This window comes from Antedon mediterranea, chromosome 5 (assembly GCF_964355755.1).
Source record: "Antedon mediterranea chromosome 5, ecAntMedi1.1, whole genome shotgun sequence".
NCBI classification, from domain to species: Eukaryota; Metazoa; Echinodermata; class Crinoidea; order Comatulida; family Antedonidae; genus Antedon; species Antedon mediterranea.
In genome coordinates this window covers 24103086-24211299 of record NC_092674.1, presented here as the reverse complement: position 1 = coordinate 24211299, position 108214 = coordinate 24103086, and the positions used below count along the sequence as shown (strand labels likewise).

Sequence of the window (108214 nt, the reverse complement as noted above, 5' to 3'; positions counted from 1 at the left end):
GCATACTTAAAAAAACATTAAACAAAATATTTTTTTATGGGGACAACGTATCTTTAAGTATAGTTATCCTTACGGTTTGGGGGAAAATACATCTTTTATAAATAAAAAAATACGATACATCAGCGGCGATCTACATCGTCGTCATACATACATTTCAAGAAATAATGTAACCTTGTTTTTTTATGGGAATGTTTATCCATATCTACGATAGCAATCTAAATGTGTTATCTGTGTTTACTTTATGGTGGAAAATAATACATACTTAGTTAATAACAACTGTAAATAAAGTAATAATTAATTCTTTAGTTGCATTGTCTATAACCATCTGTGTTCAAACTTTATATATTAACCTTTAATATTACTATATTTCACATATAATATGAACAACAGGTAACTATGTGATATTAATTATTGTTATTATTTGTTCGTGTTATCATATTTAAATACACGTGGCAAAACAATCGTAAACAATTTATGTTGACAAGATCAACAATGATATTAATATGTATACATTCAATTAACATTTATAATTAAAAGACACCACCTGTTTTTTTATCAATTAGTATATATAAACTAGAAAATGAATAGATAACATTCACATTACTTTGAATGTGCGAAACCAAACTTCGAATGACAATGAAGATATTCAGTTGCGCAGTGGTTTTTGTCTGTTGTATGATTGCCCTAAGTGAAGCTGATGTTAGAAAGGTATGTATATACTGTAACATAATTTCTGCTTACAAATATCAACAAATGACAATTTATTCAAAAATATATTTATTTTTCAAAAGTTTTTTTTTTCAAATTAATTAAATTTCAGTACATCACCGGGCGGTTTAGAATTAATGTTCTTTACCTGATGTTTTTATATATATAAAATTATATTATTATATATCTGGTACGCAGGGACAAAACTGTCAGCAGCAGTGATAATCCGGCACTAGTGGGTACGGTTTGTACTACTTTTCCGGATAAATAATACTTATAATAACATAAAATAAGTGTATTAGTTCAATGAAGTTAACGTTATGTTATGTTTCTATTCCATTAAGAGCAAGGACATCGACACTGTTGGGCAATACATATGGAACATCATTACAGGCGGCTATAGGGGTAAGATTACTAAACCTTGTATATAATTTATTAGATATTAACGCCAACTCAGACTGCGTCGCACGACGAGGCCCGACAAAGGGTCTTGACTCGTCGGTGCTGTCCGAGTTGGATCCCGACGATACGAATCGTCTCGAGATAGCGTCAGGCGTTGCTTTTGGCTTTTGGCAAAACATTAAACATGTTTCATACGACACAGTCTGAGTTGGCCTTTAGAGTAGTAATATAATTATAGGAAGATAATCACTTTGAAATGTCCATTGTTCATTTTTGAACAAAATGCATTTTGCTTTTGGATGGGGTGTTATGTTGCCGCTAAAGGCCAATCAGACAGCTCTGATAACATTTTTTACCCCACCGTTTATTTTTCATAGCTTTTTAAAATGCCTCTCTATTTACAAAATTTGTGTACAAAAGAATAGAGATTTTACTGTGTAATTTGAGCTATCCCCCACTGATAAAAAAGTGCTTATTTTCAACAAGTTCGTGTAACACAAATAAAATCCCAAAAATTCTGAAACATATAAGTGCAAACTATAGATCGATATTTATTGGAATGTATGATCAATAGAAATTGTTTGCCCGCACCTGGCCTTTAAGACGCGCGTTCTGGTTTGAACAAGGGGAACACATTTCCGCAAGTGTTCAGTTTTTCCAGTTTGGTTGCCACCGCCCATTCCCAAGCATACGGGCCTTAGTGTACGGTATATTATAAATTATATGTTTTTTCTTATATTCGTCATTACAGATCCATTAATTAAACTGTCGCTTTTTTCACAGGAAATGGGCCATGTAGAGGTTTAAAAGAGGAGTTTCTGAAGCTAATGAACAATATCAGCACTGTTTATACACGGTGGGGTAGAAATACCTGTCCAGAGTCTGCAGACCTAGTATATTCTGGTGTGTGAATTTATTCATTTTCTTTTCAATTTCTTTACCAATATTCTCATAACATACAGTGCAATCCCTCCTTTCGGGACTCTATTTTGTAAAATGGATGAACGGAAATATATATCTTAACACTATAAAATCCAGTGGACTGGGAGTTCTTCATTCTTCATGTCCGGGTCTGTATAAATAGCGGTATTCGAGTGGTTAGAACACTTATCTATTAGGCCTATAGTCAAGTTTTCTTACCACTTGAATATTATTAATGATACTCTTATTTAAAGATGGTTATACATTTGTTCTTGTAAAACAGTCTACATTCACTGATTCATTCGGCCTTCAATCCACCAATTCAATCTGTTGGGCTCTGTCTATACTTTATGTGACAAAAAAAGGTGATGTTCCCATATATGGACACAATGACATCATAATCACTACCATATTTGAAGATATCACTACCATATATGGAGATATCACTACCATATTTGGGTACATTTGTCAAACTAGTTTAATAGTCTAGACATTGTATACAAGCTTTTAGATGTTCTTGGTTATGTTGTTGTTTTTTTATTATTCATCATGATGAATAACTCGTCATAATTGTACTAATCATGTCATTTCTAAATTATAATATTTTAAACTTCAGGTCCATATTACCACACGAGCATTAGATACATAATTCACTTCACTATCGTTTTCACGAAGATGCCGTTCATTTATATATACATTTATGATTTTAATATAGTTTATCTCGTCAATTTGATTATTAGGATATATCGGCGGAGGGCTCTACAGCCACAAAGGGGCTGGAACAAATCCACAATGCATGCCAAGGGTACCTGAATACAATGCCGCACTTCAATCAACCGGGGGTTCCCGGGGTTATATATACGGTGCTGAATATGAAACTGCCAGTTATGTCTCTGCGTTTTCCACAAGAAACAACGGAGATGCAGTATGTGCGGTGTGTCGTGCACGAGGCAAATCAGCAACTCTGACCATCCCAGCTAAACAAAATTGCCCTGAAGATTGGACAAAAGAGTATGAAGGTTTAATGATGGGTAGTAATAGTGGCCATTATGGAATAAACTACTTATGTGTCGATGAGAATCCCGAAATGATACCGGGTTCCACCGCAAACAAAGATGGGCTCCTGCTCTATCCAGTTGTTTCAACTTGCGGCTCACTCCCGTGTGCACCGTACACCGCCAACAACGAGCTATCGTGCGTTGTATGTACGGCATAAATTCGAGTGGTCAACATATTTTAAACCTAGTAGAATATGCATTAGGCATTCAAAACAATTAATTTTACTTTAACAACAAGTTTCAATGCACCGTTTTATACGGAAATTTGGGCAATACATACAATTTGATTGAGAGAGAAGATAGGCCTTCATGTAATCATGAATATTTATCTTACAAAATTGATTTTTCTTGTTTTTGCTTTTCTTAATCAATGATCCTGAAACGATTACCGTACCATAATGATGAACACCAACAAATCATTTAGAAGAAGTAATTAATATCAAATGTCATTTAATCTTGTTTTTGATTGAATTAAATTATATTGCATCATAATTTTTGTGTTGGTTTAATATTTAGTATATACAGCTCTGTCTACACTATCAAACATGATAGTGATATGCTCAAACATGGTAGTGATATAAAGTCATTTCGTCCATATGGACAAATCACTTTTTTTGTTGTCAAATACAGTTTGATGGTGTAGACAGGGCTTTATAATTTGTTTATTAACGATGATGACCATGACCAAACATTCAGCTCAACTCAAAAAACGTCGGCTCAACGGTTCATTTTCAAACCTGTATGTAGCCATGTGGGTTAAGAATCTCCACAATTTAAAATTAATATTTTCAATTAAAAAAGATATTTTTAGGAAAAACGATAAGATAATGTTTACATAAAGCCGAAGTAGACCGACAGCAAGAGGACCTCTATAAAAAGAATCGAGTATCTCTATTTTATTCAATACAATATTGAGGATTTTGTCGAACTAAAACATCTCTATTTTGAAACTACTAGCCGTTGGTAACGTATGCCTATGCCCCCGGTGTGCTGATCTGGGTAGGTGCTGCAATGCTATAGAGGGCCTAATCCGAGTTTCTTCAGTTAGTTAAGCTCTGGGAAGAAATTAAATACCTTTACCTTATCGATACCTGTACTAAAATAAACGATATCTCTATTGAAAACGAAGATATCTTTTAAAGTAAGATATCTGCTTTTAGAATTAAGGAATTGTGAACCATAGGCCTATATGTACTGCCATTACGGCCATTCAATTTGATTTGGTAAAGATAAACATGTTGGTACACAAACGCCGACTGGAATTGCCTCACAAAAAATGGCAATAACCAAGACGTGGGTCAAGCCTATAATAAGCGCTTTTGTGGTATACTTTACAGATGTTGTTGTACAGATATTCCATTTTAATGGTCGAAAAAAAATGTATTTACCTGAAAAAAAATGTAGTTTAAAGCAAAAAAATTGTCAAATTGGCTGCCAGCCAATGGATTTTTGGTTGAATTTAATCATTTATTTTGTCATTTTACAAGTGAAAACATTGTTTGTTTTCGTTTTTTTTTTTCTATGGAAGTGATTAACTTTATTAAAACTACAAAATAACATATTCAAAGTCTGATTTTATTAATCTTCATTTTTCATGTTTTTGGGGGACATTACATCTTTAAGAGTAGCGAAATCCCAGAATACACAACATTTAGAAAGGCTTCACAAGAAACAGACATTAATTAAATCTGAGACAATTATATTTCCAGAGATTGGCAACGGCTGAGTGTCATTTGTTTGTGAAGGAATTGTATTATATATATATATATATATATATATATCATTTCGTAAGTAATTCTTTGTATTATACCTCGTATTATTAACATTTTCAGATGGTATTTATTTAATACTGTATTTTGGCACGTCACAATCACAACATGAGGCGTAAACAATTAATAACAAACAAATAAATTGAAACTGCATGCGTATGCTATGTTATAAGAGTAAACAGTGACGTAGTTTTAATTAAAGTATTTCACCAGAGAATAAACACAATGCACTGGTACATTATATTTTAATAAATTACTTTGGCAAATTAATAAACAAATAATTGATATTAGTGGTTAAAGAAGATGCGTAATTTTGAAATAAAAAGTATGCAAATATAAAAACAACACTAACAATGACAGTGATTCAAATATGAATAAACAAAATGTATAAATAAAATGTAATACCATCTGGGTGTTTTCAATAATATAATTAAAAATATGATTTTATTTATTTGCGAATATCAATGGACAGGTATTTAGATGGATTATATTGTATTGAATCACCTGAGTTACAGAAACTGTTAATTTGATGCTTTAAACAAATAATTGTGACATATGTGGGACCTGAATGTTTACATGGGAAACCCAAAGCTGTTGTATTAAGAATGGGCGGGATTAAAAAAGTTATCGAACTACGTCATGCAATGGTGATGACGTTGTTCTGTTCTGGCATTACAATTAGCTCACGTGGTATTTGGTCAACAGCAATACGAACACTGCCAAACAAAGCCTGTAGAGGTCTATGCAAGTTAGCCGTTTCATTGAAAGCAAATACTACGTACAATATCACACCAGATCTGAAAAATGTACTTGTTTGATGCTATGACGGTGCCTATTGGTACCTAACAATGGAGCCGGCTCCCGTTTAAAAGTTACTGTTTAATAGAGGCATACAGAGTTATGAAATACCTAGTAAGATTTCCCATGTAAAAGAAAACTTTATTTCGATACGGGTTCGGCTTCGTATGGCAACACCAAAGTATTTAGAACAAAACAAATAACTTTTTTCGAAAATAGACACAACTAGAGAAAATATGTTCAGATAACATGAATCCAGTCAGAGTGACATTCGAACCGTTCAACACTATATGAATGCATGTAGCTATTGACCCAAGTTTGATTGAAGTCAGAGCCTCAGGGTAAAATTGCCTCTTTTTTTAAATAATCGAATCGTGTATGCTTAAACATGGTTTAAACTAAACAGCAAATCTTATTGTAAGCCTATTTTGGTCCCTTACGTAACCCGAAGTGAGCTAATGGGCCAAATTCTAAATAAATGTAGGCCCTATGGTAGGAAACATTGAACAAGTTACAATAATACTGGTCTTTGATCGATACTTATAGCAATATGTGTGCGTTAAAGTACATAAAGTTAGTTTTTGAATAAACAAAATACAAAACCAGATTTTGCAATTTAATTAACAATTTATAGTTATTTATTGTGCGAAAATAATAAATTATCAAAACAGTATGGCCTGTACACCTGTTTTCAACAATAAAAGAAACTAACTTTGGCTAATTTGTTTTTCAAAAGTACAACATTGATTGTGTTTATTTTGGAAAAATCAATAATGATAATTAATAATAATAATAACATTAATTATAAGACATCACCACCTGTTTTCTAAACAGTGTATATAAACTAGAAAATATACTAGACTACATTCACACTGCTTTGAATGTGTAAAACCAACTTCAATGAACATGACTTTCTTCAGTACGGTCATCCTTATTTGCTGCCTGATTTCATTAAGTGACGCTGGTGGAAAAGTAAGTATGTACAATCACATATAGGCCCAGTTACTTGGAAAAATGTTTGCAATACATTTGCCAAATAATAGTATAGGCCTTTTGTTTGCAATACATTTGCCAAATATAGTATAGGCCTTTTGTTTGCAATACATTTGCCAAATATAGTACAGTATAGGCCTTTTGTTTGCAATACATTTGCCAAATATAGTAGGACTTTTGGTTCGAAGTATGTGTAAGTAATACTGTATTTGTCATGAATGTATTTATTAATAGATACAGTATTTCATAAAATCGCTATACTTGTGACGTTGCAAAACTTATTCAAATCTCGGGTTATCTGTATCTTCAATGTGAGCCAAAATATTAAATAGCACGCCTTCTGATGGTCTGTGTATTTTTCTGAGCGCTCAATTTACAGTGGGACAGCCAGTCGACAAATCGTGTCAAATTTCGACTCGGAGAGGGCGCCCTACTTTTCTAATTTAGTTCAAAATTGCTAAATTTTAGGGTGTTGGAAAAACATAATATTTGTAAATTTAGCTGATTATCGGAAAAATATTGTTAGTGAAATAAATTCATAAATGGTTTTAATATATTGTCATGTAAAATTAAATGTATTTGAACAAAACGATAATCTGTAATTTAACGGCAAAATCAACCAATGTCTTTTTTTCGAAATTGTACCCTAGAAAATCATTAAAATAAAATATTTAGAAAAATTGAACAGTCCTGAATTTAAAATCCCTGTTAGAAAAATTAATAATCTACAGAATACGATATTAAGATACAAAATTCGGTGGTTGGGATGCAGCTCCGACTATTCAAACTAAAGGTACCACTATTTGTTCCATCGAAAACTAACCGAAACCGCCATTTTGTAAACACATCGTCATCGTGTTTATGAATTTATTTATATCGAACGATATACGCGATGTTTATAATTGTCCGCGTATAAGAATTCATATAAATAAATACATTCCAATACAACGTATATTATTACTTGTTTATTTATCACAGTATACATTTTAGTTGAAGAATATTTATCATAACTATTATAATAGCTTTTATACGAGTCTGAGGCCTAGCCCTATTAGCGACCGATTGTTCCAGGGGCGGAAAGTCACTTAGTGACGTTGTGATCGGGCGCGTCGGGCCTAGCTAATATTAATAATATGACCTGAAATAAGCGGCTACCAAGAACTGTTATATACTTGCTTACAATTGTTTTGTTATTGATGAACAAACAAGCAATTAGATTGAATAACAAATTATTTATTAATTTTTTTTGGGTAAAAACATGTACAAACTAGTACTGTATAATATAAATTATAATATTAGTAATTAATACAGTATTAATAAAATATAAAATAGGCCTAACATACAATAAATATTCAATTTTTAAGGTCTACCACATGACAATAACATAATTTACAGAGTATAGTGTAGTAGGTTTGCATTCAACATAAATATTTGTAATTCAACATTTTGTTTTAAATAATTAAATTATAGTTTGGGTATGACAATGTCAGTAGGTACCGGTGTCATCTTTTTATCCACTTCACTCTCAGTTTGAAGTCACAAAGACAAAGAACTCTGCATCATCAACGATTCCTGAAAGTGTCAGAAAAAATAATAAATATTATTTAAAAAAAATGTTAATGTCTGGTTGTATATATAATTATAATATTATATGATGACATAAAAGTAAGGCAAATGGAAGCTGTATTTTATTAATTAAATTACAGTATTTATTTACTATTATTATTTATATAATCTAGGCCTACTAGTACTAGAAGCCTGCTAGGCATCTATTGAGCCTAATAAATCAAATAATAAATGAAAAATAAAATAATAATATTAATACTGATTGAAAAAAAGTATTTTTTTTTGCGGGGATCAGATCACCAGGCTAGGCCGGCCAGGACCAATGATACTCGTAATCAGTACAACTTAACGACTATCGGATCAGCATCAACACAGTACAACACACGTCTCGCTATCGCCTATACTGACACACGTGTCTCGCGTTGCCGAAACCACGCCCACAGCTAGAAAATGTACGTACCTTTCGAGGCCTGAGAATACACCAACAAATTTTGAACAGGATAGAAATATATCATACTCGATTAAACTAATATTATTCTTGATAAAACAATTGATTATAATCTTTTTAATTTGTTGGGATGCACCTCCGACTATTCAGAAAATGGACAACAAAACAGTAGTCAAATCGTACCACATTTATAAATTTCACGAGTCCCGACTTCAGTCGCCGAATGTATTGTACAGTATTAGCTTCGGTTTCTTTGAAGGAAACCAATTGGTTATTCAATAATACTTATTAGGAAATGCTTTTACCATAATAGGTAATGTTGGGCGGTTCTTAAATATTCATGACAGCTTAAAATAAAACAGCACTTATTTGCTAGGCGACGAAAAATCGTGGTTTCAGTTTTCAACGATAGGTGGCGCTTCAAAATCGTCAATGCGGAAGTAAGTCGATTTTACACGATTTAACGGTCAAAACGCGAAGTGGCTTTCCCACTGTTTATTTTCTTTTTTTCTTGCAATTCTCGACAATGTTAAAGATATGTTGTCTTGAAACCATATTTTGTACATTTTTTTTAATATGCCATTTTGATGTTTCATAATAGTTATTCCCCCTTTGACTAAAAATTGGATCGATAATAACTTATTTACCTGAAAAACTGTAATATAAAGCAAAAAGGTGTTTTGCTAAGTTTCTGAGCGCTAAATTTATTTTATTTTTGGCAATTTTAAAATACTGGTTGTAATAACTACATTAAATCAATCAAATTAACCTAGTTAGTGATGTAGGGTATATGCGAAAATGTGATGCTATAGGCGAATTATTTTTGTTGTTTGCTTTAAGCTTAGTTTAATTAATTTTTGGTAAACGGTTTCGTAAATAAATTTTACACGTGACGTGACTTTACGTAATACTTAAGCAAATGTTAACAATATTCGTGGTACGGTTTGATTTTCATTTGGTTAAATCGATTCGGCACACAACAATAATTAGAGAAAAAAACCTAATCAAAATTCCCAGGATTGTCAAAACGAACGTAATTTAAACCAATACATTTGATCAAAGGATGATACCTTGTTTAAAAGTTAGTTTCTTCAGTTATTGATTTTTTTTAAATCTGCTTTGGAAATTTGAAAAAAAAGTACAATTAGGATACAACTAGGCTACATTTTGCCAAATTATGAGTTAATGTTAAGCGCTAAATCGGTTAAAATAAGCAACACAAAAAACACAACTAGACATGTAACTCGTCACTTTGACGAGTTTGGTTATCCGCCGCGCAAGTGGTGCAACATTAACATTAAGGGGATAGGTTGAGGACAAAAGGAAGTGTTCACGTTGGCATTATGACCTGAACTGAAGAATATGATATGTTGTTATTGCTGAATTTTATTATTTAAATTCATATATAGTATATACACAGTATAATCTGTATCCATATCACATACAGTGTAGAATAGGTGAAATTAAGGGACCCGCTATTTATTGCAATTTTTAACATGTTGACGGTTTTAAAATGAAACGCGAAGGTAGCAATTCCGAAAGGAAATTATCTCAGCAACAACGTATTAGCGTGTAGAAGAAATTTGAATACGTGAAATATTGATGCGCGCTCTTTTAAATGTAATGAATTATGACGCAAAAGATGAAAATACGACCTTTTTTATTTAACTGGCCATATGATGACGTCACAACATCCGATTGGCAACATTTTTACATAATTTCGTATCTACAATCCAATAGCTTCCAGAAAAATTTTTAATCGTGATTATCACATTTTATTCTTACGAGCTATAACAGATTAAAATTTACTGTAAAGATGAAATTAATGCCACACGTGATTTAAATTTTTAGGCATGATGACGTCAAAAAAATTTAAATATTTTTAACTCATGCGAAAGATACTTGATTGACCTAGACAAAATCAAAATCGGGGTGAAAATGGAAAACGGATAAGTGGAGATGCGCTCTATTCAATGTGATGAGCTATGACGAAAGATACAAAAATCCTAAATTTTATATTCGCATGGCCATACGATGACGTCATAATGTCCGGTTAGCCATATTAATACCTGATCCGATATCTACAACTCATCTACTTCCAGAATATGCCATCCATAAAAAGTTGACCGTCTAGTTTAGAAATTACGACTGTTGAAAAAAAGGCATATTTTAAACGAATTTTTTAACCTTTTCATAAAAAACGCGCGCAAATTGTCCAATTCGACGTGCTCGTATGACGTATCTTTAAGTCGAAATTGTTTAAAATTTGGTAAAATTACTAGAAAAGGCTGGAAAAATATAAATCACGCGAAAAAAGTACGTTTTCAATACTACGTGCGCACCGCACACGTAAAAATGTGCGCACGCGTGGGAATTTTTGACATGCTTAAAACGACATGAAACGCGTAGAAAGTTGATTATAAATTAATTTTGCACATTTTGAAATTTTAAATGCGCGTGCGCGCGTAACTTTGTGTAAAACACGCAATTGTTAGCGCATGATATAAATTAAACTTTTGCAAAGTTTCAAGTTGAAATGTTATTTGGTTGTTGAGCTACCGGTATGTTAAATACGACAAAATCGTTAAATCGCGCGTAAGTCACGTTGCGCAATTGTAAACGTCATGAAAAGCTTCGCTTGACGACGTTACGTAAATGTCAATATGTTAAGATAGTTACCGAAATGTTATGTTTGCGAGTTTTAGAGAAAAGCGTTACACAAAAATCATACAGAATGATTTCGTACAATCACAAGAGGTTATCCTGCAACTTCGTTGCGGATAACCAATTATCTACTAAATTTGGTGAACATTTTAACAGCACATTTAACGTGGAATACCGTCGAAACAACGACGAGCCACACCTTGCCATCCTCGTGGTAACATGTTGGACCAAAGATCCATAAAATTCTTCTAATATAATAAGTAACAGCTAACAAAATAACAACTATCAGATTCTAAGGTAAAAACATAACTACTATATATAGGTTCCGAAACTCACCAGAAAACATTAAAACGGTGATAAACACAGGCAACTTTGCATCTTAATGATACATCTTTCAAAGATACTTGTTAAAAAGAAAGTAACCTTGCGGTAGAGCTAACCTTAGTTGACCCCAGAGGGCGCTACGATCAATAAAACTCCTCAAACGGACAGCACACACAGCATTAAGGCCAATTTACACAAACGAGCGCTAACGGTATTAAAAATATACAATCTATGTTATTATGACCATTTAGATTGTACGTGGGACAAACTACGCGGTTTTCCGCTTTATTAAGCGTGGTTCCCACTAGCGACGCAACGCAGCGACGTTTTGACGCAAAGTGCTGTATTACGTAATCACAAGACGAAACAGTGCTGCAAACATCGCATGTTTGATTTCACGCAGGCGGAGGAAAACACAATTATTAAAAGGGCATTTTCTTACGTTGCATAGGTTGCGCTACGTTGCGTCGCTAGTGGGAACCAAGCTTTACTGTTACCGCTCGTCTGTGTAAATTGGCCTTTAGCATGTTTTCCATAACACTCCCTGATCACGATGACCGTCAATGTTTTAATCTTTTTAAGTGTAGTTTAACATCGAAGATAACGGAGAGTACGGCGGCAATGTTGAGCAATACGTATGGAATATAATTTCACCTGGTGCTGGATTTGGTGAGCTCATGATAATATCATTTTAAAAGTATATGGCTATCAAAATAGGAAAAATGAAATATTCTTGGAAAATACTAACTGTATATCATCACCATTAATGCATAAACACGATGATACATTGTAAATGCTATATATTATTTTGTTTAATGATATGTCACTTAAAATTTGCAAGAACGCATTTAAAAATAATCACAAATATGCACGTGTCACATGCATGTTACAAGCCAAGGGTCTTGTCTTGCCTTTTCTGAATATATTATATAAAAGACAAAAAGGAGGTGATACATTTTGTGTACGTGTATGCTTTATATTTTTTATGATGCAATTTAACTGTCTATATTTCATTTAAAGGAAATGTGCCATCTAATAAATGCATCCGAGATAAGCTTCTGGAGCTACTAAACAACTCCTCCACTGTGTATACACGTTGGGGTAGAAATGACTGTCCAGATACGTCAGATCTAGTGTTCACAGGTGTGTATCATTGACTTGCCACAAATGGGAGTTTTCATTATTTTTCTTCCACAGTTCAAATTCAGTTATGACCCGCCATGTGTGCCAAAATGATTTTCTTTTTACGAATAGGATCTCCGTCTGAGATACCTAGATAATCCATTACAAATGCTTATTGATTATGTAAATGTTTATGGATTAATAGAGTTCACTAGTAGAAATGTTGTGGTATTTATGGATATTTATATATTTTTCTTTGTTTCTTTGTGTTTTTTTTAATTCGTTGTTATCTTTTAATTATACTTTAAACACAATGAATTGAATAGATACTCTTATTGTTTTTTTTTTAGGGTATATTGCCGGAGGAAATGGTTGCTACAAAGGAGCAGGTAAAAATGCACAGTGCATGCCTACAACGCCTGATAAAAGTGACAGACTTCAGTCAGGTTCAGGCTCCCGGGCTTATCTATACGGTGCCGAATATGAAACTGCCGGTTATGTCTCTGCGTTTGCCCAAGTAAACAACGGAGATGCAGTATGTGCGGTGTGTCGTGCACGTGGGAAGTCGACAAACTTGATGATCCCGGCTAAACGCAATTGCCCAAGTGATTGGACAAAAGAGTACGAAGGTTTGTTGATGGGTAGTAAATCCACGTATTATGGAAGCGAATACATTTGTGTCGATGCGAATCCAGAAATGAGACAGAGTTCCACAGGAAACAACATTGGCTTCCTGCTGTATCCAATCGAAGGGAAAACAAGCCCACTGCCATCTCCGTACATTAACGGCTACGAGTTGTCGTGTGTTGTATGTACGGTGTAGATCGAAAGTGGCCGCCAATCACGATTAAATATAGTAGGCCTAGGCTTATTAGGCATGCAGTAGGCATTTATCACTTTTTAGAATCTTTTGACTCTAATTTTTAGATTTAAAAAATAGGTATTTTTTGGTACACTGTTTTAACATTCGGAAAATGGATGATTACCGTAGCCTTTATCAAATATAAATATTCAAAACAGAATTTCTATCATTATTAAACGTGGGTACTTAATATTCACAGTTAAAAAAACAATATAGACATCATTATTATCTTTCTTGATAATTTTAAAACTATCACTTATCTCCTTTTGATTCAATTAAATTATAATATTGCATCGTACTTGTTGTGTTTTACTTTTTAATTGTAATCAGGAACAGTATTGTAGCAAACACAACCAATTGGACTAACTGTTAGAATCTTTTTTTAACAACGAAACTTGCACTAGTTGTCCGATTTACCAATAATCCAATAATCCATGATGAGACACTTTACCAACTTGGAAAAGTGAAATGCCGAGAGAGGGCGCTATATAATTGAACGATACAGAGCCATTATAGAGAGAGTTTCGACATTGAATGGATTAGAAGCCATGTTTATATAAATCATACTGTAGCGTACTACGCGAGTTCGCTTGGTGGCGTGTGTGGTCAATCGACGCAGATAACAAAAGACACTGATCCAGCAAATACAATATCTACAATTTATTTACAATAGACCGATCTTCCGTTCTGTTCTGGTGACTAAAAGAAGATAAAGGAAACTACATTACTTTCTATAATGTGTTACAGAATACAACGTTATTCAAGAAGTTACAGCGATATTATAATGAGTTAAATGAAAAGGTGTATAAGTGTACCAATTAAAATTAATATAAACATATCAATAGAATAGCGATCACAACAATGTTACCATTAAAGCAACAAGTAACAAACGTATTCCTTATCAATTACCACTACAAGTTAAAACGAGCCATGGGGTTCAAAATATAAACCTACTTGACTTTGACGCCTCAAATATACCAATCACAGTAAACAGATGCACTTGAACTACTCCCAGTTCAAAACAGCTGCAATATAAATAAATCGATCCTTGTTTATAATTTATAACCCATCCCCTCTCAACTATCCAGTTGCTATTGGCAACCAAAAACTTAAATTGCCCTCCAATGAATCGAAATGAGGCACCACTCAGGCATTACACTTTATAATCGTTATACCTTAATACAAATGATGTATAGATTTCCAAACTACAGTAGGTTATTCTAAATAGCATACAACTGCTATAATGTATCAATAATATCATAAAAAACATCCTAATTAGACATATTAAATCCTTATCGCAACTGGAGAATTTAAAACAATCACTAATATCAACAAAGGCAAGAAATATATATACGGTATATAATGCATAGTTATAGTTTATAGCCTACCTACGGTATGAACGATAATATATATGTGATTAAAACAACTACTGTATATCGATAATGATACAGACTCTCACGAGCCCAATAACGTCATAATCGATTATTCAACATTATAAACATAAAGTATTCTATAAAGAAAAAATCGGAATCAACTTACATATAAAAAGTAACAAGGTTGTCGAAATCACAAATGTTGCCAAATTACACATAAATGTTTCATACAATTAACCAAGCTTTCAAAGTTATAAACAAGTTGTAAAAGTTACAAACAAGTTCCAAATAAACAATTTGTCACAACAAAAAATTAGAAAAGTGTCGAGTTGGAGATGTGTCGCTGTTCAAACCCAAAATTCATCTCTCCTGGAATTTGGTCACACCCCTATATATTAGACCTAGGAGCAACATCCACAAAATTATAGAGGGCGTTCTATTATATTTCAATACTTTACACTCCCCCCTTTAAACCAAACGGGTTTAACAATCACTTAATAAAAAGGTAAATGAAATATTATAAAAACTAAATACATATGTACATAGTAAACACGACTATAGGGTCTTAATTAGCTCTTTCGAGCATACATAACTTGGTTATAGGTCTCTCATAGACACCACCCTTAGTTCTAATATGTACAGATCTTACATGTCCGTCACTACCTACATTCACATCCACCACCAACCCCAGTGGCCATTGATAGCGCGGAGTAGAGTTATCGGTAATAAGGACGAGATCACCAATTTTAAGATCTCTTTTCTCCATACCCCATTTTTGCCGATGTTGTAGCAATGGAAGGTATTCCTTCACCCACCTTCTCCAAAATATATCAGCGAGATACTGGACTTGTCGCCACCGTCTCCTGTAGATGTCTTGCTCTGCAAAGTGTCCAGGAGGCAAGGATGGTCCACTCCTCAGCAGGAGTAAATGGTTAGGAGTCAATGGTTGATCATCACTTGGATCGTCGGACAGTTTCGTAATAGGCCTGCTGTTAACGATGTTCTCGATGACACACATCAGAGTAGTGAGACTCTCATCATCAAGTGTCTGTTGGCGCACAAGACTATACATAATGGTTCTTATAGTGCGAATTTGTCTTTCCCAGACTCCGCCCATGTGAGACGCCTTCGGTGGGTTGAATGACCAGCTGATTTCCTTCTGCAACATAAAGTTGTCGATATGTTGACGATTCCATTCGGTCATGGCCCGTCTGAGCTCTTGCTTGGCCCCAACGAAGTTCGTGCCATTATCGGAGACCATCTCTTGAGGTACTCCTCGTCGAGCGATAAACCTCTGCAATACATTTATAAATGAATCCGTCGTCATAGAATGGGCGACTTCTATATGGACAGCTCGTGTCGTCATGCAAGTAAACACGCAACCGTAGCGTTTATGTTCTGTGCGTCCACGCTTAATGACGAGTGGTCCAAAATAGTCCACACCCACCCTGGAGAATGGCGGTTCGCCAATCTGCATCCTTGACTTCGGTAGTAGACCCATAATTTGATCAGTTGGCCGAGCTTTCATCCTCTTACACACGATACACTGTGACAGTTCCCGTCTCACGCTCCTCCGACCCTTCACCAACCAAAACTTCTGTCTTATATCAGCCAGCGTGCGTTCAATACCCCCATGTCCTGTTTGAAGATGGTAATGCCGTATAACGAGGTTGGTTACGTGGTTATCGCATGGCAACAAAATTTGATGTCGTTGGTCAGTGGTGAGGGTTGTCTGCAGTTCTATTCGACCACCAATCCGAATAATACCATCGTCAGCCAGGAAGGCTCCCAATCCCTTAATGTTTGTGATGTCTTTATAGCGTGTGGATTGGGTATACTGAATAATCACCCTCTCTGCTTGTTTGGTTTCATCCACCGTGAGTTTGTCACAGATAAGGCTCTGAATGTCATTCCTTTTCTTAAGGACGACATAACTTTTGAATCGCAATATCCAAGCTACACTTCGCTTTAATCCAACCCAAGACGAATATCGATCGAAATAGTGTTGAATAACAACGTTATCTTGCACGTTGGTACACACATTCACAGATTTCTTCACCTCTAGATCATCAGCGCTTACATCACCATACCCATCTGGTTGCATAGGCCAGGTTTTGTCAGTATCTTGTCTTAAAAATGTGGGACCCTCCAACCAAAACTTGTTGTTTACCAGCAGCCTCGCTTCGAGGCCTCTCGATACAATATCTGCCGGGTTATGTATCCCCTCGATATGTCTCCATTGTTCCGGATTAGAGCCGTCGTGTATAGTCGCTAACCTGTTGCTAACGAACGTCTTAAACCGCCTTTCTTCATTCTTGATGTACTGCAGAACTATCATACTGTCAGTCCAAAAACAAGATTTCCCCATTTTCAGCCCAATTTCACGAGTCAGTGTCTTGTCAATCTTTACTGCCAGTGTCGCCGCCATTAGTTCTAATCGCGGTATAGTCACAGTTTTCATGGGGCATAGACGTGACTTGGCTAGTATAAGTGCACTCCTAGTGCAGTTGTCCTCATTTGTCGTACGTAGGTACGTAGTCACCCCATACGCTATTTCTGAAGCGTCAGCGAAGTGGTGTAACTCTCGTGCCACCACAGTACCGAACACGTTGTCTTCTAGACATCTAGGTATCTTTAGGTTTTGTAAGTTCTGGAGATCGTTCTGCCATGATTGCCAACGTGACAACAAGTCATCCGGAACCGACTCATCCCAATCAACGCCCCGACGCACGAGTTGTTGCACGATGAGTTTGCCCCTCAACGTGAATGGTGCTGCGAATCCATGGGGATCGAACACCGAGCTTAATGCACTTAACACCCCTCTACGAGTTTTTGGTGTGTCCTTGTGGTTTACATTAAATCCAAACGTGTCGTCTTCGACATTCCACTTCATCCCTAGTGCCTTTTCGGATGGTAGGATGGCACCTTCTAGGTCAAGCTCCTTAACCGTCGTGGCCCTGTCCTCCACTGGAACATGACGTAGGATTTCTGAGCTATTGGCTATCCATTTCGTCAACTTGAACCCTCCCATGGATAACAAGGCCGTCAGATTCTTTAAAACTCTAACTCCTTCTTCTTCAGTTGAAACAGAGATTAGAGCGTCGTCCACGTAGAAATTTTCATTCACAATCTCAGTGATATTAACATCAACTTTAGCACGGTTATCTTGTGCCGCCTTTCTTAGAGCATAAGTGCTCGCGCTTGGGCACCAGGTTCCACCAAACAGGTGCACACACATACGGTAGGTACTCACTTCCGTCATTTCGTCGTCTGTCCACCAAAGAAATCGAAGAACCTCCCTTTCATTTGGTGGCACCCTAACCTGATGAAACATAGCCTTGATGTCACCCATGATGGCGTATTGTCGCCGGCGGAATCTCAGAAGGACCCCCATCAGGCTGTTGACAAGATCTGGTCCCTGCATGACTACGTCATTTAGCGATAGACCCCTATGTTTTGCCGCGCAATCGAATACTACTCGTACGTCACCATTCTTCTTGGGGACAGCGTGGTGTGGCAGATACCAATTTGGGAACGTCGAATTGCGGTTACCTACAGGTTCTGCATGATTTTCTTCAACTAGGGTTTTAATAACCTCAGCATATTTGGCTTTAAGGCTTACATCCTTCACCAATTTCCGTCGGAGATGGCCAAGTCTGACTTCAGCAGTATGTCTATTGTCCGGTAAAATAGGCGGGCGTTGCTTGAAGGGAATAGGTAAATGGTAATGTCCATCCTTAAACTGTACATTTTGATCCCATAGTTTAACTACTCTTTTGTCATTAACAGACATCATTCTGTCATCGTCATCCAATGCAGGTACGTCACAATCAGTTGTCCAAAATCTCTCCAGTATCTGATCAAGCCTCACGTTGTTCTGAATCTCGCAAGCAAACGTGGAAGATCTCTTCTCATTTCTTCCCATAACAGGACCGTTTAGGGACCACCCAAGGGATGTTCGTGTGGCATACGGTTCCCCTTTTCCACCGGCTCTTATTTCAAGCGGTTGTAACGCATCTGGAACATCTAGCCCAATTAGGAGGTCCACCTCTGAGTTGTCTAGTCGTGGGAGATTAACTCCATTTAGATGAGGCCATTTGTTCACTTCATCCAACTTCAAGGCTCGACTTGTCGAAGAGCGAATTGTCATTTTTCGTGTGGAATATACTAGTGGGAGTGCTACAGGTTCTCCTCCACCCATGCCTCTCACTTCCAGACTGATTATTCTGCTGGGTACACTGCTTTCATTATCACCGATGGTGTTAATGATCAGGTTCTCCGGTCTACCTCTCACCTTCAACGTCTTTGCCAATCTCTCTGTACAAAATGAGCTTGTACTCCCACTGTCCAATAGTGCGTATGCGTCTACCTCTATCCCACTTTCCGGTGATCGTATTGTGACCGGCAAGATTGGTAATGAGATGAAGGTGTTCATCTTGTCGGCGTGCCCAACTGGCTGCGTCTGTGGTTGCTGCGGTACACTAGCAGCTGGTGTCTGCTCTGCTTGATGTGGCTGAGCTTTAGATGCGGGGGCTTGTTGTTGTTGTTGTTGTTGTTGTGTCGCCTTTGGCTTAATTATATGAAGGAACTTGGTGTGTTTCTGTCCACATCCAGCTACCGAGCATGTCCTATTCAATAGACATCTTGATGCGTTATGTCCAGGTTTTAGGCAATTAAAGCATAGCCGGTTCCTCTTTACGAATGATAGCCTTTCTTCAACATTCTTTTCTTTAAACTGTAGACAACCAAATAAAGAATGAGAACCTTCACACATTTGACAGGACGGGGATCCGATGGCAAAATTCTTATTTCGGCGTTTTTCGGGTTCTCTGTTGCTGGTCGTCTGTCTCTCTGGCTTGTTACCTGCACTACCCGAGACAAGGCTACCAAATACAGGATCATTTGCCTCCTTAGAGGCCGATTTAACAAAGTCAACAACATGTGCAATGGTAGGTGGACTGCCTCTAAGCTTTATCCTTTGATATTCTTTAACCCACCTTATCTGTAAGTATCGTGGTAACTTGTCAATTATTGACCTAAGGCTACGTTGGTTATTTAATTCCCCAAGAAAACCCATCGCATCTAGCGTTTCCCTGCAGGATGATAAATCGTCGGTAAATTGCCTTAACTCGGCAACGTCAATCTTAGGGCGATTTACAATCTTATCTACCCAGGTCTGGACGATCGTCCCTTTATCTCCGAACCTCTCTGAGAGGATTTCCCTTGCCAGTTTGTACCCTTCAGTTGGGGGCCGCATAAGGCAACATTGTAGGGCGTCACTTGCTCTACCCCTACAATATTTTAATAAGGTAGTCAGTTTAAAATTGTCGTCAGATACCTCCGACATTAATACATCAAAGGCTCTTATAAATGGCCAATACCTTAAAGGATTGCCATCATACATTTGTAATTCGGGCCTAGGTAAAGACATCGCCTTCACTAGGCTATCCATACTTAAATTACTACTACTAGTCTTTAGCTCACCGACCGCCTTAGTTCCTTGTTGGTTGTTGGCAGCGTCGACCTTTCCATTACCATGGTCTACTTTCCTCAATTCGCAAGAATGAGCCAATGCGCTCCTCCTCTGATCTGTATATTCTTTTTCTACTTTCGCCATCCACTCCTCTTCTTGCTCAAATATGTCATCGTCATCAATGACATCCAACAACGCGAGATGGGCCTTTTCTACTACTTTGAATGCCTCGTCCACCCGCTCTAATTGGTCGTCTATGTCAACAATAGTAACTCCTTCCGTTTTTAACAATGCGCTCAAAGTGTTCAAACTTCTTGTTACCAATCCCTTTCTGTTTCGGCGCTGCAAAGTCAGCGTAGTCTTCCTATCTTCTGCCATACTCGTATAGGCTAGTCAATCACTGTAGCGTACTACGCGAGTTCGCTTGGTGGCGTGTGTGGTCAATCGACGCAGATAACAAAAGACACTGATCCAGCAAATACAATATCTACAATTTATTTACAATAGACCGATCTTCCGTTCTGTTCTGGTGACTAAAAGAAGATAAAGGAAACTACATTACTTTCTATAATGTGTTACAGAATACAACGTTATTCAAGAAGTTACAGCGATATTATAATGAGTTAAATGAAAAGGTGTATAAGTGTACCAATTAAAATTAATATAAACATATCAATAGAATAGCGATCACAACAATGTTACCATTAAAGCAACAAGTAACAAACGTATTCCTTATCAATTACCACTACAAGTTAAAACGAGCCATGGGGTTCAAAATATAAACCTACTTGACTTTGACGCCTCAAATATACCAATCACAGTAAACAGATGCACTTGAACTACTCCCAGTTCAAAACAGCTGCAATATAAATAAAGCGATCCTTGTTTATAATTTATAACCCATCCCCTCTCAACTATCCAGTTGCTATTGGCAACCAAAAACTTAAATTGCCCTCCAATGAATCGAAATGAGGCACCACTCAGGCATTACACTTTATAATCGTTATACCTTAATACAAATGATGTATAGATTTCCAAACTACAGTAGGTTATTCTAAATAGCATACAACTGCTATAATGTATCAATAATATCATAAAAAACATCCTAATTAGACATATTAAATCCTTATCGCAACTGGAGAATTTAAAACAATCACTAATATCAACAAAGGCAAGAAATATATATACGGTATATAATGCATAGTTATAGTTTATAGCCTACCTACGGTATGAACGATAATATATATGTGATTAAAACAACTACTGTATATCGATAATGATACAGACTCTCACGAGCCCAATAACGTCATAATCGATTATTCAACATTATAAACATAAAGTATTCTATAAAGAAAAAATCGGAATCAACTTACATATAAAAAGTAACAAGGTTGTCGAAATCACAAATGTTGCCAAATTACACATAAATGTTTCATACAATTAACCAAGCTTTCAAAGTTATAAACAAGTTGTAAAAGTTACAAACAAGTTCCAAATAAACAATTTGTCACAACAAAAAATTAGAAAAGTGTCGAGTTGGAGATGTGTCGCTGTTCAAACCCAAAATTCATCTCTCCTGGAATTTGGTCACACCCCTATATATTAGACCTAGGAGCAACATCCACAAAATTATAGAGGGCGTTCTATTATATTTCAATACTTTACACATACTGTAAATTATAGAAACAGTGCTCATATTCGGAACATGATCTCATATATATATAAAAGTATCTCTTCTGAGATCCCGCCTCGTGAATAAAAATACTGTAAGATGAGGGCGTATCAATTTGATCGCTGGTGCGCGTGCGTACAACTGAGGACTAGTGCTGTTCCGCCGTACCACGCCGAGAATGTTTTAACATATTCCCCATTGCCACCACCAAACCTAAATGTTAGTGCTGACTTTTAGACAGCAAAACTATAACATATGAATTAAGCAGTAACTTTTATACATGATATTTATACTATAGACAATCACTATAACTAAATAATGTAGATATAAATCAACATTTGATTTCGTCATGCAAACCTTCAAACAATATATAAATAATGTAGGCCAACCTAAAAAAAATGTTTTAAACATTCATTGTTACGCATGAGTTTTAGCACTCGTTTTTTCTGTTCTGGTGATTTTCACTCAGAGGTAACGGTTGAAGGTTACAATTCTCCGTTAATGGAAACATTTCAATTGTGTAATTTGAGGGACAGCTACAGCACTCGGGGTATGGTTCACACCCTGGATCACAACAAAGCTGTGCACTTTCATCATAACCTAACAACACACTTGGTCTAACCTCAACTTTTTCCAATTCAGTTTTCCATAGGTTTTCCATTTCCAGTATGATATGCTTGTATTCAGTTAAATTTCCTAAGTTGTTAATCTCTCCGGAATCGAGAAGGACATCAAACAAAAATGGAGGACTGACATGTACTGTATCACCAGGTACACAAAGGTCTACATCTGTAACTTCACGATTATTTAAAATATGAGCTTTGTATTTTTTATTTCGGACAGCATATGGTAGATGAATGGAGTTATAATAAAGCATTGAATGACGATGAGTCTGAAAGTAAAAACAGACATAAAAGGCTATTTTAGATCCACGAAATATAATGATTTGCTTATTTTATAGATACCGTAAATCTTCTAATAGTAGGCCTAACCCACATTCTAATAGTAACCCACCTTATAAGTCAATCTATAATAACCCCCACTACATTAATAGTAACACATGGGGTTGCTAACAGAGTCACAAAAACATATGATGCAGCCGTATTTTGAAAATAAGGAGATAATGCATGTTGATATCGGGAGTGGGGGAGGATTGAGAGTTTTTGAGTTCATAAAATAAAGTTAGAGTTGGGTGTGTTTATTCGTACTGTTTTATTATTTTGTTATGAGTTGCTGACCAGAAAAGTTGGGGGTATAGGTTACTATTTTCAGGTGCCTTATTTAAAATTAGTAATAATAACAGCCCACTACTCTAATAGTAATTCCCCTTCTAATAGTGACCCACCCTATAAGACAATCAAAAAATAACAACCCAGGGTTACAATTAGAAGATTTGTGTATGACATCATCAATAATAATAATAATAATAAAACCACATTTATATAGCGCCCTTTTCATGATTAATCATGCTCAAAGGCGCTTTACAAGCATTATTACCCCAGTATTTTTTGGGATCAAACACGTATGGAAACATACTTCCATAATGCAGCCGGTAACCAGCGCAAAGTTGTGTCTAGATCTAACTGGGTACCCATTTAAACACCTGGGTGGAGAGAGGCAACGTAAGTAAAGTATCTTGCCTACGGATACAAGCAATGCGGCGAGAGTTGGATTCGAACCTAGGTCTGACGATCGGTAGTCCAGCGTCCAACACACTGCGCCACACGCCCTCAATAATACAAGGAACCAACGGACGAAAGGATATATATCTTACTTTTCCATTATTTAGGATTGCATCAGAAAAGTCAAACCCATCCAATGTGACGTCAAAGTCATCTGGTGAAGAACCACTGAGAGTACAAAGTGTTGGCCAGATGTCGAGATGACTGAAGAATTGTGTTGAAATTCCACTAGAAATTTTGTCTTTCCAATAAGCTATAGTAGGAACGCGTGTCCCACCTTCAAATGTAGAACCTTTACCACAAGCCATGATGCCAGAGGAACCACCCTCTTCTATTTCGGTTAAAAGCGGTCTGTAATTACAAAATATACACATAGGTCTACAAAAACAAACTATCTGTATATGGGAGAAATTTACAATAGGCCTACAAATTAAGTAATTAAGTATCCGTTGATTTAAATAAATATTTATTAAAATGTATTACAACCAATACAACGAAGATATTAGAGTAGACCTAAGTAACGGGTAAAACGGTACGGTACCCATTATCTGATGTGAAAATGACAAGCGTATTTTCGATCACTCCGCTTTTCTTTAGTTCATCCATCACCTCCCCTACTTGCCAATCTAGTTCCGCTAAAGAATCCATATAAACCCCGCCCGTTGTAGAATTTCTGTATGTTTTACCAGCAAAATGTGGAACATGTGGATGGAAAAACGAGTATATAAGAAAAAATTGAGTGTCTGTGCAAGAGTATTTTTGAATCACACTACGAGCTGTTCTTGTCATTCTTCTGCTTAAAACTGTTAAATCCACTGGTTGTTCGATGATTTCGTCTCCATACATTAACTGGCATGGTGCCAACCAGTCGTGACATGATTGGCAGTTGCAGTCGTCACTGGGATAAAAACACGTGATACATGGACAATCCATATGTGAATTAGGTATCCCGAAATACTCATCAAACCCATGATGTAAAGGAAGATATTCTTTGTGGCGTCCAACACCAAGATGCCATTTACCAATCAGAGCAGACTTGTAACCTTGTTTAGCCAACATCTCTGGTATTGTCACTTCGTCATGAGGTAATCCTCCCGTCAATGCTTGATTAAACACAGAATAATTACCCTGTTCCCAGATACCTGAGCGAATCGCATACCTTCCAGTTAGAAGACTGGCTCTGTTAAAAACAAAATGTATAGTTAAATATCAAATTGAATGCGAGTTAATTATACCTCGAAAAGAGAAATATAGTACACGACATGACACTTCATCCGAAAATGTAATGTTAAAGGAAAGGTTACCAATCCCATGTTCTGTGTATTATTATTCTCTTCGGCATAATAATACTTATTGTAATAATTATGCATAATTGCTGCGTAGTAGCTATCCCAGTGGGCACAGAACATAATTTCAACGTTGAATCAACGTTGAAATATAGTTGATTTGTTGAAATCATGTTGTCAGCGTATTTCAAACGTTGAATCAACGTTGAAATAACATTTTTTCCCTAACTATTTTTTTTACGTTTAGTAATAAACATTGAATCAACGTTGAAATAACATTTTCTTTTAAACTAGTAATTTATGTTAATTAATAAATGTTGATTTAACGTTGAAATAACATTGTCTTTCTAACAAATGTTTTACGTTAATTTATCAATGTTGATCCAACGTTGAAATAACATTGTTTTTCAAACAAATGTTTTACGTTAATTTATTCATGTTGATTCAACATTGAGATAACATTGTATTTTTAACTAGAAATTTACGTTAATTTATCAATGTTGATCCAACGTTAAAATAACATTGTCCTTCTAACTAGTAATTTACGTTAATTTATCAATGTTGATTTAACATTGAAATAACATTGTCTTTCTAACTAGTAATTTACGTTAATTTGTCAATGTTGATCCAACGTTGAAATAACATTGTATTTTTAACTAGAAATTTACGTTAATTTGTCAATGTTGATCCAACGTTGAAATAACATTTGTATTTCTAACTAGAAATTTACGTTTTATTATCAATGTTGATCCAACGTTGAAATAACATTGTCTTTCTAACTAGTAATTTACGTTAATTTATCAATGTTGATTTAACGTTGAAATAACATTGTCTTTCTAACTAGAAATTTACGTTAATTTATCAATGTTGATCCAACGTTGAAATAACATTGTATTTCTAACTAGAAATTTTCGTTTTATTATCAATGTTGATCCAACGTTGAAATAACATTGTCTTTCTAACTAGTAATTTACGTTAATTTATCAATGTTGATCCAACGTTAAAATCACATAGTATTTTTAACTAGAAACTTACGTTAATTTATCAATGTTGATCCAACGTTAAAATCACATAGTATTTTTAACTAGAAATTTACGTTAATTTATTAATGTTGATCCAACGTTGAAATAACATTGTATTTTTAACTAGTAATTTACGTTAATTTATCAATGTTGATCGAACGTTGAAATAACATTGTATTTTTAACTAGTAATTTACGTTAATTTATCAATGTTGATCTAACGTTGAAATAACATTGTATTTTTAACTAGAAATTACGTGAATTTATTAATGTTGTTCCAACGTTGAAATAACATTGTATTTTTAACTAGAAATTTACGTTAATTTATTAATGTTGATCCAACGTTGAAATAACATTGTCTTTCTAACTAGTAATTTACGTTAATTTATCAATGTTGATACAACGTTGAAATAACATTGTATTTATATCTAGAAATTTACGTTAATTTATCAATGTTGATCCAACGTTGAAATAACATTGTATTTTTAACTAGAAATTTATGTTAATTTATCAATGTTGATCCAACGTTGAAATAACATTGTCTTTCTAACTAGTAATTTACGTTAATTTATCAATGTTGATCCAACGTTGAAATAACATTGTATTTCTAACTAGTATTTTTTTTCAAACAGTTATTATTTTTGTTTTTCAATGTTATTCCAACGTTATTTTAACGTTGAAATCCAGTTGTCATTTTCAAATGACATGTTTTCAACGTTGAAAAACTCTTGAAATTATGTTGTTTTTTCAAACAATTATTATTTTTGTTTTTCAAACGTTAATTTAAAGATAAATTCTATTTAATACTTTGGTTAAAATGACATGTTTTTAACGTTTAATATTAAATAATGTGTGTTTAAGTGCGGTGCCATTGATGTTTCAACGTTAAATTAACATTAGATTTCAGTTGGCGGTTTATTTTATCATCATTTATTGTAAAACAAATGATTATTGGTTATTTAGGAATTTTAGATTGGCAAATATTATTGTCTCTGTATAATACAAAAATGTTCTAGAAGTTGTGTTGAAAATTGAATGATCCTTTGCAAGATCAAATTTCATAAGATACGAGCTTGTCATTGGTTAGTTTCGTTTTGATAAAATTTTGAAACTGGTGTCAGTAATTTCAGTTACTTCGACATCAGTGGTGTGTAGAAAAAAAAGGCTCATCATTGAAATTGTCAAATAAGTATGTTTTGAGGTAGGAAAACAATCTTTTTTATTTGTAATCTACTAATTTATAAGCTTTGAGCTTGACTATTTTACCCTTATCAATAGCTAGCCTCTAGTCTAGTAGGCCACACATGCATAGCTAGGCCTAGGCTATTAGCCTGGTAGGCTAGGCTAATAGGCTAGGCAGGCTGCCAAACTGATGAACTGAATTCACTCACTAGGCCTAGTGGAAGCATTTAGTATTATCATAGAGATATTACTATAATATCTCTATGGTATTATGCATGTCAAGGGCAAACATTTGCCTTGCCAAGGATAACTACAGTACTGTACTTATTATGGTTATAAAATGGTATGTATTAGTTACAATGGATTAGGCCAAGTTGAGCCGCCGACAAGTTGAGCCGCCGCCAGAAAAACGTTATTTTCTATGAAACGCCAAATGCTTACTTTCGCCGGTGCTCGTTTCTATTTAATAGAAGTTCTATTTATATTAATTATTAGATATAACGATGTATATTCCAAAGTTTATATATCACGGTTTTTAGTATATATTATTAAATATTATAATTAAAGAGAAATAATTATGAATATCTGACTTGTAGATTCCAAAATATAAGGCCTAAAACATGACCGAAAATGATCGTTTTTAGCCAAAAATGACGTAAACATGTTGCCCCCTTAGGCGGCAGTTGTATGAACTAGGCCTACTCCATTTTTCGGTAAAATAATTGCATAAAATCACCGTTTTTTAGTAAAATATTTTGTGTATTAACATTGTAAAATTCAATAAAATATGATATTAAAAGATAGTAGATAAAAAATAATTATTATTTAACCTCATTCGAAGAGTATCAATACTCTATTAGTCCTGAGAGACAACATGATTTTACGCGAGAAAAATATTATGGAGTGCACTGCACTTGAAAGAATTTGAAAGATTTGAAAGATTAAAAACAATTAAATTATTAAATATGACTACTTTCCTTTGCTGTGTTGTTATGGCTGTTCAAACCAACAAAATTGTAGTATGTAATTATTATTTATTTTCATGACACAATAAACCTAAAGACCATGAACTTATGTACTAGGACACCCCTCTATCACTACGCGAAATGTCGTAAAAGACGCACTGGGCGTTTCATAGAAATTACCGACGGCTCAACTTGTCGGCGGCCCAACCGGTCATATCCCGTTACAATGGTGACCGAAACGGCCGCCGACTGAAACGGCCGCCAACATTTTCTATGGGACGATCATTTTCGGTCATGTTTTAGACACAAATATAGGATCACCCCAAGGATGTGTGTTAAGCCCCCTCCTATTTATTTTATATACCAATGACTGTAAGTCAACTTCTAGTAGCATACATTATTTAAAATACGCGGATGAAACCGCCATTGTTGGCCTATTAAAAAACAGAGCTAGTGAAACTGAATATCATGATGAAATCGTTGCTTTTTCGAATTGGTGTAAGGCAAATTGCCTCTTGCTAAATGAAAAGAAAACCAAAGAAGTAATAATTGATTTTCGAAAAAAATGTACTGCTCTGGCTCCCCTAAAAATTAATAATCAGGAAATTGAATCTGTTGAAAGCTACAAATACCTAGGTGTGACTGTTGATAACAAATTTAGCTGGGAGAAACACTGTAAAAATACTATAAAAAAAGGAAATACACGACTGTTCTTTCTCAGAAAACTGAGAAATTATGGGGTAGATAGAACTGTATTAAATTTATTTTACTCTTCGATTGTTGAGAGTGTGCTCACTTTCTGTTGTGTTGCCTGGTTCTGTGGATGTAGAACAGAAGAAAAAACCAGATTACAACGAATATTAAATAAAGTAGGTAGGATCACAGGATCTAGACATAATTTGGATGACCTTTGCAACAAAATCATAAGAAATAAGGCTATGAAAATATGCGACGACTCAAACCACCCTTTAAATAAACATTATGTTAAAATGAGATCAAAAAGACTAAATGTGCTGAGATCGTGCAATAGTAGGGTTATGCGATATTTTAATTCTTTTGTTCCGTATTCTATTAGACTGTTAAATGATTTTGCATAATTTTTGAAATTTTTGATGTATTGCAGCTTTTTATTTTTTATTTAGTTAATTGTAGTCTTATGTTCATACTTGTACATTGTTAAATAATATATAGTGTTTTTAAATATTGTAATTAATTTTTTTTTATATGAAACGTTTTTATATATTTTTGTACAATTTTGTGAAAAGCACTCAAAATATTTTCCTATGTGGACGAAATAAAGTTATCAACTATCAACTATCAATACCGCTGAAGCTTCAACAAGCCAATGCAGTATTATAAACGTACAGTAAAGCCTATGAAACCACGATGGAGGGACAAATAAATGAAACCAACCAATATATGTTTAAGAATAAAATCAAAGAATAAACTGTTAAACATATTTTTTAGTTAAGTTTTTATTAAAATAATGTTTATTATAATAATTCACCATTCTAAATTTATTTAACGTATTCAAACAAATAGGCCTACTCTTATATCAATTATTGAAGTTGAAATAGGCAAAACAGTCGGCGGCCGTTTTTAATAATAATTAATATATTTAATGTAATGTAAAATAAAAATAATAATTAAAAACATCTAGGCCTATCTGTTAATATTTATTAAGTCACATACGTCTAAAGTCATTTCAATCGGAAAAAAAAGTAAAACAATTGTATTAAACCCCACGTCGTTTTGATTACACGTTGTATGACAAACGGCACACGCAGAGTTTCATACATTCAATTGTTTTTTAATTGGCGGCCGTTTCAGTCGGCGGCCGTTTCGGCTGTAAACCATTACAATTAGGCCTTTTAGTTCAATACTTTCTTTATTTATCCAAAAGTATACATAAATATAACATAATATATAATTAGTTGGCCTAGCTAGCTTTCTGCTAGGCTGTCTACAGTAGCTGCTAAAACACATGCTGCTAGCCTAGGACGGCTATTTGTTAAACTTACTCGCTTTCTTTATTTCAGATTGTAGGCCTAGCTAATAAGGCCCTTAGGCCTATGCCTAGCTAGAGTACAAAATAATGAAGTACATGTAGGCCTATAATCTTTTCTATGTGAATCAAACGAGAAAAATCTAATGGATGATCAATATTTTTATATACAAAAGGTTGGTATTTATAGTTCTTAACTTTAATATTGAATTGAATAAATATTACGCCGTGATTAGGATTCCGGCACCGCAACTCAACTTCCCATCGTTAGGGAATCCGACACGCTATTGCGCATGCCCAGAGCGAAGTAATTATAGCTTGCACTAGTGCCACAGACCGCGCACCACATTACCCGAGAGTCGGAGTGTTAACTAGGGATGTACTGTGTAGCCAAAGATATCTTTGCTGTGGCCTAGTTAGTCGTCGCGCGGGGGAGAGAGCGATGGATGAAACTTGGCCTAGGCCATACATGAATTAATAATTACGCCAAGCGTTAAAATAATTATTATGATATCGATAAGAATCAGCTTGCGTATTTCAAGAAATGTACGAAAATGAATAGCGTAGCGTTGCGACACCGACTTCTCCCGAACAGTTCTGTTTTTTTTTTTTTCACATCCGCACGGCGGCTGCTGTCAACAAATCAACTTCAAATCAAATGATGTTATGTACAGTATAAATGCATTATATGAAATCTTTTATTTTGTACTTGAAAAATCATAAAAATTAAAACTAGTCATGCAATTATAATTCATAAATATATAAAGTTTATATATGAATGAAGCAGCAAATTTAATTACGAAATAAATAGGTCCAATGGTCACATCTAGCTTGTAGGCCTACTAGTATTAGTAGGCATGTAGGCCGGCTAGTTCGCCGTGGCGCAGCTATTAAAATGATCCATCGCTGTAAAGCTTGGTTCCCACTAGAACGTAACGCAAGGACGTAAACGCAACGCAAGCGTTTTAACCAATGACAAGCGAAGTTATAGACAGTTAACAATCACAAGCGAATAAGCCATCGCTTGTGATTGGTCAATTTACTTGCGTTGCGTTACGTCCTTGTGTTGCGTCGCTAGTGGGAACCACGCTTTGGTCTGTTGTAGACAAAAATAGAGTCGCCGATTACCTTGCTCTGGGCATGCGCAATAGTGTGTCGGATTCCCTAACGCTGGGCAGTTGAGTTTCGGTGCCAGAATCCTAACCATGGCGTAAATATTAATACAGTGTTGCAATATTATTTACATGAATTGAATTGATTGCATATTTTACGTGTAAGTGTGAAATGATGTTCTGAATTGAATTTTTTTTTATGTACAGTATGATTTTTGAACAATGTGTTAAAGATATAATTGAACTGAACAATTTTTTTTAAAATGTTTTGTTGAATATGCCGTCACTATAGAGTTGTTCAGTTTGACCAAAAATTAGATTTTAAAAAATGCATTTGTACCTTAAAAGGGGGACAATTTAAACAAACAATTGGTTTTTGGTTAAATGTACTGTTTATTTTGTATTTTTGTTAAGTGAAATCTTTATTGTTTTTGTTTATTTTCTACGGCAAGTGAATATCTAAATTGTTAAAATTGCAAAATGGCAAGGTATTCAAAGTATGATTGTATTAATCTTCATTGTTCATGTTTTTTGGGGACAATAAATCTTTCAACAATTAATTTTTTACTGTATTATTTTTGTTTAAAACTACAGTAACTTGATTGAATTTGTTTCAGGTTTGGAAAAATAATATTGCCACACTTTTGGAAAGCATAGGACAATGTCAACACAGGAATCGAGGCAACTGTTTATTGACTAATCGGAACAATGCAATTACAGTATTGTGTTATTGCCATCATTTGGACTTCTGCAGCATTAGCACAAGGCACCTGTGACGTGTGTTTTATTTATTGTGTTTTACTGTAATCAGCCAATATTTATAGTTATTCAATCATGTTAGTTGGCAAACATATTACAAACTGGTTATTAGTATATTTTTTATACCTAACATTGGTACCTGAGAACTGTCAGTGAGGATGTACATTATTTGATTGTTGCTTGGATTTTGCCTGATGATTTGATAACACCTGATTAAATGTTATTTATGTTTTTATAGAAATTAAAGATTAGTAAGATATACAGTATTTATAAAATGTCTCTATTGATGGATTCTGCGACGTAACAGTAACTTTACTACTAACTACTTTAAAACCGTTGATTCAAATTGGATATAGTAATTCAACAAATCAAATTTCAACGTTAAATCTATGTTTAAATTTACATTGATGCAAATTTTCATTTCAACTTAATATTTACGTTGTTTCAACGTTAATAATTTCAACATTGAATCAACATTGATAATTTCAACGTAGACATGTTTACGTTGTTTCAACGTTGATAATCTATGTTGAATCAACGTTGACATTTTTGTTGAGGCAAACTTTCATTTTCAACCATTTTTTCAACGTTATTTCAACGTTACTTATTTTAACGTTGTTTCAACGTTGATAATTTCTATGTTGATTCAACGTTGACATTTACGTTGAGGCAAACTTTCATTTTCAACGTTATTTCAACGTTACCTATTTTAACGTTGTTTCAACGTTGATAATTTCTATGTTGATTCAACGTTGACATTTACGTTGAGGCAAACTTTCATTTTCAACCATTTTTTCAACGTTATTTCAACGTTACCTATTTTAACGTTGTTTCAACGTTGATAATTTCTATGTTGATTCAACGTTGACATTTACGTTGAGGCAAACTTTCATTTTCAACCATTTTTTCAACGTTATTTCAACGTTACCTATTTTAACGTTGTTTCAACGTTGATAATTTCTATGTTGATTCAACGTTGACATTTACGTTGAGGCAAACTTTCATTTTCAACCATTTTTTCAACGTTATTTCAACGTTACTTAGTTTAATGTTGTTTCAACGTTGATAATTTCTATGTTGATTCAACGTTGACATTTACGTTGAGGCAAACTTTCATTTTCAACCACTTTTTCAACGTTATTTCAACGTTTGCAGATAACGTTGAATTAACGTTAATTCAACCAATTTTTGCCCACTGGGATATATATATTGCACAGAAATTTGACCTCCTGCCTTTTTAAATATATATATAATTAATGTTCTTTGCCTGATTTGTTTATATATTTATATATATATATATCTTTATCGTTTCAAATTAATTAATTAAATTTCAGTATATCACCGGGCGGTTTAGAATTAATGTTCTTTGCCTCTTCTGTTTATATATACATATATATATATATATATCAAATGTATTTGTTTTTTTTCGTTTATGGGTCATGCGTGACAAGAAATCTCTTCTTGCAAGATCCTCTATTAATGGTATTTTTGTATTCTTATTATAAATAACCACTCTTTTTATTGTAGTCCTATTGCTTTACCATTAATAGCAACTAATAAATGTTGAATTATTATTATTATCATTGCTTTTCAGATTCAAAAGGTCTAAGTTTGAATACAAAACATGGCCTAAGGAAGACAACAAGGACTAAGGCTTTTGAATTCAAATACAGGCGACGAGTGTACACTGCAAAGTCCGTGGGAAGATGGATGTCTTTCAGATCACGTGTGTGAAGTCATGAATAGTAAAGTTGAAAAATGTTCCACAAATTAGTACATAATTTCTCTCTTTTTTTAATATTAATTTTGTGTTTCCAGATACAAAACAACACACAGGAATGAAAAGTATGAATCAATATAAGTTAATAGCCATTTTTATCAAAGTTGAAAATGATTAGACTATTTCAAAACAAAGTTATACGGTACCTTGCAGGACTACACATCGGTGCCCCGCTATAGAATTGTGTAAACTTCAGTCCATGTTTTTCTAAGGCGTCAATGTTTGGTGTTGTTGATATTGCGTTACCATACGATTGAAGATCACCGAAGCCCATGTCGTCAGCGAGGAAAATAACAAAATTCGGTCTGTTGATGGACCTTTGGTGACAGAGTCCAATTGAGCATAATAAAAGCAAATAAAACGCGACAAATTCACTTTCTCTTACTACAAACATGGCTGCACCTACAGAAAAATGTGTACATTGTTTAATGTTTTGTCGACTTAGAGCGGAGAACATTTGTTTCTTATATTTTGAATTCCAGATTTTTGTCATCATAAACTTTATATACATTTAGAAACCTAAAATAATTTAATACTAAAAATATACTTAATTTCAATTTATCGACTTACCTGGTACTTCTAAAAAACCGCTAATATAGTTGTTCTAAATATCAACCATGGTTATACAACAGCGTTTCTGAAAGTAACGTCACAAACTTTTTTTTTTCTGTCCGAACAGGTAAACAAAAATTAACCACTTAAGAGAGTGGTCTAACAACAATATTTTAGCACCTCTTACCGGCTGTAAGTTCTCTTTATAATAATAATAAATGACATGCACTCAATATAATATCGTAATATTGATAGTACCATATACCTTCACTCTCTCGATAATACTATAACAATAATTGCATACGACCTCCATTGTATTTCCAATTCTGATTAAATAATTATAATAAAATAAACTGGTAACCGGTAGACGTTATACAAAGTGAATATATAAATGCGGGTAGATATACGGTTCCTATATAATAATACATAATACAACAATGCCATATACGTGGCTGCAGTCGCGTGCTAACATATGAGTTAGTGTTTACCGATCGATCGACTGACCAACCGACCGACCGACCGACCAACCGACCGATCAACCGACCGACCGACCAACCAACCGACCGACCGACATAGTGAGCTGTAGAGTCGAGTTTGCACGCGACTAATAAACATTTTGACAGTATTATATCGAAGCAGGAGCTAAGTTCCAATTAATTCTTACAATATTTAATTTCCATGTTGGGACCTTTATTGACCTTTGATGTTGATAAAATGATTTAATTTTACAGTAGCCATGTAATTTCCTTTTTTGTAAAACTAATAAAAGATTCTCGTTTCTATTTACACAATGTTTTGTTGGTGTTTTATTGGGGAAATTTTACAATTGTAAACTAACTTTTTCATCAGAAAATAAATAATAATTAACAACGTGTTTCTTCTGTCCTGCACAATTTTGCTTAGCGCTAAGGGTTAAAGGTTACAATTCTCCTTTAATGGAAACATTTCAATTGTGTAATTTGATGGACAGCTACAGCATTCGGGGTATGTTTCACATCCAGGATCACAACAAAATTGAATACTATAACATCAGAACCTGGTACGCTTTTTCTTATCTCAAATTTTTCAGTTTCAATTATCCATAGTTTTTCCATTTCCAGTATGATGGACCTGTATTCGGATAAATTCCACCAAGTTATTACGCTCCCCTGGATCATAGAGAAGGTCAAACAAAAGTGGAGTTGCCAGAGAGTCAGACCCACATAGATCTACACTCGAATGACACTATCGCTTACAAAATCACATTTCGGATAGCAACAGGTAATTGGTTTGATCGATAATAAAGCATAGAATGCCGATGAGACTGAAAACAAATAAATGAATAAAAAACAATAAATAAGGGGTCTTCAGGTTTAAACTTTTATGTTTTATTCTAGAAAGTCACCTGGTGAAGAACCACTGAAAGTACGCAGTGTTGGCCAGATGTGTTAATTTGAATAAAAAGTATAGTTGAAATTCCACTAGAAATTTTAAGTTTCAATTAGGCTATTAGTCAGGTCTGTTGTCTAGTCTTAGAGCTCAGGTACAGGCATTTCTAAATATAATACCTGGTTAATTGTACATAAATCAAATATTTGTAATATAAATCACGACGAAAAAATGAATTTCCCTTAAAATTGTCAAATACTGTACAAGATTTGGCAAAATTCGATTGATGTTTTTTTACAGTAGGGTGATTGAAATAAATAGGCTTAATAAAGCGAAATAAACTTAATCATTTTTCCACCATTCGAACAGGAATATTAGACAGAACTTTTAAGCTTCCCTTCACAAATTTCGTTTTCTTACTGAATGATAATTCATAACTAACTTATCAAGCTCTTTTGAGTTTTTATGTGTTTCCTTTTCATCTGTCATTATGTTTTCTTATATTGTTGTATTTCACAATGTTTTATGTTTGATGAATAAAGAATGACTTTGACTAACTATTTTTGATAGTCTCCATAATGTGTCTATAATCTACAATTTAGTATGCAAATACATGTATATTCATACTGGTACGACCAACTTTCTAACAACAGCACACTGAGCTTGCCTTGACCAGACCAGATATAAATTTCGTAAGAGTCTTGTCGAAACGGCTGCCAAACAAAACGACCGAAAACTCATTAATTACATTAGAAATTAACAAAAATGTGATAAATAATATGATTTTTATGTGATGACATGAAAGATAATATGAATGTGAATAAGTGGTGTTTACCCTACAAAAAACCATACTAATGTGTATGGAACGCCATGTGTGTAACGACTTGTATCATTTGATACATTGTTAAAGCTACTAACTTGCATCGCTTTCTTAACTATTATGACAATACGTTAAAATATTATAATCTTTTAAGTTATAAGAAAAATAATGTGAATCATGATTTATTTTACTGCTTTGATGTCAAGAAAATCTTTTGTAACATTTGGTAATTATTTTCGACAGTGTTGTTAAAGACTTAATTTTATTTATTTATTAATAATTATATACTCGTGATAATACTAATAATGAATATTTTGGTATTGATGGACATACGTACAAATACGATACAGTCAATCCAATAAAACTAATAAAGATACCGTACCGTAGTACAAGAAACAGTATACAGTACCCATTGTCTGATGTAAAAATGACTAACATATTTTCGATCACTCCGCTTTTCTTTAGTTCATCCATCACCTCTCCTACTTGCCAGTCTTTTTCCGCCAAAGAATCCATGTAAATGCCTGTTGTAGAATTTGTAAATTCTTTACCAGCAAAATGTGGTACATGTGGATGGTAAAACGAATACATAAGAAAAAATGGAGTGTCTGTGCAAGAGTATTTTTTAATCACACTACGAGCTGTTCTTGTCATTCTTCTGCTTAAAACTGTTAAAAATCCACTAGTTGTTCGATGATTTCGTCTCCATTTAGTAACTGCCATGGTGCCCGCCAGTCGTGACATGATTGGCAGTTGCAGTCGTCACTGGGATAAAAACACGTGATACATGGACAATCCATATATGTGAATTAGGTATCCCGAAATACTCATCAAACCCATGGAAAAAGGAAGATATTCTTTGTGGCGTCCAACACCAGGATGCCATTTACCAATCAGAGCAGACTTGTAACCTTGTTTAGCCAACATATCTGGTATTGTGACTTCGTCATGAGGTAATCCGGGAATTGATGCTTGCGTAAATACAGAATAATTACCACCTGGCGACCATACACCTGAACGAACTGCATATCTTCCAGTTAAAAGACTAGCTCTGTTTATAAAAACATAAATAAACTTCATTAAAATTTACTTTGCATTGGAAATGGGTGAGATCAATCATATTATCATTCTATCTCTCTTGTCGACAAGCGCGTGTTGATACGCCACAATGTAGGTCTGTTGAACCGTGAAATGTGCAAAAAGTCACGTTTGTGCAATTAAAACAAACATGGCACCCTCAAATGTGCAAATCTGGTTTTGACGTTAATGTGCAAATCTTTTTTTCAACCGAAATCCTTTATTAAAAATAAATAGTCACGGGTTTTACCAACAATGTTTTCAAGGTATAGCCATGTATTTAATAAATAATCTGTTTAAAAAAACACACTCATGTCTGGGGATGTAGGACTGACGATGCTTGCTGGAGAGGGTAATCCATACTGTTGAAGTGAATTCCTTTATAGTTGTTGTTGAAAAACCGGTGACTATAGAAATTACGTTATCATTTTTAATAAAAGATTTTGGTTGAAAAAACGATTTGCACATTTGTAAAATTTCATTTGCACATTTAACGTCAAAACTGATCGTTTTTACATTTAACTGCGTGATATTTGCACATTAGTGGACTATACATTTTTACAAATGTGCACATTTGTGGGTGCCATGTTTGCACAAATGTGGTTGTTTGCACAAATGTGACTTTTTGCACATTTCACGGCTCAACAAGGTCTCTTTTGCTGCTGAGCATGTGCCGTTAAACCGCAATGTATAGGCTATTCGTCAAGATAATACATATTCGGCTGATGGTAACGGTGCTAATCAGATCAGGGATCACGGTTTTGATTCGATTAGACCCGGTGATTGGCTATGACATAGATGACATACCACAAGCCAATTCACATCGATACAATCATGGGGGAGTTTATACCTCCATGGATACATTATGGAGATTCATGAAAAACCCGCTACCTACGGTAATGACATACATGCACACGGCAATGACATACATGGGTCAATGCATTATTTCTTTGTCTATAGATTAATGTAATTTTTAATTTCCGGAGGTTTCCGGAACAATATAATAAGTTAAATATAACAATGGCATATTTTATTAATATTATCAATTACTTAAAACTACGGTCGTAAGAAAGTAAACTTCCCGTACAGTAGCCCGATTATGATGAAATTTAAAATAGTTGTTCAGCAATATATTTTTGTTGTCAATTAATGCTTGATGCAGACATGTCAATAGAGCAATCAAACTGCGCATACGATTTCTGCATGGGTACTGTACGTTTTGAATTTTTTTTTATAGAGGGCCGCATTAAAAGAGTGTTTGTTTGATTGGCAGCAGTGTTTTAGTAGACCAGCACGTGCTATAATGTTTGAAGTAAGTTCATTGCATACCACCGGTAATGCATTGAAGAAGAGATGAAGTTGTGTGCTGTGCGAGTTATTTAGTGTAAAACGGTGCCTCACCGATTTAAAAAAGTGGTACGGTAAAAATGAATTTCAAGAGAATGTATTACCTTGCTGGACTACACATCGGTGCCCCGCTATAGAATTGTGTAAACTTTTAATTTCATGTTTCTCTAAGTCATCGATGTTTGGTGTTTGCGTTACCATAAGATTGAAGATCACCGAAGCCCATGTCGTCAGCGAGGAAAATAACAAAATTCGGTTTCTCTGTGGACCTACTTTCTAGGAAATCCTCGCAATTTCCTCGCATTGTTCAAATCGCGCATAGGCCCTAACGCAAATACATGTTAAAGAAAATGTAGAAAATCAAATGATATATTATATATAAGTAATATTTTGGGAATTTTCTTTACAATTACTATACGGAACTAAATTGCAACGGTAAGGAAGTTACCATTTCCAGCAAGCAGCGACAACCTGTCAGTCAATGTAACAACACAGATTATTTCAGCCTGGAATTTGTATTACTAAAATGAAATACTGTAGGCCTATGGCTATATTGAAAACATTGTGGATATTTAGAATTAGAATGTCATTGTTAATAAACTGATTTTGGTTGAATAAAATGTCATTTGTAGGATTTCTTTTGGACATTTAACATCAAAACATTTAACGGCGTGATGTTTGCATTGGTGATTATGAATATTTACAGATTTGCACATTTGAAATTGCCATGTTACGCAAATGTGGTTGTTTGCATAATTGAGGGCAAAATGTTTTCTCAAACGTGGTTGTTTGCACAAATGTGACTTTTTGCACATTTCACGGCTCAACAAACAGTTTGTTTTACCAGTCTATTTCATTTTAGTAATACAAATTCCAGGCTAAAATACCGTTGAAGTTCCGTATAGTAATCTTCAAGTCCATTGTTATACAATAATATGAATATGCTGGTATGGTTCCGTTTGAATTCAACTATATAGCGAGAAAAATCAATTTGCGCATGCGTAAAATGGCATAAAAAAATACACCCGTTCGCGCCCGACCTTTTTCGATTATATTTCATAATTCTTTATTCACCAAAGGCAAAACGGTATAAACAAATAGCTTTCGCTAGTCAATGGTTTACACCTGATTAACAAATATAATACTGATCAGTGCATTTGGACCTGGCTTTCGAAAGTAAAAAAACCGAAACACGACTTTTAGTCCTCTCCATTTTTAATAACAAACTTGATTTACGATACAACAATTGTCAAAATTATTGTACTGCAGTTACTGCAGAATTTTACATACTCTTTATCCGGTTATTTTTAGCAATCCTTGTTTTGGTAATAATACACAGTGTTTACTGCAGTGACTGCAGTATTTGACATACTCTTTATCCGGTTATTTTTAGCAATCCTTGTTTTGGTAATAAAACAGTGTTTTGTTTACTGCAGTGACTGCCGTACGGAAATCTACCTTTCAACAAACTATAATCATATGTTATTGAAATAACAATATATTTACTGCAGTAACTGCAGTAGAATTAATTTTAACATGATCCCTAAACAAATCCTAGCATTATTTACATTTTTTTAACGCAGTATAAGAAAAGTTTGATAAATATATTTTAATATTACAGTAGGCTTACATGGAATGCTGATATTACAGAGGGTATATTGAGAAGATTTGCAAACAAAAAGTTAAATTTTCAGATTCTGTTTCTATTTACATAATTTAATTGTTGATGTTTTAACCTTGATTTTAATTTATTCTAAAGAGTGAATAACAAGGTAACGACGATTCGATTTAATACTAATTTATAAACCATTTTGCACACATAGCGTGTCATAACTTATACTGACTTGAAACTGGTGAAACCTGGTTTAAAAAAATGAAAAAGCATGTTGGTTTTCCTACGTAAAAAGAGACAATAACTAAAGAATTGTGAAATTTGATATTCTATATAAAAATACATTGTGGTATACAAGTAAGTATAACACAAATATTCAACTAAGTATAAAATAAGGAAAGTGTGTAGTATAGGCGTGGTCTGTCGAAGGGTGTGGTCTGGTTACGTATTTTGTTACTGTAGTTTCATTAACTAAAGATATTTTTAATCAAGAGATATGTATATTTTTGACTAATTAATGCAGACTCAAAAAAAATGTTGAAAAGTATTAATTTATTAATTACTTGAAATATTAAAGCCACATACTACAGTATAATACTTTTATAAAAATTACTAAAAAGCCTGTAATATTGAAAAACAAATACGATTAACATGAACAGTAAATACATATTTTTTTTAGGGGGGAAAACATAAATACTGTACCAAATTTTAGACACATACATACCTAGGGAAGGAAATGGGCAGAAAAAAAATGAAATATATACATTTTCTGCTCCGCCCTAAACATAACGACGTTTGTAATTGTAAACTCACATATTTTAATTATTAAAGCATAGCTAACTCCCTAAATCGAAATGTAGACTAGAGACAGATACCGAATCAACGTAATGTAAACCAACGTTTAGGACACAATTGGCCGTATTCACAATCGACAGTTAGGAAAACGGCCTTAAAATTAAAAAAAACAACTGTATCTATGTGAATGGGGAATTCCTAAGCATATTGACTTGAAATGAAATACTTAGTATTTTATAACCACAAGACTATGAATATGGAATTTCCTTTACCAAATAATATGTACTTATTTTTAAAACAGCACATTTTTGTCCAGACATTCTTAAATGCATTTATTTCTTCTTTTTTGGTCGCCCTCTATTGTCTGGTGTTCCATCTGCTTTGCGCTTGTCTCCCTTGGTCTATGAAGAAAAATATTTGTTAAAAATTACATTACTGAAATCTTAATATCGTAGTAATTGATGGCATGTATCTTTAAAAAGGAAAGGTAAATTTACTATGTTGGCAATGATGAATTAAACCGAATTGATGTGTTCTACCGGTCGGAGATGCGATTAGGCCTATCAACAAACGGTCACAGTAACACTAATCAGTCATCCATAGCCTGTCACCGTTACCTTAAATATTCGACCTATATTGCCGTCGCAGGAACAATTTGATCCAATATTGATATTTTTTTTTAAACAGTAACAAGACAAGTTTTATTCGTTTTGACAACAGAAACATGTTATGATAGTGGTTGTGAATATGAACTATTTTTTTCAGTAATTGTGAATTAGTAATTATCTAGCTTGAAATATTTTGGCAAGTATATAAAAAAAGTTCTGTAATATTAATTTTCAATTAAATTTTTCTGTAACTTATCAAAGTCAAAATGATTGGGTAACACAGCTATTCAAAATATATTTATTTTGGTGTTTAATTCAATTTCAACTCATTTTTAAACTCCCTTTGTGAATTCTTCCTTAGTAATAGAAAAAATGAAAATTCACCAACTGAAAAACTTACCTTAGGGGTGCCTAGGCTGCCCTTTGGCCTTCCTTTTTTCTTTTCTTGTTTTTCTCGTTCTTCTAATTCTTGGTTTTCACGCTCAATCAACGTGATTAAAGTGTTGCATCTACGTTGAAGTTCCTATTAAACAAAAATAAAATGTTTACTACTCACCAATTTGTGTATAACAAAAACTACAATCAATCTATCCAGTGGTATAATTGTAGAATGTTAAACAGAAGAGTTCTGGTTTGAATGCCTTTTCTCATTCTTGCAGATTTCCTAATTTGAACGGTTTATTTTTCAGTATATCACTGGGTAGTTTTTCCATGCCTGTGACTTTATATTTGCAAGAAACATATCATTCAAAAGTAAAGATATCATACTCTCTTTCTTTTTTTTTTTTTTTATTTATTTTTTCCTCAAACTTAAATGGAAACCGAGGAAATTCGGATTAGGCCCTCCACAGACCGACGGTAGTCAGCAGTGCAGCGCCTACCAGATCAGCACACCGGGAGCCAATCCCCTACTCTTTGCAAATAGTGTACCCAGTTCTTCAACGTGCACGGGGGACCAAGATTGCATCTTGCCTAAGGGCACAGTTAGTATAGTACAGATATCAATATCAATATTATCTTTAGACCATCGCTCGCCGGTATATACCGCTACCCGCCGCAATTCCAGACGGTCTCCCATCCACAATGCAACCGGCCCAAGCATTACTCAACTTCGGTGATCTGACGAGAACCGGTCTTTCAACGCTGTATGGCCGTATATAAATGAATTGAAAATGAGTCAGGACATTTTTTCAAATAAAATCCATTTAAGCTTGGTTCCTACTATGCCATATATTGGACGTAAACAATCAAGTTGACAAATTACAAGTGACAGTTCAGATAATCCATTGCTTGTGATTTGTCAAATTACCAACCACGATGTTCAATATGACGATGTGTCCATGTTGATTGTGTATATCATAATATAATATATAGTTTTCTTTCATTCTTACCATAGCTGTTCTTGATTTAATAAACCAATCAAATCGAAACTGTGGCGCCTGACGCACTGCCGTGCGGAGTTCATCGTACACGTTTTCTTTGTCGAAGCCCAGCTTATGAAGCATACACACCAAAAATCTGTCTTCCTCTTCCGTCCAATTCTTTCCTTTGTTCGTACCATATGCAATACGAAGCTGGTAAAATGGAGCCCGGTACCTTGCCATCTAAGATTAAATAAGTATTGGTGAATCCAGGAATGTTTTATCAACTACGCTACACCACCTAGACCTCTCTTGGATGAATGTCTTAGGAGTTAAATTGCATGCAAGTTTATTTTAGTGCCCTCTATTTCTATTTTGGATGAATTATAATTTGTTAGCAATTAATGTTTATTTCAGTTACAAACACCAACTAAAATAAAAAAATATTTGAGCAAAATGATCGAAACCAATCAATTGATTGAAATTTTTGATTGAAATTTATATTTATTTTTTTTTATACTGGGTAACCTCTTCAGTCACAGACTGGTCTCCCAGAGGGCCCAGTTGGTGATCAGTGGCTGTGATGTACTAATACACCGGGGTAACCCCCTACTCGTCTCGAAAGATGTACTAGGTTCTTTAAAGTGCACACGAGCTAGATGTGTACACTGGACATACGGTTTATAGTTCTTATCCGAGAAGACTCGTTCTACCATCAGAACCATGGAGTGAGTGAGCCTCGAACCCCTGCCGATGTTATGGCTACGTAATTACGGTTCCACTGTCTTAACCGCTCGGCCACTCACTCTATCAACTAAGGCCCTGCTTGAGTAAGATAAATATTTTGCGCAACATTTTATTGTCTAATATAAATGGAAATTACTGTGCTCAAAAATAATCTTGGCTTGCCTAAAAAAAAAATTTTTTTTTTAAATAGGTCCATGATTTACCTTGGCATCTAACGCCTTTTTAATGCTAATCTTTCGTTGAATCTTCGATTCTCCTCGTTCAATTTGCGCCAGAATTCGATCAATGTCTGTGAGTTCCCGACATCTCTCCCAGAACACTGCCATGTATTCTTGAACCTGATTGATTATTAAAATAAGGAACATTAGAAAAGTATCGTTGATGTTGCATCTGATGTGTGTCCCTCATATTATTTAGCTATTTAAAATTTAAAATTTATTTAAAATTTTTTAAATAAACAAAAATCTACCTCTTCTGGTGTCTTGCCTTCAATTTCTCTTGATATACTATCCAGATCATCTCTGCCATACTTTTCATTTGCTTTGATGAACTGATTGAAGTCACGTTTTGACCAATTGGTAAAACCCTATGCACACAAAAAAAATGACCAATTGTTATACGACACTGATTGTTACGAATATTAATTCATAACCTTTGAGTAACATCACTGTATTATATGTCTATATTGGAAACTACAATGGTGCAAATAATTTGTAGTTGCAACTATATGCAAGGGCGCTTGTATTATGAAATATGTTGGTTAATTTGGTTAAATTTGTGAAGTATACGAAATGTTTTGAATATTGATGTATTCGTGTTTTCATACAAACATTATTTATATCCTTTCTGTAATGCTACACAACCAACTTCACAATATAATTTCCATTTACCTGCTCAAGTAGTTTTTCCTTTTCTTCTAACTCTTCTTCTGTTAGTGCTTCCGCTTCATCAATCTTTCTCTGTTCTTCCTTACGAACCTTCGGTGCATCTGGCATTTCTGGATTCAGAGGGACCTATAAAACAATGAGAAAACAAAAAATAAACTAGACATGAAACTCGTCACTTTGACGAGTTAGTTATCCGCTCGACAAACGCCACGTGCACGTCATACGTTAGAATATTGCACACAGAAAAATATTAAGGTATTATGACCTGAACTGAAGAATATGATTATGTTGTTATTTCTGAATTCTGTTATTTTGTGTCATATAGTATACACAGTACAATCTGTATACATATCACAAACAGTGTAAAATAGGTGAAATTACGGGACCGGTATTTTATTGTAATTTTTAACATCTTGACGGTTTCAAAATGAAATGCAAAAGTAGAAATTTCAGAATGAAATTATCTCAGCAACAACATATTAACGTGTAGAAGAAATTTGAATACGTGAAATATTGATGCGCGCTCTTTTAAATGTAATGAAATATAACGCAAAAGATGAAAATACGACTTTTTTTATTTAACTGGCCATATGATGATGTCACAACATTCAATTGGCACAATTTTCACATGATTTTGTATCTACAATACAATAGCTTCCTGAAAACGTTTTAATCGTGATTATCACATTTTATTCTTACGAGCTATAACAGATTAAAATTTACTGTAAAGATGAAATTAATGACCAACGTAATTTAAATTTTTAGGCATGATGACGTTAAAAAAATTAAAAAAATTTTAATTCATGCAAAAGATAGTTGATTGACCTAGAATATATTAAAATCGGGGTGAAAATAGACAACGAATAAGTGGAGATGCGCTCTATTAAATGTGATGAGCTATGACGAAAGAGAAAAAATCCTATATTTTATATTCGCGTGGCCATACGATGACGTCAAAATGTCCGGTTAGCCATATTGATTAATGATCCGATATCTACAGCTCATCACCTTCCAGAATATGTAAGTAAAAAAAAGTTCTCCACGTAGTTTAGAATCTATGATTGTTTAAAAAAAGGCATAATTTTGACGAATTTTTGAATATTTTCTTTAAAAACACGCACAAATTGTATAATTCGACGTGCTCGTATGACGTAATTTTTAGTCTAAATTGTTTTTAAAATTTAACAAAATTACTATAAAAGGCTGGAAAGACATAATTCACGCAAAAAAAGATGTTTTTAGCGCTACGTGCGGACCACGCGCGTAAAATTGTTCGCGCGCGTGGGAATTTTTGACATGCTCAAAATGTCATGATCAGCGTAGAAAGTTGATTAGAAATTAATTTTGCGCATTTTAAATTTTAAATGCGCGTGCGTGCGTAACTTCGTTTAAAAAATGCCATTTTTAGTGCACAAAAAGTTAGCGCAAGATATAAATTAAACTTTTGCTAAGTTTCAACTTACATAGTTATATGGTTTTCAATCTATGTTGAATACGGGAAATTCATAAAATCACGCGTAAGTCACGTTACGCATTTCTGACGTCATTCACAATAGTAGGTGCACAACTTCACATGAATGCCCATATGTTGACAAAGTTATGAAATGTTATGTTTACACATTTTTTATATAAGTGAGACACAAAAATAGAGGAGAAATGCGCGTGCGCGCGTAATGTCTTGTAAAACATGGCATTTTTAATCCACAAAAAGTTTGCCCTTGATATGACTTAAATTTTCAGAAAGTGTCAAAATAAAATTATGCTTGGTTTTTAGCCTATGATCAATCATAAAAAATCATAAAATCGCACGTAAGTCACGTTGCGCAACTCTGACGTCATTCAAAATAGGAGGTGCACAACTTCACGTAAATGCCCATATGTTGACAAAGTTATGAAATGTTATGTTTACAAGTTTTTGAGATACGCGAGACACAAAAATGGAGGAGAAAGAAAGAAGAATAATATAAAGAACTAGATTTGAACTCGTCACTTCGGACGAGTTAGGTTATCCGCAGCGCAAAGGCCACGTGCACGTCATACGTTAGAATATTGCGCGCAGAAAAACGATTATGCCATTGAAAAAATGTTAGTGTGCTCTCTATTTTGTGTCACGTCAAAGTATATACGGTATACACTATATTCTGTATACGTACAACATACAGTGCAGAATAGGTGAAAATAAGGGACCCAAGTTATTGACGCTTTTGGACATGATGACGTCATCACAATTTAAAAAATGGTAGATTATGCGAAAGATAATTGATTGGCCTAGACAATATAACAAAATGGAGGAAATGGAATACGGATAAGTGGAGATGCGCTCTATTAAATGTGATGAGCTATGAGAAAGAGACAAAAATCCTATATTTTATATTCGAGTGGCCATACGTTGACGTCACAATGTCCGGTTAGCCATATCGATGCATGATATGATATCTACAACTCATCTACTTCCAGAATCTGAAATTTTCAAAATTTTCACCACGGACTTTAGAATCTATTACTTTTTAAAAAAAGGCATAATTTTCACGAATTTTTTAACTTTTTCATCAAAAACGCGCGCAAATTGTTCAATTCTACGTGCTCGTATGACGTGATTTTAAGTCGAAATTGATTGAAAACTGGTAAATTTACTAGAAAAGGCTGGAAAAACAAAAATCAAGGAAAAAATAGATGTTTTTGCGCTACGTGCGCACGCGCGCGTAAGAAAAGTGCGCACGCGTGGGAATTTTTGAAATGCTCAAAATGACATGAAACGCGTAGAAAGTTGATTAGAAATTGATTTTTCGCATTTTGAAATTTTAAACGCGCGTGCGCGCGTAACTTTCTGTAAAACATGCTATTTTCTCTCCATAGAAAGTTAGCGCATGATATAAATTAAACTTTTGCCAAGTTCCAATTTAAATGGTTTAATAGTTTTCGATCTAAATTAAATACGCAAAATTCATAAAATCGCGCGTAACTTACGCTGCGCAACTCGGACGGTACCGAAAACCTTATTACGACATATTCAGATAGAGATCAATCTTCTGATAAAGTTACAAAATGTTATGTTGAGAAGATTTAGAGATACACGCGCAACAAAATTCTGGGAAAGAAAAAAGAATAAGAAAGAAAAAAAAAAAAAAAAAAAAAAAGATCCTGACAATAACAAGAGGTTATCCGCCAAGTGCGGATAACCAAAAAAAAAAAGATCCAGGACGATTACAAGGAGTTATCCGCTACTAAGCGGATAACTAATTAATGAATTATACAAAATGGGTTTATTTACGGTAGGCCTACTATAATATCTAGTACGGCACTTTAGTTATTGTACAAAGGGTGTGTGTTACTTCATTGTTTTTTTTAACATTGATCGCTAGACTTTGGGCCTAGGCTAAATAAATATATTGGACGTAACTGCTCTATTTTTCAGTCATTGTTCAGACTTGTCTTTTGAAAATAATAGATGTGCTACAAATTGCACTCCTCAATACATTCAGGGATGCTGTAGGTGTGCTGTTTGTATTTTGGTGTGTAGAAGTTTACCAAATTTGAGCGTGTTGTAAATCGCACTCCTCAAGGGCAGTTAAGGAGTGTGTTAGGTGAGTGATTGCACTCGCTCGCTTTAAAAGACAAGGCCTGATTGTTCCCCTTAATTCATGGATAACAATGTCAATGGTGTTTATAAGACGATAGATGTGTGGCAAAACAATGCTTCTCGTAGAATCACAATAAAAAACAAAGCGGTTCGTAGGATTGCCATAAAAACAATACATTTGGAAAATGGGTTACATTGCAGTAATTTTTAGCCGTACTGTACATTGTGAAGAAAATACAGACTAAAAAGTTTAGTACATGTGTGAATATGTAAATACTCTTTTAGATGCAATAGTATGATTTACCTTGTAACCTATAGATTTTCTGAAGTAATGAATCTCGGAATCTAGAAGTTCAAAAAGCCTCGGCGGGAAGAACTGAAAGTCTTGCACATTTGGCTGCCTTGGAGGTCTTGGAGCCTGGATAGAAAATAAAGCAAACCAATTATAGTAAATATAAATTAAGCTCGCATTTGATTGGAGGATTGTGGGTCACATGATATCAAATAGATGTTCTTTGCACGCTTAATGACATCATCGAGAGTGCAATGTCATTATATACCGCAATTTTGTTTTGCGCATTCATTTATATTTCATATATATTACATACGCATTTGATGTGTTATAGAACATTACAGTACTCATTCGGTGAAAGATGAAAATTGGTTATATTTTTCATCAATTTTTTGTATCATCACACTCATAACTATTCATTTTTTGTATTACATATTAGTATAATGTGATTATGAAGCCCAGTTCCCCTACTTCATTTAGATAAAACTGTGGAACAATCTTCCTGATCCTATTAAAAATGCATCCTCTATCATAGTTTTCAAAACACTCTTAAAACCCCATCTTTTTTCTCTCAGCGCTTTGGGACAATCATTTGATTGTAAAAGCGCCTTATAAATTGAACAACATTAACATAAGGCTATATTGGATTGTGTAAACCATACCTTTGGCGCTTTTGGCTCACTGACACGTAATGCCTCTCTGAAGTATGCGTCTACCGCGTAGTTCGCTTTGCGTTCACGCTTCGGTGGCTCGATCCAGTGAATGCCCGTTGTTGGTTTCTGCTTTCCTTTGTAGTCCTCTCCCTCAAACGAGTAGATACTGCTAGTCTGCGGTTGTTCTTCAAGACTGAAGTTTTTGAGGGCGCTCTCACCAAGATCATTCAGTTTCTGTGTCAATTCTTTAGTCTGGAAAAAAAATGAATAATTCAATAATTGAACATTTAATATTTAGAGACCAAATATTTTTTTAAATGTATTGTGTATTGATAGTAATAATAATAAAACTTAAATAGGACTTTCTTTAAATTGTATTAAAGTTATTCACTTTTGCCAAAAAAAAAGACAAAATAAATCGTTAATTTTAACCAAAAAACCCATTGACTTCAAGTAAATTTGGGTTCCATTTAACTATTCATATTTTTAAATTATGATGAAAATCTTTTTTTTCTCAATCCATTTTTTTTAAAGTAAATAATTATTATGTAACATTTAAATGGCATATACAAACAAAATGTTTCTGAATTTGTTTTCAGGTGGACAATATGTTTAAAGTTGTTCCATTTAATTGCACCATTATATAGGAAAGACTATGTTTTTGATATTGACTGTTGGAAAACACTTACTTTCTCCTCTCCTTTCTCGAGAATAGCATCAATATCCATATCGGTGATTGTGCTTTCTTTTCCGGAGAAAATGAAGTTAGCGCCATGTCTAATCATATTCAGCGCTTCATCCTTGCTCAACTTGACGTGCGAGTCAACCAAGCGTCCCTGCTGTATCACGATACCGTCAAGACGAAGTTTCATTTCTGCTCGTTCTATGATACGTTCTTCTACCGTGTTTTCGGTAATAAACCTGAACACATGGACCTGTTTCTTTTGCCCGATACGATGCGCACGGTCCTTTAAAACCAATAAAACATTAGTATTATTAGAATTAACAATAAAAAATATTAATATACAATAAATAAAATATAATAATAATTATTGTTCATGGTAGACAAAGTGTTGCCCAAAAAGGAATAAGTAAATGCAAGGACAATAAATTCAGTTGAACATCTTTCTGGAATAATGATTTACCATTGTTCAGAAAACTGTCCAAAAATGTGTTGATTTAAACCACTTCAAAACATTGTAATTTAATTGTTGTTTATAGTCGCAGGTTTTTAATTTGAAAATTAAAACCACTCAGTACCTGTTCTAAATTATAAGTAGGCAAACATGACAGCCTTTTTAGCTATACGATCTATGTATTTGGGGGTCAATTTGTGGTTAACCTGGATTTTCCGAATTCCATGATTCAATGAAGGTTCTACTACTCTATATGAACATATTCATTCAAATATTCAATTTACCATGGCTTGTAGATCAACTTGTGGATTCCAATCACTGTCGTACAGGATGCATATATCCGCAGTGGCCAAGTTAATTCCAAGACCGCCGGCTCTTGTACTTAGCAGGAACAAGAATTTTGTGCTTTCTGGATGATTAAAGTCATTTATGCTTGCCTGGAGGGAAAATCATGTTAAATTGTGAATCTGCCTAACTAGTAAGGTTAAGAATCAAACAAATACTAAGACCAACAAGTTTTTATTCATGGTTGGTATGGTCAACAGACAAAAGCATTTCAAACTTTTTACTCTGCATTATTTCTAAGGTACTGTATTTTCACATGGGCCTATCTATCAACTTATTATTCTACTTTAGTATTAACATTATTAGACAATGTATTACAGTATTGTGTCAAAGATGCTCTTCAGATGCTTACTATTTTATTCTAAAGCACTGTCTAGTTTGACAAAAAAGGGAGTGGTGTTCCCATATATGGTAGTGATATGCCCAAATATGATAGTGATATGACATCATCATGTCCATATATAGGCACATTTTTTGGTCCTATAAAATTTGATAGTGTAGACAGAGCTTTAAATTTTATATACTATATTATTTATATTTTATTTTAGTGACTTTTATTATTATGTTTATTTTCTATGGACCAGACAATTCAAAATAAAATTGATTGAATTAAACGTCTGGCTGTTTTGTTTTTATTATTTTACTATTTTTATTTTGCTATTAATATTGAAATACATACTGTTCTGTCTTCATGTGGTGTTTGTCCATCTAAGCGGCAATAATTAAATCCTTTCCAGGAGCAGTAATCCTCAAGGATGTCTAGCACACGCGTCATCTGACTAAAAATTAGCACACGGGAACCTAGAGAAGCATAAAAATCATTTCACTTTACTTTACAATAAATTTTGTAAGATCTACTGTAAAATAGCATTAGCATTCTTTTTGCATTTAATATAACTCTCTTAATATCAGCAAATTACGGCCAATTTACACAGACGATACACAAATTAGTGCGCAACGTTTTAAAACATGTAATAAGTTGGAAGATCAAACCTGGTTACAACTTGCTACACTACAGTATGCAGATTTGAAATAGGTATAAATCTAGTCTACACCAGCAAACTCTGAGTTTGAGAAGAAATGTTTCCAAAGTTTGTAAGTGACAGTTGAAGATAACCGTCTACACTATTGTTTGACAAAAAAAGTGTGATGTGCCCAAATATGGTAGTGATATGACCATGTATGGGCACATCGCATATGTTTTGTCACATAATGTTTGATAGTGTAGACAGAGCTTTAGGCCATGCATCTTTTTGACAAACTATGTATCAAGGTTTGTAACCTCAACGAATCAAACAAGTCTTCATACCTTGTGCTTTCAGTCTGGTCAGTAATTTATCCAACACGACCATTTTACCACTGTTGTCGACAAGATGCTGATCGGTAGTGTAAGGCGGGCCTGGTTCCGCACCATCGAACAAATACGGGTGATTACTACACTTGCGCAGATGCATCAAAATATTCATCAGACGAATCTTTTCAGTCTTTCCTGCTCCATTTACAACATCAATATCTTTCATCAAGATCTTTGTGTACCTGAAATTATAAATGACATTGTCACTGTCTTATCGAACACCAATGTTTCATTTTTACGACACTCCACGCGGCCAAGCAACAATCGATATGCGCGTAGCCGTGTGAAAACGAAACATTGACGTTCGATTGGATTTGCCGTCGCCGGACCGGAACCGTGCCGAAGCAGGTGTGAAATGCCCTTTAGACGAGTTCAACAGGAGGTTCGCATGGAAAAAAAGGAATTTTTCGGTAAACCGATCTGCTTAAGTAGAGTTGTTGACATTATTATTATTACTTCATTCTATATTATAGATAATATATTTATTGTATCTTCTTTATTCTATTTTACAGTAGAATACTGTAGAAATTGACAATTATGATGAATGATGAAAATTCAGCTTTATTTTTGTACTGAAACATAAACCAATAGCAAGTTGTATTAAATGTGCTATGGCACCGAGCTGCTTAAGTCAAGTCACTGAACGGTTTAAACCAATAGCAAGTTGTATTAAATGTGATATGGTACCAAGCTGCTTAAGTCAAGTCACTGAACGGTTTAAACCAATAGCAAGTTGTATTAAATGTGCTATGGTACCGAGCTGCTTAAGTCAAGTCACTGAACGGTTTAAACCAATAGCAAGTTGTATTAAATGTGCTATGGTACCAAGCTGCTTAAGTCAAGTCACTGAACGGTTTAAACCAATAGCAAGTTGTATTAAATGTGCTATGGCACCGAGCTGCTTAAGTCAAGTCACTGAACGGTTTAAACCAATAGCAAGTTGTATTAAATGTGCTATGGTACCGAGCTGCTTAAGTCAAGTCACTGAACGGTTTAAACCAATAGCAAGTTGTATTAAATGTGCTATGGTACCAAGCTGCTTAAGTCAAGTCACTGAACGGTTTAAACCAATAGCAAGTTGTATTAAATGTGCTATGGTACCAAGCTGCTTAAGTCAAGTCACTGAACGGTTTAAACCAATAGCAAGTTGTATTAAATGTGCTATGGTACCGAGCTGCTTAAGTCAAGTCACTGAACGGTTTAAACCAATAGCAAGTTGTATTAAATGTGCTATGGTACCAAGCTGCTTAAGTCAAGTCACTGAACGGTTTAAACCAATAGCAAGTTGTATTAAATGTGCTATGGCACCGAGCTGCTTAAGTCAAGTCACTGAACGGTTTAAACCAATAGCAAGTTGTATTAAATGTGCTATGGTACCAAGCTGCTTAAGTCAAGTCACTGAACGGTTTAAACCAATAGCAAGTTGTATTAAATGTGCTATGGCACCGAGCTGCTTAAGTCAAGTCACTGAACGGTTTAAACCAATAGCAAGTTGTATTAAATGTGCTATGGTACCGAGCTGCTTAAGTCAAGTCACTGAACGGTTTAACATTTATTATTATTGTCATCATTTTATTCATCTTTATTATTTTGGAGACAACAAATCTTTCAAAATTAGAGATACCAAATTTAAATGGGTAAGAACAATGAAATTCTGCATTATTCGTTAAAACATCCAGCATGTGGTATTGTGTAAACATAAACACCTTACCATTCTCGCTGCATTTTACTCAGACCAATGTAGATCTTCACTTCTTTTTTAGGAAGCAGAGCTTTCTCAACATCACTCTTCAAACGTCGTAGCAAGAAAGGACGTAGTACCTAAATGACAATCAAATTATTAATCAACTTGCTTCGTTTATAAACACGTAGTTCTCATAAGACAGTGTAGAAATGATGGTTGAAGTTAAAGTAGGCTATTTGCATTATTATTTATTTATACTGGGCGACCTCTTCAGTCAAAGACTGGTCTCCCAGAGGGCCAATTTATGATCAGTGGCTGTGACGTACTAGTGCACCGGGGTAACCCCCTACTCATCTCGAAAGATGTACTAGGTTCTTTGAAGTGCACATGAGCTAGATGTGTACACTGGACCTACGGTTTATATTTCTTATTTAAGAAGACTTGTTCTACCACCGGAACCATGGAGCGATGTTATGGCCACGCTTTCACTGTCTTACCGCTCGGCCACTCACTCGCCAGGGAGTAGGATTATACACAAAGATATGCGGTAAATAAATAACTTACAAATCAAATGAATTACTTACATTGTGAAGTCTTTCAACAAGCTGTTTGTCATCAAGACATTGACTAGTGCTAAACCAGGAGTCAAAGTCCTCCGATGAATTGAAGACATCTGGAAGCAAAAAATTAAGCAGTGCCCACAACTCATGAAGATTATTCTGTAGTGGTGTACCGGTCAACAGTAAACGATTCGTAGACTTGAATTCACGGACAATTTCGGATAACTAGAAGATGGAAAAAAATTAAACAAAATAATTACTAGATCTGTATTTATCATTGAAAAATGCTATTCAAATACGCAACAAGATAATTAGCTCAAAGATATATTTATTAGATAAAAATAACATCACAACTGGACTTAGGAGGAATGTCAAATTAGAATACTAGGGGTTTCTCATTAATTGGAATACTGTATTCCATTACAATACTAGGGGTTTTCCATTAGTAGGAATGTTACATTAGAATACTAGGGGTGTCACAATAGGAGGAATATCCCATTAGAATACTAGGGGTTTCCCCATTAGTAGTAGGAATGTCCCATTAGAATACCAGGGGATACCAGGGGTTTCCCTTTAGTAGGAATATCTCATTAGAATACTAGGGGTTTCCCCATTAGTAGGAATATCTCATTAGAATACTAGGGGTTTCCCTTTAGTAGGAATATCTCATTAGAATACTAGGGGTTTCCCATTAGTAGTAGGAATGTCCCATTAGAATACCAGGGGATACCAGGGGTTTCCCTTTAGTAGGAATATCTCATTAGAATACTAGGGGTTTCCCATTAGTAGTAGGAATGTCCCATTAGAATACCAGGGGATACCAGGGGTTTCCCTTTAGTAGGAATATCCCATTAGAATACTAGGGGTTTCCCCATTAGTAGTAGGAATGTCCCATTAGAATACCAGGGGATACCAGGGGTTTCCCTTTAGTAGGAATATCTCATTAGAATACTAGGGGTTTCCCTTTAGTAGGAATATCTCATTAGAATACCAGGGGTTTCCCTTTAGTAGGAATATCTCATTAGAATACCAGGGGTTTCCCTTTAGTAGGAATATCTCATTAGAATACCAAGGGTTTCTTATTAGAATGGAATTCTCTTTAGAATACATGGGGTTTCCCATTAGTAGGAATGTTCCATTAGAATACCAGGGGTTTCCCATTAGTAGGAATGTTCCATTGGAATTTTCATTAGTTGCCATTTGGTAAAGTAAATAAATTATAGTGGATAGTAGCAAGATTTGAACCAAAAATCTGGAACTGCATTAATTCTGAATTCCACAACCGTAAGATGCTTCTAACTTACCTTAGACTTTTCATTTTTAATCCTGTGCGCTTCATCTATAACTACATAGCGCCAGTTGAATTTCTTAAAGACCGATTTTTCTCGGATTGTCATCTCGTATGATGTAACGCAAGCATCCCATTCTCCAGGCATCATCACGTCCCGTATGAAGGTTTGCTGCAAAAAAACGCAATTACTACTGTACTACTACTATTGTATAGTGCATACAATAGAATCCCTCTTTTAGCACACATCCCTATTCAAGGGACACCTCAATTAAGGGGGCATTTTCCTGTGAAACAAACGATTGACAATATATTTTAAACAATATGATCAACTGTTTAAGGACACCCTATTAACCAGGTATTGATAAATCAGATGTTGAATAGAACATTTATTTGTTATTTATTAGTTATTCAATTTCATAGAAAAAACATAAATAATTATTTTAATTAAAGAGAAAATAAACTCAAACCAGACAATTTTTTTTTACAGTTTTTCAGGTGAAACTATTTGTTTTAATCCAATTTTGAATAACTATTATGCGACATTAAAATTACTTATTTCAAGGGTCAATAAGGGGATACCTGAACCAGTATCATTTTTTGGGGTCCCAAGGGTGTCCTTTAATAATTGTATAAGATAGTTTTGTAAACAATAAACAATTTTGTTGAAGAATTTAGTTAACTCTTGTATCTACTGGTTATGCTGTACAGTGCATTGAACATACCCTTGTCTCTTGGTCTCCAATGAGGCATACGGCACGTATAGAAGGACACCATCGGTTAAACTCAGCCATCCAATTGGCTAATGTTGACTTGGGTACTATGACAAGATGAGGGCTTGGAATGTTACGGTAATGTTTCATATATCCAAGCAGCGATATCGTCTGTAAGGTCTTTCCGAGACCCATCTCATCGGCGAGAATTCCGTTGATTCCGTTTTCGTACAGCGAGATCATCCAGTTAAGGCCTCTGACCTGGTAGTCCCTCATTTCACCAAATTTGATATAGCTGGGTGATTTTTCAAACTGCGTGATAGCGTTTGTGGCTTTACGAGCTTCCGTTAACAGCTCCTCATCCTCCTCTTGTTCCGTCATTCGATGACGGTGACTAAAGACAAGATTGTTAAGGTCAAAGGTTAATTTTCACCACTACTACTAATAGTGTAACAATTATACATCCTTTTATGTACAGAAATCATATACACACATTTTAAGGTAATAAATTTATAGCATTCAATAAATGTAAAAATCACCATGTCTAGGTTACTTACTCTCCAACAGCAGATAACTTAGCCCTGTCGTCTTTCTTTGAGCGCGGGCGCCCTGGTTTCATTTTTAACGGACTGGTGGGTGATTTCATCGAGTTTGTATTACTCATGAAATGTGTGAAAATTTCAGTCTGTTGAAGCAGAAAATCAAATCGAGATGCTCGATCTCTTTCCTGAAATAAAAAATTTTTTAAAAAGTTATAATCTTTAATAACAATAAGGAAATCTTATATTGCGCCGGCTTCAATCACTTTGGTGATGCAAGTTTTATACAGTAGAACTGTATACCTCTATTAAGCGGACAATTTTCTGCGAAACACACAGGGCAATATATGTTTTAAAACTACACCAGGCCTTGTATTTTGAGGCGAGCGAGAGCGATCACTCACCTAACACACTCCTAAACTGCCCTTGAGGAGTGTGATTTACAACATGCCTAAATTTGGTAAACTTCTGCACACCAAAATACAAACAGCACACCTACAGCACCCCTGAATGTATTGAGGAGTGCAATTTGTAGCACACCTACAATTTTCAAAAGAAAAGGCCTGTACAGCCAACACCTACTCAGAAGACACCCTTATTAAGGGGACAGGGACATGTTTTAGTGTGCCAAATGCTTTATTTGCCAAAACTCTCACTATTATTTTTGCACGTATAAGGATTTCAGGGGGAAAAGGCAAATAATAGTATTAAGGGAACAATTTTGGTTGTTTGGTAGTCACAGTGTCCTCTTAATAGTGGTTCTATCTATCTTATGTTTATACTCACCACTTTGGCTTCATATTCATGTCCATCTTGCTTGGCTCCTGGAGGGGTCTTCAGCTGTATTGTCTTAATAAATAAAATGAATACATTATTTAAAATGCACAATGCTGAACAGCTGATTGTTATACTTTTAGGGCATATATTTCTTCTGGAAAAACTTTTTATTTCTCTGGCACTACAAATTGCCCTTCTGACAAAAAAAAATTAATTGTTCGGATTGAAAAAAAAAAGGTTTTAAAAATGGATTGAAGTCTCAATTGTAAAAAAAAACTGTGGAGCAATATTTAGCTGCAACAAAATTGTGGTCTCATTTTGACCTAATTTCAGACAGAAGGTTATTGATTGGCGGGAACATTTGTAATTTACTCTATGGATAATAATGATGTCATTAATATACGCAAAAACAAATTGGTTTATTTTGAGCAAACAATAAGCTGCAACAACATGGTCTTTCTTTAAAACTTTTTTTTTTTTTTACATTTTTCTTAGTTACATGAGTTTTTAATCATCATAAATATACGATCGATAAATAGGCTTACATAGACATTTGACTCTCAAAACAATTAGGAAATTCTCCAACTTCAAATATATATATATGTTGATATAAAGTTTGTACTGTAGTACACCACATGTATTAACTATTAGTTCTGAAAAGAATTTGTGAGTTTCTCGACATTTCGATCAATATGCTTTGATCGTCCTCAGGAGGAGTTCTTTTTAGAACTAATCACCTCACACGTGATGTACAGTACCGCAAACTTTATATCAACATTTGATTTTGCCATGCAAACCTTCAAACAATTAAATAATAATATTAAAAATATAGTCAAAACAATTTGTTATATTTGTCACCAAATTATTAGGCTATATTACATAATACTGAACAACAGCTGAGTTACATAGTTAGGCCTAGGCCTGGTGGTAGGCAGGATATGGATAGCGCACCTCTAGCTAGGATATCAAATCAGATAGCTAAAATAAATTTAAAAAGGTTGCAAAATACTAAAAAATAGTTAGAAATTTGTGAAAAAAAAACTTTCTTCATTCAGAAAACAGATTGTTTGTGGCTTTTACATGCGATTTCTCCTATACATTTAAATAATACACCAGTTAGGCCAGCTGCAGAAGCATGCAGCCAGCATAGTGAGTGATGGACACACACACAGGTACAGCACAACAACATCAAACTCCAGGCTGGCCAGGTGAGCCACTGACTACTGCAAGCAGAGCTGGCCTAGTAGAGGCCTGGCTCAACTGCATCCCTCACGCCACTGGTTGGAATTGAAATTATTCATAGAAAAGGGTCTAAATATTGAGTAATAAACCTACAGGCTCTTGGACGATTGTCGCCGGCTTTGGTGAACTTCCCTCTTCTGACATTTTACCAATAGCTTATGATATTTCTAAACAAAGGCAAGCTCACCGCTACACTCTCTGTAAATTTGCCCATTAACAAAAGACGGCTTCCAACACTTGACCTAATCCAGACGTTATTGTGATATTTTAATTTAATTGCATCCTATTATAAATGTCTGAGATTTAAAAGCAAAACATTATACCATTTGTATTATCAAATAATATATTTAAAACTATATCTGTATCTTTTAAGTGTATTTGTACTATAGAAATTAAACATTTTGTGTACAGTTCAAAGAAAACCATCTGTGTAAAAGCCTAAGTAATCCGCGCGCAAACTAATTTTGTAATTGAGGGCGGCATAAAACTACAATGTTATGTATGGGCGGCCGACAAAATATTAAACTATAGCAGTTTGAAAAAAAGGTTTTTGAATAATGAATTCTCTCATAAAAATCAAATCTCAAAAAAACAATAAAAATGAAAATATCGATAAAAAAAAAGACCAATTATAGTTGTTTTAACCACAATTTGTCAGTTTAATAAAGACGAATGTTTGGCTTTTTTAATTTTAAAAATGGGTTTCTTTTACAAACCATGGGTTATAGGACAGAATAGGTAGTGTGTCGGACGGCCCAGTCTTTTAGGCCTATACAAAATGTTTTTTATTTTACAAACCACGGTTTTTAAGAAGACAGAATGGTAGTTTGTAAAGTAGGCCATGCTAAATTATTTCCAAGAAGAAATATTATACTATGAGTTCAAATTAGTTAAGTTTCACTTGCATACATGATCAGAATGTTGAAAGGGTGACAGGGGGTCGCCTTATAGGTGCAAATTAATGTTTACCACGGTCATTATAAAATGATGATGTAGTACGTGTGTGGCGCGGCCGAGGTTTTCCAACTGTCAATTAACAATTTAGATAATGGACATTTGCCGCTGTTAATATAAAACAAGATCTGTTATGAGAAGGCAGTAATGGTTTATCTGTGGCTGCCACAAGATAAGTTCCACTCCCCCAGACACCGCGCGCCAGCACTGTTGGTATTTTTCACAGCCATAAGATCAAAGTGTTCTGTTGTTAGATGGCCTTCTTATGATGACAACGTCGTTTTATCTTCTTCTTCACTATCTCTAGTAGTGGGCTTACAGCATTTTATCACTAATTATATGTACAACGGGTTTCTATAAAATAAGACATCCGAGTATTCTTGCCAATTATCTTTTTGTTCAACCTCTTCACTTCCCTAACCAGCGTTCCAAACAAGCGAATTGACCAATCAAAGGCCTACTCCAACTGTTGCTTGTGATTGGTCAATTGGTTTGCGTTGCGGCTTACGTTCTTGCGTTGCATCCTAGTGAGAACTAAGCTTGTTGCTACCGATGATTAAGAATTAAAATAGAACTATTTATAATCAGCAATGAAAGTTTATTTTTCTTTTAGACAACAAAACAGAACATTTTTTCAATAATTTTTTGTTCAAATTTGCGTAATCTAAGATATTAATAAACTCAAAACTAAATTGGAAGAGATACAACAGGTATTTCAAATAGAAACCACGATAATACAACAACTGGTAAACATTGGATAACCGTACTGATGTTTTGTTTATTTTACGCATTACGCTGTAAACATATTTGATTTACATAAAATAAAATGGTTCTTTTTGTTTTAATTACCTGAAATTCAATTTATCTTACCTGAATACATTATAATATTTTAGATGTTCCGTGACGTATGTTTAACCTTTAACCTTGGGTAAACAAATAACAGTAAACGGAAATTCTTGTCATAATAATAATAAACTAATAATTTCACTTCTTTAAAAAGGTCGAATGAAAACCGATGTATTGACAAAAACGAATGTATCAGTTCAAAGTTTGTTGAACCTAAGACATTTTTCGCAAGCGAGTCGATTTGCGACGACAAAGGGTAAATTCATTATGAGCATGCGCAGAAGTTGCGACGTATGCATCATCTTCGCTGTCACCTCGACACAAATTATATTGTTTCTGTATCCAGACGACAACCAAAAAACACCGATTGACCTGACCTATTTTGTTTCAGTCGTCGCAAATCGAAAACTCCATTTTGTTTGATAGAGAAACGGCGGAAAAACAAATTTTCTTTAAAGTTTTCTTTAACAGCTGCATTTGAAAATATGGGTTTTACGAAATTAGAGCCTCTTAACTACCTTCATCAGCTGCTTTGAAAAAGTATTAATAAATTTGAAAATGTTTTTGTGCTGTCAGCAGCAAGATGGAAGATAAATAAAAGCTACAGAGCGCTTTCAATATCTGGATAAAGGCGTTCTTTTGGCTTGTAACGAGCGTGAATATCGTCCGTAAGGAACGATGCACCGACATCTCCCTGATCTTCTTTACCATCTATTTGTGTTCTTTCGTAGTGACTTTTGAGATTGAGCGCCAGTTCGGGATCATCGTTTGAATTCATCGACGACGAGTAGCTGTCATCTGCGCATGCGTTCAGACGATTTTCCGCTTCTTCTTGTTCGAGGATGTGATAGCCTGCTTCTTTGCGATGTTGCGCAAGAGCTGGTCCCCACAATGACTTATGCTTCATTGAATTTTTCAAGCGCTAAAATTAAACATGGATATTGCAATGTGTTAGTAATATTGTTGGTCGGAGAGATACTCGTTTTGCATTTACAGTATTAATTAACGCCTAACCATAACCTACACTCGACAGAAATTACAGTAGGACTAATATACTGTATAAGATTGTTCACCCTTTTTCTAGCCGATCATCGATACTGTATCTATAATTATCCAGAGTATCATGGGGAAATTATATACACAGTATCACATATGTACATATGTATTTAAGACAAAATGTATAAATAATCATGTTAGAAAAACAGTATCGCTTTTTGATGATGAACAACTCTAAAATGTATATAGGAAATGTTTTTTTTTTATTTTGTATCTATTATGTTGTGTTTATTGTTTATGTTTTATGTGTAAAAGGGTCCTGCGAAAACAGAAGTGTAATCTTCTCTATGCAGGATCCTTGCCATCATTTATGCTATGAAACTGTATTTATAAACGATGAGTAAATAAATGTGAATTGAATTGAATTGTATCACATGATATCTGTTTTATTGTCCATTACGAACACGGAATAACAAGGTATTTTACTAAATGCTTTGATTTTTTATTTCATATCTCAAACTCATATTCAGCCTTACCTCCATGACAGGTCCTTTTTCCTGAAACAGGTAGATAGCAGCATATATGATTACTGGTAAAATGGAACTGGCGGTCATCAGCCAGCCCAGTGCTTCTGCCCAAGCAGGGAAAACATAGTCCTCACCATATTTGGCTGGGTTGTAGGAGACGAATGTAAATATTATCACAAACTACGTAGAAAAAAGCGAGAAAACTAAATTGTTAAAACTAAATAAATGAAAAAGTACGTGTACAGTGGAGTAGCGTAGAGACCTGATGCCCTCTGGAGGCCTTGTGCGTTTTTAGGCTTTTTCGATCGTTTTTTCTTCTGGGCACTCAGGGGTCTCATACGCTCCATGCCCTGGGTTTCGCCAGTGAGCGCTCATAGACGTTACGCCATTGTACGTGTAGAATTCCTAATCCTTACAATTCCTAACAAATATAACATGTAGGCCTACTACTCGTCAAATATTACAGTACTTTCATGCAAAATGTAATGCATTTTACCATGAGAAGCGAAGGCGCTACAACCATCCAGCATATTTTCCAATAAAAACTGGGTCGAAATCCTAACATAGCGGTGATATCATGTAAATAACGTTCAACACCTGCAAGAAATGTTCAAAAAGTAGTATATTATGCGGAATGAATGAATTAACCTATATCCCGAACGGCGCCCCGTATTTCAAATCTTCGAACATTCTTTTGTCAAATATAATGATAATAATAATTAATTCTGAATAAGTAACAGTAAGTTCATAGTTTTGGACGAGTTACTGCTAGAGTATGTCACGTTTTATATACTACAGTATCTTGAAGTATAAAGTTCCCACTAGAGACGCAAGAACGTAAGGGCAACGTAAGTGATTTGACCAATCACAAACGATGGATCATGCACTTGCCTTGAGCGTACGCTTTTGCGTTGCTTAGAAATAGATACAGTACGTAAGATTTGTTTAGAAACGTCGCACAAGTACGTATTTATTACTGGTTTAACGTAAGGAATTGTATACAGATAGTTAATATAAAACCAGATGAAAATCTTTTTCGAAGTACACTTGTTCAACAATGGCGAGGTAAGGTAAATCGGTTTTGGTTTAAGCAGGGTTTTAAGAAAGATAATTTTACCAAATTTTGCATAACAGCGTGGATTAGTGTTTAGTATACTGCATACATTTATACTCTACTCACCATAGATATATGCGATAATAATACATTCCATAAATCCAAAGAGGAGTAATGTCAGGCCAGCAGAAAACGCGTTCATGAGAGTTAGAAGATAAATACCACCCTAGGGTAACAAAAACAACAATTATAAATAATGGGTAACAAAAAAGGATAAAAGAATGACATAAACTGGACAAGTTCTGTCTACACTATCAAACTAGTTTGACAAAAAGTGTGATGTTTCCAAATATAGTAGTAATATGCCCATATATGGTAGTGATATGACATCATCATTTCCATGGGCACATCGTATTTTTTTGTCACATAAAGGTTGATAGTGTTGACAGAGCTTTAGTAGAATTGACATTTTTGCGTTCAGTATTTGCTATCTGTAAAGTACAGTCATTCTGAAGTTAATTAAATCAACGTCGTCGTTATCGTTCTTGTGACGTTGTTTGTGGTGTTGTTTTGTTGTCAACTGCTTAAATAATGAAAACAAAGGTTTTTAATAGAAGTCACAGTAGGATGGTTAAGACTCAACTGATAGAACAGAAATACGGTAGGCCTAGACCATCTTCACAAGCAGCACACATAAATGAGGCATTTAGGCCAATTTATACAGACGAGCGGTAACGGTGGTAATAACAATAATAGAATCTGTGTTATTTCTTATGACAATTCACACACAAGGCGGAACGCAGACGGGCGGTTTTCGTTCAGGATAGATACAGATTACCGTGTACTGTGTACATTTGCCTTAATGCTTGGTTCCCACTAGGGGTTCCGACTAGGACGCAACGCAAGGACGTAACGCAACGCAAGCATGTGACAGTTCGAATAATCCATCGCTTGTGATTGGTCAAATCCCTGTTACGTCGTTGTGTTTGCGCGTCTTTGGTGGAAACCAAATATTAGTGAGGGAGAAGGAACTTTCCGCAATACAAGTTCGAATTTACGATTTTGGATCGGATTGTGCATGAAAACATCAGATGCATTAATACTTCAAAGTGTTCGTCGAAGAATTGAGACTGTATAGTGTCAGGAGAGGGTATACTGTATAACATGGTATAAAGTTTGCAGAAGATACGATACCGCATGCTGTTTATTGTCGCTAGACATGATACCGCTCTAAAAGCACTGTCTACAAATACTATGTGACAAAAATTTGACGTGCCCATATACTGCATGGACATGGTGATGTCATATCACTACCATATTTCGGCATATCACTACCATATATGAGCACATCACACTTTTTTTTTTGTCACTAGTTTGATAGAGCTTAAGGTAAATGTTCTAATAAGCATAACATTCATTATTGGAACTATTCCAATATAGGCTACGGTAAGTTATAGGATTGTTTACACATAGCCATAATCGTTAAATTAGTTAACCGACACGCTGCGGCGTATTAGTATGATAATGTAAACACAATTAGCTTTACCGATAAATACTCGTGGGATAACATTGCATACACAACAAGAACTGAATATCTAGATTTCTGCAGATTGAAAATGCTGTTCTCCTATAACATCCGATCGGTATATCATCATTACGTTATAGCCGATGTTAGCTGTAGATTTTTACAACTGTAACGATAGTACGGGGCGCAATTTGCGACGTTGACAAATAATTTTAATCCCAAATGGCGCCCCGTAGATAGCATATTGGTGTATTCATAGACATCGTAGCACTAAATTTAAAGAGATGGGGTTAACTTGATAGTGTAGACAGAGCTTTACATAGTCGTAAAGTACCGTACAGAAAACTGGGGACTGCAAAGTATCTTATAAAATGTTGAGAAGGTCATACCGTACCTGAGTTATGAGAGGCAATCCCAAAATGCATAGGAGGATGGAAGTCGCTAAGGTTATATAAGATTTGTACTTCCGAATGTTTTTAAACCGAGCTTCGAGGTCGTCAACAATACCGGTTATCACTGTTTCCAGCATGCACAACTGAAAATTAAAAACAGATTTAATCGTAAAAATCGAATCAATGGAAACAGTCACATTCTGCGACTTAGAAACTCTTTATGTGATTATTACGCAATACACTGTCCAAATGTAATGTTGTATTCAATGATTAATCACAGATTTTGGAGAGTAAAGCAGTTTAATAGACAGTGTATCGCGCAAATGCCGGCCTACAGCGTTTCACAAAATGGTTTACAAAGCTGAGCGTATGGTAGTATTTATTTTAGATTTATGCACGACACGTGATATATGAAATAGATTAATTAAATGTGTAATTGACAACTTTTATATATTATTATTATTATCCGAGTTGATGTTTGTCAATGAAATAAAAATATTTCAAACCATGCTTCCAAGTCCGAGTAGCAAGACCATGAAGAAAAACAAGATGGACCACATTGGCGAAATGGGCATTCTGGCGATGGCTTCGGGATAGGCTACGAATGCCAGTCCTGGACCTAAACAAACAAAATAGACAAAGATAATAGTATGCTAAAATTATGGAATTCTTTATTGACATAGTCAACAGTTCAATGTTGGCTTAGTGTGTTTGCTATCATTTGACTCTTCTTTGTCTTCCAAAGTGGCAACACATTTACGTCCTCCATAATGAAAAGCGTCATCTGCGCATGCCTAGCTAATGGGAATCGAGATGAATTGCCATCGATGCAGTATCTACCCTAAGCTCAGTCGCGACAGTGTTTTCATCCAAGTAGGTAGCTAGCTTTTTATGTACCTGAAACAACAACAGTCTCCACATCAACCCCTGCATCGTATGCCATAAACCCAATCACAGCAAATATTACAAATCCAGCAAAGATGCTCGTTCCGCAATTGACGATAGCAACAATGATTGCATCTCTGTAAAAAAAATTCAGAATAATCTTTACTCTAATGAGCTGAAGAAGTTTTATTTGGAAGACGATTATTTCAAGATATTGAGTATCTTTCGAGTCTGTATTTGCTATATGTCGTATGCACTACTATTACTATTGTTTAGAGGTTTGCAAGGCAAATAAAACAGTATTAGCAATAGCAAAAAAAGAAAGTATGATTTTGAATGTTGCGGTACAACCCGGACCCTTTTCTGAAGTAGACGAATTCTTCAAAACCTAACCTTAACATTTTATACTTATCATCTACATATAACGCAATGTACATATTATTGTTTTTCACGATGTATTGATTGATCAAACTTAATCCTTCAGGATCCGCACCGGAATTCGTACAATCAAGGCCATATTCGGGATGTCCAGGCGCGGCCTACACTGGAAATCCTAGTACCGTACTACATTTAAAATCAATTAATATTTAATATATCATTAATGTTTCAGTATACGTATAGGATATCCCCCCTAGGATAGGATAGGTCAACCCTTCCTTTTTTATATTTTTTTTTTCTGGAAGCCTAGGCGTAAAGTTTTTAAACTTATATATGTTTTCTTCCACCACACATACTATGTTTTTTATTGGTTATTATCACAAGTATTTATATAATTATTATTTTATGTATTTTTTTTAGAACATTTATTGAATATTTATTTATTGAATATTGAATAAACAAATCAAAGATATACGGTTCCAGGGTTGTGATCGTGCGAACAGTTTAACCCAAAATTAACTTAGGTAGGATGGTTTTGTTTGTAGCGAGTATATTCCACCAGGGCAGGCCGTGCACTCTACCTAAGTGCCATTCCAGTATTTTAACGCTACCTGTGGCAGTTGTTATGCCATTTGTTATAACTTGACAGAGTATGTAGACAACCAAATCCAGCGCCAAGCGAGTAAAATATTTGAACTGCAGCATCTTGCCAAACCTGTGTAAGAAGAATAAATCACATTGAAAAGTAATTACATGATTAGTATATATAAGAAGCTTAAGCGGCCCTTGACTTGCTTAACGGTAGATGTAATTGCACAGTGCACATCTCGTCAACAGATGTTCATTCCAGTGTATTAGTTAGGGACGAAAATCAGCACCAAACCTCAACAAAATTATTTACAAAGCGATTTTTGCAGGAAACCCTTCATATGAACCTAAAACACGACAAAAAAAGGTTCTAAGGTTTTGGCCAATGGGAAACTTGTTTATGGCACTTTTTTTCAGAATGGCCGCTTACAACTATAATAACTATCTACGAAAGCCGTTCGGAACAAACTACTTTAATTCGTGGTAATGTAGTGTGTATGCCTATATTGATGAACTAATATGAGTTTTATTGAATGAATACACAACGGTTTGTTTTATATAACAAACACAAGTAAAATTTTGTTTGAATTAAACAAATACCAGTATTTCGGTTCAGTCGAAACCCACAGCTTCATTGGAAAAAACTATTTAGGCAATGAATAAAACCATTATTGAATATCAATGTTTTTTTTGTTTTTTGAGCGGATTTTACCATGTTGCGTGGTACATAATCAGATGACAAGGGTATGTATTACCTTAAAGGACAACTTGACCGAGAACCATATTTTAACAACGTATTAGGGATGACATATACAGTAATTTCAAAATATTCAGCCGTACAGCCGTCGCCGTAAATTGATGTGACGTCACAAGTGCAGGCAAAATCTACCTCATGAGTTTTCACTGTTGTTAACATACAAGAGATAGTTAGGCCTACCGTCACTTCAATTGTTATTTTGACCTGTCCTAGGCTTTCACATTACATATTTACATTTACAACATTAGTCCTACACACCAATTCGACACGACTTCTATTCAACTACAAATGGTATTAATGAAAATAAGCCTTTTGTGATTGACAAGTTTTAGTTGGGAAACTTTAAATTAGTACAGGTCGGCAAATGTATTTTATTATACTTTGTGGATGATGTGCATCATTTTCGGTCCGTTTTGACGGATGCAGTGTTTATATACGGTGACACGTGATCTACTTTTCCTGTATGTTTGTAAAGATAACTCAAGAAAAGTGACAAAAATGATTGAAGAGCAAAAATGATAAAAAATACCAATTGATTCAGGGATCATCTTCCGGTTGTTTTGGAACGTAGACTTCGAGTAATAATTGACATTTGACACAGTGAAAACAACAATACGGTGTACTATTTGGTAAACCTTGATTCCCGCTTATAGTACACGTAACGTCTGCGCAAACTAATGTGATTTGCAACAAAAGCTCCACACTAAACTAGGTTCCAGACGGAGTCATTTTGACTTAATATTAGTAAAAAGATTTTGGCACATGTGGCGTTTCATAAGTATACTACTTGAGTTTGTAAACGAAACAAATCAAAGTGTCGACTGGTACTAACATAAAAAATACAATAAATACAAACTTGGAGCAAGTCTAGTTTAACATTAACTTACTGCAGTTTAAAAGGTGTGCGCTGATATATGGGGATGTTCAACAGTTGTCTAGTGGAGCAAACGTTTGCGCAGTAGTCCAGGTTGCGCAATTAATGTAAATCAAGATCCAAAAATGAATACTCCTCGTTCGTTTTATACCACGAGCTCATTTGTAGCCAAAGCCTCTTCATGGGAAAATAAAAACCATTTTTGGTTTATTCCTTCAGGTATACGTTACATAAAATATGAACACATTTGACAGCGTTAGTTATTGCTTTTGGGATGTTGTTTTGTGTGTAGCATATTGTTTTCAAACATATACTGTAAAAACATGGAAATGCAGTCCCATGATACGTAACATTAAATCACACAATAAATACAGAAACACAGCACGGATTGAAATTCGGTCAATATCATTATGTAGGCCAGAGGTTATTGGTTCTTGAAAAAATGTAGTTGTTGCAACCTAGGGAGGCGAGTGGAGGTTATTATGTGACTGCTTACATTTTTAGTGCACTGTTGGGGAAAAGATTGCCTTACAGTACGCCAAATATAACTAGGTATGATTCACAATACTACAATAAATGACGATTTTATTTCTATTGCATTGCGACGCGTAGTATGGTTACCGTACTGAAAAACACCCTCATTCACCCCCAATATTTCAACGTATTGTGGCCCGTGGCGTGTTGAGTCTTAGATAGGTAGGGCTAGCTTGGAATCTGGCTATGTAAAAATAGAGCTGTTGTATCAGAAGCATTCGAGATATTACTACAGAATATTAATTCTCGGTGCTGATTGGCTGATCAGTAACGTAATTAATCTGTTGTGGCATTTAAACTAACCTTTGAAGTTTTAAGTTTAGACCATTCTGGTTTGATATAAAACTTCACTCCATCTATGGCTCCAGGTAAAGTCATCCCTCGAATGAAAAGCGATAACAACACGAGGTACGGGAACGTTGCCGTCAGATACACAACCTGCACAACAAAAATAGATTATGTACAAACAAAACTGTCGTGTAAACGGTAGGGATGAGGAATCTCCGATAGTGAAAAAAGTCTCTTTCAGTAATCTACGTCTAAACTGATCCCGAATTCGTTATATGTGTTAGTATGAACAGAAACTCATTTCGATTTCCGTAGAAAACGTACGACTACGCGGGTGCACATAGCGTCCGAAAAAACTTAATGTAGCCCTGAGTTTTCTTTTCCGGACACCAATGGGAACGTAGCTTTATACTCTCCATTAGGGCCTATTCCTGTCTGATTTCATTCCAACTTTCAACCTCAAAAAAATGTTCAGATCATAAAATCAATTTGAGCCAAGTACGTAATTTTAAGAACAACTTTCGCACGTTTTCGCTTTGAGGTAATCTAGTGGAGGTACAGTACCTACTCTCAGACACGCTTTGAGGTCATCTAGTAGAGGTACGTACCTACTCTCAGACCCGTACGCTTTGAGGTCGTTACACTTCAAAACATGAACGCATTACCAAATTTGCTCAAACACTCGTAAACGTTTTTGGGAACAGCCATTTGATTTTTGCATAATGCGGGTCGCTTGAGGCTCTATTCTCTAAGTTTGCATAAAACTTTTGAATTATCTTATAATGTAGAAGTGCACGTCGTTAAGTGTCTACTTAAAGCTTGGTTCCCACTAGAACGTAACGCAAGGACGTAAACGCAACGCAAGTGAATTGACCAATCACAAGCGATGGCTTAATCGCTTGTGATTGCTAACTGTCTATTATAACTTCGCTTGTCGTTGGTTAAAACGCTTGCGTTGCGTTTACGTCCTTGCGTTACGTTCTAGTGGGAACCAAGCTTTAGTAACGATGATGACCCCAAATACATCGATCAAATGCGTTGCGTCATCTTATGACGTAACCTTCTCTACATCTTGACCCTACCATGTAATGGGTATCAAATGACCCAAGTAACTATGGCTACATCACTGCTTATTGGTCAATACCCTAGTGTCCATAATTTCATTACAGTATGTAAATATTTATATTGTGTACACTTAAGGGCTGCGACTCGGATGTTACGACCGACCGACAAAATGTTGCCTTGATTGCATTTTACTTGAGTCTGTGTTTTTAGTCAGCTGCATAAATTAGCTCTCGCGCGCATTTATTACAGATTGACCTGGATAAATAAACAAATATTGACCTGGATAAATAAACAAATATTGGGGTTAGCATAGGAGGATACAAGCCTTGTCAAAACAAACTTGATGATTGTGATTTCTGCATACCTGCTTTAAAAAAAATGAAATTATATACTACATGTCTAAAATCATAATCAAACTTATTATTTCAGTTTAAATAAAAAGGCCTTATAATCTACCAACTTTATTCTATTACTGCAGTAGTACAACTATCATGGTTCACTGTATGTCTGTCTATTCATAGTTTTACATATACATTCTTTTTAGTAAGACATAAAACATTCATGTAGGCCTATTGCAAAAATAGAACAAAAGAAATAATCATATCGGGCCGATTTCATTTTCATTCAGGGAGGATACCATTTTCAATATAGCACGTCTATATTAAAATCAAACTGTCCACATGTATTGGACAATATTTTTTAATCAATTAAATTTATTATTATTTTAATAAATACCAAATAGCCTGTGTTCTTGTCGGAGTAATCTACTCATAAAATTGCATCATTTACGGAACCAAAAACAAACAAAGGACCTTTCTTAAAATTCCAAAACAAAGAAACACAAAGACAATTGCGCATGTCCCAAACTTCAAGAGACATTGGATTGGAGTACGTAAATTAAATATAGGTCATTTGGCGAATACAGTTGTAGACATGATATTGACCCTTGACATTAGTCACAGCTATTTCCTGCAAATACCAGAACGTAAACATGACTTTATAACACTATAAATCACTACATTTTCTACCACCAAGATAGTCAATGAAATTACGTTAGGACTGCTTACCTTTCCTGATGTCTTGATGCCTTTAGCCAGGCTAAGAAAGACGATTGTCCAGGCCAGGACCAGGCAGATGGCCAGTTCCCATCGTATTTCGCCGATTTCCCCAATGCCATCACTTATGCCCAATACACGATTACTGAAAAATATTATCGTGAATAGGCCTAGATGCTTTCAAATCAACGAAAGTAGGCGACCTATTTAGAAAATCCCTAGTGATATGCCTATGTGAATATAAAAGAAAAATAATGCTTTCGATCAACACGGCATTTCAAAGCTTGGTTCCCACTAGACGCCGCAATGCAAGCGAATTGACCAATCACAAGCGACAGTTGAACCGTAACCATCGGTTGTGATTAGTCATTCGCTTGTGTTGCGGCTTACGTAATAGCGTTGCGTCCTAATGGGGACCAAGCTTAATAAAGGCTATAGTGTTTCTACAAGAAAACATGCAAGCCCCCTTGATTAAAAAAGGCGCAACGGAAGTGAGTTGACCAATCACAAGAGACAGTTCAGACGATCCATCTTTACATCCTTGCGTTGAGCCTCTAGTGGAAATCAAACATTAAGCTCATTAGAGACGTAACGCAAGGAAGTAGAGGCAACAACGCGTGTGATTGGTCAAATCGTTGCGCTTACGTAGGAATTAGGGATGTATCCTGTCAAACAATGCCCTTTGTTCATTTTCACTGAATTTTTCATGTGTATTCACTGAGGAGTTTCCCAATAGAAGGGTTCCACTACAGACGTTCATTTTGACACAAACGAAACGCGGGAAACCAGACAATAAAACAGTATGCCTACTTACTCAAAGTATTCTTGGCTTGGTCGAGAATGACCCGACGTGAAATTAGTTACGTTATGTCTTGAGTCTACGCAGTTATACGTATTCCAGTTGTGCGTGCAATCAGCCCACGGAAGGACACGCGTAAAGGAGAAATAGAGGTAGTGTAGAGTATATGCTATGATAACATTGTAGTAAATACAACAGAACATGGACATCACTAACATGCCGTAACCCATTCCTGAAGAGAAAGTATCAATGTTAAGGATCATCATCAACATTATTCTACTGTAACTACGTTTTGTAAATAATTTAGGAAACCCGTACGTAGAGAGCGCTTTGGATTTTGCGACGCTCTATGGCCTAGAACTTATGACGTCATATAGAGGTACTCACAGATCGATTTTGGTTATTTTTGTTATTTTGGTTATTTTTTCGGACCCACTTTGGTCGATTATATGTCTATACTAGACTTGCCCCAGTCTGTAGTTAGTTCGAAGCTTTTCGATTTTTGTTTGGAGTTTACAAGCTCAAGTAGTATACGTATGAAACGCCATATGTGCCAAAATATTTATCTATTTATTAATATTAAGTCAAAACTCCGTCTGAAACCCTGACTAATCGCATACATGCGCATTCGACTTCGAGAGCTGGAAGACGACAACGACAAATGAAGTAGGCTAATGAATAAATTATACAAGACCTAGCTCCTTTGAAGAGATTTTCTCCTCAAGTCCTGTTGAGGTTGCTATACAAACAACGGCTGCGATTCCTTGTTATTTTTCCCGGTTTACCCCTTATACATACTAACATACATTTCACCTTTTAACTAGGTGATGATGCTTGGATGTTAGCAAGATAAAAATTTCATATCCAATCAAAAAATCTAATTCCGGTTCAAACTTAAGCCAATCCTGTTATCAGGTGCAGTATTGCAGGAAACAGACAGTTCAATCGTACAATGTAACTCTTTCTTATTTATGCAAACAGATAAAATAAATCCGTATTCTATCTTGACCGAAACAACAGAAATTTAAGAACAAAAAAACGTTTTATCGCGTTAATGTTATCGATTGTTTATTGAAGCAAACAACGACGAGTGTTCACAAATACATAGATTGGAACTGTCAAATTAATGAACTCATTAGCGTAATAATTACACACACGGTTCAACTGAGATTCTTCCACTGTCATCGTCTGTCATCTTCTTAACGCTTATCTTTGTTTTCTTCGCCGTTGTGTCTGTTTTCTTCACCGTTTGTGTCTCTTTTCATTAAAATAGATCCATAATAAGACACTTCATGGACCAAAGGAACTGTGCCCTTTATTATATATGGGTGTGCTTTGAATATTAAGCTATACACTATCAAACTTGATGTGACACAAAATGGTGATATGCACAAATATGGTAGTGATATGCACAAATATAGTAGTGATATGACATCATCATGTCCATATATGGGCACGCACATCACATCAAGTTTGATAGTGTAGACAGAGCTTTAGTTGGCCGTGTAGTGTTAAAATATAATATGCTATAGCCTACATTTTCCTTGGTTCGTTTTACAACAAACTCGGTGTCCAAACAGGAGGTGTTTTATTCTACCATAGCATGAGATACCTTATTTCCAATATTGTTGTTTTCAAGTGGATGCAAAACATTGTGTATTGCCCTAGAATTTTAGTTCGCTAGGCCTAAAGCGACCATATTGTATCGCTCCCTTCACACCACACATTTCCCGAATCCATAATCCGCTTAAAGCAATCATTTTCGGGTTTTTTTGTGATATAGAATTATACATTTGAATCAGAAAAACGTACGTATCGTATGGATGTAACTTCTTACCTTTGAAAAGAGGACAGATTCGCCATACATTGACACAGCCAACACTAGCAAACTGACCAATACTTAACTCCAGGAAGAACAATGGCAAGCCAGCAAGGCAGAGTATGATCACGTATGGAATAAGAAATGCACCTAACAACAAAACGCACGATACGGTAAACATTCTTTGATAAAATGAATATAGGCATATACTATTATTAAATAAAGAGAATGGATAAGAACACTGCGATGGTTGATTGGGGAGATGAACTGAGAGAGACGGTGGACTTGGAGATGGCATTGTGTGAGAACACATTAACTTAGGGTGTATGCTAAAATGAATATGCTAAAATACGAATTGTGTTAAGAAATGTATGCTAAAATGAATATGTTAAGAAATAAATATGATAGAATATTATTATTAAGTGAATGCGTAATAACTTAACAATAACATTTAAAGAGATGTACCTACCGTATATGTTAAATTATGAATATTATGAAATGAATATGTTTTAGTAATAAAAGAAAAAAAAAATTAGGGTACACTTTGGGACCCAACAAAATGTCCCTTTATTGGCTACTCGTTCGTTTCACACGGGAAACTCTCCTCTTTAGTCTTAAGACTTATATTGGGTATCCCTTAAAGGAGACGGTTTACTGTATAAAATGTTTGAACATTAGAAAGTACTACTTATCATTGTTTGGGCAAAAGGCCCATTTACACTAGGACGATAACGATCGACGATAAATAGATAAATATGCATTTTCTATACATAAGACAAACAAGATTCCATCCTATAACTATAGGATAGGGCCATCTATGCTTTTATGAAAATTATATTTTCACACGTCCAATCAAATGACGTCATGATTGATAAGAGCAATAATATCGTGAAAATACAAGGACTTTATTGTTTTAATTCATCATTACGTCATTTGATTGGGTTTAAAAAAATATTATTCTTATCAAAGACGGCATAAATGATTCTCTTATACCTTTCTTTCCTTTATTTCATGTAAGAAAAATGCATGCAATAAAGCAAACATTTAGCGATGTGATCCATCGATATAATTATTCGGAAATAAACGGTTTATTCGACGCTATGCAGCAGAAACAGACCCTACTTATCTATTTATCGTCCTAGTGTAAATGGGCCTTTTGGCTTTGTATTGATTTTTCGAAACCGAATCGATTAAACCAAAAATGATCGCACAATACATACCTCCTCCATTCTCGTAACACAAAAATGGAAACCGCCAAACGTTGCCGAGTCCCACGGCGTAACTTATACAGGAGAGAATAAAGTCCAGTTTGCCGCTCCAAGTACCGCGAGCGTCGTTTTCATCCGGCGTCGTTACCGCCACAATTTCTACCACCGATGTTCTCTTCAGAGGTACACTTTCCGACGACAATTTTGCATCTTTGCTATGTAGTTTGGTTCCGTTCATTCCCCTGTTATTTTGCTGCTTGTTTGAAGCTTCCATATTAACAGTATTACTCTGAAAAAGCAACGTTAAATCTAAGAATCCTAACACGACGTACGTGGTTAAGAATATTATCAAAACCAAATTTCAATCCATACTGACATACATCTGACAACAAAAATAGACAGATGCGCGTACCTATCACTAACTTGAAAGACCTTATGAAACAAAATACATCTTGTGTTCCAAATACAACACACCTATCACTCGCATTCCACAGGCAAACAGGGCATTTTAGCCTACCATCAAGACTAGCTAATACTGTACTATAATGTAGAATAAGAAACACGCAGCAAAGTTGAAATAATATTTATGTAAGAGGATTCACAGGCTCTTGTCAAAGGGATGCAGTTCCCTTTCGTGTTTCCTGCCACTTACTTTGTAGTTTGTTTGTTTGTTGTTTGTTGTTTTGATTGGCAATAAAGAATGAGAATAAGAACAAAGTAAAATTGAGGCCTTCAAAAACTTCCATAATATTGTATATTAATTAAAAATTATTTCATAAACCCGAAACAACAAAATACTAATTCCATACAATGTTTATTATGTGGGTGTGGGGCCCGGTGAGTGATGTTCAAAATATATTATTATAAATGACGTTTTCCCTTTTTCTAAATCGGCTATAAATCAAATAGGCGCCGCTTAGAACGCAGGAATCGGAAACTCGGCCGTTTCGATGTGAAAGTAAAGGTTGCTGATAATAATGATATAGGCCTACATTAACAACAACACCTCCTAAATAATATTATTATTATGTTCCATGCATACGGGCCTGTATGGGTAGGCTCCATCGAAAAAAAAAACTACATTTCTAGGCTGAACATTAATGCTGCGAGTAACTTGATATCGTTAATATTTAACAGTGTAGCAGTTATATATTTATCTGAATGAATTAAATTATCCATTCATTTTCTCTTGACAACCTGTTAACTGAAATACAATTGGATTACGAGACGCAAATTATTGACTTCATTATTCTTGGCACAACATGTTTACGACAGGTGTTAAAACAGGTATATAGCTGAGCTCCATTCCACTTTCAATTGGATGACCTCGGAAATATACCCATACAACCAGTTTGATTTCCTATGGGAAAACATCGTATTCTCTCTTTATTTTCTAGCTGTGCAGCGTTTATTACCGCGCACAATAGAGCTATTTTGCAGCCCTAGGGTTGTAAATGAAGCGTTTAAAATAGTAGAATGTTAAGAATTTTCCAGGCGCCAACTTGGAGTTGATTTTTGTCGATATGAATAGTGAAATAGAGAAAACATTAGTCCCAATGGGAGTTGAGTCCTCGGACTATTTTGATATATTTGATAATTCACTATATTACATAGGCGCCCTACATTCAAAAAGATTTGCCAAAACTATTCCACTAATCGTGTTTATAGTTTATATCTTTGGAGATTTCATTAGATAAAGGATGGATGGTAACCAGGGAGTAGCGACTCCCGTTGTATCGAACTGACTGAAGTAGCGCTTTCTCAGCTACAAATAATCTACAACTCACTGAATGTTTATAGGATAAATACATGGCTTGAGGAGAGTCGTCACTAAGGTATGGTTAAAGACAACGAAAGGATAATTCAACACGAAAATGTTGACGTATTATATATTCGGGAAAATCTGTGTGGGGCTCTTTATAATGTCAAAAACATACAATGTTCATATAATATTATGAGTTCAGCCTTGAGCAAGGGTTAACGTACGTTCATACCCACGGGGTAAAAACAGACGGTAAACCAATTATTACCAAAGTCAATTGGTTTTTACTGGGCCTAGAATAACAATGTTATTTTATATTTTTGAATCAAGCGTCCATCCATTTTCAACCCATCCGTAAGTTCTCAAATTTAGAAACCTGGAGATATTTATAAAATATTCAGTTTCAGAATAAAAAAGAGTAAAGAATAACGATGCAGTACTTGGGTGGTTTATTGATTGGCCAACAAATCAAACGTTCGCCATAAGGTCTCTTCGTTTCATTGCACACGTCAAAGTATTACCAGATGACAACAATTTTTTTTTTTTTTTTTTTTTGTTATTTACTAGATGAGAAATATTTGAATACGTTTAAGCACGTATAAGTCATGCAACCAACTATCAAAGATGGGTAATTGCTTTGTCTACATTATCAAACAAGTTTGACAAAAACAGTGTGATATGCTTAAATATGGTAGTGTAGTGATATGACATCATCATGTCTATATGGGCATTTCTTTTTTGTCACATGTTCAAATGTGTAGACAGAGCTTAACACTAAATAACGAAAAAATAAAAGAGCATTTAGTTAGGGATTAAACAAAATTCATGAATAAAATGGCAATAAATCAAATACAAATAAATATATATTATTATATATATATGTGAATATTAAATACATATCAAATGAATAAAATGCAATAGTTTTTATTGGTCCATTTCAAACAGAAACATAAAAAAATGTTCATAAAATACAAGACTGCCCTGGCTGGCAACTAGGTTTAGTAGCTCAGATAGATAACTTGCTTGCAAATCGTTTTATATGTAATCTAGGCATAAAAATAATTACAGATTCATTAAAATATGTATCAAAATTGCAAACTTACCTCCATTATTCTGCTTTCTTGGTTGCTTAGTTAAAATTGATGAAAAAATAACATTTTAAAAGAACAGAATATGGGATTTCACCTCAACAACAGGTAAGATGAGGCACGACGGCAAACAGAACTCGGACAACAAGAGAGATCTTAAAACATTGACGACGTATTTTATTACCGTAACTAGACCCCTCCAGGTCGTGTTATGGATTAACTGTGCTACTTATATTGAGGGCGCGAGTCTGCAAATTTGGACGCCTGTGTATTGTAGTACAACCTTAATAGGACAAGGTCTATAATAATAGATTGATATTAATAATTATGTTATAAAAATTGAAAGTGCAGAATGAATGAATTTTAGTTCTCGTCTACAACTTGAAAATATTTTTTTTTCAGAACATTTTTTTTCATTTCAGAACATTTAGGCCCTATTTCTCTTTTCTTTTCTATGTACAGTACAGAGTTTGGGATAAAACAATTATAAATAAGAGCGCGGCGAAACCCAGAAAGCGAAAACTTGTGGAGGGCTGCCAAAAATAAAATAAAAGGTACAATTTAATAAAAAAACAAAAAAACAAAGTAAACAAAAGAAACCGATTGAAAAAAAAATGAAATTTGAATTAATATTATTTAGGATTCAGGTAGGTAATACTAATACTAATAGATGCCTTTATTATATATTTATTTAAACTCTGCGTCCTCAAATGCACTAGTGTTCCAAATTGAAGATGAATATCAAAATATATCATTGCTATGATGAGGAGCCGTATCACCGCCATCATAGGGTCCCTGGTGACGTAATAAATGATTTATGAGAGAGTGATCAATCCATTGTTCGATTATTGATGGATTAATAATAATAATAAGTATAGGCGGCAGATGAATCGATAAATGATGAGCGACATATAGGCTAAGTTATTATAGATGGAGAATAGCCTACCACTAGCCTAAATAAAATAATAATTTATGATTGGGTAGGAAAATGACATTGTATTTGATTGTATTTGAAATATTGATTAATTTATAAACGAACGAAACGAAACAACGAAATCGGCCGCACGCATTAGTTTAAAGCCCAGCGGTAGCTGTTATTTATTCTAAACCTAGCCTTTATAAATATACGGCCTAAATAATTTAACCTTTTTCCTTTTTAATACTAGTCTGATTTATCCTCCGATACGATAAACTCTGTTGTTTCAACCAATACCTAATTATAATTAATATAGGCTACAAAGTTACTAATACTAACCTACTACTACAGCAGGGCCTACAAAAAGAATTCCTCTCTATTGCTAGGAGGCCGAAATCTAGAGCCTACTCTACTTGTTGCATGGTACTGATTTTATTGTTGAAGCACCAAACACACAACGATGAATATTTCATTTTATTTTATTCAAGCTAAAACTAGGCCTGGCCTGGCCTAATATACTACATAATTTATAATATAGCCTATGAGCTAGGCGTAGCCTAGTATAGTATTAGTAGGCTAGGCCAGGTATCTATGCCATTAATTATGCTTCCAATTTGAATGGTTTCAAATACGACGTACCTATTTCATAAGATAAATAATTGATGTAAAAACAGCGTAGACAATCGGCTACCACATCATGCACATGTCAAAATTCCATTCAAAAATAAAACACTATTCAATAGCCCGCCAAAGCACGTCTACAAAAAAACAAAGAGCATTTTCCTACACCACACCGTGTACGTGTCGTACTCTCGTGAGTACAGTAGATGCGCCATGTGCGCAACTTCGAAAATGAATTACGCCCTCCTCGTATGCACGTTACGCGGGCGCAATTAATTGGCCCGACCCTGGGTATTTGTTTATAGAGATGACACCCCTGGAATGGTGATCAACGTTTAATATCCGAGGAAAACTGTTGACAAGAGTCTTGTCAACAGTTTTCCTCGGATATTCATCGAAATTTCGAATACAGTACCGGACACTTGCTAACAATAGGCATTTGTGTAAATATCAGAAAAAAAACAAAACTATAGACCCACCGCATACTACTTGAATAAATTTCATTAGCACATAATACGGCCCGGTTGTTTGTTTAGTATTTAGTTTATTGCCATGATCGAGTGCAAAAACACAGGGATCGAAAGTAGTGAAATTAACAGAGAAACTGTATCTTCTCCGTCACCCACATTACTAGAAAACGGAGGAAAGGTCTAGACGAAATGTTCCCGCTTTAGGCAACGCATGTGCTATCATAGGCAAACTAGGACGCTAAATTAAATTCGGTTATCGAGGAATCATTTTATTTTATTTCAACATTATTCTACGAGGGTTGGTCCATCCAGCCGACGCTGATCATTAGGGAGCCTTACAAAAATAAAGATAAACATATGTATTGTAACAATAACAAATAAGACAACTCTCTCTGTATCTCTTGTCTCCGATCACCGGGAGCTACAAATTGGAAAGAGATGAGATTATTGTCCCAGATCACTGGTCATTCCAAATCAAGTTTTACGCCGAAATTGTGCTTCCCTCAATCTGTTTCTAGCCCACTTGAAAATGTTTTTCGGTTTCACTCACAACAACGGCATCCAAATAAGGACACGCTATGATTATGAATTACGTCATATTGTTTGCCAGTACTGTACTCATTTTACTAATCGCGGCTGGTGTGTGTAGCAGAACTGCAGGTGCGTAGGCCTCCTACAACCATGGATTAATGAATATTCATTATGATCCATGACAGAACACGCCGCGGCATTTTCAAACGTTTCCAAATCAGTGCGGATACTACTTTCAATTACAACCTAAATTTTCTAACTCATATTATTGCAACTCTTGGTCAGTTTATAGAAACAGACGTGGTCTCCACCTTAAAGTTTTGAACAACACATCATAATTGAGCAATTTGGGTTCTGTTTCTCGAGAATCTTGAAAACACGGAGAGCCGATGGACTCGGGTTTCTTTAGAAGGTACCTCGGGGGGGACTCGTGCCTGTTGAAAAGAGCCCAGGAGACTCGGATCCGGCCTTCGAAAATTTCACTCATCTTTTACATCTTTGGGGCGGCGGCCGCTGCGAAGCTTCAGAGAATGCTGCGATTATTATGTTAAAATTATATTTAACTTTAATTTAACAACCAGGATCCATGGAGAAATAATAATTCCAGTTCTCCGTGCTCAAAAACACAATGCTACTTCCGTGATGATTACGATTATGGTATTATGCATCTCATGGGCGATTAAGTTGGCCTAGAAGGCAACATACAAGAAAAACTATAAATTAAGACGATCACACGTAACGCAAACATTAAACGACAACGTATTTCAAATTTAATTTATTTATGTAAACAAAAAAACATTTCACCAATAGTTAGAATAAAGAAAATATAGAGTTTATGGTGATTTGGAATGTCTTTGAAATTCAATAATTATTAAATTCAGTTTTATAATTACGATAGAGGTTTAACAAATATTTAAAACCAGGGAATTATATAATTATTAAATTCATTTTTATATTACGATCAAGGTTTATCAAATACTTAAAATCTAGGCCTACTCTATTGTGAGAATTGTCTATATTTGGCCTCAAAACGAAACTTAAAAATATATGTTGAATAACTCTAAAACTGCAGTTTTTGTCGATCTTACAATTAAATAGCTGGTGCCTAGGAACGCAGTTATATATATGCCTAATATACTTCATTTATATTTTAGAGTGGTTTAAATTGATGAGTGATCAAAATAGGCAAGAATCATTAAGGTATGGAAGGAAGAAAAATGTTGCACAGCAAATTAAAAACAAATTATCAATAATCATATCATAATTTACAAATAATATAGTACAGTATAAAATGAAAAAAAACCCTAAATAAATTAATTTCGAATTTCAAATAGGTACATTATTTCTAATGTAAAGCTCTGTCTACACCATCAAATTAGTTTGACAAAATTGTGCCCAAATATGGTAGTGGTATACATAATGTCCATGGGCACAACACTTTTTTTGTCACATAAATTTGATAGTGTAAACAGCGCTTTAGGAAAAGGTGCATGTTAACACTTGCTTTCTTGGGTGTAAAACAGGAATTAAATTCATCAAAATTACTAGCCTAGCTTATGAAAATAAATATTAATAAGCCCAATCCATCAATTCTTTTAAATAAACAATATAAAACCCTCTTTCCTTTTTAAATCAAAATCGTATTAATTATTATTAAGTATAAACAAAATGTAAATAAAAATTCTAAATTAAAGTTGTGTTCTACTTGTTTTGTGCTGCCTTATATTATAGTACTGAAAATGATGATAAAATCATTATATTATTATTAACACCTAAATGGATTTCAGTCATTTGATTGGACGGTTGTGGGTCACATGATGCCCAATTCTTTTCCGCTTACATAGTAATTATTATGTTTTGTCCCGTCCATACATTTTTTATATATGTAAGTGTTCTGTGTTTAAAAAATCCTGGTCTTTAATTAGAATCAGGTCTTTGATTCTTGTTATCATTTTGTTTAAATGGTCTTTAATTAGAATCATGTCCTTGATTCTTGTAATACAATTTAAAAAACAGTTAAAAAACTGGTCTTTAATTAGAATCTTGTCCTTGACTCTTGTAATACAATTTTAAAACCAGTTGAAAAACTGGTCTTTAATTAGAATCATGTCCTTGACTCTTGAAATACAATTTTAAAACCAGTTGAAAAACTGTTCTTTAATTAGAATCTTGTCCTTGACTCTTGTAATACAATTTTAAAACCGGACTTTAATTAGAATCATGTCCGTGACTCTTGTAATTCAGCCTCCGATTCAGATATATCTACTTGCTGTAAATGTGCTACATTTGAGACAGGATGGGACCATGTGGACATCTGTGTTTTATGACTGAAAGATAATAACAAAATAAAACCATTCTGATTATTAACTTGTTCAATAAAATGTATATTATTATTATTATAAATAGTTTTATTTGTATCGTCTTGCATCATCATAGGACTAGACATCAAACCGTACTGCATAGCCGTGTGGAGCATTGTGAAAACGAAACATTGACGTTTTATTTGATTTTCCAGAGCCGGATTGGAGCAGGTTTGAAAAAAGCTTAAAGCTCTGTCTACACTATCAAACTTTGTGTGACAAAAAAAAAATGTTATGTGCCCATATATGCACATGATGTCATATCACTACCATATTTGGGCATATCACTACCATATTTGGGCATATCACTACCATATTTGGGCCCAATACACTTTTTTTGTCAGTGTAGACAGAGCTTCAAGCTTCTTTCAAACCTGCTCCCGTCTAGCATGAATACTTACTTGAGGTAGTACTTCATGCCATCTGCTGTATACGCTTCTTCCCATCCATATGGAAGAGCTGAAAATAAACATTTAAATGTTATGACTGAAAAATTACTGAAAAATGAATGTGTTTTTTAAATGCACGATCTTGTACCTTTTTGGGACAAAGGGTCCAAAGAGAAAAAAAAATCTTAAAGATGTATTTTCCCCAAAGTCATAAAAAAGGAAGATGTTGCCCGAAAACTCTGCTGATTTTCCTGGATGTTTTACTTTATTTTTCATTTAACTTTTTGCTTATTTTATTTACCCACAACATTTCATTGTTTCATTCATTAGATTTATATATAAATCCAAAGGCAAAAATTACTGACAAAATGACAATGCTGTGGGTATCAGTGGCTGGATCTCAATGGAGATACAAAAAAAAAGCGAAAAGCTAAATCAAAACGATAAGTAAAACAGTTGCTTTCGGGCAACACTAGCCCTTCATCAGATATATATATATATATATATACTTAATATAATCAGACTTTGAATAGGCCATTCTGTAGTTTCAATATTAAATTTATTCATTTCAGTTAAATAATTTTTTTCCGATCCTATTATATATAAAAAAAATATAGGTGTTTCGGATTACTTACGCTCTGACTCCATAAGGGCTTTGACAGCTTTGACTGTTTCGCGAGCCTCACTAGCCAGGTTGATTGGACCATTACGGGCATGCTGCGCCAGATAGCCTGGAGGATAATAGCCATTCTCTCCCCTCCTAGGTGCCTCACCCCTGCTCCTGTTGGATACAAATTTGGAGGCTAAATATAAGACAAATTGTACATACTTTCAACATGTAGTTGAAGTATCAGTGATGTAGCCACAAGAAACAAAGCGGTGCGGTTTTCGCATAGAAAAGGGAAAATCTCTGTTCAAAGCCAATGGGTTTTCAAAGGCCTTTGTGAAAAAGTGGTCAGGTTGAAACCTTACCAACCGTGCTGGTGGCTACGGACCTGAGTATAACTAATATAAGTTTTCCTGGTGTTGCAACAATTTTTACAAATAAGACAGGTTTGTTGTTCATGCTAGAATTAGGTGAATTGATAAAACAACCTCTCATACATGTGAAACAAAACAGACAAACCTGGTGATGAAGAACTACAAACTCAATCAACAGCCAATATGACATACATTATAATAGTTATTTTGGAATATTTTCTGAGGCAAAACAGCCCAAAATGACAAAGATGATAAAACAAAATTGCTTTTAAATCTATTGTCAAAATTAATTACCTTGCACCAGGTCCATTTGGCCCGTCCATAAGTGTTTCATGTACTAACTGAGAAGAGAGAAATAAAGTACTGCATTAAGGCCAATTTACACAGAAAAACGTTGACGTTAATAAAAATATAGAATTTATTCCTTATGACCATTTACACACAATACGGAGTGGATAGGCTGTTTCCACACAGGATAGATACAGATTCTATGTGGGAAAAGCTATGCAGTTTTCCGCTTTCAGGGGCCCTCTTTAATAGAATTAAAATATCTGGACAAATGAATGAAGTATTATAAAATAAAATATAGTACTGTCACTGTACTGAGTATGTGTGAAATAGGAATAATATAAATAAACAAATAATGTTACCTCTGCAAACTTGAGAAGTTTATCAGTTGACACTTCATAGACTTTTTTGTTTACTTGGCACTTTCTGAGCTCACACGTTAACACTGCTAGCTTGCGTTGCAAGGTACTTGAGTTCGGGTCTGCTGTGCCCTACATTCCAAAAAAAAAATTTGCATGAAATTTTTCTTTGCATCAACAGGGACAAATTAACCAATTACAGGATGGATAATAGTTTATCATGCTCAAAAAATAAGTATCAGTTAAGGCTTAGGGAGTGGAGTAGAAAGATTTGTGAGTTACAACTTTGACACTAGGTCAGTATTGAACTCTGACATTAGGTCAGTATTGAACACTGACACTAGGTCAGTATTGAACCCTGGACCTTGGGATTGAAAGGCAAGCAAGCACCAAGCTACAGCTCCACTATATTAAAGTTGAATAGCATACTAATAAAACAAATTTAAAAAAGAAAATTTGATTATATTTACCACTGTAGATAATGATGACGTCTTGTTTGGTTTTACCTGCTTTCTAAGTTCAGCTATTTCTTTTTCCAGGAGCCCTACAACCTCTTCATAATCAATCTCCATGTTCCTAGCTTCTTTTTGAGCTGCTTCTGCGAGATGCACACGACTTTTAAGAGCCCTACTCTCATGTATTGCACCTTGAGCCTCCTGCAATTCAAATATTTTATTCTTTAATCTGTCATAAAATGTACAAATAACAAACAGCAAGATATGAACTAAGCAAAAACCAGATATCAAGGTGTTAAGATAAAACCTTGTTTCAAACGGGGTCTAAAAGATATCTGGGAGACAAAGATTATCAAACTTAAAACTATGTTAAGTGTAAGGAAATACAACAAAAATAAAATAATATTATTATGGTGCATTGGAAAATGTACTAGTCTTGTTAATATCAATGAATCAGAATAAAATAGAACGTTTGTTTTTTGTACATTGAATTTAAGTTCCCTGGATTTTATGTATGCATAAAATTACCGATGAATCATCATTTATTAAATATGACCAAAGTGCCACAAATACAATAACAGATTATATTTTGTGATTGGGCAACCACTTGAGGACCATTTTATAATCTAATTTAAGAGTAAACTTACCCTTCTTATCCGTAACAATTCTTCTTCTGCAATATTGCAAGAGGATTCTTTTTCCAATAGTAGTTCCTAAAATGAAAATAAATACACTTTTAACTTGTGCAATTCTATTCTACAAATTACATTATTTTTGTTTTAAATTAACTAGAAATCCATAAGATTCTATATACTATATTCTTGAATACAGTGACTGTATTCACCATTCTCACTTAGGCTAAGGGAAACACTTAAAATTAATAAAATCTAAGTGAATACAATGTATATATAATGTTCCGATTTCAAATCTAGGTTGGGTCGACTTTTTCACAGATTTCCTCATCTTATTGTTTTCAAATATAAATATAGTTAAATATTTATTGAGTTAAGTGAAATACTTTTTAAAGGGAAATATCTCACTTAAGTGTGATTGGTCAATACGGCCACTGGGGTCTGGCATGATGATTATAACAACAGCAGTGGTGAAATTCATCACATTAACTTTATTCAATGATAACTTGATTATCTGATCAAAACTGAAGCCATTTTTTTTATTAACTACCATTCATAAGCCTAAATATTATTTTCAATATTTTTAGCAATTAGACTTATTTTACCTTAAGTCTCTCCACCTCTAACAAGGCTTCGTCTCTTTCCATTTTTATCTGCTCTGGGTTTTCATGAACTGTCGGCAAGGAAATTTGAGGCACCTAAAAAATAGACAACATGAAATATTGTGACAATGAATAGTAAAAACTGATTGATTGCATAAATTCCTCTGCTGTTTATATTTTATAAGGCTCTGTTTACACAAATTAGTTTGACAAAAAAGTGTGATGTGCCCAAATATGGTAGTGATATGCCAAAGTATGGTAGTGATATGACATCATTGTGTCCATATATGGGCACATCATATTTTGTTGTCACATAAAGTTTGATAGTGCAGACAGAGCTAAACCTATACAATGCTACAGAACATAAGAGTTTACAGTGTGAACACAAGTAGGTGAAGACTATGCTTACCTGTGAATTAAACGGTGGAGGCTCTGCAAAATCTGTGACATCATGAGCAGCAAACATCAAAGAACCCGTCGATATACCATGATCATCTAACTGGACACGGAACACTTCCCTTGCAGTCCGCACAAAATCTAATTTTGACCACCAAAAAATATCATTATGTTTCGATTTGGGTTTCGCTTGTTAAACTTTTTTTTCTTAACTATATCATCATCATCTTATTTTATGTTATCCCATGAATTTTTTTTTAATATGCCATTTTAAAGTCACCACAACAGTTATTCACTTTGACCAATTTACCTGAAAAACTATAATTTAAAGCAAAAACAGTCCAATCGGCTGCCAGCCAATTGGTTTTTGGTTGAGTTTAACCATTTATTTTATTTTTGTGAAAATTAATTTTTTGTTCCTGTTTTTTTTTTCTACAGACATGATTAACTTTATTAAAACTGCAAAATGGTTTATACTAAGTCTAATTTTATTAATGTTAATTTTTCATGTATTTGGGGGACAATGCATCTTTATTATTAATTAATTTAAGCTAGTCTAATAAGGTGCACAGTATTTCTTACCTCCGTAAGGTACCATTCCATTAGGATCAATAGTAAGACGTCTTCTCAACTCTGCCTTTTGAGTTTCATCAGGATGTAGACCCAAATACTGTAAAGCCTATAGGAATATAATATTTTCAGAGTAATTTTTTCAATAGGGTTTCAGATAAATATATTAGTGAGATTTCGCAGTGTAAACTTTAACGGATGACATCAACATTCTACTCATTTGCATAACAACGTAGTTCAGCGAACAGTTGCATTAACAAACTTGTTCGTTTTGATTTCACTTCAACAGGAAGTGTAGAATGAACACGCAGCATACGCCGCTCGAATAAAACAAATAATGGAATGCCTTGAGCCTAGCTAGGCATGTTTAAACTTGCATATTGGGTGATAAATAGCATAGTACAATAAACAATTCTTATTGTTTGGCTTAATTATACATAACTTTAAATTTACCATTTGTTTTCTTAATTATTTTTCAGAAATTTAATGATTCACCCATGTTTCTCTATGCACGTCACCAAAGTTTTTTGTAATCGCTTTGATGGGATCGATTTCTTTACAAAGTGGGTGGCGCTTGTGCGTTGCATGTTGGGAAATACATGCTTGTGCCAAAGCTCAATAATCTCTTCAATTAAAGGCCACTTTTAGGAAATGAGGTTTTTCTTTCTAAAGACAAATTTTAGCCATTTAATTCACCCAGTGAGTGGTTTCCAATTGGAGTCCTTAATTAATTGTACCCTCTACTTATTGATAATATTTTTCAACTAATTAATTAGAACTTGAACTTACCACTTCTAATTTGTCTATTCTCAGACGGACTTGAGGGTCAAGTGACAAACGTCGATCACGAGACATACGACTGGAGCCAGATCCTAATCCGCTGGTTGACTGCGATGTATGATGACTAGATAAAGTTGATGACCCCAGGTGATGACGTCCATTAGGCCCAACGGGGGAAGGGTCACCTGTTATGGCCAGCGTGTGAGGTAGTTGTGCACCACTAGGTGACGCTGAATAGATTATTTAACAAAACAAAAAAACACATTAACTTCAGGTCATTCATATGATAACATCCAAAATGACATATTTTTTAAAATTATGTTACATTGTAGTCTGGGTTTTAGATGACGATTTTTAGCTTAATAGTTCTAAAGAGGAAGGTTTTTTGGCATACATGGTGTGTCATAACTATACTGAAAGCAGAGATTGGAAATTTGTTCAGCAAAATATGGTCCTGTGTATAATACTGGTTGAATATTTTAGGTTAAGAAAAATATATATACACTCTCAGCAACCTAAAATTGTTCATTTGAGATGGGAGGCCGGGCAGTAGAACCGTAATCAATAGTCACAACATTGGCAAGGGTTTGAGGCTCTGCCATGGTTCTGGCGGTAGAACAAATCTTCTCGGATAAGGACTATAAACCGTAGGTCCAGTGAACACATATTGCTCGTGTGCACTTTAAAGAACCTAGTACATCTTTCGAGATATGTAGAGGGGTTACCCCGGTGTACTAGTTCACACACTGAGCCATTGTCGTGGACAGAGGTAATGGCGCCGTAATTGGCTGCCAGTGACACAATGGGAGAAGAATGTTGTTGTTGAAGTCCACAGCGTTCTGATCTTCAAACAACATATATTAGTAAATGTATCAATTTATTAATATCAAAATGTGTGTGATGTTGAATATAAAGCAAGATAAAACTCACCAGTTGATTGGTCAGCTTGTGGCGTTGAAGACATCTTGGGTTGAGCATGAAGTCCTTGCATGTGCGAGGGCAATGCAGACATAGGAGTTTGATGTTGAACACCCCCATTTCTATAATGGGCTGGTGTGTTCTCTGAACCATATCCCTGTGCAGCATCAGTACTATGTAATGGTAAATCTTGATTTGGAGAGTTTCTCGGCTGTGGTGTGGTCATAGAAGGGTCAGTATGTAAAGGTGACCTTTTCATGGACGTAAGATGTGGACTAGGGGTGATGTGATTGACCTGTGCTGCTTGCATTTGAGCTATTAACTCGGACGGGTGAGGATGATTCGGAGACGAGTTATAACCCTGTCTATTGTGAGGACTGGAACGGTTTGATTGAGTGTGAGAATAAGAGGTATCAAGGTGGGACGAAGGGGTACGGTTAGATGAGGGGTTCGTAGGATGAGAACTAGGCATGGGGCTTTGCGATGAAGTGTTTTGAGATGAACAAATAAAACCTATTGTTGTTGATGGCTTATCCGTCCTGAAAGCAGAAAGAAATAATATTTATTTTTATTAATATTAACAAATTTTGGGAATGACCATGGCTGACAGTGACAAAAAAAGGTGTGATGTGCCAAAAAATGGTAGTGATATGACATCATTGTGTTTATATTATCACATTTTTGTCACATAGAGCTTTAATAAGCCTACCTCAATTTTGTCACATAGAGCTTAATAAGCCTACCTCAATTTGATCCTTGTCATCAAAGCTTTGACATCCTCTTGCTTGAGTCCAATCAAAGACTGACCATCGATAGCCACCAGCTGATCACCAACCCTAAGCCTACCATCCTGAAAAAACAAATAAAGTATGTATAGTACATATTTTATATTAAGTTAATGACATGCCCATATATGGACATAATGACGTCATAACACTACCATATTTGAGCATATCACTACCATATTTAGGCACATCACTAGTTTGATAGTGTAGAAAGAGCTTTAGTCAGGGGGAGGATCAAGGATTTTGAAATAGGGGCACAGGGCATTAAAATATTGAAATGAACAGGACTGTGTCAAAGCGAATTTAGTTAAATGACCCCTTAGATCATTGAAAATGGTCCTCTTGCACATGGAATTCATGATAAATAGTTAGCCGGAAATGACACTAAAAAGGTAAAACTTTTGGGTGGAGGCCGGTAAGGCTGAAGTCTGTTTATCCCCTCCCTAAACCCGTGCCTGTTATTTTATCTTTGCTATTGGATAGGTTTATTTTGTATTACATTGGGAGAGTCAATTATAATATACCTTATGTGCATCTCCTCCAGCGATGACATGGTCAATGTAAATGGTTGGTCCATCCATTTGGTGCATTCCACCCCCAATACTCAAGCCAAGACCAGCAATCTTTGGTATTCTTATTTGTTGTACATTCTCAATTCTAGAAGGGAAACAAAACATTGAAGTAATAATAATCCAGACTCACATTAGAACTGAGGTTTTTTATGTAATTTGTTTGGAACAGCAATTTGGTAACAACAAATTGTTTATATACTTCTATATTATACAGGCATTGAATGTTAATAATGAGTGTAATGGCACAAATAATGGCATGAGGTGAAATTTTGAATTTTGGTTTGAATGACAATAAAAGATCTGTATCTGTATGTAACCTTTCATCATTCACAAAAAAACCATTCACAAAAAAAAGTACTATCGAACGACCCTTTCAATAGTGCATACTATTGCACGCCATGTGACCCACAATTGTCCAATCAAATGACAGGAATTTATTTAGGTGTTATATAAAAACTATTAGTTACTACCAAATAGACAGTAGACACACTACCCTATTATGAAGGCTAAAATGAATGAGGGGCAATGTATGTTTTAACACTACAGCCAACACCTATTAAGCTTTGTCTACACTATCAAACTTTATGTGACAAAAAAATGTGATGTGCCCATATATGACATGATGTCATATCAATACTATATTTGGGCATATCACTACCATATTTGGGCATATCACTACCATATTTGGGCATATCACTACCATATTTGGGCATATCACACATAAAGTTTGATAGTGTAGACAGTGGTTTAAAGGGAAACATTGTTTAGTCCAAAAGGTGATTCATATAAAATTATTCTACTGTGGTTATTAATAATGACAAAACTGTTCAGAAAGTGAAATCTTAGGTTTAGGAAAGTGTTACTTGGTATCCATGGTAACTTACCGTTGAGCTGTTATCCTACTACTTGTCATTGATGAGGAGGAAGCGATGCTTCTGGGAGAAACTGTAAGAAAAAATGTTATTTAGAGAACAATACCTTATAAGGAAATCGTTTCTAATCGAAAGAGAGCTGTTATTTTCATTTCACCTTTTATTTCGGAAAAAAGAATACAGGGTACAAAAAAAAAAAGTGTCTACATTATTATAAATATAAAGAAAAAATATATATTTATATATAAATAAACTGACGCCACAAGGTTTATACAATGAGTATGGAATTGAGTCATGGAATTGAGTCATGGAATTGCCAAATCATCCCGCAACCCTTAGTGTAGAGTACAGTACCTACCTGATGCATAGTTTGCAGAGCTGCCCATTGATGACACTGACTGAGAATCATTCATTGAACTGCTGCTTGCCGTCCTGGAGTACTGTATGGACGACTCGCACAAAATTCTAAAATGTTTCCTGTGAATAGGTAATCAAAATATGTTAAGGGTCGCAGGTTCGAATCCCGCCAGAGACATTTTTTCATACAACTAAAAATACGGAACATTTGCTGATGAGTTATGCTCGACGCGATTATGAGATCATGTTCCGAATATGAGCTAGATAGTATGATTTTTCTATAACGTTCACATGTATTAGCCTATATACCAACATAAAAAACTCTGTTCATACATCTTCCATCTTAAGGCAACTGTTTGCATATACAGTAATGACATGATCTGTAAGTTTACGATTTCAAGTTTTTTGGATGTTGAATTCAAAATTAACTTGTTGATGGTAATTAGTTGGTAAACTAAAGCTCTGTTTACACTATCAAAATAGTTTGACAAAAATAGTGTGATTTGTCCATATATGGACATGATGTATCATATCACTACTATATTTGGGCATATCACATCATCATCATATTTTTTGTCAAACTAGTTGATAGTTTAGACGGAGTTTATCACTTTATATACAGTTTTATCTTAACTATTGTCAAACATAAATACATACTTTGATGAAGGATTTCTTGTTACAACCAAAGTGACATTATTTGTAGCTGAAGCACTCCTCAGAATGTGAACTGCCCTGAAAAAAATTTAAATAATTTTCATTACATACTAGTAAATGTAATTAAAAACACAGTATAAGTCACACCTTTAGAACTTTAAGGGGTATCCCCAGAATAGGCGGTAGTGTTAAAACATACATTGTCCCCTAACTGTTTTATCAGTGTACCCTTAATAGAGGTGTCCCTTTAATAACTGTATGTAGAAATTTTCTCTTTGATAAAATAACAGTTGGGGGCTCGAGGCATTTATTCGAATTTTTTTTTTTTTTTATAATTCCAAAAAAAGTATGGTAATTAAGCCCATATACAGCATTCAGTGTTCATCGGGACGTATTAAACGTTTATCCTTTGTCTACCAACATGAAAAATAAGCTTGTTATATACACAATACTTCTGTACCAATCTCTAAATGCAGTTTGTAGTTTCAGTATGGTGTGTGTGTTTTAACAGTACTTACCTTTCGTTTGTAACTCGCAGTAAACTCTCGCCATTAACCGTCAGGATCTGATCACCGTCAAATAATTTACCTAAAAAATAAATGTTCAAAGGTTTTAATGAAAGTGGCAGTGTGGTTTGGTGGTTGATATGCGTGCTTACTAATATTAAAGTCCTTAGTTCAAATCCTGACTTAGTCCTTAAATGCATCTTATGGTCAATATAGCTGCCTCACTACCTATAAGCCTCATTTGGTTTTAAGCTCTGTCTACACTATCCAACTAGCTTCACAAATGTGATATGCCCAAATATGGTAGTGATATGTCCAAATATGGTAGTGATATGACATCATCATGTCCATATATGGCCACATCACATTTTTTTGTCACATAATGGTGATAATGTAGACAGAGCTTTAGAAAGCATGGGTTTGCTATCCAATAATAGTTTAAATTTTGTATTGAAGAATTAAATTTTGCAAAGGAAATTCAAGAGAGCTTCCGGTATGAATGAGAAAAATATAGTTTTATATTTTTTTACCTCCTTTTGCAGCAAGTCCTCCCTTTAAAATCCTTTTGATGAAAATCCCATAATCAATTCCGTCCTCTTCACTTTTACCTCCAATGATTTTAATGCCTAAAAATTCAAACAACATTTCTAGCTTTACTGGCATTACTGCAAATTATGTACAACCAAAAATATTCAATTTTTCACATTCAACTTACTAATGACGTTTGACAGTGTAAGTTAAGATATATTGTCCCTTTTTTTCTAACTTTTTAAAAATTATTTTGTTGAATATTCTATTTTAATGTTACATAATTGTTATTCACTTTGACCTAAAATTGGATCGTGAAAAAGGGTATTGACCTAAAAAAAGTCAAATAGGCTGCCATTCAATGTTTATTGGTTGACATTTATGATTTAGTTTTTATATTTAAAAGTGAACTATTTCTTTTACTTTTTTTTCTTTATTCTTAATTTATTAATTTTCATGTTTTTGAGGGACAATACATTTTTATTTAGTAAAAGCAATGTTTAAAAAAGTTTTTAAAAAACTACATACCAAGGCCTTTTTTACAATTTTTGAAAACTAGTGTTTCTGTACCATCCATGAGTGTACTGTGCACAGGGGTATGACCAGATGCCGCCGGGGAATCTTCTTGTGTGCTAAAATTAGAAACATTAATAATAATATTATAAGTTTTGCATATTAAAAACAAACTAAAACAAAAAAATTTTAAAAGAAATCTGGTCAAAACCTAATCATTTGATTAGTCAAAAGGTCAATATAATATTGTTTTGTTGCATAACTTAACTGGTGTCCAAGTTGAACAAGTCCCATCCATAACAAAACTAGATTTGAACTCGTCACTTTGACGAATTTGGGTTATCCGCGCAAACGCAACATGCACATACGTTAAATTATGAACGCCGACAATTATTATGACAAAATAATGTCATTTCATTCTTCTACTACACAGAATTGACAGGATATTCGATATTTATTTATGGCAACTCAAAAATTAACGATTCTGGTTATTGATACAGTAAAATAAAATACTCGAATTAACCTGATTTCAGCTTCTGTGAGAGTAACAGTCTCCGACATTACTATCTGGAAAGAATTTATATTAATTGTTAGGGTTAATTCTTTACTGGGGATCCTAGGCCTAGGCTATGCCATTCAATTGAATATCAGTCCACTGTCTGTCGAAGCGCCTACGTACGTGTACTGCCCGTGTGTACTGAAAGTGCCAGACAGGGTAGCCTGCCTGGGCCTAGCCTAGCAGCTTATAATGTAATTAATTAAGGCCAAATTGACTAGTTTCAAATTAATAACTTATTTAATCAATTATAACAAAAAAACAAGGGTTCAGTCACTTACTGTTTAGCTGTCTACCATTATTTATTTGTGAAATAATGATAAATTAATCACATAAAATTGTAAACAAACTATCTAGCGTCATTTTTTCGGATTTTTCATCTTCGTCCGTCATTATATAGCGCCCTCTATCATCGATTGATTTGTCGGTCCACTCTCTCGATCTCCACTACTCTACACCTGTATACTGCTGCACGCACACTGCACTCCAATTAATCAAGTTCAAGTTAAAGTTAAAATTCATTTAATTCATATCGATGCATTTCATTCACATATCGCGTCATAAAATTCATATCATCGAAATGTTGCGTAAACGGCGTTCCATACAATACTATACAATGAATAAGATAATATATAAGAAAATATGCAATGTATAAAACATGGTAACAATATAAATATAAAACACTATTATTATATAGAATAAAATATAAAACGTCTCAAGTTATCTTTTAAATTGCTTGTTGTTGCCTGATTGCACACGGAAGAAATGATTTATTATGATGCTCAGTCTTCTTAATTGAAGGAATCATCCTTTCGGATCTACTGAAATTTATAAAGTTAAAAAGAGGATGAGACTGGTCGTTAATTATATACATTTTAGTTTTTTCTCCATAACCTTATCGCATATATCATGGATAGATGGGACGTTTGCACCTATTACCTTCTTAGCCATTTTTATTATTCTCTGTAATTTATTTGAGTTATACTTAGATAAACTATTTACAGCAAATACAGCAAAATGTTAGCCTGATGGAATAGAGACAGCGCATCTCTGCCAATCTTAAAGTTTCTTAATTTCCTTAAGAAGTACAATCTTTGGTTTGCCTTCGCATAGACTTTGGCAGTGTTGGCGTTCCATGTCAGTTTTTCATCTATCCATACTCCTAAATATTCACTAGTTGTGCGGACATCAACATCATCAACAATGAATTGAATGATGGTTATTTAATATCAGGACCATCTTAGTTGTCTTGGTTTTATAGTATGGAGGTAATTAATACCTCTCCATGGTTAATTTAGCCATCTTTTTTACAGGCTTAATCTGTCACCTTGTACAAAAACAACATCTTCATACTATCCTAGACATGATAGTGTAAACATTATAGTAGGCCTATATAGGTAACCAAATGCCCGTGACGGTGTATATAATATCATTATGTACCTTGTCTAAGCCGTTTTACCAATTTCAGGCTTTAGTGAATTTATTCTTCCTTTCATTCTTTTCACGGATTCAATTAAATTTATTTTATTTCGGATTTTATAATTTATAATAGCGAACTAAATCGCTTTTCGATGGGACGTTCCAGCCCTCATTCTTTTACCTTGGGCCAAACTGAGACACAGTACAAATGCCTGTACAGACCCCATTTGCGGCAGCATACGTATAAAAATAGGAGTTGCGATGTTCAACTATCAACCAATCACAAATCAGCTCTGGGGGTGATGCAGCTCTGGGGGTGATGCTTCCCAAACGTTTACTATTTGCCTAACTGCATTGCGTCACATGTAAATTAATATATATATATATATATTCTATTAATAAATATTACATTTTATTTGTAACCTTCCAGTAATCTGATATTGTTCGCTGCGTAGATAATTAATAGTTGAACCTAATTGAATTATCCAGGTAGTATAGATTGTCAGGTAGTTATTGATTTATTCTTAAACATTGAAAACACGTCACATAGTGTAATCATGGAGGAAAAAATAAATTCAATTAATAATTTAAATATTTTTTCCTCTATGGTATAATAACTCGGCAATGATATTCATTGTTCAAATTCGATATAAATTCATCACAGTTCATACAAAATACTAACATAAGAATCGGCAAAATATTTATTTTAAAAATGCATTTTTTTTTTATTTCAACTTTAAATTATTTCAAATATATAGGATACACAAAAATGTACAGTTTTCCTGGTCGAATTTCTTCTGCCTACTTTCAGAAATGCAATTATGACATGAAAATACATATCAATTATTAAACTGAAGATTAACTATTAATATGAAGATGATAACAAGAAGTGCAATGATATAGTAAAAATTAGATGGTAACGGCCAACAATAAAGGCAGACCTGTAAATGGCATTAACCTCTCTCTTCCTAACCAGCTACGCCCGTCCTACCTATACCTGTCCTACTTACATACCTTAGACCCACTAGGCCTACCTAAGATGGGATATCTAATACGGAAAGGGGGAGGGTGTCACAAAGAGAGGTCATACCATTACATGAAAGCCAACAAAAATACAAGAGTTAGTGTTAAAAACAATATGGATAAATACGAACATTTTTAATGATTTTAAACAATACATTTTGTATTTTATCATAATTGCATAACTGAACCGATCCCTTTGTCTTCTGCCTGGTGGGCGTGGGTGCGTCCGTCTAGTTATCCGTCGTCCTGTGCTGGCGCCACTCTCGAGCTCCCCCGTTGTCTGCTACTGGTAGTTGTTCCACCTTCTACTGCTATGCTCAGTACGTTACATAGTAGACGTTCTGTGCTACACAAATAAAATAACATGTTACAATCAATATCACTTTATTTGACTAAGCCTATCGTGTGTGAGGTGGGAGGGGTGGTTCGATTAAGGGGGTAATGAGTAAGCATAAGCATTTTACATGTTTCCAAGTGGAACATGAGTAGAGCATGCGATATTCCTATTAGGTACCTGGGCTTAGTTGGTCTTTCAAACGGTTTTCTTACATGCCGTTATTTTGAATAGCAGGTTTAATATCGGGGTTGTTGCAGCATGCGATCACCATTCGTCTGCAACGGCATGATCCGATCACCATTCGTCGGCCACAGCATGCGATCACCATTGGTCGGCCACAGCATGATCATCACTGAGCAAGATTGGTAGCAGCACAGCACATTTTTAATCTAAGAAAAAACACAATGCTTTAATAATATTTGTTTTTTTTAATAGTCCCTATCCGTTCAACATTTCTAATACTTGTTTTTTATTATTGTGCATTATTTTTGTTGTGGATTTATTTTTATCAAAATATTTAGCATGTAACAAAGTTCTTTAATATTTCCAGTGAAGACTCCAATGTAATATAATTAGGCATACATAACGAACTAAAACCTAGTATTCTCTCTGGCCTCCGCCGTCGTCTTGTCCTGAGTCTGCCGCAGTTAATTCTCACAGAAGATACTGTTGTGTCTTGTGTCTGATCCCCGCTGCTACACTTTGATCTCTTGATCTGGTTAACTCCACTTCTGCTGCTGTCCAAATGTTTGTAACTCCCATCCACTAATCTATTTTTAAACAAGAAATATTTCTTACAAAAAAACGCCGCTCATCTCGATACCATCTACATGCATCTCAATATTTATCATGTTTTCATAGACTCTTTTCCCAGACGCGCTTTGGGGTGTGCGCATGCCCAGTCCGAGTTCCCAAATACAAATTTTTTATGGTAACTGTTTCTCTAATACTTTCGTTCTTATATAACTATCTAAAGGAGCGGCGCGAAAAAAAAACCAAGGCCAATACAAAGTAAATACAGTATTTTTATATTGCCTGCATTTTTTTACAGTACTTATGATCGATTTTTAAATATTTACGTTAAAAAACTTTTTTATTGGCTTCACTCTTCGAGTTGGGAATAAGTAGGAATACCTTAATTTTGCAATGTTGTGGGGTTGACATCGGGTGCCGTCACTACCGATCATTCTGTAAGAATAAAAAAGATTATTAATATTAAAATGGGTTTGACTATTTGGTCCAGGACATATCTACCTCTCTTCATGTAATTGATACAGTTTTTACCTTCCAGTGGCGAGACTACATCCATAACTCTCACCCACCATCTATAAAATAAAATAATACAGTAATTATAATTACAGATTGGCTGGATTTTAGGTAATTAAGGTTAAGGTTATAAGGCTAAAAACTTTCTCACCCTCACCTTTTCAGTTGAAAATAAGAGTCATACATAAGTATCATTTCACGATGTCGGGTGTCACCAATACAATCTGTAAAAAAATTCATTTCTAATATTAGAATGGGTGTGACCTTTTGGTCTTGGACATACGTTACGTACTTCTTCGTCATGTATTTGATACAACGTTTACATATGACGTTAGCGTAGACTACGTTCACACTCTGAGACACCAAGCTATACAAAACAACAGAATAATAGTGAGTGTCCACATTGCCTGGATTTTATTACCAGTATATAATTAATAGACGTTAGTGTTTAGGGTACAAAAACTGTTTTTCCTCGATGTCTTTGAACTGTAGATTATGTATGCATACCTTAGCATGTAACGGCGGTCGTTTAGGCTCAGCGTTGACATTTCGTCATCAACCTATAAATATAAAAACATTTGTTGTCAATTATAAAATGAGCTCAACCTTTTTTGTAATGGTAATACGTACCTTTTTGTCATCACGTATCAGTTTTTACCTTCGATGGCGTAGATCACGTTGACAACTCACCAATCTATAAAACGAAAGAACAGTAAGTATAATTTCCAGATTGAAGTGTCTGGTTAAAGCTGCTTTAACATCGCGTCCGCGTGCTTTACCACTAAACCCTTCCACAATTAGTTTGGCACCGGACCGGCGCGATGTGAAAGCGCTTTACGCTTAAAAAAACTTAAATGTCTTGGTAGATATTGTCATCATTTCTACCTTATAGCACATCATTCCACTAGTAATATGTTGCAACCTTATTGACAATTGTGTAAAACATTAAAACAAACCCGCTAAAATATTAGTATGAGCTCTTTGGTAATATAGCCCCCTACCTGTATTTAATCCGCTTTTACCAAATATACCAATATAATTGGTTGGTATTTTACGACGACGACGATTTAAATGCTTACGCTAAAAGATGATTATTTTATTTGATAGCTTCCGTCTCCATTTGAGTTAATTAGTTATTATTAATTAATTTAATTAAACAAATATGAATAATAATATTATAGTATTATAAATGAACGCGCGCGTGGTGCACCTCTTCCGAACCTGAAAACAAAACGGAGCATTAGTGTAGATGAAGATGATCAAAGTTAGGCCGGCTTTGTTAGGTTATAATGATTAAATCTTAAAACTATTGATTAAAATTAAAACTCAGATGGAACGGAAGCCATTCAAATATATATATCAACTTTTTGTTAGCCGTGTTTATATAATTTTTTCCCATTTTATGCCATTTTACAATCATTTTCATTCTTATTCTATAGGCCTACACAGAAATACCGCACTGTACATTGATAGTTTGTGTTTCGCTGAAAGTGATTTGCGCATGCGCTGATCGAAACCAGTTTCTTCTGTTGGACCTAGTGTTTTTGTGTGAAGTATTTTAATTTATTATTGTACTTACCAGGAGGACCAGGATAAGTTATGATCGATGTCATTCCAATTGAAGTGCCGATTCCATAATTAAAAGATATTTCATGAATTCAACACCTACCTCAATAATAATAATACCGATCAAGATTTAATGTCATTTTAAAACTTAAAACGATCCACATCAAAATAATGACTATAATATCAAAATCAACATAAGATTTCTGAAAGAATAAAATAAATAAATTAGTGTCTGTAGATATAGTAATATTATTGACTTATATGCATACATTTGAAAACACTAGGGATATAAAACGTAGGCCTAAAATACCTTATACGGTAACTTTAAATAGCCATAATAGGGGGTCGGGGTGCAACTGCGAACTGTAGTTGTACACATACAGTCTAATTAACGTAATCAATTAATACAAAAAAAGTAACAGTACCGTACCGTAATACTGTCAATTTTAAATATTAACAAAATTAATCTGCAAAAGAAAAATACGAAAAAATTATCTTCAATCTCTGAAAAGATAAAAGTACATTGATTACCCTGAAAAACAAAAAAAAATTTGTTAGTACACATTGTGGGGTTGTGAAATTGAACAAAATGGTTGCACCATCATTAAAACAATGGATTTACGTAAAATAACACAAGTTCTCAAATCGTACCATCATTAAAATAATGGATTTACGTATAAAATATAACCAAAGTTATTTAATCGCGTAATTTTATTTTTTATTTTTAATATTTTAAGTTATGCTTTCTTTTTTTCACTATTGATAAAATAAATAAATTTTGTTGGTGATTGTGTTAATATATTTATTATGATATACAATGCTTAAAGAAGGGTCTCTGAAGAGACAATGAACCAGCTAGTTGATCTCCCCACTACATCTGATCAACATAACTGCACACATACAGTAAGTGTCTCTGAAGAGACAATGAACCAGCTAGTTGATCTCCCCACTACATCTGATCAACATAACTGCACACATACAGTAAGTGTCTCCGAAGAGACAAGAATCAGTTAGTTGATCTCTCCACTACATCTGATCAACATAACTGCACATATACAGTAAGTGTCTCCGAAGAGACAAGAACCAGTTAGTTGATCTCTCCACTACATCTGATCAACATAACTGCACACATACAGTAAGAGTCTCCGAAGAGACAAGAACCAGTTAGCTGATCTCTTTCACTCTACATCTGATCAACATAACTGCACACATACAGTAAGTGTCTCCGAAGAGACAAGAACCAGTTAGTTAGTTGATCTCTCCACTACATCTGATCAACATAACTGCACACATACAGTAAGTGTCTCCGAAGAGACAAGAACCAGTTAGCTGATCTCTCCACTACATCTGATCAACATAACTGCACACATACAGTAAGTGTCTCCGAAGAGACAAGAACCAGTTAGCTGATCTCTCCACTACATCTGATCAACATAACTGCACACATAGGCCTACAGTAAGAGTCTCCGAAGAGACAAGAACCAGTTAGTTAATCTCTCCACTACATCTGATCAACATAACTGCACACATACAGTAAGTGTCTCCAAAGAGAAAAGAACCAGTTAGCTGATCTCTCCACTACATCTGATCAACATAACTGCACACATACAGTAAGTGTCTCCGAAGAGACAAGAACCAGTTAGTTGATCTCTCCACTACATCTGATCAACATAACTGTACTTATGCACCTAATCTAAACCTCGTTTTAAATCCTGACTACGCGATAGGGTGAACTACACGGTAGCGAACTACGCGATCAGGAGAACTTACTTTGTTTTATGCCTCTTGAGTCTTGATGCGTTAGTATTAACCTACCTTGGGTTGATCCAATCCATTGGGGGAATGGGATGATGCACACAGGAATGTCCACACGTTAACGCCAAGTGCGCCATATCGTACTTAACGTTAGCGCGTAGAAATACCATGCGCACCAACCTTAATAATAACCAGTGCGCATCGGGATACTAAATTGCACACTGGCGGTTGTATCATGCATACGTTGTGTTAGAATAATACAATAATACAATAATATAAAATTAAGCGATGTACAACAACGTAGCTTACAATTGTATAATGTATTATTATGATGATGGTTGGTGATGACTTAAGGCCAATTTAACTAAACAGTGTTTCTGATGTGGCTATTGCAGGGAAGAGTAATCCCCTATTATTGTCAGCTTGTCACCTACAATGTTATGTGGCATGATGCTGTTTGTATTAATCTATAGTACAGTGTGGTTTGATAATGCACTTAACCATGTGCAGTACTTTCAGATCACCTGTAAAACGAATGTGTTAGTACTGGAGTAAAAAAGCATGTACGGCAAATGACCAAAACCTACTTATAATATAGTGTACAGCTGCAACAAGTGTCTTAATTACATCTTAATTGTTCTTGATTGCATGCTAAATTAATAACCAAAAAGTTGGCTGCACATATTACGTAATATTAAATACCACCTCTTATCGTTCTAGGATTGCATTAAGGAAATATAACATAATCTCAATATAAATAGTAATAGTGTGCATGATACAACCAGGGAAGAATAATTCTATAAACTGAAAACAAAATGGCGGTGACATCTTTTATCTCTTCTCCTGTTATTAGTATGTTAATATTTGAACCAAAAAATTAATATAATTATTTCTATATTATTTTTTCAGTTCCATGTTAGCTCTTACTGTGTTTGGTGACAAACGTTAAATCCAAAGCAAAAATCTTGATAGCAAAAATCTTGATATCAAAAACAAAAATCCAAATATCAAAAAGAAAAACCCAAAGCAAAAATCTTGATATCAAAAATATATATCCAAAGAAAGCAATGATGAGATCCCAAAGCTAAAAACGTGAACATGGATTAGCTTGGGTTTGCAGTGAGTGGTGTTTTCAAATGTTTATTTAGAATTTCTGTTTGTTTAATATAATAATAATGTATCATGGCCCAACAAGACACCTAAAAAATAAAGTAAAAGATAATTAACTTCGGATAAAAAATGTCATCTTCGAGCTCCATTTTCCTCTGGAGTTTCCTGAATGTGAGGAAACACGAGTAATTAGACCCAACTACTAATGCATAATAATCTCTTTTCATACCGTAGGCCTACTACTACATTGTTTGCTGCAGACATTGTAACACTCCTTTCTGTATAGTCAAATCTCTGATTCAACTATTTATTGTAGGCCTTTGTAATATGATTATCTCTTCATATGGACTCTTTCCAAACGAATTTGAAAAAAAAAAGATCGTTAAAGCGTGGTTCCCACTAGCGACGCAACACAAGGACGTAACGCAACGCAAGTGAATTGACCAATCACAAGCGATGGCTTATTCGCTTGAGATTGGTTAAAACGCCTGCATTGCGTTTACGTCCTTGCGTCACGTTCTAGTGGGAACCAAGCTTTAAAACGCTTGCGTTGCGTTTACGTCCTTGCGTTACGTTCTAGTGGGAACCAAGCTTTAGGTTTATAAATAATATTCGAGATTCAATAGCAGTGGAACAATGTAGTTTCAGCGGTGGTTTTAAAACGCAACAACAAACGTAGACCAAACAACAAGTTATTTATTAACATTAAACAGTAGACTAATTCGTTTAATATAATTCATTTAAAATGTACAAAATTATGTTCTAATACCTACCTACTGCAAACCACGTTCTGCTGATGGACATCGCGCGTTCAAGTTAAGAATGACCACTCGATTTCACAGGTTACCACACACCGTCATTCAAATACGATGAATATTGATTGGATCATTCGTTAATATATGCAAATATGTTGTACCATCTGTGGATCACATGTTTGTTTTCAATCAACCGATGTATTGGCAAGGTAATGTTGGAAAACGACAAGATATATAGAGAAACGGCCATTTTGTATCCTATGGACTGAACGTACTATATAGAATCTGTATTTTAATTTTGTCTACAACTGCAAATATGTTACCATCTGTGGATCACATTTTTGTTGTCAACCGATGTATTGGCAAGGATTTGGTAAACGACAAGATTTATAAAGGAACGGTCACTTTGTATCCCATGGACGGAGACTGTTATCGGGTATTTTAATATTGTCTACAACTACAAAACAAGACAAAATACTTATACAAGGCAGATTTATATTTTATTTGGAGAAAAGAACAATAACATTCAAACGGTTACAGAAGTATCTCATAACAAAAATATATTAACAGAACCTAAGCTCCTTTTCACACACACAATAATCAATGGTCATGCACAACAACCAATCAAAATAATTCTTTTAAAACAAGTGGTTTTGTAGATTTATTTCATAGTGCAAATACGGGTGAAATGGTCACACAGAACTGTTTCATAAACAAAGTAATAAAGTTGTATTAGAATCATCAGGAATTTCTGTATAAAGATTACACATTAATGTTCCTTAAAACCTCAATTGTATGAACAGTTAATGAGAATTTGATTTCTCTAAATTAATGCAATTATTTATAGAAGGGCGTAGTTCGTAAAATGGAGGTATCAATGTATTTATCGCTGCAATGTCGATTTTTTCTTTAATTCGTTTGAGTACACTTTTGCAGTATACGTTGAAACACACTGCCTAAACTTGTAGCAACATACTAGGCCTAACCTTACATAGTTTCTTATATCAACAACTACTTACAATTTAACAAAAAAATAACACAATTTGTAATGATATATTTTACGGATTTAGATTTAGTTGTCTTCATCATTAATTTAAATTCTTTTAATAGTTAAGACATTGAGAAATTGGATTAGAATTACGATTCGCTCGTATCAAGAATACATAAAAACAAAACAAAAAGAATCACAAAAGCGTAAAAGAACTATTACAATACAAAGTGTTATACAATATACCATTTTTTATATTATTAAAAATCTAATAGTAAGGGATAGGGGTTAATAATAGGGGAGACAATTGTTACAGTATTCGTTAAATAATTATATAACACATGTATATAAAGTATAATATCCAAGACATTTACACAGGTGTTTACCCATTTTGAACCGACGTGAGATGTATGCTTAGAATGCAGCGCAGAGACGTACACAATTTGACCAATCACAAGTTACGGATCATCCTGTCGCGTATGTCCCTGCGTTGCGTCATCGTCCTTGGTCTCAGTGTAGGACTATGGAGAAATAAGTTTTCTCCATGGTAGGACGCAACGCAAGGACGTAGTAGGCCGCAATACAAGCGAATTGACCAATCAAAAGCGATGGGTTATTGGAACTTGATTGATTGATTGGTAAATTCGCTGGCGTGGCTTACATCTTGGCGTTGCGTCCAAGTGGAAACAACGCTTAAACTGGAAATCTTTAGTGGTACATAAAGATTACTCAGTTATAAGGTGAATGGTACCCGGTTGGGAGAAAGTCATCTAACAACGGTCCATATAGAAGTATAATTTATTCTTTTAATTACATTAACTTTATAAATTATTATTTATCAATTATTTATTTTGCATTTGCTGTTTTATTATCAAGGTGTAAAACAGAAATATAAATCGTAGTAAACTCTACAACAGAGGTCTAAATACTGTTAAATTAATAACGTATATATTTTAACAAATACCTATTGTTTGTTAATTTTTGGTAATACAAATATTAGTAGAATTTATTAAGATAAGTAATTGCTTTATTTAAAAATTATATTTTATTACTTTATGAATTAAGATATATGCATGGTAACTTAAAATGGCCATTGCAAGCTGTAATATTAAGGAGCGAAAGAGGAAGCTGATAGCCATGTCATTTTTGAAGAATCACCGTTACCAAAGATGTATACCGATTGATTGATCAATCAATCAATCAATCAATACTTATTGATTAAAGAATCAATATAACAGGGTTCGTACACCTGTGAGCTAGTAAAATTCCAGGACATTTCAAGGACATTCAATGTCAATATTTTAAATTTTCAAGGACATATACCTAAATATTAAGTTAACAGATTAATAAAAAAAAAATGTTTAAGATTGAAGAATTATATTATAATTAATAACCAATCACTGATTAAACAATCAATCAATTAAATAATCAACAACTTTATCAATTCATAACTGATTAATTAACCAATCAAATAATCAATAATCAATACATGACCGATAAATCGAATAATCAATCAGCCACATTATATTCAGTCGGTTAATCAATAGATCAAACCAATTGCTTAAAGCTTTTAATCATGCATTTCTATTTGATGTGTGAGTTATACTGATATTTCAGTAAAACAAGGTGTTATTGTCCCCGGTTAGTCTAAACAGATTAAATACAGTACAAGGTATTTTATATAAATGCCTTGGGCTTCCATATTAAAATTATAGATATTACTATTTCTGGTATTAATTTAATTCGCCATCAACACAATACGTGAATCTTTATATCATTGCACTTGGTGGTATTTTGTTATGTACGCACGCATAAATCTTTGATCCAACTAGGACGCAACGCAAGTACGTAAGTGACCAATCACAAGCGACAGTTCGATTAATCTGTCGCTTTTGATTGGTCAATTCGACCGTGTAATTTAATTCGCCATTAACACAATACGTGAATCTTTATATCATTGCACTTGGTGGTATTTTGTTATGTACGCACGCATAAATCGTGGTTCCAACTAGGACGCAACGCAAGTACGTAAGTGACCAATCACAAGCGACCGTTTTTGATTGGTCAATTCGATCGTGTCGCGGCTTACTTCCTTACGCGCTGTGTCCTAATAGTGGGAACTAAGATTATAGGACGAAACGAAAGGACGAAACTGTAACGCATGTACATAAACAATCACAAACAATGGATTATCGCTGTCGCTTTGTTGTCAAGTTGCTTGTGTTGCGCTTACGTCATTGCGCTGTGTCCTAGTGAGAACCAATAAAAACTGCCTGCTTCGTTCTTTACGTTGATGAGGAATTTATAAACGTCTGTCCAGACAGAAACATTATATTCAACAAACAACTGTGAAAGTACCCGTATGTAGTCTTAATGTGCCCATATCGTCCATGATAGGGATAATAAAAATGACATGATAGAAAAACAATGATAGAAATCTACAACGAGTATATATCTACGTTGAACGGGTATTTTGCAGGTTTTCGACAAATATAATAATTTAATATAAGAGGTATACGAGGAACAACGTGCCAAATAAACCATACAGTTATACGTATATTTCTTCATTTTTTCAACATTCATTTACACATTGTAAACATTATAAAAAAACTACTTCTTAAACCTAAATCAGTGATTATCTGTACAAACACCAAGCATCTATCATCATACATCAGTAAAATCACAATGCTTTTAACATGTTTTTTTTA

At 34.6% G+C, this 108214-nt stretch overlaps 7 protein-coding genes and 1 long non-coding RNA gene across 8 annotated transcripts; 3 read left to right on the top strand and 5 right to left on the bottom strand.

The window, feature by feature from the left end:
- Window positions 1-585: 585 nt before the first annotated feature.
- On the top strand, window positions 586-3581 carry LOC140048980 (uncharacterized). Its single transcript, XM_072093786.1, has 4 exons — window positions 586-708; window positions 1053-1113; window positions 1894-2013; window positions 2772-3581. The coding sequence occupies exons 1-4, from the start codon at window positions 610-612 to the stop codon at window positions 3245-3247; spliced, it is 756 nt and encodes a 251-aa protein (XP_071949887.1). The 5' UTR covers window positions 586-609; the 3' UTR covers window positions 3248-3581.
- A 2929-nt stretch (window positions 3582-6510) lies between these two features.
- On the top strand, window positions 6511-13898 carry LOC140048987 (uncharacterized). The gene is made up of 4 exons (XM_072093794.1): window positions 6511-6628; window positions 12239-12320; window positions 12672-12794; window positions 13124-13898. The coding sequence occupies exons 1-4, from the start codon at window positions 6557-6559 to the stop codon at window positions 13594-13596; spliced, it is 750 nt and encodes a 249-aa protein (XP_071949895.1). The 5' UTR covers window positions 6511-6556; the 3' UTR covers window positions 13597-13898.
- A 1675-nt stretch (window positions 13899-15573) lies between these two features.
- Window positions 15574-20859, bottom strand: LOC140049836 (uncharacterized). Its single transcript, XM_072094784.1, has one exon. The coding sequence runs from the start codon at window positions 20857-20859 to the stop codon at window positions 15574-15576; it is 5286 nt and encodes a 1761-aa protein (XP_071950885.1).
- Window positions 20860-22583: 1724 nt separating this feature from the next.
- On the bottom strand, window positions 22584-38123 carry LOC140049835 (arylsulfatase A-like). Its single transcript, XM_072094782.1, has 7 exons — window positions 38098-38123; window positions 37576-37736; window positions 37090-37209; window positions 34092-34347; window positions 24377-25015; window positions 23928-24186; window positions 22584-23045 (listed from the first exon to the last, which is right to left on the bottom strand). The coding sequence occupies exons 1-7, from the start codon at window positions 38121-38123 to the stop codon at window positions 22584-22586; spliced, it is 1923 nt and encodes a 640-aa protein (XP_071950883.1).
- LOC140049985 (uncharacterized) lies at window positions 27256-32186 on the top strand. Its single transcript, XR_011845340.1, has 3 exons — window positions 27256-27343; window positions 30329-30470; window positions 32024-32186. It is a non-coding gene; the product is annotated as an uncharacterized lncRNA (long non-coding RNA).
- A 1172-nt stretch (window positions 38124-39295) lies between the features above and the next one.
- Window positions 39296-59481, bottom strand: LOC140049984 (SWI/SNF-related matrix-associated actin-dependent regulator of chromatin subfamily A member 5-like). Its single transcript, XM_072094962.1, has 19 exons — window positions 59376-59481; window positions 58050-58112; window positions 57282-57451; window positions 56737-57118; window positions 56028-56183; window positions 54748-54948; window positions 54191-54300; window positions 52435-52661; window positions 51805-51926; window positions 51065-51217; window positions 50334-50612; window positions 49654-49896; window positions 49004-49117; window positions 45123-45245; window positions 44702-44818; window positions 44436-44570; window positions 43516-43728; window positions 42525-42647; window positions 39296-41917 (listed from the first exon to the last, which is right to left on the bottom strand). Exons 1-19 carry the CDS (start codon window positions 59424-59426, stop codon window positions 41849-41851), a joined length of 3051 nt encoding a protein of 1016 aa, XP_071951063.1. The 5' UTR covers window positions 59427-59481; the 3' UTR covers window positions 39296-41848.
- A 1513-nt stretch (window positions 59482-60994) lies between these two features.
- On the bottom strand, window positions 60995-78849 carry LOC140049983 (sodium- and chloride-dependent glycine transporter 1-like). Its single transcript, XM_072094961.1, has 14 exons — window positions 78692-78849; window positions 75839-76115; window positions 74637-74768; window positions 72815-73031; window positions 72013-72145; window positions 69896-70030; window positions 67451-67554; window positions 66474-66598; window positions 66083-66195; window positions 65579-65719; window positions 63786-63885; window positions 63102-63202; window positions 62615-62785; window positions 60995-62004 (listed from the first exon to the last, which is right to left on the bottom strand). Exons 1-14 carry the CDS (start codon window positions 78695-78697, stop codon window positions 61684-61686), a joined length of 2076 nt encoding a protein of 691 aa, XP_071951062.1. The 5' UTR covers window positions 78698-78849; the 3' UTR covers window positions 60995-61683.
- A 3180-nt stretch (window positions 78850-82029) lies between these two features.
- On the bottom strand, window positions 82030-95670 carry LOC140049982 (syntaxin-binding protein 4-like). Its single transcript, XM_072094960.1, has 22 exons — window positions 95569-95670; window positions 95255-95298; window positions 94747-94850; window positions 94221-94316; window positions 93703-93772; window positions 93188-93262; window positions 92532-92650; window positions 92186-92246; window positions 91254-91386; window positions 90688-90794; window positions 89957-90483; window positions 89036-89256; window positions 88259-88355; window positions 87690-87817; window positions 87284-87376; window positions 86694-86759; window positions 86062-86247; window positions 85595-85723; window positions 85239-85285; window positions 84599-84744; window positions 83976-84033; window positions 82030-83541 (listed from the first exon to the last, which is right to left on the bottom strand). The coding sequence occupies exons 2-22, from the start codon at window positions 95290-95292 to the stop codon at window positions 83433-83435; spliced, it is 2610 nt and encodes an 869-aa protein (XP_071951061.1). The 5' UTR covers window positions 95293-95298; window positions 95569-95670; the 3' UTR covers window positions 82030-83432.
- Window positions 95671-108214: the final 12544 nt, after the last annotated feature.

Bases quoted from the DNA above. Each gene is read 5' to 3' on its own strand.
- LOC140048980 (XM_072093786.1), top strand. From the start codon at position 610: ATGTGCGAAACCAAACTTCGAATGACAATGAAGATATTCAGTTGCGCA. The intron at 709-1,052 runs GTATGTATATAC...TATTCCATTAAG, and splicing joins GTGAAGCTGATGTTAGAAAG to AGCAAGGACATCGACACTGT. The intron at 2,014-2,771 runs GTGTGTGAATTT...TTTGATTATTAG, and splicing joins TGCAGACCTAGTATATTCTG to GATATATCGGCGGAGGGCTC.
- LOC140048987 (XM_072093794.1), top strand. From the start codon at position 6,557: ATGAACATGACTTTCTTCAGTACGGTCATCCTTATTTGCTGCCTGATT. The intron at 6,629-12,238 runs GTAAGTATGTAC...TTTTAAGTGTAG, and splicing joins TAAGTGACGCTGGTGGAAAA to TTTAACATCGAAGATAACGG. The intron at 12,321-12,671 runs GTGAGCTCATGA...TTTCATTTAAAG, and splicing joins TTCACCTGGTGCTGGATTTG to GAAATGTGCCATCTAATAAA.
- LOC140049836 (XM_072094784.1), bottom strand. From the start codon at position 20,859: ATGGCAGAAGATAGGAAGACTACGCTGACTTTGCAGCGCCGAAACAGA.
- LOC140049835 (XM_072094782.1), bottom strand. From the start codon at position 38,123: ATGGATTACCCTCTCCAGCAAGCATC. The intron at 37,737-38,097 runs GTCAGTCCTACA...TTTTATAAACAG, and splicing joins TACCCTCTCCAGCAAGCATC to AGCTAGTCTTTTAACTGGAA. The intron at 37,210-37,575 runs GTAAATGGCATC...ATTCTACAACAG, and splicing joins TTACAAGTCTGCTCTGATTG to GCATTTACATGGATTCTTTG.
- LOC140049984 (XM_072094962.1), bottom strand. From the start codon at position 59,426: ATGTCAGAAGAGGGAAGTTCACCAAAGCCGGCGACAATCGTCCAAGAG. The intron at 54,301-54,747 runs GTAAGTAATTCA...ATTGTCATTTAG, and splicing joins TTGTTGAAAGACTTCACAAT to GTACTACGTCCTTTCTTGCT. The intron at 42,648-43,515 runs GTAAGAATGAAA...TTTGTTTAATAG, and splicing joins TTAAATCAAGAACAGCTATG to GAACTTCAACGTAGATGCAA.
- LOC140049983 (XM_072094961.1), bottom strand. The intron at 73,032-74,636 runs GTAAGAAGTTAC...CTTTCTCTTCAG, and splicing joins AATCTGTCCTCTTTTCAAAG to GAATGGGTTACGGCATGTTA. The intron at 65,720-66,082 runs GTTTGAAATATT...TTTAATTTTCAG, and splicing joins TACTCGGACTTGGAAGCATG to TTGTGCATGCTGGAAACAGT.
- LOC140049982 (XM_072094960.1), bottom strand. From the start codon at position 95,292: ATGTCGGAGACTGTTACTCTCACAGAAGCTGAAATCAG. The intron at 94,851-95,254 runs GTTAATTCGAGT...TTCTAATTTTAG, and splicing joins CTCACAGAAGCTGAAATCAG to CACACAAGAAGATTCCCCGG. The intron at 84,745-85,238 runs GTAATTAATTTT...TGTATCCAACAG, and splicing joins CCAAATGGACCTGGTGCAAG to GAGCAGGGGTGAGGCACCTA.